Below are 133,975 nucleotides of genomic sequence, written 5' to 3'. Positions count from 1 at the left end.
GACAAATTGGGGTGGTCCTACAGAAGGCCCTTTTTTTTTTTTAAAGAGAGAGTGAGAGAGAATTTTTAGTATTTATTTTTTAGTTCTCGGCGGACACAACATCTTTGTTGGTATGTGGTGCTGAGGATAGAACCCAGGCTGCACGCATGCGAGGCGAGCGCGCTACTGCTTGAGCCACATCCTCAGCCCCCCTACAGAAGGCCTTTAATGCCAGGTTAAACAACTTGTACTAAATTCACTGGCTAACAGGGATGAGCAAAAGCTTTCACTGGAGTAAGGACATTGTCAGAGCTAGGCTTTGAAGCAGTGTTTTCAAATTGTGGGATATGACCCATTATTGGGTTGCAAAGTTCATTTGGTAGATCGTAAATTTAAAAATACCAAACACAACATTGCTCTGTGAGTTTTATGTGTGTGTATACTGGTTTGTAAAGTAAAATACAGTATGTTTCTTATTGTGAGTCATGGTCTGAAAAGTTTGAAATTTCCAGTTTTACAAAGATCAATCTGGATGAGATTGAGTGAGGGTGCAGAGGAGATGTCTGGAGGCTGGGAGGCCAGTCATAGCCCAGTGGGCAGTAAGAAGGGTCTGAGTAAGAAGGAGAAGCTCTAGGAAGGGAAAGGAGGGGCATGGGGGGATTCCATGGATGTAAGAGTCTCAGGATGGCGGAAGTTGTTGGACATGGGGCTCAGGGAGAGGGAAGAAGCAAGCAGAGATGAGTAAAAGTCAAAGGAGGAGTTGAAAGAAGGGGCTGGTATAAGGAGCAGCACAGGAGAATGATGGAAAGACACAACCACCAGGTTCAGGAATGGTCAGGGCCTGGCCAAAAACATCAGCCACTCAGATGTTTCCAGCAAAGGAAGGGAATGAATCAGCCTGGGTTGGTGAGGCCCTTGGAGAGTATCCACAGTAGGAAGCCCTCCCTCTCAAATTCCTCTGGGCCACAAGCCCCCAGGATGCTCTTCCCCACCTTCTCCTCTACTCTGCCAACCTTAGAACAAGTACATGGCTGCTGTTTGGTTTGTCACTATTGTCATTTCTATGCTATAATTATTTCCACCCTCACCATCACCCAAGGGCTTTACACACATTACCCTGTTTAATCATTTTTACTTCAGGACTTGAACCTATTATCACCAACTTTACAGATTAAGAATTAGAAATGAAGCGACATTTAGAAAACTTGGCCATGTTTACAGTTAGTAAGCCACAAAGTTGAAGTATGAAGCCAGGCAGTTGGACTTCGTGATCACTTTTACTCAAATGCACTGCTAGTTACAGAGAAATAGCAGACAGCAAAGGCAGTGAATGATGGAGCAGTTATCCACATAGCAAAAGCTGGAATATGTCAATGATGTCGCACTCTGATACAGAGTGGGACCTCTCATGATCCACTTCCTCAATTCCTTCTTAGAAATTCTAGTGGGATTTGTTGGTCTAGGAGTTATCTGGAAAATCATCCTCCCCCTCTGTCACCACCAACAGGGTGGATGTGAAAGGCATCATCTCTAATTTTAGCAGAGGGTGGGTTGGGTTGTTGTCCACCATGAACTGTGCAGCCTCCATCAGAATGTCCTCCCCAGTTTTCACTGTGGTTAGGGCCTGTGAGGCCCTTCTCTGAAGTTGCTTTAAGTGAATGAATCCACATTTGGAGCCAGGGATCATTTGGAGGCCTCAGGCCCCTGTACTATCTATAGATAGTACTCCACCATCTCTCCTTTCCCACTTCCCACCTCCAAACTCTTGCCTCTTTCCACGGTCCATTTCACATCCCCGTTCAACATGCCTCAGATGTGTGTTGCCCAACCAATGTTAGGATTGGTTCCATCCTAACCCAACTGCAGACAGTGCAGCAACTCAATGAAGCCCATTTTCCCAGCTGCTGAATGGCTCCAGCAATATCCCAGGACCTAACTGGCTCTCACCTGTGCCTATAATAACTCATGCTGACTGTCCTACACATCGGCCCTCTCTGGAGCTCCATTGAGCCCTTCCCACATCCTGGGTAGCTCATAGATCTGAGCCCTGTAGAGGATTAAGCAAGGCTTCCCTACATCACAGCCAAAGCCTCGTGCTCTTTGCAAGCTGCTTGGTGATGACTCATTGTCCTCAAGCCCAAGGCTTTCCTCCCCACTTAATTTCAGGAAATGACTTTCAAAAATAATCTGTATTTATATTTTTTTAACAATAGAATACTTTTGACCTACAGGGATAAAAATGACAATTCCTAATACTGTTAACAACACACACACACACACACACACACACACACACACACACACACTCTCTCTCTCTCTCCGAAAGGGACTTTTAAAATCAAGCTTACCAGGAAGGGGCATATAGGATTCTCCAGGTGAAGTGGTGAAATGTTAACTACATTGCTCCATTGTTCCCACAAGAAACACTTAAGAAAGTGCTTCAATCAGAATAGGAAAAGAACAAGGACAGATAGGAAAACCCTAACCTGAATAAATCATGTGACTCAAGTCTTTATAACCAAATTATGTCCTAGGGTATCGGTTGCAAACATTTGGGCGGCATTAAATCCACAACCTCATACATGCTAATCATGTACTCTGAGCTATGCCTCCATCCCCTACAAAACATTTTTAGTAGTATAACTTTTTCAGATAAATCTTACGGTTCTAATTTTAAATATTAAAGAAATAATTCATGAGTCTGTCTCAAAATTAAAATAAAAACTTCGAGCTGGGGCTATAGCTTAGTGATATAGTACCTGCCTTGCATGTGTGAGGCACTGGGCTCAATCCTCAGCACCACATAAAAATAAATTAATAAACAAAGATATTTTAAAAAAAACTTCTTTAAGGGTCAGGAATGTAACAGTGGTAAAGGATCCCTGGGTTCAATCCCCAGCACTGGAAAAAAGAAAAAAAAAAAAGACAGAAAGAAAGACAATTCATGAATATATATGTTAAGTTAAAAATTATTTAGCATTAACTTCTCACAAAGTCAAGCTATGAGAAAAATTATTGTTTTGATGACACCAAAACTTGAAATAATATAGATCTGACCATTGCAATCTTATATCAAGCTCTGCATTTAATTTATACAAATACACATACACACACACATTTGTGAAGGGTAAATGAATATTTTAAAAACTGTTTAGTTTGTTATTTGTTCTTCAAACAGGCCCAGATTTAAAAAGGGAAAACCAAAGCATTTTTAAAAATTGCAAATTAAATCATTAAAACAATTGAGTCTTTTGTTCTAAATGCAAAACTCAAGACACACAATATCCAAAATGTGTTACAAATAGTGGAGTCTTGTGGCAGATTACATTTTTACTTGAGAAAGCACAATGAAGGCATGACTAATAGGAAACAAAGAGATGTCCCTGAGCCTTGTGTAGCAGTTGCCTGAGCTCTGTGTTCTGGGAACATTGTGCCAGGAACAGACAAAAAAGGTCAGTGCAGATCTATCACCTTCCTAGTCAATGGCACAGGACTAAGTTTTGGTGATAAAAGAGAGAACAGTGTGTTGCATACAATGGGGCATATCTATCATTCCAGTAACTCTGGAGGCTGAGGCAGAAGAGACCAAAGTTTGAGGCCAACCTCACCAATTTTGTGAGAACCTATCTCAAAATAAAAAATAGAAGGATTGGTGATATAGCCCAGTGGTAAAGCACTTCTGGGTTCAATCCCCAGTTTAAAAAAAAAAAAAAGTCAGAATAGTAATGGGAGGGGCTTACTAGTGACTTAAAAGGGCACAAAGAAATTTATGGAGTGCTGAATAACCTGATTAAGGAAGTAGTTATATAGAGTGTTTTCGTGTGAAAATTCATGAATCATACCCTCAAGAATTGTGCATTTTATTTAGATTAATTATGCTTAAAGTCTGATTAGTCAAAAGAGATAATGAAAGACAGCCAGCACAATAGAGAGCCAGAGAGGGAAAGCCTAAGAAGTTCTCTCTCATGAGCAAATTATATGTGCCAGCAGGGGTTTCCATTGTTATAATTTGGTAGTTAACACAACTATATATTTGCATTTTTAATTATAGTTTATAGTTCATAATTTTGTGCGTGAATGGTACTGGAGAATGAACCCAGGACTTTGTGCATGTGAGGCAAGCACTCTACCAACTGAGCTATCTCCCCAGCCCTAGTTTATAATTATATATATATAAAACAAAATCCAAATACATTTAAAATGTAAAATTCAAATCAGGGGCTGGGGTTGTGGCTCAATGGTTAGAGCTCTTGCCTCGCATGCATGAGGCACTGGGATGGAACCTTAGCACCACATAAAAAATAAATAAATAAATAAAGGTATTGTGTTCACCTACAACTAAAAAAATATTTTTAAAAAATTCAAATCAAATATTTATATAAATGAAAGCTGAATCACCAGGGGACCTCACAATCACTCCTGGCAACCTTCAAAAAAGTCATGGAAAATTTAAGCAGTCCTAGGTGGCTAGAGATAACCAAATGACCCAAAATTCCACAGCTGTGGAAAAGGCAAGCATGGTCTACACCGTTCAGGGGAAAGCACACAGGCTCTAGTACACATAATCCATAAGTACACCTGGCCCTCTTTGCTGTCAAGTGCACTTTCGAAAGATTATATGAGGCCCTAGACAGAAATATTCAATATAAATGGAAGTGTTGGGAACCCTTTTTTTGTAGAGAAAATAACCAACAAGTGAGTGGACAGGCTAGCCACTCCATGCTCTGCTTCCAAACTGTAAGAGCAGGATGTTCACTTGTCAAAACACAGAGGAATTTCTCTCCCCTCCCTGGACTCCCTCTTCTGTTGTCTTTACTGTCTCTACCAGTACAGGTCAGGAAGCAAGAGAAAAATAACCCAAGGCAAGAAGGCAGATAGTGTCTATTTCCCCATACTTTGATCACAGGACTGAAAATAAGTGTCTCATTACTAATTAAACTCTAGGCCCACGAATGTCCAATCTCCAAGGTGGTGTCCACTTTGGAGACAGATGTGGCCATCCCACCAGGGTGTTAGTCTCAGCAATTTTTGTGGGCTCCCCCATTTGATCTTTGGGAAACATTTACTCATAAGGACTGACATTTAGTTAGGGCTCAGGGCCAGCTGTTCCTCTTTAAATCACTGCACCAAAGAAATGATTGTGAGCTGTGAGGAAAAGTGAGCCCCACTGTGGTCACCAGGGGCCTGCCAACCTACATCTCTGGTGCCATCATCTCCAATAAACTGGATTTTTTAAATTACAGTTTTAGAAGTAGAAATCAATAATGCCCTAAAACAAATCAGTTCCAGAGCACCACTCTGCCTGGGGTAATAAATGGCTGCCTTCTGCTTTACTAAATTCTGTCCAGACAGGAGTTTGAGACCATCAGTAGTTAAAACCAAAAAGACCAGAGGCTTGCAACAGACTAGCTGAGAGATGTCCCTTCCCAATCACTTTTCCCTGATCTTTAACCTTTCTCATAAATCTGGTTTCCTGCCCTCTCCCTACAGAGCCTTTGGACCCTGGAAGGGTGAGCCTTGGGCTAAGCCGACCCCATAGAGCTGACTCACAGTGCTCTGGAGCAGTGGGTGTGCTCACCTGTTCTTTTATAGTCTGAGAGCTAGCCTTTATGAACTGGCCTTGCAAATGTGTTACAAAATACAGTCTAGATTCTCTGTCTGCACTGTTGTGTTGCAACAATGTTAACCAACAACCACCACGCCCAGATGACTCAGCCCTAGCTTTAATGCGAGATATTTTGCAGGCTGTCCACTGTCCCTGCTGTAACTGGCCAGGTACTCCCAGCTGGCACTGTCCTGCAAGAGCCCAGAGGAAGCTAGAAACGCCCCCCACAGACCAGCAGAGGAAAAAGCAAGGGCAATCTTTGACCCACTCCCCAGGAACTCAGTCACAGTCTGGTCCTTTCCCTAGGTGTGAGTGGGAGGCCCAGAAGAATTTACCAGGTGGATTGGCTTTTGGAGGGATTCCAAATTGGCTTTTTCTTGCTTTGAGAAAATGATCATTGATGACCTCCTGGAGGTTGTAGGAGAAGCCTATCTTTCAGCTAATTGGCCTTTGATAAGTGGTGCATTCAAATTGCTCAATAACAAAACAAACCAATAGCTAAACAAAACACTTAAAAAGCTTCTGGGGGCAAAAATGGAGAAAAATCATATAATTAGCAATTCAGAAACCTGGCCAAAAAGAGAGAGTGAAGAAAAAGATCACTACATTCAAGCCATAGTAAAAGGCCTAGCCTGGGGTAAAAGGCCACAGAAACCATATTAAACATATGCTTCTCTTTGGGAAGGAATTGCTTAGGAAAGTGTATGTCTTAAATACTTTTTTTTTCCCCTTTCTTGGGGTGGTAGAGATCAAAACCAGAGTTAAGTGCTATACCCACTGATCTGTACCCCCAGCCTAAATACAATACTTGCTAAACGGGAAAACCTTAACTGATTCCTGTTCTTTGGTAAAGAATACCAGATTTAAAAAATTCAAGCCTCCTAGCAAAAATACAAACATGTTCTATTTATTAATGGGCTATAACAAAAGTTGACTTAAACATTAATTGCCGCAGTCTTGTCTGGGCACAAGATCACGAGCCACCACACACCTTGTAGATTCAAACAGCAATTCTTTATTCCCGAACTCACACCAGCCTCTACACACGTTCTGGGGAAATCCCAGTTCTGCTGCCACCCAATTCACCTACTCCACGAGGCTTTTTTCCCAAAATACTTTCTGAATCTCCTGAGAACTCAACGGGAGCTCAGGCAGTAGGAATGCCCTATTTCCAGCAGCAATAATCTTCAACATCCAACTTCCCTAAAACCCATATTGTCTTAAACTGGGAACACCTTAAACTTGTCTTAAACCGGGAACGCCCTAAACCCAAGGAGCGGGATACTTCCTCAAACCTGCAGGATACACCCTAATCCTGGATCCACCCTGGTCCTTGAGCAGGGTCACCTTTCTCAAACACACATGCAATGTCACAGCGAATTTCCAAGGCAAGTCCATTTAACATGGGGTACGCTGGCAAGGAAATTTTGATGCATCATTCCTACTTGGCAATGGCCCTCAGCAATTAATGACTTTTGTTGAAAAGAGATTAAACCTGAGCACAATTTCACACATTTACCAATGATTTTTCTGTTTACTGCCTGGTGTCAATGAATCATCTGACACAAAACAGCTGTAAGGCTTCTCTGAGGACATGATGGGCTCTGCCAGGGATTGTGCCCCACTTGGTGGAGGAGTGGCTTCCGACAAAATTTGCATAATGCATGTTCCAGCAAACTAAGCCAACCAGGAGGGTAGTCACCTATCTCCTGTTGCAGGCACTAGAATGCCATACTTTGGGCTGGCTCTGGACCCAGCAGGAAGTACAGACCTCCCGGTTGCTAGTACCAGTGTTTTCTGGTTTCTGACCACAACCACAGGCTTATTATTTGGTTTATTTGCTTTGGGGAGGACCTTTTAATTTGCTATAATTTCTTACAAAAAAAAATACAATAACAGTAGAAAGAACTTCTTCAGTCCTTAATACAGAGGCATCAATTATCTTAATCCATTTTCTGTTGCCACACCAGAATACCGGAGAGTGGGTAATTTATAAAGAAAATGGTTTTATTTTGGTTCATAGTTGTAGTGGCTGGGAAGTCCAAGATTAGGTGGTCACGTCCAATGAGGGCCTCGTGCTGCTTCAACTCATGGAGGAAAACCTGAGAGCAAGCAGGCCCATGTGAAAGAGAGAGGGAACAGAGGACCAGACACTTTATAATAATTTCGTGGTAATAAATTTATGCTCACAGGAAATACACTAATTCATTCATGAGGGCAGTTCTTCCAGGACCTAGACATATCTTGAAAGCCTCACCACTTCTCCCCTAAACCATTCAAGAGTGAGTTGAGATATAGTACCTCAGTGTGCATTTTCCAAAGACCAGGAAAGACATTCTTTATATAGTCACAGTACAGCTAACTCAACCAGGAATTCAGCATTAATATAACACAATCTATTTTCTCATTTACTCCAACAAAGTCCTTACATTTTCCCACCCAAGTCTAGGAGCAAATCCAAGATCACACATAGCATTTAGGTGCCAGGTCTATTTATTTTCCTCTAGTCTGGAATAGTTCCTCAGCCTTTCTTTTTTATTTATTGGCCCTAATATTTTTTTAAAGATTGCAAGCTAGTTATGTCTTTCAATTTGAGTTTGTCCTATGTTTCCTCATAATCAGATTCAGGGGCTGGGGATGTGGCTCAAGCGGTAGCGCGCTCGCCTGGCATGCGTGCGGCCTGGGTTCGATTCTCAGCACCACGTACCAACAAAGATGTTGTGTCTGCCGAGAACTAAAAAATAAATATTAAAAATTCTCTCTCTCTCTCTCCCCTCTCTCACTCTCTCTTAAAAAAAATAATCAGATTCAGGTTATACATTTTTGGCAGGATTATCACACAACCGTTGGTGTGTCCCTCTCTGGACATCTTAATCACAGGCACATGATACTAGATATTAATTTATACCGATATAGAGATGCTAGGTTTGATGATTTGATTAAGGTGATGTCTGCCACTGTGAAGTTCCTGCATTTTCCTTTTTAATTAATATGTAATTTGTTCCTTGGCATCTGTGGAGGTCTTAGGACCCCCATGGATGGAAAAATATGTAGATGCTCAAGTCCCTGATATAAAATGGTGTAGCATTTGCATATAGCCTACATGCTCCCTTTCCTATGCTTCAAATCATCTCTAGATGACTTAAAATACTAATACAATATAAATGCCATTGAAAGTATTGTTTAGGGAATAATGATAAGGTAAAAGTCTGAACATGTTCAATACAGATACAATTTTCTTTTTGTTTTGTCTTTTTAAAATTTTTAAAATTTGTTCTAATTAGTTATACATGATAGTAGAATATGTTTTGACATATTATACATATTTTTGTTTTGTCTTTTTGACAGTACTTTGCAACTCTATGACTATCCTGTTTCTTATCAAATATCCATGAATTTCTACGTAGCTTTGCCATGCCTTCTATATTTATTAGTTGGTATATTTTTGTAATGAAGAGGTTTCTCTTCACCTCCATTTACTTATTTATTTATGTCAGTATAGATTCTTATGTAATTCAATGAGGTATAAATTATTACAAGTATTATTTATTTTGCTCAAATTGTCCCAGATTTGGTCAGTGGGAGCCCCGTCAAGATAGTTTCTGAGTCTTATCAACATATACCGTTGTTCTTTGAGCATGTCCTCGTTTTTTGGTACAACAAGGTGTTCCAGGCTCAGCCTCTACCTTCCCTACCCCAGACTTGGAATAAGCTATATCTCAAAGATCCTTGGTTCCTTTATTTATTTATTTTTATTTATTGTGCTGGAGATTGAACAAACCAAGGGGCACTTAATCACTGAGCCACATCCTTAGCCCTCTTTATTTTTAAATTTTGAGACAGGGTCTCACTATGTTTCTAAGGGAGTCTTGCTAAATTGCAGAGGCCAGACTTTAAACTCTCAATCCTCCTGTCTCAGCCACCTAGTCACAAGCATGCACCACTGTGCCCAGCGGCTGGATCCTTCAGTAGGGGAATGGTTGTTAGAAATCAAGACCTGAAGTCAGGCATGGTGGCACACGCTGGTAATCCCAGCTATGCTGGAGGCTGAGGCTGAGACAGAGGGTCCCGAGTTGAAGGCCAGCCTCAGCAACTTAGTGAGACCTGTCTCAAAATAAAAACAACAAAAAGGACTGGGGATTAGCTCAGTAGTAGAATACTTGCCTAGCATTTGGAAGGCCCTGGGTTCAATCTTCAGTACCACAAAAAAGAAATTTTTTAAGAAAAAAATCAAGATATAGGTGCTAAATATGCTCATTCCTATTGGTGTGTTTTTGCTTTTGGTGTGTGTTGCTTTCATCAGACAGGTAATACTGCACACACGTGTGCACATGCATATAGAAATAGATAGAGGCATAAATATATATATATTAGGAAACATGCCACACTCTTTCCATAGGTGTAACTTCTTTCCCCATCAGTGATAAATCTGGCTCCCATTAATGTTGAGCTCAAGGACATGTTGAATGTAGTTTCAGAATCACTAGTCTATACACTACAACTACAAATAACCCTAACTAGAGTTAAATTTGTTTACTATTCTCTTAGGTAAAATTTATATATATTGAAATGAAAAATTCTAAATATAAAATCCAATGACATTTTTTCCTTTGGCAGGGGTGATAGAACCCAAGGCCTTGCCCATGCTAGCTCTGCCACTGAGCTACCTCCCCAGCCCTTTTTATTTTGAGACAGGGTCTCACTAAATTGTCGAGGCTGACCTTGAACTTGAGATCCTTCTGCCTCAGAAAGTACAGGCATATGCCACCACACCCTGCACAATCCAATGACTTGACAGATATGCTTTTGGGGCCCAGGCTTCTCCCACCATCTAGGACATTCTTTCTCTACTCAGAAAGTTCCTTGGTGTTTCTTCCCGGCCAGTCCCTCAACACCACTGTTCTAGTCTTTTGCCTTCTCTGTAGACATCAGTTAGCTCTCTCAGTCTTGAACCCCCATCTCCATCTTGTGCCTTCTCTGCCCTCTCCCTCAGTCCGCCTCAGTACCTTGACCTTAGGTTTGGTTTGTGTACCAGATCTGATTTCCGGTTTGGCCTGCACAATCTCTTCTGATCTCTGGTGTCAGATCCTGCACTGGCCTCTGTTTCTTATTCCTTGTGGGCTTTGGATCTAGCCCTCAAATATCCCTGACCTGGAATACGTTTCCAGGATAACACAATTTACCAGTGACAGTCTCTCCAAGAAGCATACCTTCTCATGATTTGGCGATATCACCCTATCGCTAACCCTTTCCTAGTTAGCGACCTAATGCTGGGTTCACAAAATCTGACTATTCCAATAACTTAAGAAAATGGCAAAGAAGACACATAAACACAGAGAAGTACCTTCTGAAATCCGGGGACAGCTCTGTGATCTTAGGGGTCCGTGGAAAGAGAGAGAGCCACTGGAATTCTTTATTCTTACATAGGGGACACACAAGGGGAGGTTCCATGGAACATTCCATCCCCAAAAGGGAAAAGGGGTAGAATTACAAAGTAAAGATGAGTGTAACTCAACCCCACCGGGTGACATCTACTCCTGGAGCCACGCCTCATTATCTAAGTGGAGGTAAAGCCCAAGTCCTTGCAGGGCACAATAATTGTTCCGTAAAGCCCAAGTCCTTGCAGGGCACAATAATTGTTCCGTATCTCTTGCTCAGGACTTAAGGGCATGTATTTCGAGAGCAGCTCCCAACATCACTCTGTCTGGCCCTACTTGCTACCCGGATTCTGGGCCCTGTCTGCTTCTTCATTCCTAATTCTTGCTTCTTTACTTCAATTTGATGATGGTCACAGTGGCAGCCACAGCCAGGAGCTGGCAAAGTTTTCTTACAAGGGTAACTTGTGAGTAGACTGTGATATACAGAAACCATGTGTCTCAGGGGCATTTAGTAAGTGTGAAACCACTCAGCCCACCAAGACATGGCAAGTGGCCAGAGTTGGGAGAAGGAGCAGAAAAAGTAGGTGGACCCTAAACACCCTGTAAATGCTTATGAATAACTCCCTTTCAATAGTGCTGAGCCTAGAAAGAACTCTATGATGGGAGGCAGAAACTAAGGTGAGGCTGTAGAACCAGGAAGTCCCACCCATCTCAAAATTTAGAAAACAGTGAGGTTGTAACAGCTTGTTTTCCAGATGCCTAATGAAAAGGGTCAGTGTGGTTCAACCATGAGAGTATCTGAAAAGGCTCTTTGACACAGAAGTCCCCAGTTCTGCTCTTCAAGCAGCCCTTGACTTTATTAGCAACTAAATAAGCAGCTGCTTGTTCTGTGTCTTGACTCCCTCCAACCAGGCTAAAAGGTCCTGGAGGGAGGTGACAGTGTGGTACATTTTTCTGTTTCTCTCCTATCTCTGCAGCAGCTCCCTGTCAGGTGACCAATGGTGTCCAGAAGATTGAAATGAATCTTCTTAGTCACCTCGATGAGCTCTTGTTTCCATTCTATCCAACTTTCTGGCATAATACAAGCAGCACAGAGTCAGTACTCAGACTGGCCAAATCAATCATTATAAACTAATCCCACTGAGTTGTTGAATGGAAGTGTTATCCCTTGGGGGATCTGTTTTTTTAGAAGGCAACAGTAAACAGGCATAGCTTAATCAACCAAGTGGAATTAGCTAGTAGTGGGATAGCCAGTGACAGGGAGCCTGGGTGAGCAGAACAATTATGAGCAAGGGGCTCTTTGGTGACTACCTTTCCTACTACATCACCTCTGCCCTCTCCCTTGAGGTTCCTGAATGTTGGAAGGGAGATTGCTGTATTCCCCCTTATGGATCCCTTTTTCTCCCTGCCTTTCTTAACTTTTCTCCACCTATTCAGTTTTCATTTGTTTACTTTGGACAGACAGCAAATTGGCTGGCCTGCCTTTCTTCTAAGGTGCCCCATAGATCTCTCACCAGGACCTGCTAACAGCAAACCCTTGCAGCATGATGCTTTCATCCTCCTAGCAAGACTGGAGGCACCAACAGCCAGGTAACTGGGGCTCTGCAGGACTGGATCCTCTCCACAATAAGCCAGATACATCCCAGGATTTGGTTTCTACTCCTTAGATCCTTGGCACAAGTGCGGAGGTGTATAGGCTCTGTCTCTGCCTGTCTCCCACTGCTATCCCGACCTAGTTTCCAGCCCTTACTCAGTCCTACCAAGATTATTTTAACCATCTCTCTCCTAATGAGTCCACCTGCTGCTGGCTGTGGTAACATGTAAAGCTATTTGGCCACTATCCCAAATTTATGATCACACTCCTGCTGGAGCCACCACCTGATCCAATAGTCTCTGAGAGAGATATGCAGAGGGCAAGATGAAGGAAACAGACAACTTAGACCCCCTGTAGAACTCAATCCAAAGGAGCTGGACTGAGCCACAGTGGATCTGGGAAGTCTCATTTGAATCCAAGGCTAATGGTTCTTTCTCAACCTTGGCCTCAGTTACCGCATCTGGGAAACTTAAAAAAAAAAAAAAAAAAAAAGCCAGTCCCCCACCCCCTGAGTTTCTGACTTAACCAGACTGGGATAAGGCCTAAGCATGTTTATTCTTTCTTCTGAAATGAGTTTTATGTAAGTATAAAAGTACTTAAGTCCAAGAAAGTTATAAATTCAGCATCAGCACATTTTTACATATTATTACAAAATTCCATTACAATTTTAATTGTTGCAAAATGTTCCACGGAGTGAGCACACACACTTAACCATTCACTGGCCATTTGAATGTTTGGATTTTTAGCTATTCTAAAAGGAGCCACAGAGAGCAGTTGTCACATAAGTTTTCCTTATTTAAGGTTTTTATATTTTATTCAGAGAAGTTCCCAGAAGTTTTATTGCTGAATAAAAAGATATTAAAATATTGTAGACTTTTGATATTATCAAATTGCTTTTCAAAAGGTTCTTAATCCATTTACACTTGTTCTAGAATAAATGAAAATTTGTATTTGTCCAGCAATGGATATTTGCTAACACAACATCTATACTTAACTTGGATTTATCTATTTGAGGTTTTGAAAAGCTCTCTAGGCTATTCTAAGGGGAAGCTGGATGAAGACTAGTAGTAGGCTTCCCCCAAAGTCAATCAATCTTGGTGACCTCCCTTCTCCATCCCCTGAGGGATTTTTGCTCTTATAGAAGAAAAAAGCCCCGGAAAAGAATCTCAAGGAAAGCACCAAGGAGAAGAAGAAGTTTCTTCCCAAGGTCTAGAGCCAAGCTGACCCCAGCCATCCTCCTGAGACTTTGCTAGGTAGGGACTCTTTTTCTGTAGTTTCCTGAGATTGGAAGTCACCCAACGGGGACTGAGAGCACAGGATTCCAAAGAGGGAAAAGGAGGGAAAAAAAAGGACCAGTTGTGCATAATCAGGAGCTTACAGCCGCTCTGCCAATTCTCAGAGTCTCCTTCCAGCCTGTGGTCCTGACTCACTGGAGCCTCTGGCTATGCTGATATTTCTCCAGGAATGAGCCTCCCCCACCCACAACCCCAAAGCCCTTGTGGGGAAGAAATACTGGTGCCTTGTAAATAATATAGACACAACTATGGCACAATTGGGAAGTTCCCCCTTAGCAGCACCCCCACTTCCACTGCCTTGCCCAAAGATAACTTGACAAAAGTTTAGTTTGTATCCTTCTAGACCTTCTCCTATCGTAATGCCAGATTTGTGGGACCCCAATAGACCTCCAGGAGCCGAATCCAATGCAAGCACACAAGAGTCTTTTTTTTTTTAATATTTATTTTTTAGTTTTTGTTGGACACATCTTTATGTTGGTATGTGGTGCTGAGGATCGAACCCGGGCCGCACGCATGCCAAGCGAGCGCGCTACCGCTTGAGCCACATCCCCAGCCCACACAAGAGTCTTTATTGCAAGCTTCAACTAGGACTCACAATCATTTCCGACGCAGCGGTCCCAGGGAGTGAATCCTTTGTTCAGTGAGATTATAGGTTTGGGGGGGATACTCTACGCGTCATAACATCACACAGCAAATCATTTCATACCGCGGGAAAGTCAAACAACTCTTAACATTAATTAGCACATTCACTGGCGGGAACAAGTTGGGTAGGGATGATTGGTTAGTACAAGAGGAGGATTTCTTTGAACTGATTGGTTTAAGCCATGAGGGGTGTGCGTGCTAAACTACATGGTTTCCTAACATGTTATCAAACACCCAGACTACTGGGGGGTCATCTGGCATCCCAGGTATTTTCTCTGTCTCATGCTGATTGGTGGTTGCTAGGGGGTTGCTATGGGTCCTCACCTAGCCTAACTGAGTCAGGGCCACCTGGTGGCTCAGATCTCTCCAGTTATTTACACACAAACAACTCAGCCGGGTGGCTATCTGCCTAGGAGTGCTCTGTGGGTTTTTCCAAGGACAAGGGTCATGCCCCCTCCCTCTGGACAGGCCTTGAGGTAGAAGCTATTTTCAAAAATGAAGTCAGTTTCTCACTATCAGTTTATGAACTCTAGCAGTTGGGACTGTGTGTGTGTGTGTGTGTGTGTGTGTGTGTGTGTATACAGATGTTTTAATCCATAGGTTGAATTAGGCCATATATAATTTCCTCCAAACTTGCCTTTATCACTTAATAATACAACACGGACCTCTCTTCATGTTAGTTAATACAGAGCTGCCTCATTCTTTTTCCTAGCTGTGCAGTAATCCATAACTTAACTCTTCCTGTTGCTGGAAGCTTCAGTTGTTTCCTGTTTTTCTCTTAACTACAATGCCATAATGACCATCTTTGTATGTATATCTGTACCATCTACCTGGCTTTGAGATTTCCACTGCTGGAAAACTCTTGAGGTTGGCTCCAACTATTCAATCAGATCCTGAAGTACCTCTGTTGCTGCCAGGATTCCTTTAGATGCTGGAGGAACAACCTCGTGACTCAGTCCAGGCCATTGTTTCCACTCTGTGTGGCTGTAGCTGGCCAGAGTTCTGCCAACCCCATCACATCATGGAAAGGGGCAAAATGTGCAGTCATGTACTCCCATGTCCTTCTGACCATTGGGAGGAATAAGAGGGCTGACTCCTCCAACTACGATCTAGCTGGAGAAAGCATGAAAGTAGATATCTATGCAAAGTGTTTTTCAGAGTTCTCACTTCTTTTGCCTGAAGGTTGGAATTTGGGACTGAAGCCCCAGAGAATCACTGATACAAAAGATATAGGGGCTCAAGCTGTATAGTATGATGGAAGAAGCTCTCAAAAGCAGCAGAGGGAATCAAGAAGTGTGTCTGTTGTTAAATAAAAGTTGCAGGAGGACATGGTTTTGAACTGGACACCTGCACTGAGCCCAGGAGACCAAACCAACCTAGAGTTTAATCACAGCAGCCGAGCTTTGTGTGGTTGCAGGAGGCCCTGTACCCATGTGAGCTGTAAATAACTAACTTGGTAAGCTGTAACCAGTTGGCTGAATGACTAGGCTGGAGCCAGTTTAGTTGTTTTCTATGCCTCCCCCTATTTTTCTATAAATGCTGTCTGATCATGTTGTTGGTTGGAGTTCTTAGAACCTGCTCTGAATCTTGGAGCTGCCTGATTTGAAATCACTTTTTTTTCCTCTACTCAAATAAACTCTACTAAGTTTAATTCGTTTAAGAAACTTTTCTTTTAAGAGAGAGAAAGAGAAAGCAGGGCAGGGGGTGGTGGAGGTGGTGGAGGTGGTGGAAGTGGTGGGGGTGGTGGGGGTGGTGGGGGTGGTGGGGGCCACACCTGTAATTCCAATGATTCTGGAGGAAGAGGTAGGAGGGGTGCACTTTTGAGGCCAGCCTCAGCAATTTAGTAAGGCCCTAAGCAACTTAGACCCTATCTCAAACTTTGAAAATATAAAAATAAAAGGGCTGGGAATGTAGCTCAGTGATAAAGCACCCCTGGGTTTTTTTTTTGTTTTTGTTTTTTGTTTTTATTGGTTGTTCAAAACATTACAAAGCTCTTGACATCACCCCTGGTTTTAATCCCCAGCACACACACACACACACACACACACACACACACACACAGAGAGAGAGAGAGAGAGAGAGAGAGAGAAAGAAGAGAAGAGAAGTGAAGTTCTAGACCAAATGTTTTTGGCCTATGGGGATAGCCAACACTTGATCTCACATGTACTGTTGTCCTTTAAGATTTTTCCAACACCCTGGTCCTGCAATAAGTAATAAGAACTAATGAGGAACAGGTGTACTCTGGGAAATTGGGAATCTGTTTCCATTAATGACTTTGTGAGGACCACGCCATGCAAATTTGAGCAGCATCAGTTTGTTGCTCCATGCCCCACCTCTCTCTTGTCTGGAGGTGCCATCTGTATGCTTGGAGTGAAATAGTTGGGTTTCTTATTTTCTTGCAAGACAGTACTAGTTTCATCAAGTCTGTTAAAAATGGGGCAGGCAGGGGAGTTTTGCCATTTGGTTGCAATGTTTGCTGCTTTTGGCCTAGCCCACTTGGGTGTTGCCTTCTTCCTTACTTTCTGGATACACAAAAAGAGCATATGTTTGTATTACTGCTGATAGGAGAGGAACTTCCTGTGTGGCAGCTTTCCTGAAATGTATTCTTGCACTCACAGATGCGAAGGCAGATGGTGACCTGCTATCTCAACCCTTTAGAAACTCTGGGGAATGGCGGTGTGGGCTCTGTCAGAACAGAACAATAAACAAATCTCCTTTAATCAGGGATGAGCTAAGTTTGGGCAGTAGTATAGTTTACTCATGTAAGAAATTACACAAATCAGGATTAAATAAACTTTTTTTTAAATATAACATGTGTGCAGAAATCTGCATACACCACAAGGGTTACAGCTTGATAAATTTTACATAAAGTGAGCACATCTGTGTTGCCCAGGTAACCACTCCCTAGGTTGAGAAGTAGAACATTAGTGGCACCCCAGAAGACCCTGTCATCCCCTCCCAGCTACTAATGCTGTGGGGGTATAACCACTAACCTGACTTCCAACAACTGATATTCATTTTGCCTGTTTTTGAATTTGGTATTTGTAAAGTTTATTTACATCATGTGTTGATCTTGTTCATTTATTCTCATTACTATATGGTATGCCTCTATACAGATGTACCACAATTACCCATTCTATATTGATGGAATTCTGGCTTGTTTTTTGGCTTTGGCTTTCACTCATTATGCTGCTGTGAGCCATCTTGTTGTGCATGTCTTTGGTGGCTTGTATGCCTGCATTACTTTGGGGTACATGACTACAAGTGGAATTTCTGGGTCACAATGTATGTCTACATTCAGCTTTAATGGACTCTGGAAATAGCAGTATATGAGAGGAATTTATTTTTGATAAGTGTAAGAACACAGAGCTAAAATCAGGTCCCAGGCTTCTAGTCAGGCCCCTCCCTCCAGACTTGGCTTAGAGGGAAGCCAAAGCTAACCACTTACTCTCCATGTTTCCTCAACTGTAAATTGGAAATAATTAGTACCTTCTCTATTACTGTGGGATGGGAAAGCCCTCTGAAAAGACTCACACTGCACAAATGTAAGCTGTCATTAAAATGGAAGGAGAGGGAGGGAGCTTTTAATTATTAATGAATAATAAAGAATAATTATACTTAGGTGAGTTTCCATTTCTAATTATGAATCCAGATTAGATTTTACTGCTCTGCTAGGCAGAGTTGTACTGCTAGAGGGGAGGGGCCTGCAGTATTCAAACCCAGGTACTATGAACAACTTCCCACATTTATCTTCTGTATTTTGCTAGAAGATTCCTCAGCTGCCTGGAGGTCCAGGGTTCCTCCCAGTTTCTTCTCACTTGCCAAATATCCCAGCCTCCTTCTCCCCACACCCTACCCTTCAGAATCAGCTTGAGTTTGCCTCTTCTGGAAAAATTGGTTGGGCTCTGCCTGGTTGGACTAGCTGTGACTCACTAGAAAAGGCAAAGGACAAAATCAATCATTCATTCATTTCTTTCTTTCTTCTTTCTTTCTTTCTTTCTTTCTTTCTTTCTTTCTTTCTTTCTTTCTTTCTTTCTTTCTTTCTTCTTTCTTTCTTTTGGTACTAGGAATTTACACAGGGGTGGTTAAGTACTGAGACACATCCCTACCCATTCCTTTTTAATATTTTATTTAGAGATAGGGTCCCACTGAATTGCAAGTGCCTCACTGAGTTGCTGAGGCTGGCCTCACAATCCTCCTACCTCAGCCTCCCTAATCGCTGGGATTACAGGCATGTGCCACCATGCCTGGCTTCTTCTTGCATTCTTGAACCTGAAGCCTGAGTATTGTCAATGAGGTACTCTGGTCCCGTCAAGAAATGAAAAGTTCACAAACATGCTACTAAAGGTTGCGCTAAGCTAAATCAGGGACTTTAAAAAATAATTGAAAGTAGTGTCAAAAATCTCATCCATCATGTTGGTTCCCATGCAGATAGCTGCACAGGTGGGAGGCAGTGCCCTCTCCTGGCCAATGCCACACTTGCACGTGGCCAAGGGGACTGCCAACTCATGGCACTTTTTGTGTTCACTTGGGGCAAGCCCATTTGGGGGTTACTATCATCTCTAATGAATCGGTTTTAGGGTTCTGTCTGCCCTTCCCTCTTCAAACAAGAAAAAGCAAGCCTATGGAGGTTAATTTTATGTGTTAATGTGGCTAGTCTATTTATGTGTTAAGATGCCCAGCTATTCCATCAAGCAGCAGCCAGTCTAAGTGTCTAATCATAAATTTTTTTCTACTCCCTTTCAGATTATTAATCTACTATCAAATAGTTTATTTCCTTTTGATAAAGAAGAACTGCCATTATAAATGCATACTTAAAAGTTGAAATAAAAAGTAACATTTATTAAAAGAAAACAAAGGTTCTCTTTGATATGTGATTAATATTTAAATCTATAGACTTCAAGTAAAGTAGATTATCCTCCATAATGTGGATTGACTTTGTTCAATAAGTTGAAGGCCTTAAAGAACAAAGAGCAAGGCTTCCTGAAGAGCATCAATTCACTCTTAGGATTGCACTATAGAAACTCTACCTGTTTCCAGGCTTAGCTTTGAGGCTCACAGTAGCAGTGTGAACTCTTCTCTGAATTTCCAGCATGCTGGCCTGTCCTACAGATTCCAAATTTACCAGCCCCCACAACTGAGGAAGTGAACTAATTAAAAAATGTGTGTGTCTTGCCTCTTTCCATAGGAACCAATCAACATTAAAAGTTAGGTTCCAAATTAAGGACCAAATTGCAAATGAAGCCATGATAATGTCACAAAAGCAAAATTCAGTAAGTCATTTAAAGTAGTAAATATTTCCCTGAAGTCTTAAAATAGGACTTCCATAAGCAGTGTGGAATTCCTCAGAAAACTTGGAATGGAACCATCATTTGACCCAGTTATCTCATTCCTCAGCATATACCCAAAGGACTTAAAATCAGCATACTACAGTGATGTGGCCATATCTATGTTAATAGCTGCTCAATTTGTAATAGCTAAGCTAGGGAGCCAACCTTGGTGCCCTTTAACAGATAAATGGATAAAGAAAATGTGATATATATACACAATGGGATATTACTCAGCCATAAAAAAGAATGAAATTATGGCATTTGCTAGTAAATGGATGGAACTGGAGATTATCATGCTATGTGAAATAAACCAATGCCCCCCAAAATGAAGGCCAAATGTTCTTTCTGATATGTGGATGCTAACACACAATAAGGCAGTGGAAGGGGATAGGGAAGAATAGAAATCAATTGAATTAGACAAAGCAGAATGAAGAGAGGGAGGATGGGAAGAGGAAAGACAGTAGAATGAATGGGATTTAACTTTCCTGTGTTCATGTATGAATATGCCACCAGTGAAATGCCATGTCTTATACAACCACAAGAATAGGAAGTTATACTCCAAGTAGGTATAATATGTCAAAATACATTCTACTGTCATATATATCTAAAAGGAACAAGTAAAAAATGTTTAAAAAATGTAGAATCCATGAGAAAATTAAAATAAAAGAGGACTTCTATAAAATTCAATTTTATTCCGTAATACAACTTTTTACAAACTTAATTACCATTTTAATTAAGAAGGATTTTTCAAGACAATTAGGTTGAGCAAATCATGTTTTTAAAGCTAGCCTAATGGTTATCTCTAGATGGAGAGATTTTGTTTCATATATATATATATATATATATATATATATATATATATATATTTATTTCATTCAGTGATTTTCTAGAAATACCTACAAGTCTTAATCGCAGGTTATATACTCACTTCTAAGACTTATGATAGTAATGTATGTGTAGCCAAAACAGCAGGAAAAAGTTAACATATCCATTGGGGCAGGGAGGTTTAATATAGGCTTCCAATGCCCTACCTTGTGTGAAGCCACACAGGAGAACTCTCTAGCAATTGACTCCAGGGACAGTTGTGGAATGTCCTTTCCCATGGAGCCTGTTCAAGTCTCAGAGTCTAAGGCTTTTATGGGGCACTGTTTCGTAGTTATAGTCTGCTATACAACCCAAATTCAGAACTAACATATGAAACCAGGTGCACATCATCAAACTTGATGTTTGTGGAAAGCAACCTGACAAACCAGCACGACATGGTCCATTGCTCCGGGTGTCTATAATAAAGTCATCAATCACTGAGATAAAGAACACTCTAAAACAGTTCCCAGTGGGTAGCCAAGGGTTACTCATGGAGCCCTTAGAGTCATGGAATGTGTAAGCAACCCAACCTGCTGTGTTAACTCTTTCCTCAGAGTCTGCATTTCCTAAACTGTCTATAATTAATCTGCATTAACTTTATAATAAAAAATAACTCTTAACATAAAGGCATTCAGTTAACAATTTTCTTTTTTAGTTATTTAATGATGCTGCTTTGTAACATCTGCACATTTCCTTGTCGTCAGCAGAGCTGCTGAGAGAAGTTAAGCCACCCTTCTAAATGTTTCCCATTGCTCACCAAAGTTGTAAAGTACCCTTTGGGAAAACCATCAACATCAGCAAGACAGAGCATGTGCAACCTGGGAGGAAGTACAGCAATGCCTTCTTCACATTCCCCATCGAAGAGATGAGGAAATAGAACACCAAGCAGCAAAATGACTCACTTTAGTTTCTAAACTTTAGACTCTTCTATTAAAAACTCCCTTGGAAGTATGAAATGTCTTCTAGGTTGCTTCTGAATGTCTATACCTTGGACAGAAAAAGAGGAGCCCTAAATGATGGAGTTACCTGAAATAGGTGTGCTTATTATGATACTTTTTTCCCCCTAGATGTGAGGTGCACTGTTGGGAGCCACGGCTGGTCAGAATGACGCCTGGCATTTGCCAGAGGGAATGTTTGAAAGGTGATGCCAGCGAACCATTGAGATGATGATTTGAGTTAAGCTATATATAATTGCTGTGATGCTGGATTGATTGTATTGTATATTTGACCTTTACTGTCGGGCAATGGGGCGGCTCTTGCTGCCTTGGGCACCTGCTACTTTGGAGTTCTCGCGGGGACTCCCGGAGAGTTCCCATTGGTTGGGGAAGTGCCGGAGGAGGGATTTCCGGAGGAGGGATTTTCCAGTTGGTGTGTGGTGTGTCCCGGGAGAAGGCCGCGTGGGTGGCATTGGCGGAAAAGCACGCGTGCAGTGCCGGTAAGAGTTGAAATAAAGTAGTTGCTGTTTGAACCTACAAGGCTTTGTGGTGGCTCGGTTATTCGTGCCCAGCCAGACTGCGGCAGTGCACTTTTGGGGTTATTTATTTATTTATTTTTAAATCATTTTTATTTATATATGAATATAAATAAATAAATTGCATTACAATTCTTATTAGACATATAGAGTTATTATGATACTTTTTAGGTAGAACTTCCCTTCTTTCTCCTTGTCTAGTTTCCTGATGGCAGCACCAGGACTTTGTCTGAAACATTATCCTTGCTTTGGGTCAATGTCCCAGCTTGAGAGCAAGTGAGAGATTAGGTTCATCTTCACTACATTTCCCCCTCTCACTTCCATTTATTCTCTTGTTTGTCTCTGCTGGACTGTAACTTCCTTGAAAACCTAATGAAACTAGGTTATATCATGGTTTTGATTATGGGTAGTGAAATCAAACCATCCTAGGCTTGATTTTTGGCTTTGTATCTCATTGGCCTGTGTGGTTTGAGTGCGTTCTTGGGTGAGTAATTTAATGGAAACACTCTCTTCATAAGGTTAGTGGGAAGATGAAAGGAAGCAATAACTCTCAACAAGCATAGGTCTTGGCATATGGTAAAACTTAGGTGCTCTATTTATTTGGGGAAACTTCTGAGTTTCAAAAAAGAAATTTAAAGTAATTGGCATACACTATAAACTGAACTTTTTTTGGGGGGACACCAGAGATTGAACCCAAGGGTGCTTAACCAATGAGCTACATCCCCACCCCTTTTTATGCTTTATTTTGAGACAGGGTTTTGGTAAGTTGCTGAGGCTGGCTTTGAACTTGTGATCCTCCTTGCGTTAGCCTCCCTAGCTGCTGGGATTACAGGCATGCACCACCACACCTGGCCTGAACATGTTTAAAGTATATAATATAATACATTTTGACATGTATATACACATGAAACATCACTATAATCACATTTGTGATCATACCACAACCCCCAAAGATTTCTCATACTCTTTTAATCCCTTTCCTTGTTCTCAGGTAATTACTACCTACTTCTTATAGAAAAGCTTGTATTTTCTAGAATTCTATATATCTGGAGTCCTATCATAAGCATTCTGTGGCTTCTTTCATTTAGCATTATTATGAGAGTCATCATGATGTTGAGTGTATCGATTGCTAAGCAGCATTCCACTGTATGGACATACCACAATTTGTTTATCCATTTCCCTATTGGTGAGCATTTGGCCTGTTTCCAGTTTGGGGAAGTTAGAAATAAAACTTACATGAACATTTGTATATGAGTATTTGTATGGACCTGTATTTCTCCTGGGAGAATGGATAGGATGTAAGGTATGTTTTCAAATTTTTTAAGAAACTGCTGAATTATTTTCCCAGTGGTTGTACATTTTACATTTCCACTAGTGTTCCTTGACAGTTCCAATCAGTGTGGATATGGTCAGAGTTTTTGATTTTAGGCATTCTATTAAGTGTGTAATAGTGTCTCTTTATGATTTTAATTTTAATTTCCCTCATGACTAACGATGAGCATTTGTAATGTGCTTCTTTGCCATCCATATATATTTTTGAAGAAATGTCTGTTTAAATCACTTGTCCCTTTTTAAAACTGGAGCATTTTTTTTTCTTGTTGAGTTTTAAGACTTCTTTATTCTGAACAAGTCCCATATTAGATATGTGATTTACAAATACTTTTTCCCACTTTGTAAATTGTCTTATTCTGTTGACAATATCTTTCACAGAATAGAACTTTCTTAATTACAATGAAGTTCAGTTCATCATCAACTTTCTTTTATGGAGTGTGCTTTTGGTGTTCTAAGATCACAAAGAGTTTCCTAAGTTTTCTTCCAGAAGTTTTAGGTTTTACTTTTAGGTCTATAATCTACTTTTAGTTTTTGCATATGGCATAAATCAAAGGTGTTTTTCTTATTTATAGATAGCCAGTGTTTTAGCATTATTTAAAAAACTGGGCTGGGATTGTGGCTCAGTGGTAGAGCGCTCGCCTAGCACATGTGAGGCACTGGGTTTGATCCTCAGCACCACATAAAGATAAATAAAATAAAGGTATAAAAAATCCTGTCGGGCTGGGGATGTGGTTCAAGTGGTAGCACGTTTGCCCAGCATGTGTGAGGCACTGGGTTCGATTCTCAGCACCACATGAAAATAAAATAAAGATATTGTGTCCTCCTAAAAAAAAACTAAAAATAAATATTAAAAACAATCCTATCTTTTCTCTACAAAATTACTTTTACACTTTTGTAGAAAATCAATCTATCATATTTATGGGTCTATTTCCATACTCTTTTTCTAGATTTATTTGTCTATCTTTATGCCAATACCACATTGTCTTGATAACTTATATTTCCTGAATTCAAAACATTTTTTAAAGTATTTAAAACCATTTCTTTTCTAGATATTGGCTAGTATATAGAACTACATTTTTTTTTGTAGTAATGGGGATTGAACTCAGGACCTCCGCACATATGCTAGGCAAGTGCTCTACCACCAAGCCATAGCTATAGCCCTTAGAAATACAATTAACTGCTAGGTGTAGTAATGCACACCTCTAATCCCAGAGATTTGGGAGGCTGAGGCAAGGGGATCTGAGTGCAAAACCAGGCTCAGCAATTTGGCAAGACCCTAAGCAGCTTAGTAAGACCTTGTCTCAAAACAAAGGGCTGGGATATAGTTCAGTTGGTAGAGTGCTTGCCTTGAATGCACAAGGTCCTGAATGCAATACCCAGCACCACAAAAAGGAAAAAAAAGGCGGGGGGGGACTGGTATGTGGCTTTTCGGTTAAGTGCCCCTGGGTTTAATCCCCAGTACCCCCCAAAAATACAATTAACTTTTGTATATCAATTTATATCTAACAAATTTGCTGAACTCATGTATTAGTTCTTTTCTGGGGGTGGGTACTGGGGGTTGAACTTAGGGGCACTGAGCCACATCTCCAGCCCTATTTTGTATTTTATTTAGAGGCGGGGTCTCACTGAGTTGATTAGTGCCTTGTTGCTGAGGCTGGTTTTGAACTTGCAATCCTGCCTCAGCCTCCCAGGCCTCTGGGATTACAGGTGTGCACCACCATGCCAGGTACTCATGTATTAATTCTAGTTAACTATTTTTGTAGTTGTCATGGGGTTTCTCTGCATAGATAATCACGTCAACTATGAACATGACTACTTCCATTACTACTTCCTTTCTAATATGGTTGTCTTTTTTCTTTTTCTTTCTTTCTTGTACTGACTCAAGCCAGTACAGCACTCGCTAATAGAAGGGAGAAAACAGACAAATTTGCCTTATTCCTGATTTTAGGATGAAAGCGTTCAGTCTGTAATTTAGTATGATGCTAGCTACAAATGCTCTTTCACAGTCTAAAAAAGTGTCCTTCTATTCCCTAGTTTGCTAAGAGGTTGTTTTGTTTTTAAATCAAGAATTGTCATTGAATTTTTTTCAAATGTTTTCCACATGTACTGACATTATTGTTTTCTTTTTTAGTCTATAATATGAATTGCTAGATTAAAACAACTTTATTAAGTAGAATTCATGTAGCATAAAATTCACCTCTTAAGTGTACATATCAGTGATTTTTACAACATTCAGAGTTATGCACCTGTCACCCCTGTCAAATCTCATTAACAGTTTCACTAACCTGAAAAGAAACCCTGTTACTCATTAGGAGTCATTCCCCATTTCCCCTTCTTTCTAGGCCCAGCAACTACCAATCTACCTCTATGGGTTTACCTATTCTGAGCATTTTATATATAAATAGTATTGTACATTTTTCAGTATTTTGTGACTATCTTCTTTCACTTAGCATAATATTTTCAAGGACGCATGTATCCGAATTTCATTCCTTTGTTTAAAAGATATTTTATTAGATGTTGATGGACCTTTATTTATTTATATGTGGTGCTAAGAATTCAACCCAGTGCCTCACACATGCTAATCAAGCAGTCTACCACTGAGCCACAAACCTAGCCCCAGAATTTCATTCCCTTTTGTGGTTGAATAATATTCCATTATATGGGCATATGACATTCTGTTTATCCTTTCATCAGTTGATGGACAGCTGTATTTCCACTTTTTGGCTGTTATGAGTAAAGCTGCTACAAACATTCATGCACAAGTGTTTGAGTGGATATACTTTCATTTCTTTTGGCTATTCACCTAGGAGTACAATTGCTGGCTATCTAATTTTTGTTTAACCTTTTAAGGGACTGCCAGGCCAAGGGTGAGGTTCAAGCAAGGGAGTCCTGGGTCAATGATACACACTTGCTCTACCAGACAGATGCAGTTTGTCATAGTTGTAGTTGAATACCCATGGGTTTTTGTTCCTTAGGCAGAGTGTGGAGCCAATGGGTGGCCTGATTAAAGACTCGTGGTTTTTGATATTTAATGCACCATCGAATAGTCAGTGCCCAGGTGCCCCTTATGCATGTTTATTGTCACACATACTATTGGTTCTTCCAGCTTTTTTTGCCTATGTTTAACCCACCTATGTATTCTCTACATACTAGCCACTGATCTGTGCTTGATGACTCTAATCAGTTCATCCATCTCATTTCTTTTATAGCAGAATTGAATATTGTGAAACTATATATCCAATGCATGTTAAACTCTCCTTCATCTGGGAGACACACTTTGCACATAATACTGAATAAATGTTAAATAAAAAATAAGTAAAGCCCTTAGATAATCTTGACATACAAATACAGTTACTCAAACAAGGGATCCTGTTTGGTTTCTTTACTTTAGAGCTTGCAAAAACCTTTATACACTACTGTGGTAGCATCTCTTCCTGGGTAGATAGCACACAGGTCCTCAAAAGTGGGCTGACCCATGGAACGCTGCACTCAAAAGTGCATACCCAGGAACAGTGTTCTACAGAACACATTGTAGGAAGTGCTGCCATGGGAACGGCTCTGTGCAAAGACTGAAAGGGAGCTGGGAAGTGTAGATGTTTATTATGGCAGCTAGACTGAGCAGCTGAACTGAAATTCCCTTGTGTATCTTTAATAAGATATAAACATTCCACTCTCCTGGTTTAGGATAAAGGGAAAAAAAACTAAAACAAGAAGCAAGATAGACAGCTGGGGCTGAGTCAGTGGTAGTGCATTTGCCTAGCATGTCTGAGGTCCTGGGTATAATCCACCCCCACCCCCAAAAAAAGACAAATAGGGAAATTCAAGTTACTAGGGTATAGGAGCCGATCGGATTATTCAATTAAACAGCACAGTGCTGACACTGATTCATCCACAAATGGTTTAGAGACTGTTGTTAATTTATCTTAGGGCTGTTCTCTTTTGTCTTAAATCAGAATCTTCTCAACTCCCTTTGTCCATGGATGAGATCGTCCTCTGCTCATGCCAATAAATGCCTCCTATCTATACCTGCATTAGAGTAATAGCTGACATCACTGAACAGTCTCAAGAAATCTGGAGCAAATGTGCCTGGGGAAAGTAGTGTTCTTTTAAAAATGAGGTATTCAGAGCCTGAGACTAATGAATAGCTCATGTGTACTCCCAAGACCAGCAAGAAGGAATGGTACAGCTGCAGGCAGCCAAGAAGCAAGTTCTGTTTGTTGGGATATGGCAGACGTCATTGGGGATAACTTGGGGATAATGTATGGAAAGCTGTTCCAGGGTGGAGAAATTCTCTGGAATGTTGGGAACACTCCTACTCAAAGGTCGAATTACTTCTCTGGACTTGGTTCCTCCCTGAACAAAGAACTTGCCTGTCCCTCATCTCTTCCATAAATGCACATACCTGAAAGCCTACAAATGAGCTATTTTCAAACAGGGTATGGATTTGGTTCAGAAAATATGGCCAGGGACTATGTAGCTTGAGATGAGGACAGACTTCCTCTTGGAATCCCTTCCTCTAAGACAAGTTTTTCTGAATTGCCTTGAAGCACTAACAGGGTCCTGTATCATAGAGGGAAAAGACTTTTGCACTCTAAAGACCTTGAATTTTTTTTAGTACCGAGGATTGAAATCAAGAGCACCCAACCACTGAGCCACATTCCCAGCTCTATTTTGTATTTTATTTAGAGATAGGGACTCACTGGGTTGCTTAGTGCCTTGCTTTTGCTGAGGCTGGCTTTGAATTCCCAGTCCTCTTGCCTTGGCCTCTGGAGCCACTGGACAGACCTTGAATTTTACCCCCGTTTGATGCTATTGTGATGAACAGGTGAGAATGTGATTAATGCCCTTGGGATTCTGTTGATACATCATTAGTGTTCCATAAATGTAGCTGTTTATCTGTTAGGTGCACCTTGGGCATCACAGAGTAATCTGTGTCTCCTGCATCAGTAATTTCACAATGGATGAAAGAGCTCTGCTTGCTTTTGTTTTCTCTGCTAGACTCTTAACACTCTTACAAAACCAAATACCTAGAAAACATCTTCCAGATCCCATGATAAGCTCACATATGATGCCAGGCACTCAGTGCATTGCATGGATTACTTCATTAATTCTCCTAACCTTATGGAGTTAGGTATTAACTGCAATTCTTGTTTTATAGTTAAATAAATGAACGCACTGAGAGGTTAAGTAACTCATCCAATGTGCTATGTCTAGGAAAGCAGTGGGATTTAAACATAGCTAACCAGGTTTCAGAACCTGTGCTCATTAATTTTTTCTCCACTTACCCTAATACCACAATGAGAAATACCACCCCTATTGTCTCTTGTGATTGTGGGATTCTGTTTATTCTGCAATTCTCTTTAGACAGGATCAACACAATGGCTTACAGAACGGAATCTTAACAATCGCCTCTTCATTTGTCTAGTGCTGGATTTATGACCTGATTATGCTCTTTCACAAAATATCGCTTGGTGCCATTGTCTGACTGGACATGAGGCCAAGTGGACTGCTGGAAAGACCCTGTATGTTTTTTGTTTTGTATTGGGAATGGAACACAAGGGTACTTTACCATTGAGTTAAAATTCTCAGACATTTTTAAAATTTTTTATTTTGAGACAGGATCTCCCCAAGTTGCTTAGGGCCTAAATTGCTGAGGCTGGCCTGGAACTTGCAATCGTACCTCAGCTTCCCAAATTGCTGGGATTACAGGTGTGCGCCACAGTGCCCAGCTGTTCTGGTGTTCTTACAGGCTCATAAAGTAATTGAGATTTTAAGTAATTTTTCTAAACGGAAAACAAAAACCACATGAGGCATGGCCTTGTGTCCCTATTCCATGCCTCAGGATCAGTCACCACTGAAGTTATGCCTCTTTTCTTAAAGAATCTGAGTGAAACTGGGATTTCCTTTCAATATTTGGTGCTCAGTTCCCATATGCTTTAAAAAAAAAAAACACATCAGTTGTACCTACAAATGAGTATTACGTATAAGTTAAATAAATAGAAGGAGTGCTTATGTATTGCCACTGCCCTCCCTCCCCATTACAGCACCTTACGGAGATGGACTCCCATGTATCCTTCCCCAAATGCATCCTCCTCCATGAGTGGTTGCTGCATGTGGAGAAGAGCCAAATGCAAATAGCAGGAGTAAAGAGGGGACTGTCATATTAGGTTGGAAGCAAAGACCAGACTATTGCTTGCAACGTGCAAGAACTTTGCCATTATTTGAGAGAATCTGGTCAGGGCAGTAGATATTCCACCCCAAACTGCCTGATGATTAAAAAACTAGTTTGATAATCCCTGAGGCATTTAATACTTATAGGAGGGTCACAAATTATTATTATTATTATTTGGTACTGGGAATTGAACCCAGGGGTGCTAGACTACTGAGCTACATCACCATCCTTTTAAAATATTTTACTTAGACAGTTTCACTAAGTTGCTTAGGGCCTCACTAAGTTGCTGAGACTGGTTTTGAACTCTCGATCCTCCTGCCTCAGCTTCCCAAGCTGCTGGGATTACAAGTGTGTGCCACTGTGCCTGGCTCAAGAGGGTCACGTACTCTAGTACACAAAAATGTGCCTCCAACAGTGATGCCTGTAGTCCCAGCTGAGGTAGGAGGACTGCTTGAGCCCAAGAGTTTGAGACCAGCCCGGGCAATACAGCAACACCTGGTCTCAAAACAAGAACACAACAACAAAACAAGAACCTTGGGGCTGGGGATGTGGCTCAAGCGGTAGCTCGCTCGCCTGGCATGTGTGCAGCCCGGGTTTGATCCTCAACACCACATACAAACAAAGATGTTGTCTCTGCCAAGAACTAAAAAATAAATATTAAAATTCTCTCTCTTTCCCTCTCTCTCTCTCACTCTCTTTAAAAAAAAAGAAAAAGAAAAAAAAAAAAAAGAACCTCTCCAACACCAAAAAGTTGACAATGATGAGTCCAGCCAATTAATATTTAAGTGGTTTAACAAGTTTTTGCCATTTATTCCCTGCTGTTGAAGCACCCTACAAAATAATAACTTTGCTGCTCTCCTTTTTTCTTCCTTACCGTGAATTAGAAACTCACACAGGGATGGAGGAAATGAACTGCACTTCTACCATGGGTTTGGTAATGTTCATGTATGCAGCAGCCACTGAGACCAGGAAATTGGACATAATTTAGGAGTTACTCAGTTTGTGTGGGGATTAAGTTGAGAAAAAACTTGGAGCTGTTAGGGGTAATTTGACTTTGGAGGAAAAGACAATTGAGGCTATAAGGCACAATCTTGGAGGGATGCCCAGAAAATTTGGAAACCTTGTTCCCATCTTTCTCTAGCTTCTCTGTCCTAGAAATACCTGGCTTCCGGATCTAGGACCCTAAGGGGTTCTCAACTTGCCACTGAGATTTACTGAAGATAATGTGGTTGTAATTAAATGACTTGGATATTTTTCTTTACTTTCATAAGAGTCAGGCAAGCACTCTCTACCATTGAGCTATATATAACCCCAGCCCCAATTTTTGCAATATTTAAGATGACATAACTTATTCTTGAAAACCAGGGCATTTTTAAAAGGTAAGGGAATATTATAAATAATTATGCCTGAAAAACAAACCAGAATTGTTCTAGACAAACTGGGAAGCCTGACTATTTATAGTCCAATCTTGGTGTTCAAAAATATCTTCATCTCACTATGTCACTTTCTTTCTTTTTTTTTTTTTGGTATTGGGAATTGAACCCAGGGGCACCTAACCACTAAGCCACAAACCCCAGACATTTTTTAAAATTTTGAGACAGGGTCTTGCTAATTTGCTGAGGATGTTCTCAAACTTGCAATCCTCCTGCCTCAGCCTCCCAAATTGCTGGGATTATAGGTGTGTACCACCGTGCCCTGCTTCACCATGTCACTTTTTAAAAATATATTTTATTTAGTTTTAGGTGGACACAATATCTTTATTTTATGTCTATGTGGCACTGAGGATCGAACCCATTGCCTCATGCATGGTAGGCAAGCACTCTATCACTGAGCCACAATCCCAGCCCCTCGCCATGTCACTTTTAACCCTCAAGTTTAAAGATCTGATTTTAAAATGGTAAGTTAATATTATGCACCATATTAGATGTGCATTCTTTCAGCTATACTGATAGACCACATAGACCTCTTCGGTTAGAGCAAACAATGTTCCACTTCTTCCTCTAATGGTTCTGTGAGCACTAGTATTTGTTTTACAAACAAGGCAAACGAGCACAGGAAGCTAGCCAACTATCCCAACTCACAGTCCAGAACTCAACTCAAAGCTCAACATAAAAACTACTCTGTGCATTCCCAACACTTTTTTTCACTGAACCATAATGGTCTGCCTTGTAGAATTTCATTTTTTTTAAAATTATAGATCCACCATACATGAAGACCTATCACCACTTTTCTGATAAGAAATCTGTGAGAACAATAGTAACAAAAACAGCATGGTACTGGTACCAAAACAGGCGGGTGGACCAATGGTACAGAATAGAGGACACAGAAACCAATCCACAAAACTACAACTATCTTATATTTGATAAAGGGGCTAAAAGCATGCAATGGAGGAAGGATAGCATCTTCAACAAATGGTGCTGGGAAAACTGGAAATCCATATTGCCGCAGTCTTGGCTGGGCACAGAATCACGAGCCACTCAAGCAGGAACAAAACTTTATTTTGAAAAAGCCGCCAACACTCTCAGCGCCAGCAAGCAAAAAACCGGTCCTCCCACGCGGGCGTCTAACCGGAACCGCCGGCTCCCGGACCGGGGTCCCCCGGACCTCCCCCGGAATTTCCTCCTACTATCCTTCCCCAACCAATGGGAACTCTCCATGAGTCCCCGTAACATGAGTCCAGTAGTAGGCCAAGGTGAACAGCAGGAGCCCAATTTGCATATGAATGTAAATCTTAGCATAATAATACCTCAGTGGCTAGCTGGCTTTACAACCAAAGGTGCCATACATCATATATTTTGCTTGTGGCTCCTAGCACCATATGCATCAAAATGAAACTGAATCCCTTTCTCTCACCATGCACAAAAGTTAACTCAAAATGGATCAAGGAGCTTGATATCAAATAGAGACACAGCATATGATAGAAGAAAAAGTTGGCTACGATCTACATTCTGTGGGGTCGGGCCCCAAATTCCTCAATAGGACACCCATAGTACAAGAGTTAATAACTAGAATCAATAAATGGGACTTACTCAAACTAAAAAGTTTTTTCTCAGCAAAAGAAACAATAAGAGAGGTAAATAGTGAGCCTACATCCTGGGAACAAATTTTTACTCCTCACACTTCAGATAGAGCCCTAATATCCAGACTATACAAAGAACTCAAAAAATTAGACAATAAGATAACAAATAACCCAATCAACAGATGGGCCAAGGACCTGAACAGACAATTCTCAGAGGAGGACATACTATCAATCAATAAGCACATGAAAAAATGCTCAGCATCGCTAGCAGTCAGAGAAATGCAAATCAAAACCACTCTAAGATACCATCTCACTCCAGTAAGATTGACAGCCATTAGGAAGTCAAACAACAACAAGTACTGGCGAGGATGTGGGGAAAAGGGTACACTTGCTCATTGTTGGTGGGACTGCAAATTGGTGCAGCCAATTTGGAAAGCAGTATGGAGATTTCCTGGAAAGCTGGGAATGGAACCACCATTTGACCCAGCTATTCCCCTTCTCGGTCTATTCCCTAGAGACCTAAAAAGAGCATGCTACAGGGACACTGCTACATCGATGTTCATAGCAGCACAATTCACAATAGCAAGACTGTGGAACCAACCTAGATGCCCTTCAATAGATGAATGGATAAAAAAATGTGGCATCTATACACAATGGAGTATTACTCTGCATTAAAAAATGACAAAATCATAGAATTTGGAGGGAAATGGATGGCATTAGAGCAGATTATGCTAAGTGAAGCCAGCCAATCCCTAAAAAACAAATGCCAAATGTCTTCTTTGATATAAGGAGAGTAACTAAGAACAGAGTAGGGATGAAGAGCATGAGAAGAAGATTAACATTTTAACAGGGATAAGAGGTGGGAGGGAAAGCGAGAGGGAAGGGAAATTGCATGGAAATGGAAGGAGACCCTCATGATTATACAAAATTACATACAAGAGGAAGTGAGGGGAAAGGGAAAAATAATACAAGGGGGAGAAATGAATTACAGTAGAGGGGGTAGAGAGAGAAGAGGGGAGGGGAGGGGAAGGGAGGGGAGGGGGGATAGTAGAGGATAGGAAAGGCAGCAGAATACAACAGACTAGTATGGCAATATGTAAATCAATGGAAGTGTAACTGATGTGATTCTGCAATCTGTATACGGGGTAAAAATGGGAGTTCATAACCCACTTGAATCAAAATGTGAAATATGATGTCAAGAACTATGTAATGTTTTGAACAACCAACAATAAAAAAAAATTAAAAAAAGAAAATGATGAAAAAAAAAAGAAAGAAATCTGTGAAGTTTAAGTGGCTTTCCTTCTTCATCTTACATCTATTAAGGGGTGGGGGGAACCAGCTCAAGTCAATCCTAATCATTTTTAAGTTAAATAGTTCAGTGGTTTTTCTCTTTTGGTACAGATTTCTTTGGACCTTCAAGAAAGGATCCAGGTATTCATTTAATACTTGGGATTTTGTATGTTGCAGTAACCAAGCAACAGTGAAGATGGTTTAAGTCAGCCTGTCCTGCATTGGCAAGTTTAAAAAAAGGACTGTCAAGCCACAGTTGGCAGAACCTCCCTCTGACTCTCCCACCCTTTGTCCAGTTCATGTGCATCTTGGCTGCACAGCTGCTGCTAACAGAACCCTCTTCTGTTCACCACTCTGCCACCCATGGTCTAGTCTTTACCACAGCTGGATGCTCATGTCTCCAGTGACTGCCTACTTATGGGAGCTAGTGGTTTGACCATTTGCTACCTTTTAAAATTCTCACATCTGTATCTTAAATCTCCTAACTGCTACACCTTGGAACATTATTTTCTTTTATAAAAATACATTTTTTAAAGTACTAAATTGGTGCTTTTAAGAATTGTGATTATTCACTGTGCATTTCAAACACCAGCTTTTTTTTTTTTCAGTGAATAGCCAATAAAACTTGAGACAAAATACATGGAAGGTGTGCTATATATAACCTTCAATGTTATGGATCTGACTTTCTGGGTACAGTTTTGGAAGCATCACACTAAGGCACATTATATGGGAAACTGTTCTCAGGAATAGTTTCCTCCTGTTAGGGAAAAAGCTTTGATAAAAGTCACATCCAGGACTTTAATCCCAATTCCACACAGGAACTATGTGATCTCTACAACCTCTTGGATACATCACCTATAAAATGAGGATAAGAATTGTACTTGCTCTTTTGTTGTGAGGCTTAAACGGGATAGTGTGTGTAAACTGGTAGGTATTTGTCCTAGGGCGTTGAGCAACATGAACAGTAGTACAAATAGCCTACAGAGGAGTTATCCATAGCTTCCAGGATATGAAGCCAGTTGAGAAGTAGGACAATTTATGAAGCTCAATTGATTTTAGCTTCCTCATCTAGAAAGTTAACCAGCATTACCTTGGAGAAGTTTTCCCACAGCTTTGATACCTGCTCAGTGGTACCTTATAAGAGGACAAGAAACAAGTCAGGATGTCTTGTGGAAGAGAAAAGGGAAGGGTCTAGACTGACCCAGGAACTGCACAAATAGGTACTGCATGCCTGAGCATAATATTAATGTAGTGGACATGTTCTCAATGACAAGGAGGCTGCTCTATTATTCCTAATGTCATATTACATGATATGACATTGGGAATTTACTTTGCCTCTTTTAAAGTTGGTTTCTTATCTCTAAAGAGGCTATTTTAAAATTACTATAAAAATAACCATTAAATAAAATGAGGTCTGACATAAAACCACCATAGAAAGAGCTTAAATTAAAAAATTTTTTTCTTGTGTGTCACTAACACTTAAGTATGGCTTAGAATCCAAGATGGCCTCAGATTCTACTATACTTGGGAACCTGTGACTATAAATTATTTAAGCAAACCTCAACTAGGAGCCATGGTCATCTTCAATAGCAGTTTTTGATTTTACTTCCACTCCAAACAATTTATCAGTGAGTAAAATACATAAAAGTGGAATTGTTCTAGCAAATGCAGGGGGAGAGACTAAGCTTTACTCATTTGGTATTCTCCTCGGTTCTGGAACCCCAGAGCTCTCCAAGTGTGAAAAGAGATTACTGAATTTGTCCAAATGAGGGAAAAGGTTTAAATGCCACAGGAATAAACTCCATGGGACAGCCCTAATTCTATTCTGGCACTAGAATTCTATTGCATGTCTTTTTTGAAATAGGTAGCTAATGGGATTCAATTCTAATTTAGACATGTTGCAAGAGGCCTGATACTAGGAGTATTATATGGTAGTAAAAATGGACCTGCCTGGGTCAGGTCATACAGGATAGCCTTTTTGTTCAGTTACAAGGTAAAAAGAAAAGAAATCTCTGCTAATAGTAGAATGGACTACAAATTATTTGTTAATCCTCACACTGGAGTTCCAAGAAACTCTTGTGGGAAATGGCCAATTATTCCAGGCTTAATATGACCTTTACTAAACGTGCAGAAGTTGTAGCCATAGTAGCTCTTGTTTTTAACAGCAAGCAGGGTAGTGGCAACTGGGGCAGAGTGGGAGGGTCACGACTTTGCACAGATAATCTGGTTACAAAGAACAGCCAAGCCTCAAAGGGAGGAAAGGTACTGTTATATGGACACTGTTTCTAAAAGGGGTTTTTGGAGGAAGGGCTCTTTCCAAAACAGACAATCTAAATTCCTAAGTGAACGCAGGTCACACACACAGGCATTTAAAAGCCTTGTTTTCTTTGACAATAAATATGCAGTTAGACTCAAGACTTTTCAGGGAAGCCCAGAATTGGGCCTGGAGAATAAATACATGGGAAAACTGCAAAACCATGAAAATACATTTTTTAAAAAAAGCTTTCAGGTATAATACACAAAAGCAAACAAGTTTATCTTAAAAAATATCAAGTATTACATCCATAGCCTATTCCTAATTATAATTACTTCTTAAAGCAACATTTCTTTGTTTACAGATACAGCAGCAGGTGATAAAACCTAACATCTCAGATTGCTTACAGTTCATAATACAAACAAATGTATATGTCTTAAATCACATTTTAGGCAGTTTAACTTAAAATGCATAGACAATTACATACATTGTTTGTCATTAAGTCAATGAAGAAAAATCACAATTTTAAGAAATTACAAAAAACCTTTGTAGAGCACACATAAATCGAGTTTGCTTAATGGCAACAAATCTGTACCTGCTTATCAATGATGGGCAAAGTACCTTTAACCAGGAGTAGTGTGAGAGGGAAAAACATCCTATTACTTTGTACACTTGAATAGCTGCAATGATCAACACTAACTTCTTGAAACATATTTTCTTACTTTAAAAAAAAAAGAAAGAAAAAAAGGGCATCACACACCGCCCTTTAAAATGCTCCAAAACTGGTTTGTAATTTCTACTAGCAGCTCTTCTAAAATACTCTTATAATGGGTAACTAATAATAGGAGTACTAATGAATTATGTAAAGTCATCCCTAGACTAGGAGCCCCTCAAGGATAGGGATTTGCTTTCTCCGACCTCTGGCATAGCACCTGATCACAATATGTGATTATTGAATGAACACAGACCTCACATGTTTTCTATAGCCAGAAGTCTGCATGGCATTTTAATACTGATTATTTTATTGGCAGTGTTTCCCTTGACAGAATTCTGAAAATAGAAAGAACAGTGTCTTTTGATAATATTGCTTTACTAAGATTATAGTCTTCCCTTGAAAAATGCCCATCATTTTCTAAGCATTTTATTAATGATTCTTCTGAGTTTAGCCTTATGCTTTTCAAATTAATGGTAATACTTGAAAGTCTGTGCTTAACTTCTGGAATTTATAACCTGGCATTTCATGAAGCTGGTTCTACCTCACTCGGGGTGAGGAAGACAGTGGTACTAACTGTTTAGAAGTGCAGGCAAGGACTAATATGCAAACCAGTCTTTTAATGGAAACTTTAAGTAGAGCTATTTTCACCTATACCAAGTTTAAAAACTGTATATTTGAGGTCAAAAGGCAGGCCTAATTAATTATTTTTGAGGTAATATATATCATGGGCAAATGATTTCTAGAAAATATTTCATTGTAGTTGTGACTCAGGCCCTTTTCTTTTCTGAACTATTATTCTCTACTGAAAACAAACAATAGCAAAATGGAGAAATAAGAAAGATGGTCCTTGGTTAATTAAAAAACGTTTATTCCTGAATAACCAATATATTACTTTACACAATAAATCAGAGCTGTAAATAGCATCTTCAAAAGCATGAAAAGGAGGCAGGTAAGACCTGGACAAGTCCAAGTATTTGTAAGTCGTCCTTTATTTATTATTTAGGTACTGGGGACTGAATCCAGGGGCACTTAACCACTGAGCCATATCCCCTGCCCCTTTTATGTTTTGAGACAGGATCTAACTAAATTGCTTAGGTTGGCTTTGAACTTGTGATTCTCCTACTACAGGAATGTGACATCATGCCTGGATGAAGTCCTCCTTTAAGGAGCACTGAATTTTTAACAACTCTGTGAATGAGGATCTACAGTCTAGGTTTCCATATTTCATTATTTGTGGGTTTGGCATTTTAAAACTTGAAAAAGATTCCAACTCCAGAACACCATTGTTTCTGAACATATTGTAATTATTTTTATCAAATTTATTTAGAAATTCTTGTTTGAAGCCTAAATGTAAGCATATTTGATAGTGTGTATCCCTTAAGACCAAATATGCTTGGCAATGTCCTTCCATAAACCAACCTCAGCCTAGCCTGACTTGTTTTATTTATTTTTGGTACTGAGGATTGAACCCAGGGTCCTTGACCATTGAGCTACATCCCCAGCCCTTTTTGAGATAGGGTTTAAGTTGCTGAGGCTGGCTTCAAACTTGTGATGCTCCTGCCCCAGCCTCCTGAGTCACTGGGGTTATAGTTACGTGCCTTCACACTTGGCATAACTTGTTTGAAAAGCATTATTCCCCTACAAAGAGTAAAACCCTTCCCATATGCTTTTCCTCATCTGTTTACTGAAACTTTTGCTTTTCTTATTTCCACCCTAAACCTAATATCTTTTGGCCCAGAGTACCCGCAAGAATTGAGACATCCCCACTGCAAACCCTAGACAATTAGAGAAATGAGCTCTACAAAGATACAAGTACCAGTCGTAAGGTTCTTGGGGAAAAAAAAGTTAAAATGGCAGTCTGGGTCACTGGCAAATACTTTTAGGAGTAATAATTTCAAATCTTGGCCTTATAGCCCTTCAAATTGTTTAGTAAAATATTTTTTCCCATAATAAATGGACTCCACAATTATAGATCTCCACACTTGCTACCTCTTTTAGTGGTGTTACGTTAAACATTTCATCTAAAGCTAGAGTTATCTCAATTTAGAACAGTCACAATAACTATAAATAGAGGTATCTTTGCTTTCTCATTTTCCTATCTTATCCTTCCAGTTAAATGACAGCTTAATACTGACTGATAAATTTAAACTATGATACATAAAGTTACCTGTTTTGCAGACTGGAGACTACTTTGACTAGAGTCCTTAGAGTACGGTAGATATAGTTACTATCTGTTCTTAAAAAGAACTGAAAGAATAACAACAAAAGAATACTTTTGCCACTATGTAAGAGCTAAGAGCCTCTCCCAGTCTGAAGATACTTAAATAAATTAGTTTCTACCTTTGCCAATTCTGAAAGCTTGAATCTATCACCTGCTTAAAATAAGGGACGTTTAAATGCTGATGTTCCTCTCAAAGGTGACCATATTCTTTTCTTAAAAGGAGGTAGCTATCAAATCATTAAACTGGCAGCACTAGGCATTCTTGACATTTTAATTACTGGAGAAATAAACTACTGAATATTTTATTTCAAAGAAAAAACAGCTCCAGCATAAATGTTTTCTATAATTATCTGAGAAATCCACAACACATTTTAGTAACCCAATGGATACATTCAAATTTTCAAATCATTAGTGATAAATAAGATCAGATCTACCCCAAATCTAAGACTGATTTAAAGGCAAGGTGCCAAAAAGCAACCAAAGCTGTTTTGGTAGTTATAAACAATACTCAATATTTAACAACATAGTCACACTGCTTTAAACTCAGTTGCAAAGAGCTACAATTTATTATTTTCACTGTAGAAGATAATGTTTTCAAAGATGGTACTCAATTCCACTTATCTGCCTGTCAACAAATACAGAACTTAACAGCCATAAATACTTTACAGATTCAGGAAACTATGCAGGAGACAATGACATAGCTTAACCAGACTCTGAAAGACAGAAACATTTTTGATTCACACTTGTACAAAGAGAACAGTCATGTCTGTATGACTTATAAAGTTCTCTAAACATAACTGCTATATATTCTGTATGTTCTGATAACAAACCCCACATTGTGTACTAGTCTTCTATATAAGGGAGTCATCAAAAGATGTGTTCCCTCTAAAGAACTGGGGGGTGGAGGGTGACTTCAGGGAATGGTCTGGGCAGAAAATAAACCTCTGGTTTCGTGGAAATGAAGCAATTTCTAGGGTTTATCTAGTTTGAGGTTTAAAACAAAACATTTTTTTCCTTGAGCTCTTCCCAAAGCAATATGCATATCTTATAATCCATTCTAAAGTAATACAAACAGATATCCGTTCTCCAAGAATGATTTATACATCTCTGAATGGATTAAAAAGAAAAAAGTTAGGGCTATGGGTGTAGCTTAGTGGCAATCTAGCATGTGTGAGGCCCTAGGTTCTTTTCCTGGCACTGCAAAATAAGACTAATTTTTCATAAATGGCAGATTTTAGAGCTGAGCTATATAATTCATATGGCAAAAATAAAACAAATCTAAGTTTTTTACTAAAAATCCGAGAATAAGAATGAACACTGGCTGGATAATGAACATCTGATAGTAATTAGTTTAAAAAAAGGTGTATCCAAAATAAAACCATAAGAGGACCAGGTTTATTTATCACATAGGAGAGCAGCTCAAAATGTTCAGAGGCATCATTTGTTTAAATTATAATGTGATTGTTTTTGAAGTTTATTTGGGGGAGGGGAGTGATTATAGAAAAATACTTAAAATCTGCAACTTCATTGGCAAAATATTTTAACAATAATCCATATCATCTCAGATTTTTAAATGTGTAGTTTCATAATTCAAACAAATTGTATCAAAGAGCTATTCAATTTAATCATTTTCCCCCCATGAAAACCAAATAAAATCACACCTGAATGATTTACTTTTATGTTTTTATCTTCTATGTTTTGTACTACACATCCAAGAGGCAGATATCTTCTGAGAGGTGCAAGAGTTGTTCTTTCATGAATGCCCTCTAAGAATAGTGAAACCAGCAATTTTTATATATGCGTTCATTTGCATATATATGTACTTCAAAAAGCAAAGCGCCATCTCTTCATCCACTGTTAACTTAATGGTAAGACTGCAATAGAAAAAAGAAAAAGTCAACTTCTAGATTTTATAAATGGAGTTTTTAACTCCTTGCTGTGGCTTAAAATAAATGTATTGTTTAATAAACCCAAACAGCAAGTCAACTCATTTACTCTGGCATACAGCTAGCAAAAAAAAAAAAAAAAAAAAAAAGATTTTTAGAGAATATATATATAGCAGATACAGCCGAGATGGGCATTTATTAGCTGGAGTTCTGGTTAGTTTATCTTGTGGATTAACAAATCTTTTTTCTTTTCCCTTCCTGTAAGGAGAATCTTGACTCTGGATACTCACTTGGCTTATCTTGTGGGAGATATTTCGTACTTTTTTTTTTTTTTTCAGTCATATACCTAATAGACTCCTCAACTAAAATATCAGCCCTATTCTAGTCTGACTTGACAGTAAAGCAAGAAAAATTACATTTAACTCACAATCAGGAATAGCAGTATAATCTCAAGCTCAACGCTACTAGAATTGAACAAAACTTTGGCTGAAAAGCACTAGGGGGAGTTGCCTGAAAGATGAGCAACATACTCATTGTCTTAAGTTCTCAAAAACTCTCCATATCAAGTCAGATAGGAAGAAACTGCTTTTATTAAACTATGCTTTAGTGTGATGCTATAAAAATAATACTGAGAGACATAAAAAAACCCACAACAAAACAGTCCAATTAAATGCATCTCAAGAGTCTACCAAAGGATGCTGTTGAGAACATTATTCACTGTTATAAAACCTTTAGAGATCTTTGGGAAATTTTTTCTATTATTAGTACCCGGAATACTTTTGCTCTTATCTTTTTAAATGCTGTATCTAAATTTTCAAATTTACTCATTTTATGTATTTGAAAACCTTAAAAAAGATTTCAAAGACTCTATAATCTTCCATCCAGAACTGGGAAGAAGCAATCTTTCAGTTGTGCTTATGTAACTATTAGTGCATGTGAAGTAACAAATTGAACACTCACATGGGGGCCACCAGGCATTGGCGGAGCACCAGATGGTCCTGAAGGCACTTGAAAAGGATTATTGGGAGTAGGATAGAGTCCTGGTGTGGGATATGATCCTGCAGGGGCAGGATATGGTGCTGGTGGTCCCCAGGCTCCTGGTGGCACAGTGCCCCATGGAACAGGTGGTGCTGCCCCTGGTGCCTGGGGAGGAGGAGGAGTGGGATATGGCCCTGGAGATGGATATGGCATATTAGGAGTAGGATACTGCCCTCCCATTCCTGGTGCCCAAGGTCCAGAAGACATGGATCCCCATGGACCTAAAGGACCAGCTGCAGATGGATCTGTGGGTGCACCATATGGTCTAGGTAGCTCTGGAAAGGGCATATTTGGTGTAGGATAGGGCCCTGTGGGGCCAGGGCCTGGCACAGATGGGGCTGGATAAGGACCACCAGGTGGGGGACATGATGGTCCAGAAGGAGGAAAGGGTGCTGGGGGTCCTGGAGGTGGTCCGGTGGGAGGCACAGAGGGATACATTCCTGTTGGTGCTGGTCCAAAAGGCACAGTGGAGGGTGTTGCACTTGGTGGGAGTCCAGATGGCACAGAAGGTGGAGCACTTGGGTTATTCCAAGGGTTGGAACCTGGCCAGCCTTGAGGAGGTTGACCAGGTTTGGTATTGCTCACAGCAGGGGTTTTGGCAGGGGAGTGTTCAGGTAGTGCATCTGCCAACTGGAATACAAAACAGACATGTCTTATTTGTCTTATCCAGGAAAAGTCAACATGATTATAAACTCAAATAGATTAGTAAACCATCAGAGTGAGGGATTACAAACCTCAATAGCATCTTCAAAAGCTAATATGTATTTAATATAAAACTTGAGGTGTTACCTTGATTATCAGTGCAATTTTTTTCAGAAGCTCAACTTCTCTAAATACAACTGATGAGATTTCTCATTTTTTTTTACTTTTTTAAATTATTAGTTGTTCAAAACATTACAAAGCTCTTGACATATCATATTTCATACATTTGATTCAAGTGGGTTATGAACTCCCATAAATTTCTCATTTTCAAAAACAGTTAACTTGAGGTACAGTTAACTTAAGATACTATATGTAATAGAATAAACATAGCGCCTGCTATAAAATAAGTTTCAGTAAATGTTGGGATTATCACTACTATAAAGTGTGAAAGAGAGCAAGAGAAGCAACACAAAAACTTCATTTAGAGATTCACAAACACTTCTGGATACATTTTGAAACATGCAGTTATCTATGTAAATAAAGGTAAATGACCTATTAAAATCACATGCCAAAAAATCCAAGCATCACAAAAAACATCTTTTTAGACAGGACCATGTTTTCCTTAAGAACCAAAAATAACTCATCAAGGATAAACATCAACTTACCGAAAATTCATCAGACATTTTCCTAAAGAAAGAAAGAAAATTTCAAAATCAGTATTTATTATTTCTTTTATAAACAATGGAAATTTTATAAATGTATTATTTTTACTTAAAGGGAATTATCATTTTATTTTGTGTTTTTCTTTATAGGAAAATTTTTCGACAGAAGTTCATATAGCTCTATCAACTTTATCCCTTTTAATGGCTACACACCATGTAATAATGACTATATAGCAAAGTAGTTTCCCTGCGTTGCCCAGGCTGTTCTCCTCCAACTCTCAGACCCAAGCAGCCCTCCAGGTCTGCCTCCCAAGTAGCTGGGACAACAAGCACATACCACAAAGCCCAGCCTGATCCACACTTTAAAGTTCTGATTTCTGTGGCAGTTTAGGTTGTAACAATGGTGTAGTGAACATCTCTGAATACTTAACTCTGCTCATGTGTGAAAAAGTACCATGAGTGGAATTCATAGAATCTACTGCTAACTATTTGAGAAACACACATCAATTTACATTGTCACCCTTTTTTCCCTGGATATTATTAAACTTTTATGTCATTTTATTTCATTTTGTGTGGTACTGGGGATTAAACTCAGGGTTATTCCACTAGAACTTTCCCAGTCCTTTTTATTTTTTGACAGGGTCTCACTACTTTGCTGAGGCTGGCACTGAACTTGTGATCCTCCTGCCTCAGCCTCCTGAATCCCTTGGATTAACACCACACCTGGCTAGAAATCATTTAAAACCATAACAGATTAAAAATTGGCATCACATTTTAATTTACATAAGTGGAAGGTAGAATAACTTTTTTTGGTACTAGAGCTTGAACCCAGGGGCACTTAACCATCAAGCCACATCCCCAGCCCTTTTTATTGTGTTTGAGACAGGGTCTTGCTAAGTTGCTGAGGCTAGCTCTGAACTTGCAATCATCCTGCCTCAGCCTGCGGGGCAGCTAGGATTATAGGTGAGTGCCACAATGCCCTGTAAGAATAACTTTTTAATACCTAATTTACATTTCTTTTTCTGTGAATTTACTGCCATCTTGGACCACATTTAGCAGTTTTTAAATTTTTAAAACCTTTTTGCAGTGCTAGGGATTGAATCCGGGGCTTCTAGGCAAGAATTCCACCACTGAGCTATAGCCCCACCATTTTAGAACTGAAATATAATTAACACTCAATAAAATACAATGATCTTCAGTATTCAGGTTAACAAGACCTAACCATTGTATATTCCCTGTAACCAATCCAAATAAGATATAGAATGTTTTCTATCACTTCAGGAAATTTATTCGTGTTCTTTTCCCAATCACCTGTTCCCTATCATCACTTTTGAGTTACTTTTGCTTGTTCTTTAACATTGTATGAATAGAATAAGATAGCAGGTTCTCTTTGTGCCTTTGAGAATTTCTCTACTTAGTAGTACCATCATTCTCCTCTCCCCTCTGCTTTGTAAGATACTAAGAAATCAGCTGTCATTTATGAGACTTTTTTTTCCTACTTAGATCTTTTCAACTATAGATCCCTTAAATGATATTTTTTGGTATAAAAATTTTAATTTTTTCCCTATGTATGACTTCTGGATTTTGTGATATATGTATGAAGGCCTTCTCCACTCCAAGATTAAAAAGAAAATTATATGTTTATGGTTTAAATTGTTTAAAAATTTAAATTCTTCCAAGAAATTATTACCAAATAACCTAGGTTTATCAAGCAATTAAACTACCTTCAAGACTTCATTGCTGCTACAACTATTATTTGTGGAATGATTATCATTGAATGCTCAAGGTCTCTACTTCTCTAATGCAAATTCAATTGTCATCCCCAGTTTACAGCTGGAGAAAAGGAAACTTAGCAAGTTACTTTCTTTAAAGTCTTAGAGCTAATGACAAGTAGAGCAAGGGTTCAACCCCACATACAATCTGACCTCAGAGCCTCAAGCAGGCTACAGATCCTCAATCACTTCCCTGCAGATCTGGTGGACTCTATTATTTTCTACTGATTTGTACTTAGCATTTTTTTAAACCTTTAATTAATTAATTTGTAATGCAGCGCAAAAGGATTGAACCCAGGGCCTCACATGTGCAAGGCGAGCACTCCACCACTGAGCCACAACCCCAGCCCCGTACTTAGCATTTTTAAAACAAATTTTAGTGTCAGCTACCCTACTGTTTTTCCCAGGTGTTCCTGAATATTCTCATGTTTATTTTTTCCATGTTATTTTGTAAAAAATTAAAGAAATTCTCATTGGAAATGCATTAAATTTACAGATTAATCAAAGGGACATATGAGATATTTAAAATGTCAAACCTTATTTGAGAACAAAATGTGGCTTTCTTTCAAAATATACCATTTTTTCTTTTCTCTTTGAGACAGGGTCTTCCTATGTTGTCCAGGCTGGTCCTGAACTAGTGTGCTCACCTGTCTCAGCCTCCATTAGCTGGGACTACATGCATGTGCCAGCTAACCTGGTGTAGTTCGTTTTCTTGATCATATCTCTTACATATTTCTTACAAAAGAGATTTCTGCAAGCCCTTTTTTTGTGGTTGTAAATAGGCTCTCCTCCATTATATTTTCTAATTGGTTAATTATATAAATGGGAAAGGCTTTTAAAATTTTAGTATATTATTTTCATAAGCAGTGACATCACTGAATTATCTTATTCCTAAATATTTTTCAGTTGATTCTTTGGGGTTTCCAGATTATAATTTTATATTCTCTTTCCAATATTTACGGCTCTTTTCTCTTTTGCCTCAGGATTTAAACAATGAAATGTCAAATGATGACAGGAACACAGTGATCTTGTTCCCAACTCTCCTGGAAATGATTAAGTATGAGTTTCATTTTTAGTTTGAGATTTTAAAAAATTACAGTGAGATTTTATTTATGCCTGTTACTATACTTATTTATTCCTATTTTAAGCACATGAATACTTATTAGTATTGAGCCATCTTGCATTCTTAAGGGTTTTATTTTTAATTATAATTTATCATGAGGAATAATCTCCTTGCTTTTTATTCAAAATATCAAAACCACACCTTGAATGTATTGCAAACATAATTATCCATTCATTTAAACATGAAGGTCTGTGTTCCACTAAAATCACATTACACAATAATACTCATAAGGATCAATGTTAGATGAAACTGTCAATGTACGATATGTTTGAAGTCTATAAGACTGGCATACTGTTCAAATACAGAAAATAGTTCTACATCAAGATTCACATTGCTGGATGTGGTGGCTCATGCCTTTAATCCCTATGGCTCAGGAGGCTGAAGCAGGAGGATGGAGAGTTCAAAGCCACCTTCAGCAAAAGCAAGATGCTAAGCAAAATTCAATGAGACCCTGTCTCTAAATAAAATTCAAAAAAGGGATCAGTGATTAAGTGCCTCTGAGTTCAATCACCAGTATACCTTCCTCCCAAAAGACTCACATTAATTCTGGAGCAAAGAATCTTACGAAAGTGACCCATTCAATTTCATATGGTCTTGTTGGTCAGGTTTTCAGAATTTTTCCTTCACTCTTAGTTTTTGAAAAACATGATATTCAATTGACTAGTTAAAGAATTTCATAAATATAAAATTATATAACAAACTCAAACTAATACACAACTCTGGCTTTAAAGTTTTTAAATCAAGTGTTGAAATAATGAAGCCCTGACCAAAGGAATTAGGAATAGGTCACTTCCTGTTCTTCCTCACTGCCTTAGTAAATAGACCTGCTCTCCATGTTTAAAATAAACATTGTTCATGTTAACTGGAAGCATTCCAATTTGCTTTTTAGGCTATATTTTCATGTAAAAATAGACTGAAAAAAAGAGTTGGGACATCAGTAAATTTACAGAATGTAAAAACATCTCAATTTTCTAAACAGCTATTCTAAAAGAGTTGAACTACAATAATTATTAAAATGAGGCAAGTGTAAACTTGAATTTGTAAAAAAAAAAAAAAGCGCTTATAATCAATAAATGTTTTCATTCTTCCTTTTTGGTCTAATTTAAAGCTATTACTTTTAACAATTTCCATTACAACTTTATGACACAATCTACCCATTACCTGAAAAACACTTAATTTCTGAGCAGCAAGAATAGTAATTTCAAACAGAGTACAAAATGTCTTTAACATACACTAGAAAAATAAAAACATTTCACTGACACCTAAGGCCTTTAGAGGGAATGACAATTTAATTATCAGAAGTTAAGAAAGCTGAATTCCTAGCAACATCGGACGAGTAATAATTCAAAAAATCAAATTGTGATGGAGTGATAAATATACTAGGAGACCTGGATATCAATCCTTTTAACAAACGCAAATTTTCAAACAAGAGATCATTTTCTTATCTATAAAACACAGAATTCCTAAATGACTTAACCTAGCTACCTCACAGATAATTAAAAAATAATTATTTATATAAAGTGCCATACAATATTTATTCAGAGAAGCTAAACCAAGTGTGTTGGCACATGACTATAATCCCAGACACTCCAGAGGCTAACGCAAAAAGATCACAAGTTCAAGGCCAGCACTGCAACTAAGCAACACCTGTCTCTCAAAATCAAAAAAGGGCTGGGGATATAGCTCAATGGCAGGACACTCCAGGGTTCAATTCCCAGTACTTAAAAAAAAGGAGCTAAGGTAAATCAGAATTTTTGTGTTCATTTGTTTAGCATGGGCAAGACTGTGAGTATTGTATTGAAAACAAAATTTGAATTAGAATATGTGCTAATTTTTTATTAGCAAATTTATGAAATTATATTCCATTTTTTACACTGGATAATTCAAGAAATTGTGATGAAAAAGTTTTGAGCACTTAAAATTCCCAGTAATACCATTTACATTTATTTAGTTACTTTCTGGAAAATATGTGATAGGCACTGTTGGACTGTGGGAAAATTAGTACTATGGTATGAATATTCCTGAGAAGTGGTGTTTCTGCAGTTTAACTAGACTATAGAAAGCAAAAAAAGGAGAAAATTCTTAGACAAGTGTTTGAATCATTTCACTTAAAAGTCAGTTTACCTGAATGGACTTGTTTCTTCATCAATATAAAATGAACCAATAAAATTATATGGAGACTAAATGGGACTCTTGGATCAAGTTCTAAAATCATGCTTGGAAAATAGTGGGTAGAAAACAAATATCAAATTCTCTTGTCTTCCTTTGTATATGAACAATATAGCATAAAATTAGAAGAGTACATTGCCTGCTCTTCCCGAGTTGGCTGGACTCTGGCCAAGTACAACTTTCCCAATTTCAAAGGTAAAGGGAGACAGGAATAGCATTCATCTCACAGATTTTTCTATGTGATTTATATAAAATAAATTAACAAATCTCTACCTGGTATAGAACAAAATCTCAACTAACACTAGCTTTTACAACTTCTGTCTTCCATAAACCTTTATCTGCTGTTCTCAATCCAGAAACATTTGAAAATAATTTTCCCAAGTTTGGCACAAAACTTATTTGATGGCAAAATCTGACTTGAAGCTATTCATAGGTTTTACTAATTCCCACTTAGATTGAATATTCACACCCACTGCTGTACAATCTATTTTCAGAGCCCAGGATAGAATCTAGGACTCTGCACATGCCAGGCAAACACTCTGCCACTGAGGTGCGGTCCCAGACCCTGCATAAATATTAATGTTAGATTATGGGGTGCTACCCCGATTCTGCTGGGGGTGTTACCTCATTTATATAGACCAGTCTTTCTAAAATATAAAATTATAAGAATTTTTGGATCCCAAAATATACTGGCAGACTGGAGATAGGCATTTACCATTCCTTCTGGAAAGAAAACTAATATTCCAACATATACAACTCATAAGTTTCTAAAGCAAGTTAAGTTTTGCATAGGAGGCTCAAAGACACCAATAACTAGAAATATTTCTATTATTCCTGCCCAAAGAGTACTATTGAACAAAGAACTTATGAAAAACTTCTGAGGACTATGCCCATAATAAGGATTCGGTTTCAACACAGGCCTTTACAACCTTCAGGTGTACAAGCATTTCTCCAGTAGTAAGGCTGTAATATTTTTTTGGTTCAATTTGATTTGATGCTTCGACATTACAAGTATCATCTATTAAAAGCACGTCGTTTTCAAGGTAAAAAGAAAAAACGGTTCAGGCATTTACAGGCGACCATGCATAATACGTGCTTCTAAATCCTAAAACGAATGTTAACAGAACTTTGCACTTGTAGTTTGTCAGGGGAAGGATCTAATGCATCTGTGAGCAACTCTAGTTGAGCGGTTGATCATAAGCTCAGAGACTCTTGTAAGAATCGATTCTGGCCTTTCTCTCCCTTTTCATCAGAAATTAATGAATGGGGTGGTGGGGGTCATGGCAAAGGGGCACAGGGCCAGAAGCCCTGAAGGGCCAAGCGAACAAAGGGAGTCCGGGATCAACCGGAGCGAACCGGCCACGGAGCGGGTCGCGCCGCCCGGGAAGGGGGGAGGGGGTCGGGTCGTCCAGCTCCCGCTCCGCCCCGCCCCCAGCCAGGCCTGACGTCAAGCGCCGAGAAGCCCACAGAGCGCGACGTCAGCGTTCCCCGACGCCTTCTCCCTGGGGGCGGCGGGGGGAGGGGACCGTGGCGCGAGGGGAGGGGAACAGAACGCTTGGCTCCATCTCCCCAGGATGCTCACGGCCCAAGCAGTGGAGATGACTCAAGGCACCTCGGTTACCGCGCCCGTCTCCCGGTTGCCGCGCCCGCCAGCCGCGCAATCGCAGCTCCCAGCCCCCTCCGCAACCCTCACGAGCGCCGAAGCAGCCTCACCTGGCAAGATCCGAGCCCGCAGCAGGATGTAGCAGTGGCGATGGTTTAGAGGGAAATGGACGATGAAGAACCAGGCGGAGCCTGACTGACGGCAGCGGAGGCAGCACCAGCAGCAACAGCAGAGGCAGCAGCGGCAGCAACGCGCGGCTCCTCCTGGCGCCGGAACAGGAAGCGCCGAGCGCACCGCCCCCGCCCCTTGACTGGGCCGCGTTCGCCCCCTGCTGGGCGCCGGCGGGACTGCGCCTAGGCGCCGGCCGCGGGCTGCCGCTTTCTCTTAGTGGGCCGCGGGAAAGCTTCCGAATTTTCCAACCTCCCAAGGACTCAGAGCATCGCCTGTAGTCGGCGATATTCAAGGTAGCCTCATGGAAATTGCCACTTGTTGACTTTGACTTGAGGGCAGATTCTGGATCCCCACTCTCGACTCCAAGCATTTTGGGTGTGGGACGCGGTCTGGCTGGACCGAAGGCCCGGACCCTCCGGACAGAATCGAAGAGAGCTGACTAAAAGGTCATTGTAGGAAACAAATGTGTGTAAATGGTTTGACCAGTATTTGCTAAAGGTTGTCTGCAGACTTCTCCCAATTCACGCCTCTCCTCACATGTTCATTTTTGAATAAACATTAGGTACCATATAGTGGGGCCCAGGAGGTGGACACATGGATCCAGCCAAGGAATCTGCTGGGTAGTAATGATGTTATAAGAGTGATGTGGGTATAAAAACAAATACCGGAACATACATTATTTTTATATAAAAATGTATGTAGTTACGTGTGTGTAAGCCATTAGTGGGTTAGTGGGTGACTAAAAACCTCTTTAAAGACACCAAGTGGACCTACTCTCCAGTACAGTTTTTAACGGAAAAGGAGTAACAGGAAATTTGGATGCGTAAGACTTGGGGTAATCCTAGTTGGGATGAAGGCACAGTTTCGGAAAATTACACTACCAGTATGGAGGACCTATCCTGTCCTCAAAAGAGACAGCGAATCAGCAGTGACTTATGGAGTCATTAAAGCCTGGCGTAACAGAAAATAATATGGTCTGGTCTTAAATGCAAATTTTGATCTTGCTCTCATTTTTTGAATCAAATCTAAAATATTTGCATCATAATGTTACCTTCTTTTGATTAAAAAAAGTTATACCCAATTGGTGTGCCTCCCTCACCTCACCTTAGTCCTGACCAGTAACGGAGCACGCTGGAGGTTCTATAGGAATTACATGTCTACAGGAAACATTTGCTTAGTTACAAACTCCCCATCTAACACTTTTTCAACTGATCTGTCCAGTTCTTTCAATTCTTTACAGTTGTCAGATCTGCAATGTGATAGGAAGACTTTCCTACCTTATGTTCCCTTTTCCCTTTTAACCTTAGTTTCACCACAAGGTATAATTGCATCCTGGCCTCTGTTTCTGGAAGCCCCCAAACTGATAAAAACTAAAAGTGTATACAAACGGATGGTGTGTAAGGATGCAGACTTTTCAAAAGTGTTCCTTTTCAAATTCCGAGTTGAATGTGTGAGGTAAGGACATTTTAAAAACAAAACACAAAGTCTTTGGGTTTCACATGTGAAGATTTAATTAAGTGAAAAATTATTCGGATCAAATTGTTTAAACTCACATCCAAGAACAAACAATCAACATCAAAATTAGAAATAAAAGTGGAAATAGACTACTTTGGGGGATATGGTGTGGATCATACAAGCCTGATTGACGAGTATTTTTTGTGAAATTACTATTTAAAACTCTGTATATTCAAGTATATATTGTTTGTACTTGGCTATAACAGATTTTATTCAATTCTAGCAAAATCAGCATAATTTGAGTAATTTCCTTAAGTTTTACACCATGGCTCTCAAGGCTGAAAGCTTAGATTTGATCATAACCATGGCAAAGTGATTATCATTTTTATTGCAAATGTAATCAACTTAAAAAGACAAACATCAATTTGACCTTATGAAGGGCAAGAGGAAATTGCAATTGTTCATTTAATTGCAGTCTAAACCATAAATTCAAATTGTACTGTTTTCTATTGTCGCATCAAGCCAAGAAAGCCTATTACAGACTACAAAAAGTGAATGTGACTCTGCAGGGTCTACTAAAGAAATATTTTGAAAATCTACCATCACATTATTACTTTATGGGTGTACAGCAATTATTTTCAAGTATGCTCCATGGGTCACTTCTTACCAAAGGATTAACCTTCAGGAAGTGAAGTGAAAAGTATTATTACCTACACTTTATAGGAAATGAAGGCAAAGGAAGATGTTAAGATTGAGTAAGCTATTCAAAATTACAAAGCAAAAGAATAACTTTGAGATAGGATTTATGAGCTAACCCTCTTTCCATTGTATTATAAGCAGTCTATATGTTGCTTACAAGCCAATATATTTTTAAAAGTTACCTCAATTTTTTTGTGTTCAATGTCTTAGTAAAGATTTATAGTGCTGCTTGTTTCTAGTAGGTCATCAATAAAGAAAAATTTTGTGCTTTGTTCTTTCTTTAGAAATACAAGTGAATGTAAAACTGATTATGTTAAAACAAAAATGGTTAAAATATTTTTTTTCCCAAAGTAGAAACAAGATTCCTTGACTAAAAAATCTTTTACTTATGTGGGCATTACTTAACATTTCTAAAATAAACTAAATTACTTAACATTATATAGTAGGCTATTTTACATTATTTTGTTGTCTGCAGGAATGTATTATAACTAAGTCTACTTTCCTGTAAAATTTGCTCTACAAAAGTCAAAATATAAAATATGACATGTCTATTGGATTCTGAATATAACTAAATGTGATGAGAAATATTTTTAATGAAAACAAAGAGTTAGATCTCAAGGTTTTTGTTTCATAGGAAATAAGTGCTCAAAGACATGGATCTATAAAATGATCCAAACTTCAGACACAGGAAGTTGATAACTTGATTTATCTTAATGGCTTTGGCTCATGAATAAATGATAAAATTTTGTTTTTTCTTATCAAAAGAAGTGTAATTTATATGAGTCCTATTGCCACATTTGTTCTTCTTTTTAAAGGATTTTTAATTACTAAAGCATTCTTTATATTATTTATAAGAAGCCAAAACTTTAACTGAAAGCTGTTTTTTTTTTTGACCACAGTGGCCATTAGCTGAAATTCAGGAAAGAACACAGGTTTGATCACCAAATCAATAAATCTAGCCTCAGGCTGACTAAAAGCTTCCTTTAATCTTCCTATTAGTTTTTCCTTTAAATTAAACCATTCTCTCTATGAATTATTTAGGTGAATGCATGGTTATAGAAAGATTACATATGACTTTTCATACAAAATGCTAAAGGAACCTAAAAAAAAGAAAACCCCATTCAGCATATTCCAAGAATTACAGCATGAATTAAGATGCTATAGATTAAAAAGGTAGTGGGGGGAAACGTGTTCGAGGAGAGGATATATATCCTGAAAAGCTTGACAGAAAAATAGAAAAGTGAAGTTTATTTCCTGATTAGCACAAGATAATTCCCAAAGCACAGCTAAGTGCCTGGTCCAGACAAGCTATTAGCTATTAAGTAGTTCCCTTTCACCGTCAAGTCTTTTCCCTGAGGTAATGCCTAAATTCTTAATATCTTATTTTCTTTTAGCTCCATTCTCTTTCACCAGTAAGCTCTACATATTTCCACCATGCTGAATTCTTTCTCAACTCTGGATTTCTACTTTTCAAATGTTCATAATGTTTAGTCTAGTGCTATAAATGATTCTAAATAGAAATTTTGTATCTTTTCACATTTTTATTCTCAAAATTTACTCATTGTATTATTTTTTTTTGTTTCTGCAGTACTAGGGCCTTGCTCACATGAGGCAAGAACTCTACTTCTGAGCTATATCTCCAGTCCTTATTTTATTTTGAGACCATCTTGCTAAGTTGCCAGGTTGGTCTTGACCTTGCAAACCTCCTGTCTCAGCCACCCAAATAGCTAAACTTACAGCAGCCACCATGCCTAGTTCAAAATTTACTCATTTTAGTTACAGTCCAATAAATACATTTTTGATGACTTATATAATACTGATGTTCTTCCATGTGTACTCTCACAAAAACATAGAGAAAGGGGATAATCTTTTCATATTCTAATCCCTTAATTTTTTATAAATTAAGTTTTTACTCTTTTCCATTCATGATAAATAATTCCCTCCTCAAGTCTTTATGTATGTCCACTTTCCAAATTTCTTTTCATTGTAGCAAATACCAAAGGGAAAATACAAATCATTTCAGAGTAAATGAATTGCCTGGCTGTTCTCATGTAGTAGATACTTCAAGGATGCACATATGGCAGTATTTTGAAAATGTTAAGAGCTGTTAATACCTTGAATTGAAAAAAATTTTTAAAAGCCCAGAGAAAATATACCACAAGTAATCAGTTTGAATTATATGAAAAGTTATTTAGATCTTGACTTTCATAGAAACACTAATTTTACCACTATAAAAGATAACATAATTATATTTCAATTTTCTTTATAAAACTACCCTTTAACAGAATATTCATAGGCTAGTCATTCCTTAGGTTTTCAGTACTGATAAAAAGTTATTTTTAAAAGAAAAATATTTAAAATAATTGTTTCACAGAAACAGAAAGTCTTATCAAATTCTGATAAAAAACTATAATCATGGGTAGAGTCTTACCACGCTATTTTCTTTCACCAAAGATGGTTATTTAGGAAGTGTTATATTAATAAGATAAGCTTCTCAGTGATCTATAAAAGTGCCACAATAAAGATGAGGTAGTATGAGACTTTTCTACCTTTGTAAAAGGTAAATATCATCTTTAGAAGTGATATTTATCCTGACACTGATGTTATGATAATCCTGAGTCTCATCACTTCTAGAAGAGGTGCCACTTGAGTAGCTACCTTTTGTGGAGATCAAGACAATCTTGAGACCACTGAGAAGAAAATGCTAGAAGATAATGGTAACAGATTTTCCTGGTTTAATTTTGTAATTGCTAAAAGTTTACTTTAAAGCTATTATTGAAAAATGCTATTTTTATGTTAATAGCAGAACTGCAAGATAGGAAATGGTATTTCAACATAAAAGCAACAATAAATAAAACATTTGCTCTACCTTGGAAATTTTGTAGGTCAAAATAAAATTCAATCCAAACATAAGTTTCCTAATACAGCTAAACTAGCATCAAGGTATCAATGGCTATATTAAAAAATGCCAATTTGTACAAAGGGGCAGACAGTTCACCAAAAGGAAAACTGTGGAGTCTTTCTAGACTTATTAGTCACTCTTTTAAAAAAGAATAGTATATCATTTCATTTTATTAGTTACACTGGGCTAATGTTTCTAAAAATGCTGCCCTCTTCTTGGGATAGTAAATTTGAAACATGATCATTTTTTTTGTTCTGTTCAGTATAATGTATGCCAGATACCTTTCCTTTTTTGAAGTCACATTAAAACACCAAAGTTAATTCTGAAGATAACAATAATTATTTGGAACTTGAAGATCAAAAAGTAACACAAAGCTTCCTGAATATTGATCTCCATGAATACTTCTTGAATCTTTATTCAAGTCAACTGAAAATAATGAAAAACTACTTAGGTCCTCTTTGGTTAACCAGTAGAAATCTGTGGTTGTTTATAATCTATGGAAATTCCTGAAAGTAACAGGCTCAGAGCTTCTAAAAAATAGCTAAGTAGAATCAACAATTCATAAATGAATACAGAAAAACCCTAGTTGCTTTAATTACTAAGTATTAATATTGTTATTATTTTTAAAGTTTTCATTGAGAAATAAAGTTTATGTTTTAAAGATGGTTTAACTCAGGTGGGGGTTTTAGTTCAGTGGTATAGCACATATCTATCACGGGTAAGGGCCAAGGTTTGCATATGTGTGCACACATGTACACAGGATGATTTAACTCTTCCAGGTGGAGAAGACCACCTATTTAGGAATAGCAAATGACCATGCCATATTGTAGAATAAATGCACCTCCAGAATGTCATGTTTTCATTTGATGCTCATTGATTTGGATTAATCCTGTTTTACAGTTAATATTTAAATTAAAAACACAGAAAGTTTGACTTTAAGCCATTTTGTTACCTGTAACATTCCTATAGCAAATTATAAAAGTCAATTACACTAGTATGGATGAATTGTAGCACTCATCTTTACTGAAGAATTTTAAAGTTCAACAAAAAGGGGATGAGGAAACTATATTTTATGTATAGGAACACTGATAGCATAGGTTAAAAATATTATACATGTAGAAAAGAAAATAAATTTATTATTAAAGAAAAATACAGAATATCCAAATGTATTTGTAATGCCTACCAAATTTCAAATATGCCTGGACCATCTATAAGTTAAGGAAAGAAAATTTTAAGTATACAATTTTCACAATAAAAACCCAAACTGAACATACATGGTTAAAAATATATGTTAACATCCAACAATTAGTGTAGCATAAGAAAAATAAACAGATCCAGCAGAGGCTTATTTTTGATTCCAACTGCCTTTGTAGAAAAATTCAAAGAGGAATAACAAAAAAAATAAAATGTTAAATGAAAATACATATGCAATTATTCCCATGTTACTACCCTTTTCCTAGCATTGTTGTTCTGGCGCATCAATCCTGAGTACTCTAACTTTTGATTTATAATGATACTCCTTCAAATATAATTTCATAGAAGGAGGAATTGGAAGGGCATCAATACCATCATAAGTTGTACAATTACAAATAACTGTTCTGCAAATATGCTGCAGGGAAAAGGGGAAAGTCCGAATTAAAGGAGTGGATAAAAGTGGTTCAAAGAACATACAGGCGCTTGGGTCCTTATAATGTTCCAGGAGCCCAGTAATATCAGGAGAATGGAAGACACAAGGATCATGTGCATCAAAGCTAAAGTTGTGATTCCATTGTTCAATTCTAGCATGGAGAGAACGACTATAGCGTCTAAAACTAACAGAGAATAAATAGTCTTCCTGTGCTGAGTCTCGAAGTAAAAAGGTACCTTCTGGTTTTCCTTCTAGTAGAGCTTCAGCTGCATATTTATCCATAACTCCCCAGTAACATGGATTGTTATTGATCTGAAGGAGGTCTGGTACAAGACAGTGAACATAATCAATCTGGGTGTGGTACTTAGGAGGTGTTTCCAACTGTAGGATATCATCATCCATTTCCCATTTGGGTTTGTTTCTTTTTCTGGAACTTGTGCAAAGTGTTAAAATTTCATCATCTGAATCCATATCACTATCTTCTATACTGTTATTTGGACCTAGATTCATCATAGAGCCAGTCATGGGACCACCTCTACATGAAGCATTGTTGGTAGTTACGACACAAGGTTGAACATTGGTATGAGAGAAACAGTTTACATCTTCCATGTTTCTTCGTTTTAGCTGACCATCCCTCAATTCACTCTGAGACAAGTCTGTGCTTACCCATTCATCTGATTTGGGACTTATAGGAGCAGTGTGTCGTTTAATAAAATGCCACCTGAAGGCTAAATCTGATCGAGGTGGAAAAGGACACTTATCCAACATTAGTTCACTGATATGAATTTTTCTTTTAGATGGAAGCCCGGAAGAGTGCCGACTACAATTCTTTATTGGAAAACACTGCCCCACAGCATCTTGCAATTTTTGTTTAAGAGATCGGCCTAAAAATCTATGACCACAGGAATGATCTAAGTCCAACTCAATGGATGAACAGCTGTGATTTCTTTCTTGGCTCCTTAAAGGAACTTCAGTTTTCTCTATAGTATCCACTGTTTCAGCATCTGAACAACTCTCATTCTTTTTGGACCAAGACAACTTCTTTCCACTCCACACATAACCATCCTTTCTGTCAGCACTTCTACTTCGACTAGTTTTGGGTCTTACATCTATATTTTTACTATTATTTTCACTACTTTCTGCCATTTTAACAAATTTATCCACAGATTCCAGTGTTATAAATACTGCTTTTTCAGTTTTTCTGACAGGATGTTTCTTCTGAGCACTTTCCGGATGTATCTAAAGGAGGGGAAAAAAACGTCATTAGCGATGTAGCGATGTGTTATCCACCTTTTATTTATACTATAAAGCCCCAATTAGACACAGATGAAAACATAATTAGTACATGAAAAAGATGAGTACTGGCTATGTTGAAAGCAGTCCCAAGTGTTTTGTTCCCACTAAATGTAATCTTGGAGTTCCACAGTCAAGAGTCTAAGGTTCTGTTCCATAGCTCATTTCCAATGTGTATCAGAAAAAGCCATGTCTGCTCTCTCAGCTATAACATAGGCTTAAATCTGAATAATTTCTAGTCTTGAAGTGTATTTCCTGCCTCTTTCTTTTCATTTTATTTTAAAATTTCACAACAGATCAGTGAATTTTTTTGTTTGTTTGTTTGTTTTTGTGGTGCTGGGGATCGAACCCAGGGTCTCATGCATGCTAGGCAGACACTCTACCACTGAGCCACATCCCCAGCCCTACACCAGTGAATTGTAAGAATTACAAGTCTTATATGCTGTCTACCCTATACTGTTCCTTTACTTCCTTCTTCTTGTTTCTGTTCCTACTGATTAAAATATGAACAATTTTAAGCTGCAAAGTTAAGAAAGTATTAAATAAATAATTACCACCAAGCAGTAGGAATATAGTTTTGTCAACACATGTTAACTTTACTACTAATTTATGCAGCTTTCTAGAAATATGGAATTAGACTTTTATTCTTGAACATTTCTTTTTAAGAGAGAGGTGAGAGAGAGGGGGAGAGAGAGAGAGAATTTTATTTTTAATATTTATTTCTTAGTTTTTGGCGGACACAACATCTTTGTTTGTATGTGGTGCTGAGGATGGAACCTGGGCCGCATGCATGCCAGGCGAGCCCGCTACCGCTTGAGCCACATCCCCAGCCCTCTTGAACATTTCTTGAAAACAAGTAGATTTCTATAGGATATTACCTCTCCTATAAAGTTGGGTAGACAGGATTGAATTTACATTGTAAAATACTGAGTTTCACAAAGACTCATGGCAATGATTGGTCATAAGTAGAATTAAAGTATTTTTCAGTGAAATAAGATTTTAAGTCAGAAACTAAGGGAAGAAGTTCTATAATCCCAAATATATTGCAGATGAATTTTGAGACTGGGAAAAACAGTTATGCAACATTCTGATTATGATTAAGTTTCTGACAATGCAAGAACATTAAAAATTCCAAGTCAAGTAACTCTCAGGCACTTGAATGCTTTTTTTTTTTTTTTTTTTTTTAATGGCACTAGGATTAAACCCAGGGCCCTGTGCATGGGAGGCAAGCATTCTACCAACTGAGCTACATCCCCAGCCCTTGAATCCACTTTTAAAGTAGGTTTTGAAACAATCATATTATATGATTGAACATAGTGGCAAACAAAATAATTTGTAAGTGCTTAAAAGTGTGAATAAATGATACAGACTTTCCAAATAGAGTATTCCTCTTTTGGTGATTAGACTTATTATTTTTATATAATGAGCTCACTGATATATATTTCCAATCTAATTTTCAAAGATATACCATCACTTAGCAGAACCAAAATTATATTCAACAATAACTTTGCTTATTTATTGACTAAATTCCACTGAACAAACAATAAGCAGAAGCAACAAAGCTAAGGTTTGTATCAGAATAGCAGTTTATTAGCTGTATGACCAACTTTACTGGACTGGGTGAATTTCTTAATCTTGCCTCCTTGCTGCCTCTTAATTATGACAATTCTTTTTTTATATCTTCTATTCTTGATAATATTCCCACCTTTACCAGGGTCCTGCTTCAGTATTTCTTTCTTAATTCTTCATTGTCTTCAAAATTCACCAAAGTCTCCTTATAAAATCTTGATTTTAATGCTTCCTTAAAAATTTCCTCATGAGTAAGAAATTGGATTTTCCCCTCAAAATGAAAATAGTTTTTTGTTTTTTCCCCCAATTATACAAAAAATAATTGTAAAGTTTGAAAATGGCTGAGTGAATTATTCTTTCCTCAGAAGTCAGCCCAAAACAATAAGAGAAAATAAAAAGTAAAATCACAAACCTAGGGCTAGAGATGTAGCTCGGTGGTAGAACGCTCACTTAGCAAGTGCGAGGCTCTGGTTGCCAAGGGAAAAAAGTCCACAAACCTCATCTCCAACAAACTATCAGATAATCTATAACCTGAGAAAACAGAGGAGTAATAACTGACTCAGTGGCAAAGAGCTGGGTGTAGAGGTGACATGGATAAAAAGGAAGCCAACAGAGCAGGCAAAGTTCAGGACCTTTAGGCACAAAGTGCTACAGAAAGTGTGGGCAAAGAAAAGGAAGGAAAATGGAAAGGTATGTTGAAAATTTGTCTAAGAACTGTTAGGTTTCTTAGGTTTTTACTCCCATACTTAGAGACATTTATTATTTGACAAACTAAACCAGAGGTTCAGGACTTTGGATACCAGACATAGGAAAGTGCAGAGGGGAAGCTGGGGACTAAAAATAGAAGGACTAAATAAAAAGTTTTTTTTAGTCCCTTCTTCCACATAGCTCCCAGAACTCTGGTGAGCAAGCTTACACTTCCCTACTAGAACAAGAGAACATACTTTTTTCTTTTCTTTTCTATTTTTTAAGAATCTAGCCTTTAGGGCTGGGGATGTGGCTCAAGCGGTAGCGCGCTCGCCTGGCATGCGTGCGGCCCGGGTTCGATCCTCAGCACCACATACCAACAAAGATGTTGTGTCCGCCGAGAACTAAAAAAAATAAATAAATATTAAAAAAAAAAAGAATCTAGCCTTTAGTTATTTGTTTTATGTGGTGCTAAGGATTGAACCCAGGGCAAGCACTCTACTACTGAGCTACAATCCCAGCCCAGGAGAACATACTTTGCTAGGAAACAAAGTGGTCAAAGAGAAAAGACATAGATGCTGAGAGCTGGGAAACCACTAATAAAAAGCCAGAAGGCCACACAAGCATGCCCTGAAGCTCACCTCTACACAGCCCCGCCTACACACACACACACACACACACACATACACACACACACACACACAATCCAGGAAGCATAGTTGTGCTCTACTCACAGATGATCAGGTTTTAGGAAAACTTCTAACATAAATGACAGACCAAAACATAAAGTTTGAAAAAACACTAAACTGTGGAAGGATTAGACAATAAAAATAGATTTCTGAGCCTCAGTGGTAAAGTGGCACTTTGCAGGAAGGAGGCCCGTGTTCCATCCACAGCACCACAAAAATAAATAAACAAACAAACAAACAGATAAATAAATACTGGTTTCTTCCAAGTTAAGAGAAGTTATTACAACTATGAATAAGACATAAGAAGGAGGTGAGGACAATTGGAAATTAAAAATGATTGCTGAGAAAAATTTGGAGGATAAGTTGAAGAAATAGAAAAAATAATGATTAAATAGGCAGGGAAAAAATTAGAGGATCAATATAGGTATTTCAGAGAAAACAATAATAAAATGGAGAGGTGAAATTACCAAAGAAACAATACTGGAAATTTTCCTAGTGAACATACTGAACCACTATGGTTGCTGCTCAATTCTAGATTGTATTAAGCCAATTAAGATCTGGAAGATAGCCGCCCCCCCCAAAAAAAACCTCATACCTAAAGGACATGAGCTTCCATAATGAAAGAGCCTACTGAGCATCTACGTACACAGACTGAGTAGCCCTAATATGAAAATCTGAAATGCTCCAAAATCGGAAACTTTTTGAGCATAAATATGATGCCACAAGTAGAAAATTCCACACCTGACTTCATGTGATTACATCACAGTCAAAATACAGGCCCATAAAAATACTGTGTAAAATTACCTTATATGTATAAAGTTTATATGTTTAGACTTAAACCCCATCCCAAAGATATTTCATTATGTACATGCAAATATTCCAAAATCTAAAATGGGAAATAATTCTCATCCTAGGGAACACTGAACCTGTGCTGAAGACTTCCTGAGAAGGAAAGAGTTATAATTAAAGGACTACAAATAAAATGGTATTTGGTTTCTCAACAACACTGGAAGCTAGAAATTAGTTTCCTACCTTGAAGAGATAACCAGTCTAACTATCAGTAAAATATGAGGTTAAAATAAATTGTCAGACATGCAAATTTTAACCCATATTAGATAATATATTCTTCCTGTAAACTCTAACCCAAGGAAGATGTGTGATAGGGAAGAAGAAATGTGAGTTCTGGGGAGCAAGAAGGGAATCTCTTGAGGGGGTGTGTGTGTAGGGGAGGGTTTAGAGCTGCTAGAGGGTAATCAGACCAAATAACCACACAAGGACAAAGGCTCCAAGGTGAAGGATCTTGAGGAGAAAATAGATTGACTTTTAGAAAATTTAGAGTGTGAAAGCAAATGGAAAAAGGACTACGTAACAAATCATTACAGAAAAATAAGAAAGTTATCCAAGAAAATAGGAGCTGCAGGTATAGCTGTGTGGTAGAAGGCTTGGCAAGCAAGTGTAAAGCTCTGGATTAGATATCCAGCATCACCAATAAGGGGGGGAAAAAAAAGAAGAAACATAAAAACCACCTGCTCAGCAGTGCATGTTATTTAAATATTCATCAAAATTATGATATAACTAATGTGAGGATGCAAAGAGAGAGAGAGGATAGAAGTAAATTCCTATTCACCAAAAGAGGAATTCAACACAACGTGTAAAAATTGCTGAATCACAAAAAGCATAAATATACTATTTAGAAAGATGAAGGTAAAAAAATCAAAGAGTTAAAATATTTGAAAGTAGAACCAAGTGACAACTATCATAATCTCATCAACTGGCAGTATCTGTTTTAACATTTTCAGTATCTTTATATACATATATGGCAAGAATGTGGTTTTATAGCAGAGATGGCAGGTATTAGAAACACGGTTTGAGTCAAATCCTGTTTTGTACTATGTGTATGATCTAGACACCTCAATGCATCCAACTGCAAAATGGATGCTATTTCACCGGGGTATGGGGATGAAATAATTTACATAAAGTAATCAGTTTAACCATGGAAATGCATTAAGTTAAATAAATGTTAAAATATACTTTTTTGGGGCTAGGGTTGTGGCTCAGCAGTAGAGGACTCGCCTAGCATGTGCGGGCTCTTGGTTCGATCTTAAGCACCGCATAAAAATAAATAAAGGTATTGTGTCCAAATACAATTAAAAAATAAATACTTTAAAATACTTTCATGTATTTATAAAACAGATATTGTTTTGTTAAAGTAACTAAGTCAGTTTTACAGAAAGTTCATAATGAAAAAATCACAGAATATCTCTATTCCAATACTTAATTATAAAAAAATTTTTCTAAGTATAATTTTGAGGAGAAAACCCAGTGTTTTAAAGTGAAAGACCAACATGCCAGATAACAGCTGAAATTCAATAGACCACAAAGCTATGGGAAAATTTGTCATTTACCCCCAGAGAACTAATCTCCAGACTTTCTCGATACAAGTTTACTTTGTTAAGGCTTACCAAATTTTAAGTAATAGGTACCAACTGATGGACTATCTATGGGTTTTAGGTGAACTTCTTACCTGTGCTAATGCTGCAGATGTCCATAAAAGAAAGTGAAAAATACCATTGTTTTAGGCCGAGTATTCCAAACATTTTCACACACTTCAGAGTGAAAATTTTCTTCTGTTTTGTATCCATCTCAGAATTATAGCCTTGAAAGTGAGGCCCCTAATAAACGACCAGTATAATTCCACATCTTGTACAACCACAAGAATGAGATCTTAATTAAAATAAGTTATACTCCATGTATGTATAACATGTCAAAATACACTCTTCTATCATGTATATATAAAAGAACAAATTTTTAAAATCTCTAATTTAATCCCAGTAGCAGCATCTGTCTCAGGTTACATATTCTGCTTAGCTTTTCATGTACAGATACTTGGTTGAAAATGAAAATGTAACTTGAAAATAGAGAAAAACAGATTAAATTTTGCTATGCCACAAGTATTTAAAATATTCCTTTCAAAAGAAACTTCACTTAAAGTGTATAAAAATCTGTTCAGATCTCAAAGGATAAACCTTTAATAAGTTTCACAGGACTTGAGTTAGGCATTGTTGGTTATTATGTTTAAAGTGACTTTGATGATTCAAAACTTATAACAATAACTCATCTATCTTGGTAGTAGAAATATAATTAATGATGGCAACTATGTTGCATGATCTTGTGTATGTTATAAATCTATAAATATTTTTATTTATAAATTAACAATATATTTTTAAATCGGATTGTCAAGTGCTCTGAACTAGGACCATTAATAATGGGCTGGCCCTACTTTGAAAATTGTCAAGATTGACAGCCTTCAGTATTAAGACATATTCCTTTGGTTAGTTATCACTTCGTAAAGCAATGCAGATAAAATAAATGCAACAAACATGGAGACAAGGGAAAAAAAAACTGAGGAAAAAAAAAAGTGAGGCCTCTGAGTTTGATCCTGAGTACTAAAAAAAATTATTAGAGTTTCACATAAAATTTTCCTAGCTATTATTTTGCTAGAAAACTATGAGTTCATGCTCAAAATCACTTTTGTAAAATGTTGTTCTCCCTTATCTTATATATGGTCCAGTGTGGGGAGCTACACTGAGTTACCATGCCTTCCAGTCCTGATGCACCACAGGGAACTGTAAGATCACTGTAGTCTGGCGTGATAGTGCCATGATTCCTGACTCAAGTTTTTTCCCCCACTCAGATAGCAAGGCCAGTCTTCTGAAAAGGTATACCCCTGTGGTTGAGCTATACTCATCTATTCTTTTGTAATTCTACCCCTTTGCCCTATTTGGGATATAATGTTCCATGGAAAATCCCTTTGTGTGTCCCCTTCTCTTGCTCTGCCTTTGGGTGTGGCCTCCCCAGATGTCAGTCAATCTGCAGACAGCAGACATCATGAAGTTAGATTCAACCCCCCCCAAACCTGACCTCTTGCCTCATTTGAATGGCTTCTCCCCAATAAAAGGGTTCAGCACGTGTTCTCTCTCTTTCCATAAACCCCTAAGATCAGAGAAGCCATCAGAGGACCCAAAGAAAAAGGTATCTTTGTTTCTTGTGTGATTATTTCGTGCAGCCCAGTTCACCTGGAGTGACCTTGACTGTTTAGTTGTGAGACACGAGAGTCCAGAATGTCACTGAATTATTATAGTTTTCAAAGTAGGAAGAAAATTTAATTTCTAATTATATTTGTCTAAAAAGTAAAAAAAAAAATTAAGATTAAATTGAATATATGGCTGACAATGTTACCATCCCTCATTGTCATATGTTCACTTTTCTGATGGTGTGCAGCTCTAGAGGGAAGAGTGGGAGTCCCAAGAGCTGACAAGTTAAGGCAGTCCTCCTTACTTTACTCACTATCAGAGTACTGCAACTGCTGCACATGATCTAGATTAGATTTGTGGACTATATTATTATTTAAATTTTTTTTAGTTGTTGATAGACCTTTATGTTATTTATTTATATGTGGTGCTGTGAATTGAACCCAGTGCCTCACACATGCCAGGCAAGTGTGCTACCACTGAGCCTCAGCCCCAGCCTAGGACTGTATTATTTTAAAAGAAACTTTACAATACTTTGTAATAAGATATAACCATAGAAATCTTACTACACACAAAACTTGCTAGTTAATTCAAGGCAAAGTACTTACATAACTTGTTGAGCTTTTAAGAGGAGTTAAGCATTTTTCTTCCACAAAATGACAAGTGCTCCAAATTTAAGACCTTTACTAAGATTCTCAGAAGGTATTTAGCAAATAGGTGTATTTTGAAAACATCCATGCATTTCATCAATAATGTCATAATATAAGTAAACTCTTCATAGTTTTTCTGTGACTGATTACTTCAGGGTATGTTTTCAATTTATATTCCAAAAATTTTCAATATTAAAAATGAACTCTGCATTAGCAAGCAATAATTTCTAGAATCCATCCATGCAATATTCCTCTTTCTGTGTATGAGTCTTTACCAGAGAACATATCCTTGCTCCTTCTGGAATCTTTGTCACTTTCACAGAGCTCAACCTCATCTGCTTCATTTTAGAGACCAAGACCTGCACTTATCACATGTGAACCAAACATACAGGTGGCAGATGTGGGGCCCCAGAGTTCACCTCCCTCCCTATTCTCCTTTCTCATCTTCCTCTGGACTCACCACGGATACAGAATATCAGCAGCACCAGGAGCTGAGCAAAGCACTTCATTTTTATTCCCCCCCCCACACACTTTTTAGTGGTACATTATAGTTGTACATATTGATGGGATTTGTTGTTACATATTCATACTAGTACTCAATGTAACAATATAACTTAGTCAATATCACTCCTCAGCATTTCCCCTCTCCCTCCCTCTCAACCCTTGGTCCTTTTTTTTCTATTGATTTACCTTTGATTTTTAGGAGATCAAGCCCCACCATTGTTTTTCTTTTTCCTCTCCAGCTTCTGCATAGGAGAGAAAATATAACCCTCTGAGTTTGTCCTATTTTGCTTAACATCATGGTGTTTGGTTCCATCCATCTTTCTGCAAATGCCATAATTTCATTTTTCTTTATGGCTGAATAAAACTCCATTGTGTATATATATCGTATTTTCTTTATCAGTTCATTTGTTGATGGACACCTAAGCTGGTTCCATAGTTTGGTTATTGTGAATTGTGCTATTTATAGGTAACCTCTTAACAATTACTGAGGCAGTAAATTTTCTGCATTTATGTGCCAGATGCAGTGGTCACATCTGTAATCCTAGCAACTTGGGAGGCTGAGGCAGGAGGATCATAAGTTCAAGAATAGCCTCAGTAACTTAGCAAGGCCCTGTCTCAAAATAAAAAATAAAAAGGGCTGAGGATGTAACTCAGTGGTAAAGGCACCCCTGGATTCAATCCTCAGTACCAAAACCAAACCAAAACAAACAAAAAAAACCCAACATTTGCTATGAAGATACCTTATTAGGAAAAAAGATACTCAGAATTTCCTTCTTTGTTATTTGATTTTGTTACAAAAAGTCATAACAATAATGAAACTCTTATTTCTTTACACTTGCCTATGGGGAAAGAAAATTTTCTAACCTCTTGCAGAAGTTTCACTAATTCAAAATTCTTAAAAATACAAAATTCAATCATACTGCTCTCAATAAAGATAAAATTATTTTTATTTATTACAAAGACCAAAAAATTTTTAAGAGAGGTGCTTTGGTGTTTGCCTATATATGTAAACTCCAAATGTAAAAAGAAAGTATAGAATTCTGAATCGAAATGAGATTAATTCTTGAGATTTTATTTTAATTACATTTTTTAATGGTGCTGGGGATTGAACCTGGGCCTCTTGTATGTCAGGCAAGTGCTCTGCTACTAAACTACATCCTGAGCCCAATTTTAGAATTTTAATAATCTCTGCATAAACGAAGTAGGAGATCAAAATGATATATTTCGAAATGATGGCTTTACTACCAATTTGTGATAGACATCAAAGATAATAGCTTGAAAGAGTCTGACAAATTGTCTATGTACTTTTTGCAGTGCTGAGAACTAAACCCAGGTAAGTAGGCATACTGAAATCAAAGATCTTTGTTAGTGGTTGCAAAGACCTTTTTTTTTTTCTTTTTTCTTTTTTTGGTACCAGGGATTGAACTCAGGGCATTTGTTGTTACATATTCATACCTGAACCACTGAGCCATATCCCCAATCCTATTTTGTATTTTATTTAGAGACAGGATCTCACCAAGTTGCTTTGTGCCTTGCTTTTGCTGAGGCTGGCTTTGAACTTGAGATTCTCTGGTCTCAGTATCCTGAGTCGCTGAGATTACACGTTTGTAATCCCAGCGTTTTTTTTGTTTGTTTGTTTGTTTGTTTGTTTTTTTAATGAAGGCAAAAGAATCCCTCATTCAATAATTAATTTCTTATGAGGGAGATATGTTACACTGCCCTGGGGAGTAAACTGTGACATTTTAAAAAATTATTATTTCTTAGTAGGCAAGAGGCACATGTTTAAAGAGAGAGTTTATATAATAAATGCTCTGTCAAGAAAGCAAGTTCCGGGGAGGGGGTTGTGGCTCAGTGGCAGAGCGCTTGCCTAGCAAATGTGAGGTACTGGGTTCAATCCTGAGCACCACATAAAAATAAATGAATAAAATAAAGCTATTGTGTCCATCTACAACTAAAAAAGTAAAAAATAAATTCTTAAAAAAAAAAAAAAAAAAAAAGCAAGTTCCCAGATTCACTCTCCATTCGGTCCCAGGTTCTACCACCAACTGCAATGACAGGGATAACAAAATCAATGCCCACTGTGGCACTTTCATTAATAAATTAAATAATATTTAGTTCTACTCAATAAGACTAGGAAATAGATTTTAGTTAAAGATTTCTATAGAAAACTATTAAAATATAATAATTAAGAAGTTAAACTTTCTCTGGAAAATTATTCTGTATTCTTTAGAATACTGGATAACAACATTATGTATTAATTTTTTTCACTTAACTACCTATATCTAAAATGCTGATCTACATCTAAGATCAGAATTCCCATAAATACTAAATTGAAATAAATTGATCCTATAAAGAATAATTCAGTATACTACATAAAGAATTCATAAATTCAGGTTAGTATTTCAGCCTGGGACTTTGCCTACTAAATTCATGATTCCAAGTTTACCTGCTATCATGTGCCCAAAAACTCCTTGAAAGCATTCTGATCATAGTCTGTAATATTTGCATTAGATACTGGAGAAATATTTAGGCTCTGCAAATAGAATTTGCGGAATTTATTGGATAGCAGACAACAGATGAATTCCTTGAAATATTTTTTACAGAAAAAAATATGAAAATGAGTTTGTTCACATGAGAAAAATATTTGAACTAAAAAAAATTTTCTCATTACAAAAGCAATACAGGTTAATTTTCCCATAAATATTTTGAAGTATCTCCCTTTAAACAGATACCTAGGTCTCAAGAGACTTTACTGGATGGTAATTAAAAAAAAAAAAAAAGTAATCATTGGTTTGGTACCTTTGTACCCTCCCTTACCTCTTTCCCCCCCCTTTTCTTTAGTGCCAGGGATTGAACCCAGGGGAGCTTAAACACTGAGCCACATCCCCAGCCCATGTTTTTGTTTTTTCCTTTAAGACAGGGACAGGGTCTTGATAAGTTGCTGAGGCTGACTTTGAACTTAGGATCCTTCTGTCTCAACCTCCTGAGTTGTTGGGATCACAGGCACGCACCACTGTGCCTGGCCTTCTACCTCTTCAACTTTCTTTCCCAATTACAGTTTGATTATGCCAGTGTTTCTAAATCTAGTAAACACTATTTCTGAAAGATGCTAATACATATTCTGCAGAGAAGTAGGTTTTAGTGCTTTTTCACATTGCATGGTAACCAGTTAATAAAAATGTATATTTCAAAATTGCTAAAATTTTTAATGTTGTCACCACAAAAACTACATCAGTGAGGTAAAAGATATGCTAATCAGCTTAACTGAAGCATTTTATTTAAAAATACTTTGATTAAAACATCACATTGAGGGCTGGGGATGTGGCTCAAGTGGTAGTGCGCTCGCCTGGCATGCGTGCGGCCCGGGTTCGATCCTCAGCACCACATACCAACAAAGATGTTGTGTCCGCCAAGAACTAAAAAATAAATATTAAAAAAAAAAAAAAAAAAAAAAACATCACATTGAGCCAGGAGCAGTGGTGTACATGAATTCTAGCTACTAGAGAGGCTGAGCTCAGCAGGAGGATCACAAAGTTTGAAGCCAGTCTGGACAACTTAGGCACTGTCTCAAAATAAAAAATAAAAAAAGCTGGGGATGTAGTTGAGTGGTAGAGAGCCACTGTGTTCAGTCCCCAGCACCACCAAAAACATAAAATTAGAAAATAAAAATTAAAAAGTCACACTGTATCACATAATTACATATAATTATTTGTCCATTAAAAACAAATAATTAAGGGCCAGGGTTGTGTCTCAGTGGCAGACTGCTTGCCTAGCATATGTGAGGCACTGGGTTTGATCCCCAGCACTATATAAAAATAAACAAATAAAATAAAGATATTGTGTCCATCTACAACTAAAAAAATATTTTTAAAAACCAAACAAATAATTAATGATTGACACTAAAAAAAATTCATATTCTGGGGAAAAAGAGGTTCCCTTTCAAATACATTTGGAAAATGCTTCTCCTCTGCAAGATTATAATACATACTTAACAAAAAGTTCTAGGAGGTACTTCAGTAAAGAAACCTGTTTATGCCAAGGTTTCCTATATTTGACTCTCCACAAACATTTTTTGTGGAACAAATTTTGGGGAAATTATTAAAACGAATGTATGTTTCCCGAGCTTACTAAGAATAAGTTGAAATGTCTAGTAACCTATTGTTAAAGAAGGTTAATGTGGAATGAAGAAAGTAGAAAACTAAGAGCTGGCAGTACATGGACTTCTAAAAGTAGAAGGACAATAGTATCTTAGAAAGCCGAATATAAAAGTTGTACTATTAAAACATTTTATGGAATAAATTGGAAAGATGTATTTTTCCCTTAAAAATTTATAATTTTAATTATAAAAATGACATATACTCATTAAGTAGTAAATCAATGTTCAGGGTTGGCGTTGTAGCTCAGTGGTAGAGCACTTGCTTAATGTGAGGCACTGGGTTTAATCCTCAGCACCACATAAAAATAAATAAATAAATAAAACAAAGGGTATTGTTTCCATCTACAACCCCCCCCCAAAAAACCCAGAAATGTTCAGAAAAAAATTGAGAAGGTGCAAAAAAGGTTATAATTCAAGAACCTGGAAGTAAGCAATTCTGACATTTTGGCCTATTTCCCTGAATTCTTTCTTTCTATAAGACCAATTTAGTCTAAAAAGGAAATTTTAAAAAATTAAAAACCCATAAAAATTCAGAACCTACAGTTATTCACTATCCCATATTTAAAATCACCACAGTGCAGATGAAACAGCATGAGTTGCTAAATTGTAAAATGGTAGGTAAACTCAGACCTTGCCATTCATAGATATGTTACCTCCTTTAAAAAAAAATCTCTGGGAATATATTTAGTGGTAAGCGCTGGGAATATATTTAGTGGTAAGATATTTGCCTGGCATGTGTGAAGCCCTGGGTTTAATCTCTAGCAGGGAGGGGAAACAAACAAACAAACAAACAAAAACCCTCTGCCTCATTTGGCTTCACTTTTCTCACTGTAAAATCTGGATATGTTTTAACTGCCAGGATTAAAACATATGAAAAAAACATACTGAGATTAATGAAAATGTTATTACTCAGAAGTTTTCTAAAAATGACATGATAAAAGTGCCAAAATCAAGGAAAAAGGAAAGAGAGGAAATAAAGGCTATATATAAGGCAGAAAATCTGAACAAAAACATACTTAAAAATCTGAATTTAGGAGATTCCAGAATTTCTGAAACGTCATAAAACCTTTTCTATTACTCCTAATATTATAGTCCATTAAAAAAGTTTTACACTTTTAAATTACTTAAAAATAACATTGGTGAAAATCACAAGCTTTTAATGACCCAAAATTTGTAGTTTCATGTAAGCTAACTAATAGTACTAATAGTAGTGGTACTGAAATAACAAGCAAGTTGTTTTTTTTTTTTTTTTTAACTGATTATAGATTATTCTTTTCACTACTTTACAATTACATATGCTTACTTACATGTAAGGTTGAGTAACAAGTTTCACCTACAAACTAGTAAAAGGGAATTCTAGATTTAAATAAAATTTGTTTTTATGTCCTGATGTTTTTAAATTCTAAGTTTTATGGCAATAACTATTATTTGGAGAGACTGTGGTAGAATATCTTGGATTAGATAAAAGACCTATGCTCTGACAGGGCATTGAACCCAGGGGCTGAGCCACATCCCCAACCCTTTTTATGTTTTATTTTTGAGAAAGGGTCTCCTTAAGTTGCTAGGGCCTTTTTTAAGTTGCTGAGGCTGGCTTTGAACTTGCAATCTTCCTGCCTCAACTTCCTGGAATTACAGGCATGTACTACCACCCCTATTAGGTGTGTGATTTTAGATAAACCATGATCTTTCCAACTCTTAAGTTTTTCATTTATGAAATATTTATTATATCTGTCTTGCAGGGGTAAAAATCAATCTAGTAATGTCAACATGAGATTTAAATACTGTTTGTTTGTGTTTTTTTTTTTTTTTTTTTTTTTTTGCCAGAATTGGGTATTTGGAATAAGGTGACTTTTACTGTATCGTACCATTTTACACCTTACTAAGTTTATACATGTGCAATAATATCTACCACCAAAATAAGTAGCTTAGTAATTTTCAGGATACATTCGGAGATAGAAATTTTCAGACTTCTAATCTGCCTTCAATGTTATTTTTTCAATACTTTGTTCTCCTGAGCTCTGGTTATCCTCTCTTCTAGTCTTATCTTTCAAAGGATTACTAATTTTTACATGGAGTACATATTTTATTGAAAAGGCATTTTTAAAACTCCTTCCATAAGGCAATACCAATATATCTTCTTGGATAAATTGTTAAGATTTAGATAATATTACCATTGGTAGAATGGTGATACATCGGTTTTCTCACCCTACTGCCCTTGAGACCAACAATATCTGTAAGCCTAAGGGTACTAAAGTCCTGACAACATAGCAGACTAACCTTCACAGCAAATGAATTTTCGACCTTGGCTTAATTTTCAGCTAGTTCATTCAGTTACCTACTCCTATGAGATATGCATGTTAATAAGGATGAACACATTCCTTTGGAAAATTTTGACACCTATATCAGTGACACAGCTAAATTGGTTTCTTTTTAAACAGCTATATTATCTCAAATTACCAGACAATTTTACTAATACAGTATTTAATTTACATAGATTTCATAAGTGCACTATCATCTTGTATATGTTGTTTCAGTTATCTATTTCCCTCAACAGAATCATGAACTCACTAAAGGCACTGACTTAAGCAAATGGAATTATGAAAACATACTATCAAAAGCAGGAACAAATCTTTTAATATTTAAAACATTTTACTGGATAATGATTTAAATCCACTTTAAACAAAACTACTACACACTCACCCAAAGTATCCCATTAATAACACAAGACATTAATAATAATAAATTTTATATATCCATTAGTATCTCCTATGTACTCTAATTGGGTGCTACTAAGTACCATCTCCATTTCAGAGACTAGGAATTTGACTTCGGGAGAGAACCATACTCAAGGTCACACAATGTGTCAAGAGTAAAATTAAAACCTTGGATTGTTCAATCCTAAAGCTGAATCTCATTCATACATGTGAAATCTACAAAGGAGAATTTTCTTTAATCTGTGAATCAAATGGCTTGATTGCTAAGGCACAAAAAAATGGACAGATTTATAGATACTCCATTTAAAACATTTTATAGCTATAACTCTTGTTTCAATTTGCAGATTCTTCTTATGCTGAGCTCTGAACAGTACTACTCTGAAATCTCATGATTTATTCAACATAGAGATGAATATTATGAGTTCATCTTGAACCACCCACTCTATCTAATGATATTAAATTACTTGGACAAAAAATTATGAATCAGTCTACCTAAAAAATGAATGATCTCTAAATAAAATTAATTCACTTAGAGAGCAGCATCTCAGGTACGTTTGCTCTTGTGGGAAATGAACAGTAGGTATTTCCCCACAATTCCAAGTTGTATTTGAGCCAATCACTCATCCTTTTCATTCATACACAAACCTTGGTGTCTAGTAAGCCTATTTGGAGCCCTAGTACTAAAAACAACCCCTCTTATGATGCCACCAAGGCAAGAACACCAATTTGTCTAACTGCGCTCTCAACTTTTCACAAAAGATAGATTGGAAAATAGGGAAATCTCTGCAACGGAAAGACGTCTCGCTGAGGTTAAAAAAAAAAAAAATGGTCTGACTGAAATTGAAAGGTGGGTACCATAAAAAAAAAATCTCAAAGATAAATACTAACGAGAGATTGTCATTGTGAAGATATTCATCACAGACCAGTCTATCAATACGGAAAACGTGAAGACAAGAAAAGCATAAACTTGATGGTCAAGATCAAATGAAGCCTACAACAATAGGTCGTTTAATTTTAACTCTTCTTTTAGATCTAAACATACACTTCAGTGAACTTTAGTGGGATATGAATCGGGAAACAGAAGATACTTTTTAAAAGGGATCCCTGGATAGAGTCTCAAGAAATAAGTATTAATTCTTCATCTCTACAGAAGTGACACACTGAGGGTACGAAATATGCCAAGATTAAAGGACCTCGCTTTATTCTTTTCTAGAGAAGAAATTAAAAGATCTGTCTCTAACTGTGTTCCAAGGAGCGGCTGGATCCGTCGCATGGGAGGACAGCCAGGAAGGAAAGAGCACGACCCCGGCTGCAAAGCCTGGCAGCGGCCACCCTTCCCCCACTCACCTCCCAAAGGGCAGCTTAACTGGGGCTGACCGAGTAATTGCCGCCATCACCATAGTCGTGGCTCTCAGCGCACGTTCAAGTGGAGAAAGAAGGCCCAGCCACTCCTCGCACCTCCGGTGGATCCTACCAGGCGGTTGCCTTCCTGCCAATCCCGTGCCCCTCCCCTCGACGACCGGTTCCCGTCTCAGACTTCGCGGTCACCGCCTCCGCCGGCCACCACTTCCGCGTTCAGCTCCCTCTTTTCCACGCTCACTGTCCCAGCAGCCGGTTCTTTGCCTCCCGGCCGGCGCGCAACTGACGCCACCATCAGCGACCTCAGTCGAGACCTGCGCTGGGCGTGGGCGGGCCGCGCAGGCGCAGCGTGCGGAGCGCGCTGGAGCGCGGGAAGCCGGTCTGCGCGGGCGCTGGGTTTTCTCGGTTCAGGCGCGGAGCCTTCATCGCCACAGTGAGTCCTCGCCCACCTTGCTAGCGCCAGCGGAGAAGCGTGTCCCCTTCCCAGCTTGTTGTGTGACAGACCTTCTGCTGCATCCACTTGCGTCGCTTGGAGGAATCGGGGCTGTGGAGAGCGTGCTCGGGAGGAGACCAACCTTTCTTTTCCCCTCCCACTCCCCGCTTTCCTCGCCTTGAAAATATACCATCTTTATAAGACATTTTCGGGTAGGGAAAAGAAAACATGCCTGCAACACAGAAGCCGATGAGATATGGACATACAGAAGGACACACAGACGTCTGTTTTGATGATACTGGAAGGTAAGCTTCTTGGAGAAAAAGAATGTTTTTAGGTGTAAATATTAGGACTTTACTATTTAGTCCATGAGAAAAATTAAAATATTATTTCCAAAGGAGTTGGAAAGATGCTAGCCCGTATTCTTGCCCATATTTTTATTTTCTCAGCATCTCACATTATGAATTTTGTCAGATTACTTGATATTGCTAGCTTGCCAAATTCAGTAGTCCGCACTTCTTTTTGGTTTAACATCCTCCTTTTTTTTTTTTTTTTTTTTTTTGGTACTGGGGATTGAACCCAGGGGCGCTTAACTACTAGTCACATTCTGAGCCCTTTTTATTTTTTTAGAGGGAGTCTCACTAAGTTGCTTGGGGCCTCACCAAGTTGCTGAGGCTGGCTTTGAACTCATGATCCTCCTGCCTCAACCTCTTGAGTGCCAGATTTACAGGCGTGTGCCACCATGCCCAACCTACTTGTCCTTTTTTTTTTTTTTTCCAGTGAATTGGGCTTTATTATTTAAAATTATGAAAAAAAAATAGCCATTGATAAAGCAATATTTCTTGCAGGACTGAACATTGAATGTACATTTGCAAGAATGTAAAATAGATTCCCAGAGCTATTCAATACAGGAATATTGTTAAGAAATGAAGTTCAGAAATAGCCTGAATGTCCATCATTTGATTAGTTCCAACTTTGGGCTATCTACACCATTGAAAGTTAAGATTTTTGCATATGTGGAGTGTTTTCCAGGTTGTTTCATTGAGTAAAAAATAAGGGGCAGACAGGATATACAGGAGCACTCCCTTTTGGGTAACCTACTTGTCCTTTTGACTTCCCAATATAATTGCAACTTCTCTGTCTCTCTCTCTGGGAAAAAGAACAGAAAATTTATTACTTGCCTAAATCACGTGACATTAGACTCCTCAATACCATTTTTCTTCTGTAGGAATTAATCTTCTGAAATTTGCAGTTCTTTATATGGCTTCTTTTTTGCCATATATTAATTTTATAATTAAAATTATATATACTTTAATTTTGTTTACTTTTTGTATGTCCAGGTAGGACATACATTGGAAAAATAAAAGCACTGGGAAGATTAGAGGTTTAAAATGACTTATGAGGCAGGGGTGTACTTCAGCTGTGTAGTGCTTGCCTAGCATGTGTAAAACCCCAAATTCCATTTCCAGCACTGCAAAGACAAACAAAAAACAAGATACAGGTAGCCATTGGGATAATCACCTTTGGATAACAACTCATATATTAATCCATTTATTCATTCAGTAAACATTTATTTATTAAAGTTTCTTTGTGTCAGAGACTGCTTGGTGCTGGAGATACAATAATGAGCAAGATAAATGGTCCCTGTTGTTGCAGAGATTGTACACTCAACTTTTTTTTTTTTTTTTTTTTTTTTAACGTTATGGCAAAAGGAATACTTTTATGCCAAGGAAGAACTGTGGAGAATATTAAACTCACCTTCCTTTTATAGAATGGGAAGTTATCAATGTTTGTTATTGAGGTTTGTTTGTATAAAATGGGGGGAAAATATTGGCTAATACCTTAATTTTTTTTTTAAATTACATAGAAAGGTACCATTAAAAAAAATCAATATGCCTGAAACTGGGTGACTTTTTACTATGTGTTTCCTTTACAGTTGTATTGTGACTTGTGGAAGTGATGGTGATGTGAGAATTTGGGAAGACTTGGATGATGATGATCCTAAGTCCATTAATGTTGGAGAAAAGGCATATTCATGTGCTTTGAAGGTAGTAAACAGTCACATCAACTGATGTGAATGATACTGGCATGTGATAGTTCTACTTGAGTGAAAATCTTTTTTATAGAAGTTTTAAATGTAGATGAACCTTTTTGTTTTTTTCTCTGATGAACCTTTTTGTTTTTTTCTCTTATGAAGTTATGTTTAAAGATGCATAATAATGCCACAGATTGCCCCAAAATTTTAAGGGTAAAATGGGAATGGTTTTTTGAAGGTGATTAATGAGTATTAATGATGAACAAATTAAGATATTTACAAGAGAATTGCGCTTTTAAGAAAAGTTAAAGTGTTCCCTTTTATTATTTGAGAGGAACATCAATGGGATGTTTGGCTTACTGCTATGATTTGATTGTCCCTCAGAAAGCTTATGTTGCAAACTTACTCCCCAACACCACATTAGTTGGTTGTGGGGCCTAATGAAAGATGATTAGGCCACAAGGACTCTGCCCTCATGAATAGTTCAGTGCTATTACTGTGGGAGTGAATTTGTCATTGCAGAACTTAGTTAATTTTAAAAGGGTGAGTAGGGTCCTCTTACTTGCTCTCTCTTTGCTCTTCTGTCATGGGATGACACATCAAGAAGGCATTCACTGAATGCGAATCTCTCTTTTTTTCTTCCACATTTTTTATTAGTGCACTATGGTTGTACATAATGATGGGATTTGTTATATGTTCATACATGCACACAGTTTAATAATATAATTTGACTAAATGCAAATCTCTTGATTTTGGACTTCTCAGCTTCCAAAATTATAAGCCAGTAAATTTCTGTTCATTATAAATTACCAGTCTGTGATATGGTTATAGCAGCACAAAATGGATTCAGACACTCACTAACTCAGATAATTTAAGAAGTTATTAAAGAAAATAGTAATGTTTCACTAACTTTCAATATATGCACATTTCACGTTTCCAATGTCTTGTGTGAGATAAATAAGAGAATGTGATATAGATTACTAAGAGAGTGAAGACATGTTTTCAGAAAATTAAGAATCTAAAAACCACTAAAAATTTTATTGTGATGAATTTTAATTTGGGTGTATTGTGTTTGGGTAAAAGAAAAATATCTTTTCAAACTCAGGCTCATTAAAGTAGAGGAGATGGTCTTAAAACATTTTATATATTCTTTTTTTTTTTTTTTTTTTTTTTAGAGAGAGAGAGAGAGAATTTTTTTAATATTTATTTTTTAGTTCTCCGCGGACACAACATCTTTGCTGGTATGTGGTGCTGAGGATCGAACCCAGGTCGCACGCACGCCAGGCGAGTGCGCTACCACTTGAGCCACATCCCCAGCCCCTATATATTCTTTTTAATAGGTCATATATAGTAGAAGATACATTCCATAAGGATAAATATAAATGACCAATGTACATTAAATATGAGCTGTCACTAATAAGCAAAGAAGTGCAAATTAAACAGTCAGGTTTCCCCCCCCTATAAGATCAGCAAGGAAGCTGGGCATGGTGGTGCATGCCTGTAATCCCAGCAATTTGGGAGGCTGAGGCAGCAGTATCACAAGCTCAAAGCCAGCCTCAGAAACTTAGTGAGGCCCTAAGCAGCTTAGTGAGACCATATCTCCAAATAAAAAATTAAAATAAAAAGTGTTAGGGATGAGGCTTAATGTTTAAGTCCCTGTCCCGCTGGATTCAATATCTGGTGCCAAAAAAAAAAAAAAAGATTGGCAAGGATAAAATATATTGCTAATCCCCAGTAACAGTGAAGGCTTAAAGAAGTATGAATATATTTAGTTTCTGGAAATATAAATAAAAAACTTTAATTGTTCAATTTTAAAAATTTTTGCAGTACTTTTAAAGGTGATAGAATCTGGGAGTGCTTTACCCCTGAGCTACAATCCCTGGTACCTCCCATGCCCTCTTTGTATCCCTATACAAACAGGTTTTCATTAAGTTGCTGAAAGGCTGATGTTGAACTTAGGTTGATGCTGTCTCAGTCAGCCATGTGCCATCAGGACTAGCTTTTTTTTTTTTTTTTTTTTTTTTTTTGGTACTGGAGATTGAACCCTTGGGTACTCAACCCCCCAACCAGTTAGTTGGTTTGTTTGGTATTGGGAATTGAACTCAGGGGCACTTAACCATTGGGCCCTTTTTCATGTTTTATTTAGCGACAGGGTTTCACTAAATTGTCCAGGGCCTCACTGAGTTGCTAAGGCTGGCTTTGAACTTGCAATCCTCTTTCCTCAGCCTCCCAAGCTGCTGGGATTATAGGTTTATTTTTTATTTTGAGACAGGACCTCACTGAGTTGCTCAGGTTGCCAAACCTGGCTTTGAATTTGCAATCCTCCTGCCTAAATCTCCCTAGCTACTGGGATTACAGTCATGAGCCAGGGAGCTGGCAATAAGACACTTTTTAAAAAGAGAAATTGATACACTGTATCAAAATTAGAATACTTAAGTTGATACTATATAGTAAAATTAAAATATTCACAGTCATTTCTGATTAGTTTTCTAGGAAAATATATACTTTCTAGTTTATGTGGACAAGGATTAGTAAAAAACACGTTATTTTTGAAATATCAACTTTCAAAATAGCAACAGATAAAAAAATTGATGTTTCCATTAATCAAGAAGTTGGTTAATACATTTGATAAAGCTATACAATGGAATATAGTGCAACCACTAAAAAAAGAAAAGATATAGTTTTATATGCCCTCATCTGAAAAAGATTTTGCTAGAAGTTGAAAATGAGAAAGTTGCAGAACATTCTATAGTATAGTGTTGTTTGCTAAAATTATATGTCTATGCACACATATATACACACATATTATTATTACTGTATTTTTATGGGTATAGAAAAATACTAAAAACACCAGGATGTTAGTGGCAATTAAGAGTAAGGAAACTCGTTCTTTCCTCATGTCATGTTCATATTTTTTTCTCCTATAGTAAGCATGTGTTGCTTTTGTGTATGAAAAAGACTGTAAGGAAGAAAAAAGTAAGAACTTTTGTATTAATTTGTAGTGCGTTGTAACAAATTGCCACAAACTTACTGTCTTAAAACATTAGGACATTATTGCCCAACAGTTCAGGAAGCAAGATGACTGAAATCAAGGTGTCATGTCAGTAGGCTTGGTTCTTCCCAGGCTCCAAGGGAGTATCCATTCCATGCTTGTCTTCTTTTCCAAAGATTGTGATAGTCCTTGGTGTTCTCTGACCTGTAGACACATCATTCTAATCTCTCCCATGGATTCAGCGTTTAGATTTTTATCCCACTCCAGAAAGATACAATGAATTTATTATGGAAACATAGGGGGCTGGGAATGTGGCTCAGGCGGTAGCGCGCTCATCTGGCATGCATGCGGCCCGGGTTCGATCCTCAGCACCACATACCAACAAAAATGTTGTGTCTGCCGAGAACTAAAAAATAAATATTAAAAATTCTCTCTCTCTCTCTCTCTCTCTCTCTCTCTCTCTCTCTCCCTCTCCTCTCCTCTCCTCTCCTCTCCTCTCCTCTCCTCTCCTCTCTCACTCTCTCTTAAAAAAAAAAAAAAAGAAAAGAAACATAGGGCACCTCTATAGTGGCCATTGGGCTGTGCCTTGTGATGTGCTCTTTCCTCACTGAAATTGTGTATTTTCCAAAAAGTTGTGGAGTCTCCTTCATTTTTATGACATTTGGGGTCCATAAAAATACTACTGAAATGTTTCTTACAGAATACAAAATTTACTAATATACATTTCAGGGAAGTTGAACATTGAGTGGCAATTTTCCTCTTGATATAAACTATAATTATTAAGTTTTTGCCTTTCACAGGATTTTTATCTATGAAGACATTCCCAACTGATTTGAATTTGTTATGTCAGTGTTTCTTACCTTTATTTTTCTTTCAGAATGGAAAATTGGTCACTGCAGTTTCTAATAATACTGTTCAAGTTCACACATTTCCTGAAGGAGTTCCAGATGGTATATTGACTCGCTTCACTACAAATGCAAATCATGTGGTCTTTAATGAGGATGGCACTAAAATTGCTGCTGGATCAAGGTAAGACTCTTTGACATCAGAGAAAGGAAATAATGTTAGAAGAAAAGCCTCATTTGTTTTAGGCTAATATTTCCAGGACCCTGTTAGATTATTGTTTTTTATTGTTATTTTACTTTTATATGCAAGTCTTCTATTTAGTGGAGGTTTTTGAAGACAAACTTGTAGTATTTTGTGAATTGACATATATTGCTTTGCAGATAGCCTATTGAGTAAATGGTGCAAAAGACTGGAGAAAGGAGATAGCTTGAAACAAATTTTACAAAATTATTTTAGGTATTCTGTAGATCTCTTGAAGTTTATTTGTCATAGGGAAAACATGTAATTGTTACACTTGTGAGATTTAGTAAAGGTATCATACCTTCTAAAATGCATGTGGCTGTTATTAGCAAATAATGAAAACTTAGGATGTAACAAAGGAGAAGGAGCCATTTAGGAAGTGTTTGTATTTTAACATAATGGGAAATCTTGATATCTTTTTTTTTTTTTTTTTTTTTGAGAGAGAGAGAATTTTTTAATATTTATTTTTTAGTTTTCGGTGGACAAAAATCTTTATTTTTAATTTTTATGTTGTGCTGAGGATCAAACCCAGCGCCCCGCGCATGCCAGGCGAGCACGCTACTGCTTGAGCCACATCCCCAGCCCCAAATCTTGATATCTTTATAGCGCAAAACTAAAAGGTAAATTATATTTGGCTGTCAAATTTTGCAAGTTGCAGTACAGAAAATACAGCATTCATTCTTGTGATTTTGAAATATTTGAGTATAGCTTTTAGGAGAGGGTTTGTATTGGCATTTACTCATGTGCATTATTCTATTGTGTATAGTGATTTTCTCATCAAAATTGTGGATGTGATGGATAGCAGCCAACAGAAGACATTTCGAGGACATGATGCCCCTGTCTTAAGTCTTTCTTTTGACCCTAAGGGTGTCTTCCTGGTAATTAATTTTCCTTCCTCTCTTTTTGTGGCTTTCTTGAATGTGTTTAAAATTAGTGGAAAATTTCACCCAGTTGGCAAAAAAGTCATTTGAGTGAATGAGTTGAATCAGTTTCATGTAATATTCTAGCTACAACAAGAAATCTTGTTTATCCTTGCAGGCATCAGCTAGTTGTGATGGATCTGTCAGAGTTTGGGGAATTTCAGATCAGGTAAACTCATCAATTTGAATTTAAAACTTTTGGACCATTTCTATAATGTGGGTATTACATATTGTATTGTTGGGCCAAATTAGTAGTTATTTTTCTTTATTGTTTGTCTCCTGCCCCAAACCTTTTTATTTTTTGTTTTGAGGCAGGGTCATGCTAAGTTGTTGAGACCTCAAATTTACAGCCTCTTAAGTTGCTGGATTAGAGGCATGTACCACCACAGCCAACTGTAGTTCTTTCTTTTTTAAAAAATTTTCTTTTGGTTGCCTATGGACCTTTTATTTAATTTATTTACTTAATATGTGGTGCTGAGATTCAAACTCAGTGCCTCACACATGCTAGGCAAGTGCCCTGCCACTGAGCCACAACCCCGGCTCGACTGAAGTTGTTTCTTTCTTTTTTAATGGACACAGTACCTTTATTTATTTGTTTGTTTGTTTATTTTTATGTGGTGCTGAGGATTGAACCCAGTGCCTCTCATGGGCTAGGCAAGTGTTCTACCACAACCCCAGCTCCTGTAGTTGTTTCTTTAAGTAGCATTAAGTATTGTTTTTGTGATCAAGTTTCAGAATATTCTAATGTAAAATGAATATATATGTTAAAGACTTATTGTTTTTGTTGTTAATCACAAGGGGAATTATAGTTTATATTTCACTTTAAAGCTTTGTAAATAAAAAAGATTTAATCATCATATTTTTATAGATAATACCATGTGTTGCGCCTAGTATTAGAAGTTGGGGAGACAAAAATAAATAATGCATGAGCTATGCTTGATTTGAAGAGTCACATGTACAACTTATTCCAACTTAGCCTGATAAAGGCTTTAAAGGCCTTATGAAAAATGCTTTCCAAATTGGCAGAAGGAACAGTTAAGTTTTCCTTAAACAATCAAAGTGGACTTGACATTCCTAGAAATAACATATGGCTAATGGGAAAAATATTCCCAATAGGTATGCCTTAGTTTCTTCCCATTGGTCTGACTTTAACACCTTGATATTTTAGGGTAGACATTTCAAATTTTATTTATTCTTTGAGACACATTAAGATTTTAGCATACTGAGGATTTGTGTATGTGTGTTTATTCATTCAGTATGTTATTTACTCATTAGACATAGAAAATACTAATTTAAAAATTTGTACTCTTTTTTTTTTAAAGAGAGAGAGAGAGAGAATTTTTAATATTTATTTTTTAGTTCTCGGCGGACACAACATCTTTGTTGGTATGTGGTGCTGAGGATCGAACCCGGGCCGCACGCATGCCAGTTGAGCGCGCTACCGCTTGAGCCACATCCCCAGCCCAAAATTTGTACTCTTCATACCTCTGAAGAACTTAAAACAGTATAGGTTAATGAGGCATTATAATTGAATTAAAGTTCATTAAGTTGCTTTGTTTTTTGAAATATATATCAATTTGAAGAAGCCACCTATTAATTATACTCAGTTCTGCATATATTTTGGGGAAATTTGCATAAGAGGAAATAAATTTTCTTTTTTCTAAACTCAGACATGTGCTATTAGTTGGCCACTCCTACAAAAATGCAACGATATGATAAATGCAAAATCCATCTGCAGACTTGCTTGGCAGCCAAAAAATGGGAAGGTAAATTACTCTTATTTTTCAGTTTTTGAATCATTTCTTTTGATCCTTGTCAAATTTCAATGTAAGAATAGTTATTTAAATTTCAACTGTTTCATTTAGATTGTAGATTTTTGAGCCATATATCAAAAAATATTGAAATACTTTAAGAAACATTTAAATTTTTTGGAGCTTGTTTTTGAAGTGTATGTTTTGCCTGAATTAATTGCATATTTTTCTTTGCATTCTGTTTAATGGAAGAACTATAGAAACAGTCTTGTTATGTCCACTCTTATTGGTAGTATTTAATGTTTTGGAGATACTGACACAGACAACAAAATGTTAAGGGAAGTTTGAAAGAAAGGAAGACAATGTTTGTTTTTTGTTTTTTTGTTTTTTTTATACATGAAACATTTTTTTTTTATTGGTTGTTCAAAACATTACAAAGCTCATGACATATCATCTTCCATACATTTGATTCAAGTGGGTTATGAACTCCCATTTTTTTACCCCAAATACAAGTTGCAGAATCACATCGATTACACATCCACATTTTTACATAATACCATATTAATGACTGTTGTATTCTGCTACCTTTCCTATCCCCTACTATCCCCCCTCCCCTTCCCTCTCATCTTCCCTCTCTATCCCATCTGCTGTTGTTTAATTCTCTCCCTTGTTTTTTTTTTTTTTTTTCCCATTTCCCCTCACAAACTCTTATATGTAATTTTGTGTAACAATGAGGGTCTCCTTCCATTTCCATATAGTTTCCCTTCGCTCTCCCTTTCTCCCACCCCACTGGTCTCTGTTTAATGTTAATCTTTTCCTCATGCTCTTCTTCCCTGTTCTGATCTTAGTTGCTCTCTTTATATCAAAGAAGACATTTGGTATTTGTTTTTTAAGGATTGGCTAGCTTCACTTAGCATAATCTGCTCTAATGCCATCCATTTCCCTGCAAAATCCATGATTTTGTCATTTTTTAGTGCTGCGTAATACTCCATTGTGTATAAATGCCAGTTTTTTAATCCATTCATCTATTGAAGGGCATCTAGGTTGATTCCAAAGTCTAGCTATTGTGAATTGTGCTGCTATGATCATTGATGTGGCAGTATCCCTATAGTATGCTCTTTTAAGGTCCTCAGGGAATAGACCGAGAAAGGCGATAGCTGGGTCAAATGGTGGTTCCATTCCCAGCTTTCCTAGGAATCTCCATACTGCTTTCCATATTGGCCGCACCAATTTGCAGTCCCACCAGCAATGTACAAGTGTACCCTTTTCCCCACATCCTCTCCAGCACTTATTGTTGCTTGACTTCATAATGGCTGCCAATCTTACTGGAGTGAGATGGTATCTTAGGGTGGTTTTGATTTGCATTTCTCTGACTGATAGAGATGGTGAGCATTTTTTCATGTACTTGTTGATTGATTGTATGTCCTCCTCTGAGAAGTGTCTGTTCAGGTCCTTGGCCCATTTGTTGATTGGGTTATTTGTTATCTTATTGTTTAATTTTTTGAGTTCTTTGTATATTCTGGATATTAGGGCTCTATCTGAAGTGTGAGGAGTAAAAATTTGTTCCCAGGATGTAGGTTCCCTATTTACCTCTCTTATTGTTTCTCTTGCTGAGAAAAAACTTTTTAGTTTAAGTAAGTCCCATTTGTTTATTCTTGTATTTAACTCTTGGGCTATGGGCGTCCTATTAAGGAATTTGGAGCCCGACCCCACAATATGTAGATCGGAGCCAACTTTTTCTTCTATCAGGTGCAGAGTCTCTGATTTGATATCTAGCTCCTTGATCCATATTGAATTAACTTTTGTGCATGGCAAGAGAAAGGGGTTCAGCTTCATTTTGTTGCATATGGATTTCCAGTTTTCCCAGCACCATTTGTTGAAGATGCTATCCTTTCTCCATTGCATGCTTTTAGCCCCTTTATCAAATATAAGAAAGTTGTAATTTTGTGGATTGGTCTCTGTGTCCTCTATTCTGTACCATTGGTCCACCTGCCTGTTTTGGTACCAGTACCATGCTGTTTTTGTTACTATTGCTCTGTAGTACAGTTTGAAATCTGGTATCGCTATACTGCCTGATTCACACTTTCTGCTTAGAATTGCTTTTGCTATTCTGGGTCTTTTGTTTTTCCATATGAATTTCATGATAGCTTTATCTATTTCTACAAGAAATGCCGTTGGGATTTTGATTGGCATTGCGTTGAACCTGTAGAGAACTTTGGGTAATATTGCCATTTTGATGATGTTAGTTCTGCCTATCCATGAACAGGGTACATTTTTCCATCTTTTAAGATCTTCTTCTATCTCTCTCTTTAGGGTTCTGTAGTTTTCTTTTTTTTTTTTTTTTTTTTTTTTTTTTTTTTTTTTTGGTTCTGTAGTTTTCATTGTATAAATCTTTCACCTCTTTTGTTAGGTTGATTCCCAAGTATTTTATTTTTTTGAGGATATTGTGAATGGGGTGGTTTTCCTCATTTCCATTTCAGAAGTTTTGTTGCTGATATACAGGAATGCCTTTGATTTATGCGTGTTGATTTTATATCCTGCCACTTTGCTGAATTCATTTATTATTTCTAGTAGTTTCTTTGTAGACCCTTTTGGGTCTTCTAGGTATAGGATCATATCGTCCGCACAATGTTTGTTTTTTAAAATGAGACACTTGTGTATGGGGAAATCCCAAGAAAAATCAACTGAGAGTGAAAACTTTCTAATAATAAGATTCAGGGGCCAGGGACAATTCAGTGGTAGAGCACTTCCCTGGTGTGTACAAGGAGCCCTGGGTTCAGTCGTCAGCACTGGTGGGAAAAAAAGAAAGAGGAAGGAGAAAGAAAATTCAGTAAGGTAACTGGAAGCATAATTAATATAAAAACCAATAACTGTCTTTTATACAAACAGTAGCCACTTAGAAAACATAATCAAAGTAAATAGTTCCTTTACTGTTAAACCAAAAATGATAAAGTAGCCAGGTTAAAATACCATGAAATGTAAAAGATGTATGTAAAGAAAACTTCAACATGCTTTTAAGAGCAGAGAAAACAAATCCTATTCTTAGAAGGGAATTTTTTATATACATAAAGATGTCAGTTCCTCCCTAAATTAATTCATAATTTTGACAGCATTCAAATATAAAATATCAGTCAGGTGTTTGGCAGGATAAGACAGTTTATTTTCAAGTCCATGTGGAAAGTAAATCATTGAAAAGAAAAGTGATGAAAGCTTCTAAACCAATCAGATATTAAAACATCCTATGAGAATTAGAAGTTCATTATTGACTCATGAGTAGTCACATACCTATTAAACAGAAATAGATAAAAGTATATGTGAGAATTTAGTGTTTAGTAAAGAATGGGTACTAGGGATTGAACCCAGGACCTCAGGTTGGCTAGGCAAGCACTGTACCACTGAGCTACACTCTCAACCCCATACAGATAGTTTTTGGGGTTTTTTGTTTTGTTTTTTAATATTTTTTTAGTTGTTGATGGACCTTTATTTTATTTATTTATTTACATGTGGTGCTGAGAATCGATCCCAGTGCCTCACACATGTGAGGCAAATGCTCTACCTTTGAGCCACAACCCCAGCCCACAGATAGGTTTTAAAGTTAAAAATATATGCAGCCTTTAATACTAGCAGAAGTACTAATTAAAATAATGGGTTACATTATTTTTATTTATCAGAGATGGTCAAAAATGAAAAATTTAATTGGATACAGTGTGAAAGAAGATTCAGTAGTTTTTATCAGAATAGATGACTTAACAATTCTAAGTGCATATATTATGAGCATGTTCATAGCATGCACTAAAAGTATGTACTAAAAAAAATGTTGTACCACTGTTGTTAGTAATAGAAGATTGGAAACATTCTGAATGTTTATTTACAAGAATTGGTAAAATCAATTATGGTAGTTCTGAAAGTGAGTTTCTCTAATTGTTAGAATGAGGTATATCTTTATGTCCTTCAATGGAATAATCTCTAAGATATATTAAGTAAAACACATCAAGCTGTAGAATAGTAGGTATATGTATGATGCTACTGTTTACTACCTAAAAAGAGTGGGAGTGTGTGTATATATTGAAATGTTTACTAACTAAAAAGAGTGGGAGTGTGTATATATTTAAATATTTATATATATACTTAAATATATGTACACATTCTTGTGTAATCTATGCTTAATTGCCATTGAGGTGTAGAAATAGAATTTAGGGACAGGAGGGAGACTTTCAGCATACCCTTTGGTGTCCCATGAACTTTACCCCTGGTACTGAGGATTGAATAAATTTGCTTATACACCTTATAAATTTATCTGGATGAATTATATGCCTTTTTGCCCCCCTTCACATTGAATTTAATACAAACTTTTGTTTAAATTATCTTTCCTAATAGTTATTGGCAGTTCCTGTGGAAAAATCTGTAAAATTATATAGAAGAGACACTTGGAATAATCAATTTGATCTTTCAGACAGTTTCATCTCTCAGGTAGGTTTTGTAATTGACACTCTAAGTAGGCTACAGAGAGTTTTTATTGAAAACTTCACAAAATACAGTAGCAGTTAAATATTGGAAGTGAAGAACAGCTATAGTCTGCTGTGTCTGTGTCTACCTTCTATCCCCTGAACTTTTTTTCATTCTATCAATAACTGGATATATATAGGTCTTATCTTACCTTTATCCTTTGTGAGATTTGATAAGAAAATCTTTTAATTTATAAGAAGTTAAATTTAATGCTAGCAGAGAATTATAACAAGTTATTCTTGAATTATCATTGATTGGCTTTTATTGTTAAGTGAGTTTCATTGAGACTTGTGATCATAGTCTCTGAAATTTTAGAGCAAAGAAGGTTATTGATTTATATTCTCTCTCACTCTCTCTTACGAACACACAAGCATGCATACAAATATTTTGCAATGAAGGAAGCATAGGCCCCAATAGGTCAGCAATGGCTTATAAAATTCACTTCAGTTACTAGTTTCCTTATCTTGATGGTGAATGCTAAGAAGATACTTGGTTTTTTTTTTTTTTTTTAATGTAATAATTTTTTAGATTTTACTTTTAAAATTGTTGCAGTATAGTTTGCTCATGATAAACAAAGTAATACCTGCTAGCAATAGTTGAATATTATTGAAAAAGAAAGTTTGAAAATAAACAAACTTGAAGCTGGGCTCTGTGGAGCACATCTGTAATCCCAGTGGCTCTGGAGGATGAGATAGGAGAATCTCGAGTTCACAGCTAGCCTCGGCAATGGTGAGGTGCTAAGCAACTCACTGAGACCCTGTCTCTAAATAGGGCTGGGGATATGGCTCAGTGGCTAAGTGCCCCTGAGTGTAATCCACGGTGTCCCCCCACCAAAAAAAGCAAACTTGGTATTGTCATTCCTATGTCAAATTAGAAATAATATTGAATAGGAATATAAAAATTTAAATTTGGTAATAAGGTAATAATTTAGTTTCAAGTTATATACAATTGTTATTTATTTATTAACTCTTTTTTTTTATAGACCCTCAATATAGTAACCTGGTCTCCCTGTGGGCAATACTTAGCTGCAGGTAGTATTAATGGTTTAATTATAGTTTGGAATGTGGAAACCAAAGACTGCATGGAAAGGTATGATTCAGTACATATTGCTTTTATTCATTTCTATATTTTGTTTTATTTTGAAACATTTTAAAGTTTTAATTATTAACGAGAATGAAGATAGTGGCTTTTAGATTGTAAAAAGTCATTTCACCCTTTCTAATTAAAATTATGTAAATAACTGTATAGTTTATGTTTTTCTTCACAGTTTTTAAGAGCCCACTTTATTTGTTTTTAGGGTGAAACATGAGAAAGGTTATGCAATCTGTGGCCTGGCCTGGCATCCTACCTGTGGTCAAATATCTTATACTGATGCAGAGGGAAACCTTGGACTCCTGGAAAATGTATGTGACTCCAGTGGAAAGATGTCAAGCAGGAAGGTAATAAGTAATATGGTCAAACAGTTTCTTCAAAGTGTTTTTGGAGCTTTGGAAGACATCACAAATTATCGTACTTTATTATAAAAGTACCATTCATGTTACTAACTTACATGCTCAGTAATAACATTATTATTAGTGTTTAATAATAATTAAGCTTATGTAACCATTTCAACTTGTGTAACCTAATGTTTTCCAAATGTATTAGAAATTGTTTCCCTCTGTATGTCTTCCCAAGGAATTTTCTTTGTTAAATACTATTTTAGTATCCTGTATTCTGAGGATTGTTAGGTAAATGTTTTATAGCCAAAACTTAAGAGTTAATAGTTGTAACAGGTCTCATTTTGGTTTGTAAACTTTTTCTGCTCTGAATTAGCCTAAGCTGTTACAGTTCCCTCTACAACTCTTCTGCTTAGTCATATAGCTTTGCTACAGTGCTTTAAATAAGCCACCTTGTTTTATATTTCCTTGCCTTTATTCATTATTCACCCCATGTGACAAATATACCTTTTCATATTTCAAGTCTTAATTTAGACCTCCAGTTAGTTGTAGACTAAATGCATCCATTTATCTCTGCTTCTCCTGAAGCCCTCATTAAAACTACAATAAAGAAAAATTTTTTCAGCTTTCATATTTTATTATCTAGTATTTTGCTAAAAATTCTAATGTGTGATTCCCTAATTTCTTGACGCACACACATAAATGGATCAAAAAGTATTTTCATTTAGAAAAGTTGACTCCAATCAGAAATGCAAAACATTAAAAAATAAGCAAACTTGTCTTGTCATTTCTATGTCAAATATAATTAGAAATAATGTAGAATGGGAATATAAAATTTTGAATTTGGTAATAAAATAGTAATTTAGTTTCAAATTATATAAAATTATTAGCTTAAATTTCCTGGTATACTACTCTTAACCCTAAGGTAGAAGGAGTGCATTTTGCACATATATGACCACAATCTGATTCTAAAAGGATAGAAAAGACACTTTGAACAGTCCCAAGTAAATATAGGAAGCCTTAGCAAATTTCTCTGAAACAGTCTTGAGGAGGAAATTTCTAATCCTACATGGATAGTGCTTTAGTATGAGTCCAAACTTCACAAAGCACCTTTTAAGATTGGGCCACCCAATAACACATGTATAGCAGTAAGTCCAATAGGCTAGATACAGAGACCATGTAAATAATGGTACAAGAAAATCAAGAACCAGATGCTGAAACTTCCCCTTATGTCCCACAGTTGGAATAAGTAGTTGGACCCTAGGTAGTTTTCCACTTCTTGGTAGATGGTTGCTGAAATACATCTTGTACCCCTGACTGCTATTTGTTTAAAGAATGTTGTGTTCTGGTCATTCTTTTGGTCCATACTGAGTTGAAGGAGGTGATGTCTTGATCTACAAGGTAGGTGAGTGTATTAATTTGGGAAGCTATAAGATAGAAGGATGATTAGAAACTACCTTTATGTCTACTGCCATACCACCGTGAATGCGTCTGATCTCGGAAGAAACTACCTTTAGGTTCTCAAAAAGTTCGATTCTAAGACCTCAATGGGTAGAAACTGAGGTAAAACTTTTGGAGTGCCTGACTAAATTCCCTGACATATCTTGGTAGCAATAGGGACTTCTAAAAGTGGGACTGACAACAGGGTTAATTTAATAAGCAAAAAGATCCTTTCAGCCTCAATATCATTGTGCACAGCTGGGTAATTGCCCTCCCCACATATATTCTGGCAGAATGTTAGAGATGTGTTTGTTCTTTGGAAAAAGTAACAGAGAAGTTCCTTGGTTCAGGAATACTGAGTACAGTTGAGCAGCATTGGATGAAGGGAGGAATAGGGAATACTGTACTGAAAACGCAGACTTAAATAAAGTGTAGGTACTTGAATGCCAAAATTCCCTGATCACTTCTAATTGACTCTCAAAATATTGACAGCCAGTCTTATGCTTTTCAGGCAGGAGATTGGAAGAATCATCTTTGGAAATCTGTACCAAAAAATCTGTACACAAAAAATGAGAAAAAAATACTGAAAGAGACAAAGGATTTGGGGGGAGCAGGTAATGGGGAATTGAACTCAGGGGCACTCAGCCACTGAGCCATATCCCCAGCCCTATTTTGTATTTTATTTAGACACAGGGTCTCACAAGATGCTTAGCATCTTGATTTTGCTGAGACTGGCTTTGAACTCGAAATCCTCCTGCCACAATCTCCCAAGTTTCTGGGATTACAGGTGTGTACCACTGAGCCTGGCAAGAGATTCTTAATTACAGGGAAGACAACAAGTTGTAAAAGAAAGGAAAAGCAATCCTAATATATTACATCTCTAAAAGGAAGATAGGAATACCTTTTAGCGTTATTATGAGGATGAAATGAATATGTAGATTAGAAGAGTATCTAGAATACTTTGTAAGAATTGGCTATTATTATTCAGCCATGAATAGCATTTATATAATTTTTAAAAATTTATTTAGTTTTTATTCGTCCATTGTGGTTATACATAATAGTGGAGTTCATTTTGACATAGTCATAAATGAATATAGTTTTCTTTATTTTAATCCCCATCATGTCCTCTTTCTTTCCTGTTCTCCCTCTCTCTGATTCCCTTCCCATACTCTATTAGTCTTCCTTCTATTCACTTGCATGATTTTAATAATGTAAATACTGTGCATCGATTACATGAAGATGAGAACCTATCTGTATTGGGAGGATTAGGATAGGAAAATAATGTACATGAATGAACTTGGTGGTTTTAAAAGGCCACCAAATCTTCATTTTCTGTAGAAAGAAATTAATAGGATCTATTATATATGATTAAAAATAATACTAGGATATTATTTATTAAATTATAAAACTGACTAGTACATAAGCATGTATAACATTAATTAAAAACAAAATGTTAATTAAGAAAAAAATTTTTAATTCCAAGGTTACCTCTTATAAAATGTTTAAATCCTGCTTCTACCACGCGGCCTGCGCAGTGGTTTCATTAATGAGGTTCTAGGCATTAAGTTAGTTAGAAGAGATCAAAATAAAACACACAAACCAGTACCTTATTTTACATTGCTAGGTCCGAGACGCTCGCCTCCCTGGTTCCCGCCTCCAGCCGCCCAGCAGGGCAGCGAGGATTACTCTGGGCTAGCAGGAGAGAGAGAGAGCGAACACGCTGGGGAGTAGCCTTTTATTTGGGGGACAAGAGATTCAGGGGAGAATTCCATCCAATGAAGGTTGAGGGGGGGCTGCACTCCAAGGTCAGGGCCAATGATTGGGTCTCCGGGGTCAGTGGTCACGCACACCCCCACACGGATGGGCTCTCTCATCAGGAAAGGGTCGGGAAAGCTCCGACACAGCCAGAGCGCCTCAGGCCCTTAACGGGAGTCACCCAGTCACGTGTCAGAATGGCTCCCCACACCTACTATCTAGAATTGACCACTCTCTCCTTTTTGCTTTCACTCTTCACATATTTCTGTCACAACACCTATTAATATTTTATAGCCTTCATCATAAATATAAGGCACAACCCTCAATTTCCAATAAGAAAATTTTTTTTAAAAGTTTTTTTTTTTAAGAGTGAGAGAGGGAGAGAGAGAAAGAGAATTTTAATATTTATTTTTTAGTTATTGGCGGACACAACATCTTTGTTTGTATGTGGTGCTGAGAATCGAACCCAGGCCGCACGCATGCCAGGCGAGCGCGCTACCGCTTGAGCCACATCCCCAGCCCCTTAAAAAGTTTTTAGCCAACTTTAGTACATACACTTTTAAGACCGTAGCTGGAATGGTTAAATATAACATTTAGTTATTAATTACTTATCAAATTATATGCTTAAATATATTTAGAAGTACTTGTGCAGTTTCTTTTATCCTGTAGGAGTAACTTGTAAACTCTTGCCACGAATCTGCTTGTTATTTTACTTTGTGTAAAGTGATGTAAAAACTTGTTTACAGTGGCATCCAACTCCTGCAATGGTATGTTCATAATTCTAGGAAATATGATTAAATATGTTGGATATCTTTGCCTCCTTTGTTTTTCTTTAATTTTACCACTTTAGTTGAGGTTGTTTAAAACAAATATATCTTATCTAAGGAGTATAATATGCTTATATTTCAGGCATTTGCTTAGTTACCATGGTTTATAAGTACATATTGGAAGATTGCCTTTGGGGTCTGGGGATATAGTTCAGTGGTAGAGCACTTGCCTAGTGTGAATGAGGCTCTGGGTTCAATCCCTAGCACTAAAAAAAAAAAATGCCTTTTGAGTAATTTTCTCCAAATAATTCACTAATGCATTCTAATTTATATTAATTTATTCAAGGTATCTAGCAGAGTGGAAGAGGATTACAACGATCTTTTTGATGGTGATAATACAAGTAATGCTGGTGATTTTCTAAATGATAATGCAGTTGAGATGCCCTCTTTTTCAAGAGGGGCTATAAATGATGACGACGATGATGACCTCATGCTGGCTTCCAATCATGCTAGACAACGAAGTCATGTTCTAGAAGATGATGAAAATTCAGTTGGTATGAGTTTGACTTGTGCATGTGATAATCCACCTTGTTTAATTTTTCAGTTTTTTATTAAAGCCGATAAAGTAAATTTGTGGAATGTAGGGCAACAAATCCTTATGTTAAAAAAAGTGTTTCAAATCAGTGATCTAAGCCTCTGCTCTAGTGAACTAGAAAAAGAAGAAATTAAACCCCAAAGAGGAAGGGAGGAAATAATGAGCAGAATCCAGTGAAACTGAGAACAGAAAAACCATAAAATTACTGAAACTAAAACCTACTTCTTTGAAACAGTCAATAATATAGAAAACTGTATATCATGACTGATCAAGAAAGAGAAGACACAAATTATTAATATAAGAAATGAACAAGGAATAGTTAACATAGATAGTACCTATAGTCTTATACTATCCACTATGGTAGATGCTAGCCATGTGTGGCTGTTGAGCACTTAAAATATGGCTAGCGTGTGTGTGTGTGTGTGTGTGTGTGTGTGTGTGTGTGTGGCGCTGAGGATTGATCTGAGAGCTTCATGCATGCTGGATAATTGCTCTACTACTGAGCTATATCCCCAGTCTCAAAATATGGCTTGTTCAAATTGAGGTTCATTAAAAGTATAAAATACAACCAAATAAGATTTTGAAGATAGTATGAAACTTTGTGCTCATAAATTCCACAACTTAGATAAATAAGTTTTTTGAAAGATGCAAACTACTAAGCTAATTCAAGTAGCTAAACTGAATACTATTATGTCTGTTAAATAAATTGAGATTATAATTTAACACCTTCAAATAAAGTGCCTGTTGCAACAACTTATATACTAAAATAATATATTTGAATATAACTAGTAAAATGCCAATGTACAGTGGCGAATTTTCCTGCATTTAAGTCATATAATATTTATAGAATAGCAGTCTTTATAAGTTTTGGACTCAGGAGCACTTTACATTCTAAAAAAATCTTAACGATCTCTAAAGAACATTTGTTTATGGGGGTTATGTCTATTTTTATTTACCATATTGGACGTAAAAACAAATTTTAAAATAGCATTAATAAATTTATTAAGTCGGGCTGGGGATGTGGCTCAAGCGGTAGCGCGCTCGCCTGGCATGTGTGCGGCCCGGGTTCGATCCTCAGCACCACATACCAACAAAGATGTTGTGTCCGCCGAGAACTAAAAAATAAATATTAAAAATTCTCTCTCTCTCTCCTCTCTCTCTCTCTCTTTAAAAAAAATTAAATAAATAAATAAATAAATAAATTTATTAAGTGTAAACATGTGGGGCGGGTACCAGGGATTGAACCCAGGTGCACTTTCCTACTGAGCCATATCCCCATCCTTTTTTTATATTTTATTTAGACATAGGATCTCATGAAGTTGCTGAGGCTGGCTTTGAACTCATGATCCTCCTGCCTCAGCTTCCTGAGTCGTTGGGATTATAGGCATGTGCCACTGTGCCCTGTGGGGGGGGAGGGTGGAATGGTGGGGAGACAAAGCTAGGGATTGAACTCAGGGCTTTGTGCATGTAAGGCAAGTGTTGTACCAAGCATGGTACTACATCCCCAGCCCCCCTGTGAATAAATTTTTGTTAATTAAAAAAATAGAGAAAGAATGGTGGTATCACAATCTTTGTGGTATCTAACGTAGAAGAGAGATTCTCTCATCTGCTCCTGAACTAAATTTATTGCCATGTATTGCTTGTACTTGAAGTATGTGGGATGAAGAAAATTTTATCTCACTCAAAAGATGTAATACGTGAAGGGAGAAGTATTTTAAAAGCCTGTTGATAGAGTTATAGATAATTTTTGATACTGTTTGTGTGTGTGTGTGTGTGTGTGTGTGTGTGTGAGATTTATTTATTTGTAGTGCTGTAGATCAGACCCAGAACCTCATGTGATATGCATGTGCTCTACCACTGAGCTCCATTTCCAGCCTACATGATAGTCTTAAAGATTATTTTCAGTGTGGAATCTGCAAGCTTCAGTGAACTGATTTTCAGCTCTGTTATTATTAAAATCCATTAGTTAGGGTTGGGGCTGTGGCTCAGAGGTAGAGTGCTCGCCTACCATGCATGAGGCACAGGGTTTGATCTCCAGCACCACATATGAATATGTGTCCACCTATAACTAAAAAATAAATATTTAAAAATAAATATTAAAAAATAAAATCATTAGTTTAACTTGAACTTTGAATGGTTTGTTTGTTTTCTAAACCATATTTAACTTTTAACACATGCTTTGTAATTTGGAAAATAATGGTTCACTGAGGTTTATAGACCTTCCTCATTGGCACATTAAAAATTATATAGCTGGGCATGTGGTGCACACCTGTAATCCCAGAGGCTAGAGAGGCTGAGGCAGGAGGATCCCAAGTTCAAAGCCAGTCTTAGCAAAAGTAAGGAAAAACAACTCAGTGAAACCTGTCTCTAAATTTAAAAAAAATCCAAATTAGGACTGGGGATGTGGCTCAGTGGCTGAGTGCCCCTGAGTTCAATTCCTGGCACCAAAAAATAAACAAATAAATAAATAAAATATATTTGTTACTATCATAACCAATCTCATCAGAAGTTTTTGTTTGTGTTTTGTAGTACTGGGGACTACTTAGGGCCTCATGCATGCTAGGCAAGCATTTTACCAGTGAGCTATATATATCCCTAATCCTCACTAGAAGTTTTTAAATATTAGGAAGTTGTCAAGCTTATAGTAGCAAATACAAGTTTTCCAATATTTTGATTTTCTCAGTTTTAATCACTGGCAACAAATTCTGTCAGTTATTTTTCTTAAATGACAGTCTCACTTCATTCTTTCCAAGAAAATGTTTGCCACATATCCATGTCTGCATAACCGTATGTTAGCTGATGTTTATCATTTATTTTTAAACATTAAATAGTTTCCAAAAAACTTTAAGGCAACCATCATACTTTTAAGTATGAATAGAAAGGTTATTAGATTCCATAATGCTTTTCTTTTCCAAGGTTATTGGTATTTATGATTCTTATCATTATATTCTTTGTATTGCAGATGTTACAATGCTAAAAACTGGTCTTCTCAAAGAGGAGGAGGAAGATCAGGCAGGTAGCATTCACAATCTACCACTTGTAACATCCCAAAGGCCATTTTATGATGGGCCCATTCCAACTCCCCAGCAAAAGCCATTCCAGTCAGGCTCTACACCCTTACATCTCACTCACAGATTCATGGTAAGCCTTGGATCTACATTTAACTTTTAAAATAATTTCTCAGCATTTTTTCTAATGATAGTTTATTGTGTTGGATTTAAAAAAAAGACAAACATTTTTTTCAAAACCTTGATTAAATGGATTGGAACACTTTGGTTGATTATAATTTTGTGGTTGACTTATTTTATGATTAACTCAGTTTTACTCTTATTTCAACATTATTGAAAATTATGTGAAAAAAAATCTGTTTTGCAAAATGACATAATGAATCTAAATAAATATGACTATATATCTTGAAATACTTCATGGCTGGATGTCCAAACCTTGTTTCTCGTGTATTTATTATGTAGAAGATTATTCTTATTCCAAACTACTAGTTAGAAGATACTTTTTAGATGGTGATTCCTAGTAATGTATTAGAGAGTGATAAGTACTAATGGAGATGGGGAATCTGCCCCTTTTCCTCATCCTACTTTCCTGGAATGTAAGCTCTGCAAGGATAGAGATTTTTCTGGTTTTTGTTTCTGTGTGTGTGTGTGTGTGTGTGTGTGTGTGTGTGTGTGTGTGTGGTGGTAGGGGATTGGACACAGATCCTCTAGCATGCTGGGTAAGTGCTCTCCACTGCACTATACCCTCAACCCTGTTTTTTTAAACTGATAGCATTTAAAGCAAGATATTGCACAGTAGGCATTAAATATATACTTTTTGAATTGATGAACTATTATTTTTTGCTTCAAGTTTGAGAGCTTAAGATGTTTAGTATCCTGTTTATTGGATATTTGAGGTTTTATTCTCTGAGGAATTTTACCTATTGTCTTTTTGAAAGATAAAGACCTGGCATAATTTTTTTTGTAAATAAAAATGGTGATGTTTAATATTCACAAAACTGCTGCCATCAGTAATCATCAAGTAACATCTTTTCTTACTAGTGTCAATACTTTATGTATAATTATTTAGTTAAGTATATATAGTTTTATTTATAGTTATAAATACATAGGTATATTCAAAATGACTATATAATTAAATTAAGTATTGGCGATAATTTTATTAGAAATACTAGGGCATAGTGTGAGCATGTAGTGACATTAGTGGAAGATTAGTTTTCCAAATGCTGTCAATTTATGTTGCCTTAAAATATATTATTTATCCTATAATGTAAACCAGTTAGTTGGAACAGAAAAAAAAATTTTTTTGTTTGTATACATAACATAAATAAATTAAAGTTTTGAAATGTTTCTTTTGAGGTTTTTAAAAAGTCATGTAATTTTTAAACATTAAATACTCAACTTGTTAATAAATATGCTTATAATTCAGGAAGAAAAGAATAATTAGTAATTATAGTTCTGATACTGCTACTGCTACCTGAAACTAGAGTTAGATGAGATGTGATAGCTTCTATAACTTAAACCTTGATACAGATTGAGTTACAGTATTGTTAATTCATACTCCTGTAGCCTACTGATTTTTTTATTTTCAGTTTTCCTCAGACTTGTATTTTATCTTACATATTTGTAGGTGTGGAACTCGATTGGAATTATTCGCTGCTATAATGATGAACATGACAATGCCATAGATGTGGAGTTCCACGATACCTCAATACACCATGCAACACACTTGTCAAATGCTTTGAATTATACAGTAGCAGATCTATCCCATGAAGCTATTTTGTTGGCATGTGAAAGCACTGATGAACTAGCAAGGTAAATTCAAGATTATTAGGAAGAATTTGGCACTGGTGAGCTGCTAGATACATTATTGAAATTAAAAACAAAAAGTTAATAAAATAAAGTTATATCTTTTATAGTATGAAATTTCAGATAAAAGCATTTGGTACAAGTACTGGCTTACACATAATACTTCAGAACATGTGTCTGATTTTGCTCTAATTATCTCCGAATTACATTCTCTTAACTACATATCAAACAAAATGACACGACAAAATTTGTAGCTTAAGAAAGATGGGATTAATTTTTACGCTGTTGGTGTTGTTATAAGGGTAACATATTCGTTAGGGGAAAAAAGTACAGATTTTTAGAAAATGAAAGTATCTATCAGTATGAACCCTCCTTTTAAAATTTACCTTGTTGAAGTGTAATTTACGTACAGTAAGTGTTCCTATTTTAGGTATATGATATGATGGTTTGACAAATGTGTAACTACTACTACAACTATTTACATGTTTTTGTTTTGTTTTGTTTTTCTTTCTTATTTTTTGGTACCATGGATTGAACTCAGGGACACTCTACCATTGAGCCACATTCCGAGCCCTATTTTGTATTTTATTTAGAGATAGGGTCTCACTGAGTTGCTGGGGCTGGCCTTGAACACAAGATCTTCCTGCCTCAGGCTCCGGAGTTGCTGGGATTACAGGCGGGCACTACCAAGCCCGGCTTCTTTTCTTTTGCGGTTGCTATGGATTAGATTTGAAATCTACTCCTTGGGGAAAAAAAGTATGAATAAGGAAAAACAAAAGTACTGTTCATTAATTTGCTGTTTTTAATATATTTTGGTCTTTACATGTTTTGATAGTAGTTAATACGTAGGTAGCTAGGAAAAAATCACAATAAGGACTTAGATGCAGCTGTTTTTGAGGTTTTTTATTTTTAAGGAAAAATGTTTTTTTCTTTCTCTTTTTTTTTAATATTATAGCCAGATTAGTCTTTCTTGATCTCTTTTATTGATACTCTTGATATACTTGATGGATGGATTTTACTTCTCCTAGGTGATTTGAAATTAAAATGCTTCTAATGATACATAATTGCTTATTGTGCTCAAAGTATAGCTCACAACCTAGCGTTGTGGGTCACCTGGAATTTGTTGAAAACCCAGAATCTCAGATCTCACCCAGACCCTCTGAATCAGAATCTGCATTTTAATGAGATCCTCATGGGACTGAATACATTAATTAAAATCCAGTGAATGCTATATTAGGTCATTTTAACATTTTGATTAGTGTGCTAATTTACACATTATAAAATCAATTCAATACTTCATTTATTACCAAGTTAAATCAGGTTATTCAAATAATCACAGGCCTGGGATATAGCTCAGTGGTAGAACACTTGGCTAGCATGCGCAAGGCCCTGGATTTGATCCCTAGCACCACAAAAACAACCTCAATAATACAAAAATACTGTTGAGTAAGTGACTCCAACACAGAATATCTTGCATAATTTTTTTTTAAGAGAGAGAGAGGGAGGAGAGAAAGAATTTTAATATTTATTTTTTTTTTTTAGTTTTCGGCGGACACAACATCTTTGTTTGTATGTGGTGCTGAGGATCCAACCCGGGCCACACGCATGCCAGGCGAGCGCGCTACCACTTGAGCCACATCCCCAGCCCCTATCTTGCATAATTAGAACATATATTTCCACGTGCAGTTTTGATTTTAGATATCCTTTTTGTTCTCCTTAAATATATTTCACAGCCCTATACAATATTACCTTTTTTATAAGATTAGATATTAAAATTACTGTTCAGAATGTCACTGCTGTTTGTGATTCCAAATACTTATGGTATCTGTATTCTGAAGCTTAAAGAATAACTTACTTTTGGGCTGGGGATGTGGCTCAAGCCGTAGCACGCTTGCCTGGCATGCATGCCGCCCGGGTTCGATCCTCAGCACCACATACAAACAAAGATGTTGTGTCCGCCAAGAACTAAAAAATATTTAAAAATTCTCTCTCTTTCTCTCTCTCTCTCTCTCTCTCTCTCTCTCTCTCTCTTTAAAAAAAAAAAGAACTTACATTTATATATGTATGCTCAAAGGAAAAAAAACTGAAACATGAAATTTTTGGCAGTGATTGGTAGTCTCTGATTCTACTATGTGTAATAAATATTCATTTTTCTCATTTGGTTACTTTTTTAGTAAGAGAACTGTTATTGGGTTTCATGATTAGTTGTATATGTAAAACATCTCAAAAAAGTTGGGTTGTCTCTCTCTCTTTTTTTTTTTTTTTTTTTTTTTTTTTTTAGCAAGCTTCACTGCCTGCACTTTAGTTCTTGGGATTCAAGCAAAGAGTGGATAGTAGACATGCCTCAGAATGAGGATATTGAAGCCATATGTCTGGGTCAGGGATGGGCTGCTGCTGCCACTAGTGCCTTGCTCCTTCGATTATTTACTATTGGAGGTGTTCAAAAAGAGGTCTTCAGCCTTCCTGGACCTGTGGTGTCAATGGCAGGACATGGAGAACAGCTTTTCATTATTTATCACAGAGGTAGATTTTTCAGTCTTTCATAAATTATATTATGACCTGCAGTAATATGGAAATTATTGAGCTTTTTGTTGGTACTTTTTGTCTTGCTTTTGCATTTATTTAGTATTTGCATCAGTGTAATCTTTGAATGTGGAGAATTTTGTTGTATGTACTAATAGCAAAGAAAATGAGAACTTTATAGAACTTAAGTGGTATTGTCAAGAGAATTCCAAGTCTGATTGATTACTTACATGTCTAAATCGCATCTTTGGGCAAGCATGTCAGTGAACTTTCATAAATTAAAAAAAAAAACTCAAAAATTAACTCACTCCTAGTGTAAAGGACAAAAACAACTTTAAATGTGACTTTTCAAAAGCTGCTGCCACCTTTTCCTCACTTCATGTTGTCTGCAGTCCCCACCACTTTGTGGTCTTAAAACTGGTCTTACCAAGATTACCATTGATATATTTGCACTTTTTTTTTTTTTTTAACAATTCCATCAGATATACTTTCTTGGCTTCTCTGAAGTTCCTGTGTGTTTGTGACTTCTAAATTGATATCACTAGTAGTACCTTATTGCATATCTAGATTTTCATATATTATTGAAATTAAAAACAAAAAAGTTAATAAAATAAAGTTATATCTTTTATAGTATGCTCACTTGAAAACTCTATGTAGGCATCTCAATTCTTCTCTTTCCCTCACTTCCCAAATCAGCTCCATTAGAAAAGCTATATTGTTGTGTCAGTTCTATGGAGTAACAGATTCCAAATCTGTCTCTTCATTTTCTCCACTCATACCCTGGACCAACCAGTATGTCATGTCAGACTGCCATAATAGCCTATCTATTCTTTCAGCTCTCATTCTTGGCCTTTCACAGTCTGTTTTTCACACAGCAGCATGAAAATCAGATCATCTCCCTCTTCTGCTCAAATATCTCTGAGGTTCTTTCACTTTTAGTCAGACTTCTTACTGTAGCTGGTAAGGTGATCTGATCCTACACGAGCTGACCTTTGCCCTCTGTAGCCTCATCTCTTGCCACTTTCTCTTTTTGCCATGTTCTGGCCATACCTGCTACTTTGTGTACTTTGAACACTGTGAGCTTGCCCCTGCCCGAGGACCTTCCATCAGTGATTCCCTCTTTCTCTTGTAGTATTCCTTTCCTTAACATTTGCATGGCTGGCTGCAACTTGCAATTCATATCTCAGATTAAATTTTACTTTCTCGGGCTGGGGATGTGGCTCAAGCGGTAGCGCGCTCGCCTTGCATGCGTGCGGCCCGGGTTCGATCCCTAGCACCACATACCAACAAAGATGTTGTGTCTGCCGAGAACTAAAAAATAAATATTAAGAATTCTCTCTCTCTCTCTCTCTCTCTCTCTCTCTCTCTCTCTCTCTCTCCAAAAAAATAAATAAATAAATAAATAAATAAATTTTACTTTCTCATAAAGGCCACCTCTAACTATAATCTAAACTAATCTCTCAGTTCATTCTAGCACATATTTGCTTCAAATCTTTGGTAGCGTTTTTTGCTCTTCTTGAATCTTTTAAATTTCTTTTTCAACCTGAGTATGAATTTCATGGGGGGAAAAAAACTGTTTACCATTGTAGCCCCATTGTCTAGACCAGTGCCTAGGGTTACATGATAAGTTCTTTATAAATAAATCTTAATTAAGTGAATATCATTTATAATCATTTTATATAAATAGTCCATGTAACATGTTATTCTACTTCTAATACCTGAATGGTGCCTCACATGGGTTGTCTATAAAAATAGTACTAGTTATTCTAAAATTGAAACATAAAATCAATCAAGAAAATAATTTAGATTGCATTATTGCTGAATAACCTTCAATGCTTGATTTATATTTACATTTTCTCACTAGGTACAGGATTTGATGGAGATCAGTGCCTTGGAGTTCAACTATTAGAGCTGGGGAAAAAGAAGAAACAAATTTTACATGGTGATCCTCTTCCTCTTACAAGGAAATCCTACCTTGTCTGGGTTGGTTTTTCAGCTGAAGGCAAGCTAATTTTTTCTTTATATTAAGCTCACTTTTCAAGAAGAAAATCATTAATAAATTTAATTAATTTCTTCAAAGATAAGTTGTCTATATTTTACATTAATTTCTGTATTTTAACATGTTGGCAGAATTGGAAACTGCACTTGTTAGGTAAAGTAATATGTGTAAAGAACAAGATTTCTTTTTATGAGAATTCACATTAGAAACTTACTAATGGAAATGGTTTCCTAATATTTATTTATTAGACAGCAAGGAGGAAATACAAATCAACAGTAAAGTAGGATCTTTCCTAGCAGATTGTACACAAAATTAAGAATTTTCTGGAACTGTCCTGTCCATTGCAATTAACTACTGGCCACATGTGGCTATTGAACACTTAAAATGTGGCTAATGTTCTGTAAGTATATTCTCCAAATTTAGTATTAAAGAAAAATATAAAAAACTCTAATCTTTTTTCTGTTGTTACATTTTTAAGTGGTGATATTTTGGATATATTGGATTAAATAAGACATTAAAATTAACTATCCCTCCTTTTTTAAAAGAGGCATTATGAATTAAAAATTCATATTTGTGTAGGGCTGAGGAAGTAGTTTAGTGGTAGAGCAACTGCCTAGCATGGGCAGTGATTGCCCTGGACTAATACTGCAAATAATAAATTTGCAATGTGTTTACACACATATATTAAGTAACATATGTATGTATTTGTTATATACATTACATTTGTGACTCACGTGTTTCTGTTGGATGGTGTATTTTAGACCCATTTATAGTGGCTTATGATATGATTTGAAAGACAGGAAAGAATACCATATTTTAAAGCATTTGTTATTCCTCTCTCAGAGGCTTAAATATTTTTGTTATTAGCAATGTATGGTCTTTGTTTACATCACTGAAAACCTCAATTTTGTTTGTTTGTTTGTTTGTTTTGCTGTATCAGATATTGAACCCAGAAGTGCTCTACTTATCTTCAAACCTAACCCTTTTCATTTTTTTATTTGAGACAGGGGTTTGCTAAGTTGCCCAGACTGGCCTCAAACCTGGCCTACCTTAGCCTCCCAAGTACCTGGGATTACAGGCATGCCCTACTGTGCCCGGTTTATATGTCTTTAAAGTGTTGACCATTTTTGGATTTGTTTTCTATTGGGCTATTATTAGTCATTTATGCTTTAATAATAATAGTTCCCATTTATATAGCTTTTTCTTTTCCCAAGTTCCAATCATATGTAATCCCTGAGGAAATTAATGTTTTCAGAGTGAGAGAGGTATGAAGCTACAGGTATGAAAAGGGTTAATTAGATAACTTGTCATGCACTTCCTGAGGTGGGAGCATAGTAAGTAGGAAACATTTCTGCTATGAAAGAAAAGAGTAACAAAGATATTTGTTTATATCATTACCTCCTATCAGTTTCTAATCATTTTATCAAATCTCTCTTTACCTGGAAGGAGCCTTCAGATGTTGGGTTTTTTTGTTGTCGTTAATGTTTTTCTTGTTTTTCCCTGTAATTGGCTTAAAGTAGTTACTGTTACATTCCAGCAGATGGCAGAGTTTTCATTGAAACTGTGTTTTTTTCTCTTTATTTGGGTAAATTTTAGTCATATCGCATGCAGTTTTTTTCTTCTGTTAGGTCATAGTCTGTGTGGTTCATGAAATTTCACAGAAGGCAGTCTTGGGTTATTTTCCTTTTTTTACTTTGCTTTTTGAAATAAAACTTAAATCCTGGTGGGGCTGGGATTGTGGCTCAGTGGTAGAGCGCTTGCCTAGCACATGGGAGGCCCTGGGTTCGATCCTCAGTACCTCAGTACCACATAAAAATAAATAAATAAAATAAAGATATATATATATATATATATATATATATATATATATATATATATATATATATATATATATATAAAGTTAAGTCCTTGGTATTTTTTTTTTTTGAAACAGGATTTATTTAACAAATATGTGCTATATCTCCAAGTAATTTCTTTTTTGTTGGAATACAGGTACCCCCTGCTACGTGGATTCTGAAGGCTGTGTTCGAATGCTTAACAGAGGGCTTGGTAATACATGGACTCCTGTGTGTAACACGAGAGAACACTGCAAAGGAAAGTCTGATCACTACTGGGTGATTGGTGTCCATGAAAATCCCCAGCAGCTAAGGTAGGCCATTATTTTAAAAGTGCTTTGAATTCTTTCTTAAAGGCTCTTTATCTTTCATCTTAGTGAATTTACTTGTTTTCCATAGTGTTTTGGTCAGCTTTTTGGCTGCTGCAACTAAAAGACCCCAGAACAATTATGGAGGAAGAAAAGTTAATTTGGTGGCTCACAGTTTCAGAGGTCTCAATCCATAGACAGCAGGCTCCATTCAGAGAGGCTCCACTGCTAGAGACAAAATATATACCTCAAAGCCATGCCCCCAATGACCTCTCTGCTCCAGCCATACCTTATCTGTTTTCAGTTACCATCCAGTTAATCCCATCATGATTAATTCACAGATTGGGTTAAGGCTCTCATAACCCAATTATTTCTCCTCTAAACCTTCTTGCACTCTCTCACACATGAGCTTTGCGGGGATTCCTCACATCCAAACCATAACACATAGTCATTAAATTGGGAATTTGTATAATTCTATTCTTTATTATAAATGTAGAATTCTCAGTTCATATAGACTCAGTATTGTATTGAAGATTGTCCTCTTTTTTTGACATTTGATGTCTTAGTCGTAAAGAATGTCAGTTGACATTTTTATAGGAGATTACATTCTTTGTAGAATGAAGTAAAAGTAGTCCATGCAGAGTAAGCAACATGGACAAAGGCTCTGAAGTTAGAAAAGGATTGAAAAGATTTAAATGTGGCTATGATACAAGAAACAAGGGATAATGGAGTCATAAATCCAAGGTGATATCAGAAAGTTAGAGGCTGTATTATAGGTCACACTTCAACAGTTTGTATTTTATGTCATTTTTCCAGAAAACAATCAATGACTTTGTCCAGGGAAATCGTATAATCTGATTTATGATACAAAAAGAAAACTATATTTGTAGTAAATGGATTGAAAGGGTTAAGACTGGAAGTGCAGATGGACATGGTGGCATACACCTGCAATTCCAGCTACTCAGGAGACTGAGGCAGGAGGATTGCAAGTTCAAGGTCAGCCCCAGCAACTTAGGGATACTCTGTCTCAAATTTTTAATAAAAGGGGGGCCGGGGACATAGCTCAATGTTAGAACATCTCTGGGCCCAATTCCCAGTACAAAAACAAAAAGACTGGAATTGGAGAGATGGTTTTCAATGAGGGGATTTAGCCCCTCCTTCGGGAATATTTGGAAATGTGGGGTATTATTTTTAACTCTTATAGTGGTGACCAGGAGCCACCCTAGCATTTGGAGCCATGGTGCCAGAGTTGTTAAACATGCTGTAGTATTCAGGACAGCTCCATACTAGAGTTTGTCCCTCCCCAAATGTTGTGTGGGCCTTCACCGAGAAACACTGAGGGTGATTTTTGCAATCATCTAACTCTTGACTATAATTTATTTTTTATATTTTAAAATTTTTAGACGTTGATGAGCCTTTATTTTGTTTATTTATTTATATGCAGTGTTGAGAATTGAACCAGTGCCTCACACATGCTAGGCAAGTGCTCTACCACTGAGTCAAAACCCCAACTCCTGGGCTGGGGATGTGGCTCAATTGGTAGCCCGCTCACCTGGCATGCGTGCGGCCCAGTTCGATCCTCAGTACCACATACAAAGAAAGATGTTGTGTCTGCCGAAAAAAACTAAAAAATAAATATTAAAAAATTCCCTCCCCCTCTCTCTCTCTCTCTCTCTCTCTCTCTCTCTCTCTTTAAAAAAAAAAAAAAAAACCCAACTCCTGTGACTATAATTTAGAATGTAGTGGAAATGAAGAAAAGCAGAGGGCTGGGGATGTGGCTCAAGCGGTAGCGCGCTCGTCTGGCATGCGTGCGGCCCGGGTTCGAGCCTCAGCACCACATACCAACAAAGATGTTGTGTCCGCCGAGAACTAAAAAATAAATATTAAAAAAAAAAATTCTCTCTCTCTCTCTCTCTCCCCCCCTCTCTCAAAAAAAAAAAAAAAAAAAGAGAAGCAGATTTGAGCTGGAAACATCAGACTTGATTAAGGGTTAGAAATAGGAAAGAAGAATTAATAATGATTTTGTTTTAACAGCTGGATGTCAAACCATTTTCCATTTAAGATGGAAAGGAATTCTTTCTTGATGTTAAAAGTTTGAAATGCCTGAGAAATATCCAAATTGAGATACCAAGAAGTAAGGAAAAAATTACTTATAAGGAGTCAAATCATAGAAGCTGTAGGGGAGACAAATTCAAGAAATAGACACAGTAGTCAGGAAGAAAAATACAAATGGCTTTCAAATATATGAAAAGATAATTCATATCATTGACTATAAATACAAAACTAAAGAATTTTTAAACATTTATCAGAGAGATCTGAAAGTTTGGTAATATTCTTTTTTTTTTAAGTTGTTAATGGATCTTTATTTATTTTTTATTTATTTATACGCAGTGCTGAGGCTCGAACCCAGGGCTTCACACATGCCAGGCAAGTGCTCTACCACTGAGCCACAACCCCAGCCCCTGGTAGTATTCTTCATTGGTAAATATTTGGGGGAAGTAATCATGTTCATACATTCCTGATGGTAATATAAGTTGGTATAATCCCCATGGAAGACAATTTGCCAGAATTAGAAATGCACACGCTCCTTGACCCATCAATTCTGCTTTTAGAATTTGTCCTACAGATGTAGTAGTACTTGCTAGTTAAAGTGTGATCCACAGACTAGCAGCATCAACTTAACCAGGGAGCTTGTTAGAAATGCTGCATATGAGGGATTGTGTCAGACCTACTGAATCAGAAGCTGTACTTTAACAAGATCCCAGGTGATTCATGTACACATGAAAGTTTGGGAAGCTACTACTATTAGTATACCTGAGGTGTGATACACAAAAATGGTATCCTACAAGTGGGGTTGTTATTAGCAGAAGACTGGAAACCTAAATTTCCAAATGCATTCTGTATATCTGACTCCTAAAATACTACCGCTTTTTAAAGAAGTAAAGCAAATCATATATGTAATGAGAAATTTGTACCCAGAATATGTGAAGAACTCTTATAACTCAGAAAAAGAGACCCAATTTAAAAATAGGCAAAGGATTTGAGGAGTTATTTCTCCAGAAAAAGCTATTCACTGGCAGATAAGAATGCAAATATATTCATGAAAATAAATCCATTGTTGTCAGTCATTAAGGAAATGAAAATAAAACTGCCAAGAAATATTACTACATATCCACTAGGATAACTGTAATCAGAAAAGGCACAATAATAAGTGTTGATGAGAGTGTGGGAGAATCAGAACCCATTGGCACTACTGGTAGGATACAAAATGGTAGTTTGGTAGTTCCTCAAAAGGTTAAACGTAGAGTTACCATATGACCCAGCTACTCACTCCTAGTTATGTAACTAAGAGAATGTGTATACACATTCATACAAAAACTTGCATGTAAATGTTCATAGTAGATTTATTCATAATAGCTGAAAAAAACAATGCAAATGTCCATCAACTGATAAATAGATAAGTAAAAAGTTAATCTATTATTGGACTATAAAAGATAAAGTAAAAATAAATAGTACAACAGATGTCCTTGAAAACTATGCTAAGTAAAAGAAACTAGATACAAAGGGCTATATACTGTTTGATTTCATTTAGATGAAGTATCCAGAATAGGCCATCCAGAAACAAATATATTAGTGGTTACCAAAGGGTATAGAGTTGGGAGGAAGAGTGGAGCACAAAATAGGGAGTAACTTAATGGGTATGAGATTTCTTTTGGGGATGATGAAAATATTTTACATTTAGTGATAATTGACGCACAACTCTGTGAATCTATTGGAAACTACTGACCTGTATGCTCTGTGGTGTGACACAACTAAGGTACATTTCATGTGAACTCTAATTTGTTAATTATGTCTCGGTAAAACTTATGAAAAGGATAAGGACACTGTGGTGATGTGGAAGGATCTAGAAGATGTGTTGCAGTGAAATTAATACCTTTTGTTTGAAAGGGAGGAGAGCATAAGAATACATAATTTTATTTGATTATATATGCTGAAGAATTTCTTGAAATTCTAGAAAGGAAAGTCATTAATTGGTAGAGAAAAGTTCAGTGGGATAATATAGAGAAGAGACTTCTGTATTTTTTCTTTCTTTTTTTTTTTTTTTTTGGTACTATGGGTTGAAACCAGGGGCACTTAATCACTTGAGCCATATCTTCAGCCCTTTTATTTTATTTAAAAAAATTTTGTTTTAATTTTTTCCAGTTTTAAAATAGGGTTTCACTAAATTGCTTAGGACCTTGCTAAATTGCTGAGGCTGGCTTTGAATCTGGCATCCTCTTGCCTCACCTCCCGAGCACCTGGGATTATAGGTGTGTGTCACTGTGCTGGACCTATATTCCTTTTATACTTTTCAACATATAAATGTATTCCTTATTCAAAAGTTAAATAAATTGAACTTTTAAAAAATGAAAGCAACAATTCAATAAGCTGAATTGCTTAAGGCTAGAAGTCAAGTTCAAGAAAACTTGTCATTTTGGCTACTTGGAGGTTATTGGTGACTCATAAAATTGGTCTTAGTGGCATAATAAAATGTTAAATTCCAGATTAGGAAAGGCATGAGATGTAAGGAAATGAAAATAGAATATGTAAACAACTCTTTTCAAGAAGTTTGGCTGTGAAGAAGAGCACATTTTGGTACCTAAAAGGGGATAAGAAGTCAAGCAGAGGGGATGGGGATGTGGCTCAAGCCATAGCACGCTCGCCTGGCATGCGTGCGACCCGGGTTCGATCCTCAGCACCACATACAAAGATGTTGTGTCTGCCGAAAACTAAAAAATAAATATTAAAAAAAAAAAAAAAGTCAAGCAGGGGATTCTTTAGCTTGGGTGATTCTATAGCTTTTTTTTTTTTTTTTTTTTTTTGAGGAATACTGAAGATTGAACCCAGGGACTTTTTACATCTCCAGTGAGCCACATCTCCAGTCCTTTTATTTTTTAGACGGGGTCTCACTAAGTTACTTAGGACCTTGTTAAGTTGCTGGGGCTACCCTCAAACTTTCAATCTTCCTTCCTCAGCCTTCTGAGTTGCTGGGATTACAGCTGTGTACCACTGTATCCAGCTTTACAGCATTTTTATGATCTTTTGCCACAGAATTTAATAAAGAGGGTGAGATTGACAATGTAAGAACATGAGAAAGCCAAAGGAATGAAATCTTTAATAAAGAAAAAGAAAGGTGATAGATTTTAGACTATCTATCTAAATGATAGACATCTTATCACTTCTAATGAGAGGGAAAAAGATAGGTACAAATGCAAAAACTTCATAGAGAACTATAGAGGAATTGTTCTTTATGAATGTTTTGTCTTTACAGAGTCTCCAGATATTACATTATTGACATATTTAGCATTATAAAGATCCTGGCACCTGTAATTCCAGTGACTCGGGAGAATCACAAGTTCAAGACCAGCCTGGGCAACTGAGCAAGACGTCTCAAAAAGCATAAATAAAAAGGTCTGGGACATAGCTCTGGAGTAGAGTACCCTTGGGTTCAATTCCCAGTACTGTACAAAAAATAAGGAAAGATTATATTAGTTAACAGTCTTAGGCTATAGCTTGTTCTTAGGAGTTTTTTGCATGTTCATTTCTAGGAATCATATTGCTTAGAAATTTGAATTAAAGAACTTATGTGCTATCTTATTAGAGAGTTAAGATTTGAACCTATGAGGATTTTTTACTATCCTTCCTCATCTTTAAGTTAATAATTCATTTTGTTAGTGAATTTCATTATCTTTTTTTAAAAAATATTTTTTTCATTGTAGATGGACACTATACCTTTATTTTATTTGTTTTTATTTTTATGTGGTGCCAGGGATCAAACCCAGGGCTTCACGCATGCTAGTTAAGCACTCCACCACTAAGCCATAATCCCGGCCCAAATGTTATTATCTTAAGGAGGTATGTGAAATTATTCAATTGCCATGAGTAATTTTGGTTTTTCATTTAATATTATAAATTATCAAGCTTTTTTTTTTTTTTTTTTTGAAGCTCAATTTTTAAACCCCTAGTATTTATACAACAAGTCTTTTCTTGCCTGCTTTTCTGTTAAGATTTTAAAGAGTTTAACTGTCATTAGAATCCATGGTAATTATAGCTGGTAACATTTAACTGTTAAATTTAACATGGGATAAAGAAATAATGGACTTTAAATTATAGCTTTTAGACTTGGGAAGATTTTAGAAATTGTCTGTGCCAATGATTCCTGACATTTTCAAATATAGGAACCATTTTTAAGTGTTGGACATTCTTGATCTCCAAATGGTAGTAGTTCTACAATCAGCTGGTAGATAATTCATAATAACAGAAGCTTCTATAGACGTATAGAAGTGCTATATTAATTAATTAATTAACTAATATTTGGTACTGGGGATTGAACCCAGGGGTGCTCAACCACCAAGCTACACCCCAGCCCTTTGTTTTTATTTTTTTAGGCAGAGTTTCGCTAAATTGCCAAGACTGGCCTGGAACTTTTGATCCTCCTGCCACAACTTCCCAAGTTGCTGGTATTACAGGCGTGTATCACCATATGCAGCTCAAAGTTGTATGTTAATATAAATTTGTATTTATAAATCATAGCATTTATATGCATATGAAAATTCTAATACGTAACGTGGAAAATGTTTTGTGTTGAGTCTATGAATAAATAATTCACGATTCCTGTGTGAATAACTCAATTGCCCTTCAGGGATTTATTTTTTTATTTTTTTGGTTGTCAATGGACCTTTATTTGTTTGTATATGGTGCTGAGACTCAAACTCAGCATGTCACACATGGTAGGCAAGTGCTCTACCACTGAGCCACAACCCTAGCCCCAACTACTGGTTTCTTTTGGTCCAGGTCCTGCACCCCCTGCCTTCATCTTTGCATTTACCCCCAGTTTTTATATATGACAAAACTGGGGTTCAAAAAAGATGAAGTAACTTATTTGGGATCACACAGTTAATGGCAAAACAAAACCATTGTTTTGTATCAAAATAAAGGAACAATGGCAGTTGAGTTGATATGTATGTTACTTCTTCCTTAAGAATCAGTCTATTATGGTTGAATTTCTTAGGAGAGTGTTATAAAGCAGACATTTGAAACACCGAGAAGATGTCCTAAAAAGTCTGCTTATGAAAATGTATTTAATTTTATCTACTGTAATAAATTGATTTATTTCATGGTGTTTTCATTTTTTCCACGTTTATTCTGGAAAAAAATAGGCTTGCATATTTTTCAAAGGTTGGAAATTATACTACTCAGTATGGTCTATTGCACTTTTCATACCAGCTGTTTTATATTTAGAGACACTCAGAGATGATTGATTTCCTTCCTGTGGAAAGATACATGAAAGTCTAGAGATTCTACACCCACCATCAGTAGTCTAGTCCTGTGTTTACCTGTTCTTGTTATCAAGAAATTTATTCTGTTTATTTAAATTTCTGATGCTTCTGTTTGTTAGTGTTGGTGTTTCTCTGGAAAGCAAGATGTCCTAGTGGTCCCAGGTTCAGACTCCGAGTCACAGTATAGTGTGACTACTCTGCTGTTCTGTTCTTTATTTGACATGACCATGCTGGTTACATTCTTTGAGCCTCTTTTCTTTTCCTCATTTTTAATATCAAAATGTGCTCCTCTCACAGAATTGCTGTGAAGATGAAGTTGTAGAACACTCACCTTTAATGAGTGTTCATTAAATGATAGCTATTAATTTAACAGTGGTTTTCTTCCTAAAAGGCTTTGTAGTTCATGTTAATGATACTTGTTTCTTTAGTTTTTTCATTTTACATGCATTTTCTAACCCAATTCATAATTTTTCTTTTTGTTCAGGATCTTTTAAAAGAGAGTATAATTAGTTAAAAGTAATTTTTTAAAAATTCATTTGCCAGTGCAAAACATTTCTCTATAATTATGAAATAAGAAATTATTGATCTATAGATCTGTCACCTCTACCCACTTTTACTTGAATTTCAGTTTAGGAAAACTGCATTTATTGTGTCATGATCGCAACTGGTTAATATATAACAGAGGTAACTGATTTTGCTGTGCTACAGTCTAACTTGGTCTATATAAACAGCCACCTTCCTTTCTTCTTTTTAGAAACTCTGAACATGAATATCAGATTTTTTAGTTGTGTTCATTTAACAAGCATTTGTTATAGTATAGTACTGACTATATGTATTATACTACACAAAAATTAATTTTGCAACCCTGAAGAGGTAGGTTTGTAAAATCATTATGCTAATCCTGAAGTGCTTTAAAAGAGATGTGAACAGCCAAGGGTGGTGGTGCATGCCTGTGAATCCCAGCTACTGGGGAGGCTGAGGCAGGAGGATCACAAGCCTCAGCAACTTCATGAGACTCTATGTCTCAATGAAAATTAAAGAGCTGGGGTTATAGCTCACTGGTGGAGCTTCCCTGGGTTCAATCCCCAGTACTGTCAGAAAAAAAAAAAAAAAAGTTGTGAACAAAGTCCTTTGTAACACAGAATAGAAAGCAAAACTTTCTGACTAGGGAAGATTGGTTTGGACATTGGCCCCAATTTTCTGTAATCTGCTGTGGTTTTTTTTGTTGTTTTTTTTTTTTTAACTCTCCCTTTATATAATAAGAAAACAGATTTGGTGATTATTTTGCAAAGAAATTGAAGTAATTTTGTCTCCTTAGTAACAGTGGTTTATTTTTTTCACATTTCCTCTTCCAAATGGTTTAGGCACATGGTTTCTAAGAAATTCATTCATAGTAGGCAAAACCCATCAAATTAACAATCAAAATGTGTTTTTTCCCTTTGTTTTCTCCATCAGAGGGATTTTTAATGAAGAAAAAGTCTTTAGTTCAAGTCTTTAAAGCTAAGAAAATTATAAAAAATATGAATTGGTGCTCTGCTTTAATGTAAATGTGGGTTAAAGTGTTAATAAAATCTCAGCATCTTTTGTGATCATTGTTTGCTGTGTATAAATTAATGGAGTATTTGAGCTATAAAATGTTTTAAAACAAAATTTATCATGTTATAAAAAAAAGTGTGTAGACAAAAATTAGCAACCTTTTTAATTTTGTTAATGTATATGTATGTATGTAATTATACTTACATTTGTGAATGCACATGTTCTTCTATATTTGGCCCAAGCATTAAGTCCGTGGTGGTTGTGTTGTTGTGGATAGTTGCATGGCAGTTGCTACAGAAATTTTTCAAAATCAAAGTGTTTGTGCTGCCACCTTATACTCTGTTCTGAAAATCACTGGTTTCTATAAAATCATAAGAGGGAGGAAAGTAGAAAGAAAATAAGATTATATGTCAAAAAAAAATTGGAACTTTGAAAACATTTGTATTTTTATTGTATAGTCACATTAAAAAAGGAAAGGTATTCAAGTCTCATGAGAAGAAGTTCCAGTGTAGTTTCAAAAACATTCCTGGGGGGTTGGGGATGTGGCTCAAGCTAGCGCGCTCGCCTGGCATACGTGCAGCCTTGGTTCAATCCTCAGCACCACATACAAAGATGTTGTGTCCGCCGAAAACTTTAAAAAAGTAAATATTAAAAAAAAAAAAAAACATTTCTGGGTACTGGAGCTTACTTTTTTGTTTTTGTTTTTTGGTATCGGATATTGAGCCCAGGGGTGCTTAACCACAGAGTCACATCCCTAACCCTTTATATTTCATTTTGAGATAAGGTCTCACTGAGTTACTTAAGGCCTCGGCCTCCCAAGCTGCTGGAATTATGGGCATGTGCCACCATGCCCGCCTGGAGCTTACTTTATTTTTCCTTTTCTTTTCTTTTCTTTTTTTAGATGAGATACCAGAGATTGAACTCAGTGGCATTCTACTACTGAGTTGTATCTCTGGCCTTTTTAATATTCATTCATTCATTCATTTATTTTGAGAGGTACTGGGGATTGAACTCAGGGGCATTCAACCACTGAGCCACACCCCCAGCCCTATTTTGTATTTTATTTAGAGACAGGGTCTAACTGAGTTGCTTAGTGCCTTGCTGTTGCTGAGGCTGGCTTTGAACTTGCAGTCCTCCTGTCTCAGCCTCCCTAGCCACTGGGATTATAAGTGTGCGCCACTGCGCCCAGCTTAATATATTTTTTGATACAGGGTCTCACTAAGCTGCTGAGGGTGGCCTTGAACTTGTGATCCTCCTGCCTCAGCCTCTAATTATTGGGTTTATAGGTGTGCCTCACCACACTCAGCTGCTGCTTAATTTTTTAATTACTTTACTGGGCATTTAATAATAGTAGGAGATGTTTATGAAAACAATCTTACACCCAGGGGCCTAATTTCTATTTTGCATTTAAATGCCTTCAGGAATTCCTTGACTTAAAGCTCTGACAAAAAAACTCTACTATAGGGGCTGGGGATGTGGCTCAAGCGGTAGCGCGCTGGCCTGGCATGCGTGCGACCCGGGTTCGATCCTCAGCACCACATACCAACAAAGATGTTGTGTCCGCCGAGAACTAAAAAAAAAATAATAAATATTAAAAATTCTCTCTCTCTCTCTCTCTCTCTCTCTCTCTCACTCTCTCTTTAAAAAAAAAAAAAACTCTACTATAATTTAAGTGGATGACTATTTGTAAGCATTGACCAAAGTACTATTTTTTAAAATGACTTTATGAAAATAGAAAACGTGTGTGTGGTAGAGTGTAGAATCATGGTATTCTTTATGAAATCATTTTGAGTGCATAAGTTAGATTGTCATACATATATACACATTATTCTGTGTATTGAATTCTTTTTAATTAAATAACCTTAGTAGTCTTACTAATGAGTGTCTTCAAATGTCTTATACGTAGCCTTGTCAGAAAAAAACTAGGCAAAGTGTGTTACCATCTAAAGGCAACCTTTGATTTAGCAGAGTTGGGTCTAGATTAAAACTTTATGATATTGCATTTCCTGTGCCACTCTCACCAATATCTAATAAACACCTGTATTTGGACATTTCATCATCTTGTTCCCTTATTTGACCTTTTCTGCCATGGGTAACAGATGAATGAGATCAAGTGAATATCCAAGATAAAGTGCTGATTACATGAGCCCTATGACATGTATTTATGGCACAGTTCATAGATTTTTAAAAATGGGTGGTTTGCTAAGGAAAATATAAAGAGGGCTGATTTCATTTTGAGTCATTGTTATTTAATAAAGCTAAAGTGAGTTGCTGACTTTTGAAAATTATGTATCTCTAGCAGCTTTTGTGTCATATTAGAAGTTTTTTTATGATAGAACTTTTCCTTTACTGACAGGTGCATCCCTTGTAAAGGTTCTCGGTTTCCTCCCACCCTTCCACGCCCTGCTATAGCTATATTATCCTTTAAGATTCCATACTGTCAGATGGCAACCGAGAAAGGACAAATGGAGGTATGTGAAAGCCTTACCTTGTCACTCTGAGTTTGACAGTGCACTATCTATGTGACACAGACAATTTAAAATTATTATGATGTCTAGTGTTCAGTATTTAGTACTCTTCAATTTGCTTTTAGGGACTTTATCTACAAGATAAATGGTTATAACCATTTGTAAGGCCCTCCTTCTCAGGATTAGGCAAGTCCTCCATACATTTTGTGCAATAAGCACCTGGTTTGCCCCACCTTGGTCCTAGCGCTGTGCCATTAAATGCCATTTAAAATTTTGCAATTAGGGCTGGGGTGTGGCTCATTGGGGAGCACTTGCCTGGCACGTGTAAGGCACTGGATTTGATCCTCAGCACCACATAAAAATAAATAAATAAAATAAAGTCATTGTGTCCGTCTACAATCAAAAATAAATAAATAAATAAAATAATTTAAAATCTTGAAATTAGTTATTTTAAGTGAGAAGCAAATCATCTTCTAAAAAGATCATTAGCCATGATAGCTAGGAACTATTTAATTAAAACACTGTACTGTACCATATATATACATATATCCTCCACTTTTAAGAACCAAAGATAAAGTCAAGCTGTAATATTACATTGGAATTTGAATTATAAAATAAAGAAAGAATTTCAGAAAATATTTTATTCAAAAACTGGTATCTTGAGATAAGTATTTAACATTTGCCTGATGTTAAAGTAATGTTTGGTTTTAAGTAATTTTATCCATTTTTGTAGGAACAATTTTGGCGTTCAGTTTTATTTCACAACCACCTTGAGTACTTAGCTAAAAATGGTTATGAATATGAAGAGAGCACTAAAAATCAAGCAATAAAAGAGCAACAGGAACTTTTAATGAAAATGCTTGCGGTGAGTTCAATAAATATATTTAAAAAATGAAAGTTAATGCTTTTCTATATGTTGAATTTCTTAAGAGGAATTCTCAAATTTTATCTGGTGGTGTTTTTCTCCCTTACAAATTCTGTTTCCCACTTGATGTTTCAGTTAAAATATTTAAAAACATTACTTTGTGGCTGAGATCACAGGCTGACATAGACTTTGGATGTAGCTCATGCTACATCCCTTTTGCTTTTACTTACCAACCTGTGTTTTATAGCAGGCTTTCCAGGTAACTGTGAAGCTTAATAAAGTTTGAGAACCTGTGCTCTGGCTCCTGTACAAACCATACTTCAGTTTGGGTTTGAGCTGGTTTTAGATCTGCAGGGTTGGGTGGTATTTTGGCTGTGCCCATTACTATCTTTGAGTTACCTACATGTAGTAAAAGTTTGCTATAGCCAGTGGCCAGATTTGGTGCATTGTATACTTTAAGTATATTTGTTTTTGGTATAAGTATCTTAAAGTTCATATGATTATGTCCTCCACGTTGGTTTATGGGAAAGAATATATATTTTTCCTCTTCTGGACTTGGCTAGACTGTCAGCCTTTGAGGGCAATGACCATGTCTTCCTTTCTTTTCCAAATACTGTGAGGCAGAGTTCCATTCTGTTTAAGAATTACTGCATACATCTGGATGCAGTGGTGCATGCTTGTAACTTGGGAGGCTGAGGCAGGGGGATTACAAGTTCAAAACCAGCCTTAGCAATTTAGTGAGGTCCTAAGAAACTTAAATAGTTTCCCTGTCTCAAAATAAAAAATAAAAAGGGCTGGGAACTAGCTCAGTGGTAAAGCGCTCCTGGGTTCAATCCCCAGTACAAAAGAAACAAAAGGGAGAAGAAAAAGGAATTACTTTTTGCAGACAAATGATATCAGAAATTTTGAGGACATTCTAGAGCTTCTATGCTAATAGGTCAGATGTGGGATATCTAAGTAATAAACTTCTTCTAATTACAAGACCCTTGGGGGTCTTCAAAGTATCAAGAGTGTGCTTGACTTTGAACTAGAGTTGTCCCACTTCAAATTTTGAAAATTCAAAAAAATGGAGAAGAGTCAGTGTTTTCTAAAGACATTTTACATGAATATTCTTTTTAATATTGTAAGCATGAAAAATAGAACAAAATGAGATAATGTTAATTTAGAAGCTATATAATTGTTTCTGATCATTGAAGATCATAGAACTTCTCCCCACCAAATATGCTTACTATTATTTATTTGCTAGTTCTGAGCAAAGTAATGATGGATTCTTTTTACAGTTATTTTTTCTTTGAACTTATTACCCTATTTGGGTGGGTGGCTGATGGAAAATAAACTTAAGAGAGCCACATTCAAATTTTAAGCAATTTTTTTACTTTCCTTGCAGTTCACAACTTAAAATTATATTTCATCAAACCTAAGCTTTTAATTGTAAATTTTTTTTACATTATTTTCTTCATTTAAGCCACTGAGAAAGGAGGGAAAAATGCAGCCATTTATTGTAAAATGCTTTCCAATTTTAGAGATGTTAAAATATGTAAAAGTATGCATCTTACATCAGTGAGATAAGGTATCTAGAAAACTCTTTTCTCTGTTTTGCTAGTAGTATCAGTGTGTTTTAAAAGTTCTGCTTAATCTAATATGATTTTCCCCCTTTTGGGTTAGCTTTCTTGTAAACTGGAGCGAGAATTTCGTTGTGTGGAACTTGCTGATCTAATGACTCAAAATGCTGTGAATTTAGCCATTAAATATGCTTCTCGCTCTCGGAAATTACTATTGGCCCAAAAACTTAGCGAACTTGCTGTAGAGAAGGCAGCTGAATTGGCAGCAACCCAGGCAGAAGAGGAGGAAGAAGAAGATTTCAGGGAAAAGCTGAATGCTGGGTAAAATCTACTTAATCATTTGAATTTTCCTTTACCATTCTGAATATTAAGTTGGTCTCTGACTAGCTTGTTATTGAATAATATTGTTGCCTTTAGTTACAGTAATACTGCTACAGAGTGGAGCCAGCCAAGGCCCAGAAATCAAATTGAACAAGATGCTGAGGATAAGGAAGAAGCTGATGATACAAAAGAAAAACCAGAACTACATAAGCATGGTGAGCTATATTTTCTAGGCTAAAAATTGAATTCCCATACTTTTTCAAGGCATCCTTGCTGTGTGATTGTTGATCAAGTATGATTATCTTCCTCATTTATATTGTATTTTTTTATTTTAATTATAGTGCAGAACTCATTTGCCAAAAGTTCAAATTCCTCTGCTGTGTCAGCTATTAAGTCAGGTGAGAAATATTTGTAAATTTGTAATGTCAAGGAAATTTTACAGATAGTTTTTTAAAGGGATTTTTTTTTTAAATCACAAACACCTTCCCTTTCAGAACTTGCTTTGTTTTTGTTTTTATCAGAGAAGTTTGTGAAACTGATCGTTGAACACATTTATTAAAATGTCTGTTGTGTGCTAAATATTTTGCTAAATGATGGTACAGGACTCAAGCAGACATGCATGGTTGATCCCTGCCTTAATGCTTTTCCAGATCAGCTGGCACAACATGTTGAAGACAGATGTGCAAATCACTAAGGAGACATTGAGGATGCTGGAGAAACAGTTGAAAGTAGTTGCCTTTGAGAAGTGGGACTGGGAGATAGAGAAGGTTGGAATAGGGAACTGCTGTTTTTTTTTTTTTTTTTTAATCTAAAACTTATACTGATGCCTGTACTCCCAGTGGCTGGGGAGGCAAAGGCAGGAGGATCGCGAGTTCAAGGCCAGCCTCCGAAAAAGCGAGGCCCTAGCAACTCAGTGAGACCCAGTCTCTAAATAAAATATAAAATAGGATTGGGGATATGTCATATGTCTCTGTTGTCCAGCGCCCCTGAGTTCAATCCCTAGTACCCCCCCAAAAAAAAAAAAAAAACTTCTACTGCCATATGACTTTTAAAACTATTTACATTTCATGCTTTTAAAATTGTGTACATATATTAACTTATGTAAAAATATTAACTTTACAAACATGTATATATTATTAAAAGAACATATAGCAGTTGACCATAACTTCTTTTCTTTGGTAGAGATCCCAAAGAAGGTCTCAAGGAGTGTTTAAAGCAGAAACTAGAGGGATGAATGTCAGCCAGGCAAAGGTGAACAGGAGCAGGAGTAGAGGAAGTTACAAAGAGCGCAGGGAGCAAGGAGAAAGTGGTGTTGAAGGGGTTTGGGCAGGAGAGAAATTCTGCAGGCATAGTAGGCCATATTAAGGATTTTGATATTTATCGTAAGGACACTGGGAGGCTGTTAGAGGTTTTAAGCAGGGGCATAGCCTGGCATACAGCTGAGGAGGAGGAATGGGTTTATAAGAAAACTGCTGAAGCAGTCCAAGTGAATTTTTTTTTTTTTAAGAGAGAGTGAGAGAGAGGGGGACAGAGAGAGAGAGAATTTTAACATTTATTTATTTTTTCTTAGTTCTCGGCGGACACAACATCTTTGTTTGTATGTGGTGCTGAGGATCAAACCCGAGCAGCACGCACGCTAGGCGAGCGCGCTACCGCTTGAGCCACATCGCCAGCCCCCAAGTGAAATTGAATAGTGGCTTGGACTAGGGTGGTGATGGTGTTGGTTAAAAGAATGGGTAGGGTATAGAGGTGTTTCTGATGTGGAGAGTAAAGGAGTTCAGAGTGTAAGAATGACTCTTAGGTATTTTTATTTTTATTTTGTTTTTTCTGGTACTGGGGATTGAACCCAGGACCACTTTACCACTGAGCAACATCTCTAGTCCTTTAAGACAGGATCTCACTAAGTTACTGAGACTGACCTCAAACTCACAATCTTCCTACCTCAGCCTCCCAAATTGCTGGGATCACAGCCTGAGCCCCTGCAGCTGGTGACTTGTTTCTTGAATAGTTGAGTGAATGGTGATACCACTTACTGAGTCAGGAAACATGAGGGAAAATCAGATTTAGATAGTATGATGATGAATTATGAGATACATAAAATGTTACATAGACAGTTGGGTATTTGGATCAGAAATTTAGGAAAGTAGTCTGGCTTAGGTAATGTACATTAAAATAACTGGGAGTAGCAAAGCAATTTAAACCAGGACATGGGTGAGCACACTTTGGGAGAGTATATGAAGCAAGAAGAAAAATGAACTTAGGCCTAGGAAAACCCCAACATGTAAGCATCAAATAGAGGAATAGGGGGAACTGTTGAAAGAGAATGAGCACATTGGTCCAAGGAGAAAGGAGGTAACTCAGGGGTTGCCATATCTCAGAAGTCAAGGGAAGTATGAAGAAGAAAGGAATATTCCACGATTATGGAATACCACTGAGAGGTCAAATAAGATGATTGAAAAGTATCTACCATATTTGATCATACAGAGATTTTTGGGAGCCTTAGCAAGAAGAGATTCTGTATGGTTATAGGGTTGAAAGCTACATTATTATATGGTAGGTTATAAGAGCAGGGAGGAAATGGGAATAGCAGTGCTGACAACTTTTGAAAAATTTGGTTGGATAGGATGGAAAGAGAAAGTGGTGGCTGGAAGGAATGTGGGGTATCTTTTTTTGTTTGTTATTGAGAGACTTGAGGATACTATAACAGGAAAAAGCCAAAGATGAAAAATGGATTGATAGGTCAAGTTTCTTGACAAAGCAGGAGGGGGTGGAATCCAGAGTAAAGGGATTACTAACCTTAGTTAAAATAAGGTAATAGTAATGGGAGAAAAGGATAGGTCTGTACATATCAGGTATATTTCACAGTGGCAAGTTAGGTTAGTTCCTATCTGAGATTATTTTGCCTGGGGAAATAGGACAAAAGTCATCCATATTTGTTACAAAGTTTTAAAGTTGCAAAGTGCCTTTGCTTTCATATAATACAGATTTAAATATTTCTTCTAGTATTAAAAGTCATAAGTCATCTAGTTTTTGCCATGATTAAGTGAGAGTTTCTTTCTTGTGAAAGGTGCAGTTATCTCTAGCAACCAAGGACGAGTAAACCCCTTCAAGGTAAATTTTTTTCCAGCATTATTTTCTGTTAAATACATGACTATACAAAGAAATATTTCCAAATGATCAGATGACCCTCTTTAGAAGCATGGAAGACTTACCTTTATGAAAACAAAGAAGAAAGCAGCCCTGGTTCACATCTAAACCAATTATATTTTCTAATTATATACCAATGGTTTTAAAAGATACTCCATGTTTTTCTTTTGAGATGTTATCTGAGAATATATGCATCAATCTTAATTTGAATCATATTATATGTATTCATTTCCAAAGATGAGACCACAATGTAAACTTAACAGAAATTTAAAGGAAAAATAAACCTCTTAGAATTTTTGTTTTCTTCTTTAAACATAAAGTCTAACATTAGTTTGCTCTTAGGTATTAGCCAGTTCCAAAGAGCCAGCTGTGTCATTGAATTCAACACGTTCAACTAATATTTTGGACAGTATGAACAAATCATCCAAGAAATCTTCTGCACTTAATCGGGCAGCAAATAATGAAAGGTCTCCAGTTATAAAACCTCTGATTCCAAAGCCAAAGTCTAAGCAGGTAGTGTTTCATCTCCCCACATCTTCAATGAAGAGCATGTGAACTGTTTGTCTTCAACGTTGTTTGCTGTTTCAGGTATAGGATTGGAGGAACCAGTCTTTCATCATTCTAGTATGGAAATGGATTTAATTATGGTTTTGTTCCAGAATCGTGTGTGTGTGTGGGTGTGTGTGTGTGTTTCTCTCTCTCTCTCTCTCTCTCTCTCTCTCTCTCTCTCTCTCACACACACACACACACACACACACACACATCCCTATCCCCAGGGACTTAGCTATCTACCTATATTTTAAAAATACCTCCCAGGAGGTTCTGATGCATATCCCTGTTTACTAATGACTATTCTAGTATACGGACCTAATCTTTCTTCTTATTCTGACTCTATCCACTCTCATATGTGTTTCACCCCAAAATTCTCATCAGTTAAATACATTCATTATTTTTCTTTTCCATTTCATGTAATTTGAAAAACAGAACATGAAATAAAGTACTTTTTTTTTCTTGATTTTATGTGTGTAAATGTTAATTTCAACTGAGAACTCAAGATTTATTTGTTGGTATAATACTTCTAAATAATAAATAATTATAAGTGTTTCTTCACATATTTCAGAACTTTCTTGTAACATAAAATGCTACATGTGATACTTAAGATGTTTGTTTTTTTATAGGCATCTGCAGCATCCTATTTCCAGAAAAGAACTTCTCAAGCCAGTAAGACTGAGGAAGTGAAAGAAGAAAATCCTAAAAATGAATCATCTGAAACCCTAGCTATCTGTCCCCAAAACACTGAAAATCAAAGGTCAGTAATAGGGAGACTTGTATTCTAAGTTTCCCAGAAAAAAAGCATACAGTAGGCACCCATTATTCAAAGTACACATTTTTACAACTCTATTATTCTTATAATCACTGATAGTGGGTATTTAAATACTTGTGACATAAATAAATATTGACTAATGGCTGTTTACATTACTTATTATAATTTGCCTTAATAAACTTCTAAGTTCTAAATTGCACATTCATTTTATTGGGACACTATTTTATAATTCATGTTTTATTTGTTTTTTAATAATGTAGTTATACTGGAAGGTAGACAGCAAAAGATACAAAAAGATAAATTATGGAAAATAAATCTCTTTCCTAGTCACCCATTTCTCTTTCCAAAAACAATCATTGTAACACATTTCTTATGTAGCTTTCCAAAATTATTCTTTTTGTGCAGATACATTTGTTTATTTTTTAAAATTTTTACACAAATGATAACAGACCTTACTTTTTTTTACTTAATAGCTTTTACAGATCATAAAGAACTTCTTTAATTTTTAACATCCATTGAATAGATAAGTCCTAATTCATTTAGATCTTTTCATGTGGACAGAAAAGTGGTTGTTAGACTTTTGCTAGTATGAATAGTACTGCAACGAATACAGTTCAAATTAATATGCACTAATATTAATAATTTTATAGATAATGCAAAATTATTCTACAATGATGTCTTATTATATATCACTATTAATGTAAGAGTTTCTGTTTGCCCATATCTTCTTTACTCATCAACACAGTGTGTTACTAAATTTTTTTTTTTTTTTTTTTTGGAGAGGGGATCTCACCGTGTTGTTCAGTCTGGTCTCAAACTCTTGGACCCAAGTGATCCTCTTATCTCAGCCTCCCAAATAGTGGGGACTACAGGCATACACCATGACACATGGCTTACTAAATATTTTGATCTCTGCTTTCTCGATTTGTTTTAAATGCATTAATTAAATTATCTAATTTTTTCTAATGACTTTATATTAACCAGTTTAATAAAGGGAATAGCTTGTTTTTGTATTTTTCAGGGATAATTCCTTTTTTTCCCTTCTTTTATTAGTACATTATCATTATAAATAATAGTTGGGGGGCTGGGGATGTGGCTCAAGCGGTAGTGCGCTCACCTGGCATGCGTGTGGCCCGGGTTCGATCCTCAGCACCACATACAAACAAAGATGTTGTGCCTGCCAATAACTAAAAAATAAATATTAAAAAAATTCTCTCTCTCTCTCTCTCTCTCTCTCTCTCTCTCTCTCTCTCTCTCCACCTCTCTCTACCTCTCTCTACCTCTCTCTCTCTAAAAAAAAAATAATAATAGTTGGGTTCATTTGGACAAAACCATACATGCACGGAATTCCATTTCAATCCCTGGTGTTTCCCTATTTCCTCCCGTTTCTCACCCTTCTTTTCTCCTCCCTCCCTCTTGATCTCCTGTTCCACTGATCTTTTCTATATCTTTATGATATCTGATCACTTCCTCCCCTTTCCCTTTGTTTTGCTGTAGCTTCCACATATGAAAGAAACATTTGACCTTGAGTCTGGCTTATTTCACTTAGCATGATGTTCTCCTTTTCCATTCATTTACTAGCAAATGCCATAATTGCATTCTTCTTTAAGGCTGAGCATAATTCCATTGTGTATATATATATATATATATATATATATATATATATATATATATATATATTACATTTTCTTAATCCATTCATCTAATGACAGCCATCTGAGCTGGTCCCATAACTTGGCTGTTGTGAATTTTTCTGCTGTAAGCATTGATGTGGATATATCACTATAGTATGCTGATTTTAATTCTTTTGGATAAATACTCCTCAGTGTATTGGGATAATTGGGTCTTATAGTACCTATGGTTTTTAATTCATGATTATTTCCCGTTTTGTTCTGAATTTGATTTAGATCTTAAATAGTGAAAGTTTAATTATTTAAGGAAATTGAGACAGGGTTGAAGATGTAGCTCAATGGTGGAATGTGTACCTAGTATATGGGATGACTGGGTTCAATCCTCTGTACCACAAAAAAAAAAATTGATAATTCATCTTTTTTTTTTAATATTTCTTAGTTGTAGTTGACACAATACCTTTATTGTATTTATTTATTTATATGTGGTACTGAGAATTGAACCCAGGGCCTCACACATGATAGGCAAATGCTCTACCACTGAGCCACAACCCCAGCCCCAGTAATTCATCTTTTCATATTAACTGATTACACAGAAAACATATCTTTTGGAATATCATTAAGGCCATTACCATTTTTTAAAGAATTTTTTGTTGTTGTTGTTGTAGATGGATGCAGCATCTTTATTTTTATTTATTTATTTTTATATGGTGGTGAGGATCAAACTCAGGGCATCATGCATTAGAGGCAATCACTACCACTGAGCTACAACCCCAGCCCCAAGGCATTACCATTTTTAACCAAATATTCTGTCACAGATATTGAAAAAATAAATCAGAAGAGAAATATTTTTTTAAAAAAATTAAAACTTCTATTTAGAGGCAGATGATTGTATATTATTAGACTTGTGACATTTCTCCAAATTTAATTAAAACAAGTCTTTACTATTTTCTGCAAATTCAAGAATCTTTGTTCAGCGTTTATTTTAGCATTGATTTTTGTTTGTATTATTTTTCTGGAAAAAGAATTACATTAAAAGATTACTTGGGATCTATATTTTCAGAAATTGGACAAATGGTTATAGTCACCCAATTAATATTAATATTTTAAAATAACTTGGTATTTTAAACTTGGTATTATTGGGTATGGTGGTGCACATCTGTAATCCCAGTGACTCAGGAGACTGAGGTAGAAGGATTGCAAGTTCAAGGCTTGCTTCTGCAACTTAGACCCTGTCTCAAATTTTAAAAAAGCGCTTTGGATGTGTCTCTGTGGTGCACCCCTGGGTTCAATCCTTAGTATTGTGGGGTGGGGGGGACACAACATTTTTATGATTAACATTTTACACTGGTATCTTTGTTGTATATTTAAACTCGTCATTTAGGATCTATTCAGCTTCAGCATAGTGAAAGATAAAATAGCTGTTGGGTTAAATGGGGGGTTTCTGGTGTCAAACTGCCTGGCTTTTGAGTCTCAGGTCTAACTTTTACTATCTCTAATGTGGGGTAAGTTATTTCATCTCTCTAAACCTCAATTTCCTCATCTGTGGAATGGAAATAACTAATTGTTCCCAAGTATTCATAGGGTTGTTGCTATATCAATGAGATAATGTGCACATAAAGCATTTAGAACAATGACTGGCAGAAATAAGTGCACAGAAATTATCAAATGGCTATATTAAACTTTTATTTAAGACCTAAAGACAATCTGCGTCACAAGCAGAATCTAGTAAAATTTACAAGTGTGTTTTTTGTCCATGCTTTACATAAAGATAATACAGGGGAGGACCCAGGTCAGCTGTGAGCACAAGGGTGAGACAATGGGAAAGGGGCTTGAGAGAAATCAGAAAGATTTCAAATAGCTGTCATTGGAAATGGAGAAAGAGCCTTCTAAGGACAGTTGGAAGGGTTTTATCATACCAGAGGGGCTAAGTGAGCTTGGAGACCTTGAGCCTGTCAGCATTCATAAAAAGTTCCAAGTATGACATTAAGGTTGTTGCTGCACGTAGAAAGTACAAATGTGGGTAATCCTTTTGAACTGGCCTTGCAGTAGATTTTGTCATTTAATTAATCCAGCAGTCTCCAGTCAATTTGAAGTAATATGAATATTAACAGAGATAATTGTCTCCCTTTATATAGGTTTGCAAAAAATGAATTGTTAATTGCTAATTTAAAAAGCCATAAAGTACTTTAAGCTGTATATCAAGCATAAATTTATTTCATAATTACTATTTTAGGCCAAAGACTGGGTTCCAAATGTGGCTGGAAGAAAACAGAAGTAATATTTTGTCTGACAATCCTGACTTTTCAGATGAAGCAGACATAATAAAAGAAGGAATGATTCGGTTTAGAGTATTGTCAACTGAAGAAAGAAAGGTAAGGAAAATTGTGCTGAGATTGAGATTTTTTTTTTTAATATTTTTTTAGTTGTAGATGGACACAATATCTTTATTTTATTTAGTTTGTTATTTGATGCTTGGGAATCCAGTGCCTCACGAATGCTAGGCAAGTGCTCTACCACTGAGCCATAATCCCAGACCCCGGAGATTGAGATCTTACTGAATTTTCCAGGCTTAAAAAATTCTTATAGAAATGCCTTTTTCTATGTTTGGAAAATTGAATACAAAGTTAACTCATACTTTCAGACTACTACCTCAGGGTCCTTGCAAGTAGAATTTTGACAAATACTATCTACTTACACATGAGTATTCTCCTTTTGATGGGGGGAAAATACATTTCATTGTAAATTAAGTCTGGTGGCTTACACCTCCTGTGAACTGCTACACTGTGAAGAAATGAGGAAAGGAATGTGTCTGGTATACCAATAATCCTCAGGCTTCACTTCCCTAGGGAGGCATTGTGCCACATGGGCACCTACTGACAGATACTTGCTTTAATGAATTGAGTTTTATGAATGAAGTTATTGTATAATGAGGAAACTAGAAACTGGTCTAATCACTTCTAACCTCATTTAGAACTTCTTTAGTAGTTTTGTGTGTCTTATTTTTGGTAACTATTATAAAGGGATTAAAATTCTCAAGGATTAGATAAATTAGATGAATGTATAAGACCTTATATTGCAAAAGGGGAAGAGATGGGGCAAAAGTTGTGATCAGTTCTGTTTTTTTGTGGGGTGTTTTGTAGTGCCAGGGATCAGGGCCTTGTACATGCTAAACAGATACTCTGCCACTGAGCTGTATCCCCACCTGTGATTATGTTTTTGAATATTTAAAAATGAAGTCAACATTTTTTTTTTCTTGAACCATTTTGATCATGGTGTAGTCAATATTTTTAAGGTAAATGCTAAATGTTCTCTTTAATCCAGTTTATTAATGTAGCAAATTCTACAGGTCAAATGTCTCTTTTATATTCAAAGAAATAAATGGCCAGAAAAATACAGTAAGAGGAAAGGAACTATTATAGATTAAATGAGACTTCATAAATGTGGATGTTATTTGACTTTGTTTCAGAGTGAATAAAAATCAATCATAAAATAATACATACTATATAACTCATTTATTTAACATTTGTAAATTGGCAATGTGATAGGGATGAATAACAGAATAGTGGTTGCTTGGGGTTGGAACCTGGGTAGAAATTTGGTGGAGTGGGAAACAAGAGGGATCTTTGTGGCGATGTAACTCTTCTGTATTTTGACTTTGGAAAATGCACATTCCTACAATAAAATTAAATGGATATACACATACAAACAAATAAGTAGAAGTAAAACTGATGATTGTATCAATGTCAACACCCTGATTGTGCTAATTGTGCTGTAGTTTTGCAAGATGTTACCACTTGGGAAAATTAGGTAAAGGCTACTTGGGATCTTTCCTATAATCCCAAGTAAATCACAATTATCTCAAAAAGTTCCTGCAGTTTTATTATTTGCACTTAATATGGTTAAATACAAGAAGAATTTAGATTGAAAAAACAGAAATAGAATGCAAAATTTTTAATGTGTTCTCCAATTAAAATTTTTTTAAAAATATTTATTTTAACTAGGTATATAGGAGCAGAATGAATTTTGATTCATTTTATACAATTGAAGCACAACTTTTCATTTCTCTGGTTGTACACGATGTAGCGTTGCACCACATGCAGTCATACATCTACCTAGGGTAATGATGTCCATTGAGTTTTGTTTTTAAATTTTTAAATAAAATTGATTTTTAAGGGATGCATGAAAACAAAAATCTTATATATTAATGGGACGACATGATGATTCAATACATATAAGCCTTGTGTAGTGTTTAAACCAGGTTAAGCATTTATCTCTTTTATCAATTATGAAGAAAACTTTCAAAATCCTTTCTTTGAGCTTTTTGAAATGTACAGTATATTATTATTGTATCTAGTTACTCTCCTGTTCAAGAGTACTCCTTTGTTCTAGCCATCTATAGTTTAGTACCAATTGATAAACATTTTCCTATTCTTTCCCCAGCCCCTAATCTTCCTGGCCTCCAGTAATCACCATTCCATTTTCAACTTCTATGAGATCAGCTTTTTAAAATTTTAATGTATTTATATATTTGTTTTGTTTTTGTGGTGCAGGGCATCAAACCCAGGACCTTATGAATTTTAGGCAAGCATTCTACCACTGATCTACATTTCTAGCTTTTCTAAATTCCATATATGAATGATATTCTGCAGTACCTGTCTTTCTGTGCCCAGCTGGGCAGACACCTGTAATCCCAGCTGATCAGGAGTCTGAGGGAGGTAGAAACCAAGTTCAAAGCCAGCCTCAGCAACTTAGTGAGGCCCTAAACAACTTAAAGAGACCCTATCTCAAAATAAAACAAAAAGGGCTGGGACGTTAGATCAGTGGTTAAGCACTCCCTAGGTTGAATCCATGGTACCAAAGTGAAAAAAAGATCTTCAGTTCCAACCATGTCGCCACAAGTGACAGCTATTGTTCTTTCTTATGGTTCAGTAGTATTCCATTGTGTATGTATATGTACTATATTTTCTTTATCTATTTATCCACAGATAGACACTTCACTTGTTTTTATTTCTTAGCTATTATGAGTCATGCTTTAGTGAACATGAAGGTACAGGTATCTCTTCAATATACTGATTTCATTTCCTTTATATTCTGAGTAGCAGGATGACTGGATCATGTGGCAGTTCTATTTTTAAACCTCCATACTGTTTTCAGTAGTGACTGTGCTAATTTATATTCCCACCAACAGTGTAAAAGCTTTCCTTTATCTCCACTGCCTCTCCAGCATTTGTTATTCTTGGTCTTTTTGATAATAGCCATTCTTCTTAGGGTAAAGTGATATCTCATTGTAGTTTTAATTTAAATTTTCCTGATTAGTGATGTCGAACATTTTTTCATATGCCTGTTTGCCATTTATATGTCTTCTTTTGAGAAATGTCTATTTAGAATCTATTGCCCATTTTTTAATGGGTTTTTTGCTATTGAGTTTTCAAAGTTCTTTAAGTATTCTGAATATCACACCTTGTCAGGTGGACAGTTTGCAAATATTTTCTCCCAGAGAATAAAAGATTTGTTAACAATTAGAACCTTTAATGATTAACTTAACAATTCAAGTGACAACTTTTTTTATATATATATGTGTATATACATATACATATATGTAAGTGTTCCTAGAAAAGTAATAACTCCCATCCTATTTCCTTGTTATTGTTAAAAAGTCTTTTCTCGTCTCCCCCAATATTTTCCAAAGGCATGGACTAACAAGGCCAAGGGAGGAACTCCAAGTGATGAAACTGAAGGAAAGAAGCGAAAACATGCAGCTGATGAAAGTCTGGAAGCAGAAAACCAGAAGGAAGCAGCAAAGGAGAATCTGAATTTGCCTAAAAGGCAAAAACCCTTAGATCTTTCTACAAATCAAAAGCTGTCAGCATTTGCATTTAAGTAGGAGTAAAGGAAGAAAGTGGCCTTATGGATTTTTTTACTCTTCTTTAAATATGAACTTTTTTTTTAATATTGAGGAAATGGATTATTATATATTTTAAAGGTTTAAAGACAGTTTTTCTTAATAAGATAGTGGGGTGTTAGCTCAGTGGTAGAGCACTTTCCTAGCAAAAGGAAAGGCCTGGACTCCATTTCCAGCACAAAAAAAAGAAAAAAACAAAATGTAGTAATTATATTGATATAGGAAACAGCATGTGTGCAAATTATTCTGTCCCCACATGGAGCAGAAGCATTATGATTGTAATTACTAACTACAGGCCATATTGTATCCCAATAGAAGTCAGTTTGATTTTATTTCTTACCTTCAAAAATCATCAAAACCAAGATTATAAAACTTCTGCACAAGGAAGTTATCTTCTAGGGGTTTCCTCAGTTGGTTTATGTCATGTACTGGGAAATACCACAGTAGACCTCTTCCCAAGTATGTTAGCATAGACTCTTTTTTTTTTCTTTGTCTATATTAGACCTGGGGGGCCATGCTTTTTAAATATGGACCTCAGATATGTAAATAATCTTACAAATAAAACTTTGTTTTAGAAATTTCTTTATATATGGTTTTCAATTTTCTGTATAGTGTAGGCTTTTTTGGATAAATAAAACTTTCTCACTTTCCATATGTGGCTTGCTATGGTCTTAATATTGTATTTCCATGAAGTGGAAATGCTTCTAGAAAATATATTACACATTTACCACCATAATTTCTACACCCCAAACCCCCTGTACCACTAGCTCTGCATTGTCTATACAGTAGAGACTGGAAGGCATTGTTTGAGAGTACTGCAGCCCAGTGCACTGATTATCAGCCATCAGCAATACTTTGCTGAGCAAATCTTTGAAAGCTTAGTAAGAGTGGAGTTAGGGAAAGTGTTTAACTCCTCTTTTATTTTGAACAAACAAATTTGAATTATTTATTTCATTTTGACTATTCTAAGCAGAGATTAAATGCAGCAACATAATGGCAAAGTATAGGTTGGGGAAATGGCAAAATAAAATCAGGTGACTCAAAATAAAGAGTAGTTTATAGATTTAGGTGAACTGGAGTCAAAGGATACTTTTTATCCCACCATGAGTAAGGTTAGGAAGGCTACATATCTGATTTTTTAGATCAGTGGCTGGTGTAGAGAGAAATAAAGCACAGTGGTTGGGAGAGCACAGGTTTTAAGAATTAAGTGAGATAAAAGCACTTAGTTCCTGACACAGTAATATTTTGTACAAGTGTTGGCTATTCCTATGCTATTGCTTAGTTTATCTTGCTGTAATCAAGTTTGATTCTGAATACTTCTGAACTAATTTTTAATTTCAAGTTTCTGAAGTAAAGGTTTATTTTTTAATATTTGAAAAACATGTTTATAGATGGGCTTCATTTCCTCAACTTGCATATTGTGCCACTTGGGAGGCCAAGGCAGGAGGAATCCAAGCATGAGGCAAACCTGGACAATTTAGCAAGACCCTGCCTCAAATTACAAAAGTTTAAAAAGGCTTGGGATATTGCTCAGTGATATAGTATCCCTGGATTCACCCCACCTGACCCCACCGCCAACAAACTTGTTTACTGTTCAAAGTATAGGATATAATCCATGAGTGTTAAATTTTAGAACCTTAGGAACCAAGTAATACCAAGGATTTGCAAGTTTTTTAAATCTACTTTTCTTTGGTTGAAAGAGGTTTTTATATTGATTTGGTTTAACTTACAAATCAAAAGAAACCAAAAAACATTATCTTCATTTCTTTGCTATAAAAGAGTAAATCTCTTTTTCCCCCAGTTCTTTTTTTTTTTTTCAGAGAACTAAGAGATAGTAGAAAATGGAAATGGAAATAAATTAATATATTAGCCATTATCATATCAACAATATTACCTATTTTAAGCTTTTTGTATAGCACAGAAAGTTTTTGTATACTTAATTTCATTCTCCCAAAACAAAAGCTTCTCAAAGGAGGTTATTTTAGTTTCACATTCTTCAAAAGGGCATTGTGTTAGTTTGCAGAGCATTATTTGGCAATTGCTCAAATATAAGGGTAGAGATTTTCACTAAAATCGTAATTGAGTTTATAGTCAAGAGCACTAGAAGATCAGTTTAGAGCCTTTCAGTAACTTTATTTGAATT

General features: G+C 36.6%; 3 protein-coding genes across 4 annotated transcripts; 1 reads left to right on the top strand and 2 right to left on the bottom strand.

The window, feature by feature from the left end:
• Positions 1-36,445: 36,445 nt before the first annotated feature.
• Positions 36,446-50,745, bottom strand: MAPK1IP1L (mitogen-activated protein kinase 1 interacting protein 1 like). Its single transcript, XM_081291243.1, has 4 exons — positions 50,167-50,745; positions 43,393-43,414; positions 42,008-42,715; positions 36,446-41,035 (listed from the first exon to the last, which is right to left on the bottom strand). Exons 1-4 carry the CDS (start codon positions 50,595-50,597, stop codon positions 41,024-41,026), a joined length of 1,173 nt encoding a protein of 390 aa, XP_081147369.1. The 5' UTR covers positions 50,598-50,745; the 3' UTR covers positions 36,446-41,023.
• Positions 50,746-51,473: 728 nt separating this feature from the next.
• SOCS4 (suppressor of cytokine signaling 4) lies at positions 51,474-74,842 on the bottom strand. Of its 2 annotated transcripts, none has more exons than XM_081291242.1 (2): positions 74,581-74,842; positions 51,474-58,149 (listed from the first exon to the last, which is right to left on the bottom strand). In XM_081291242.1, the coding sequence occupies exon 2, from the start codon at positions 58,054-58,056 to the stop codon at positions 56,740-56,742; it is 1,317 nt and encodes a 438-aa protein (XP_081147368.1). In that variant the 5' UTR covers positions 58,057-58,149; positions 74,581-74,842; the 3' UTR covers positions 51,474-56,739. The 2 variants fall into 2 exon arrangements, with proteins under 2 accessions (XP_081147368.1, XP_081147367.1); XM_081291241.1 differs by having other exon boundaries at positions 74,551-74,841.
• Positions 74,843-74,888: 46 nt separating this feature from the next.
• WDHD1 (WD repeat and HMG-box DNA binding protein 1) lies at positions 74,889-132,429 on the top strand. The gene is made up of 25 exons (XM_081291240.1): positions 74,889-75,300; positions 76,932-77,043; positions 80,900-81,051; positions 81,875-81,986; positions 82,147-82,197; positions 83,699-83,794; positions 88,157-88,249; positions 89,268-89,374; positions 89,583-89,724; positions 94,030-94,237; positions 97,241-97,419; positions 98,914-99,098; positions 101,374-101,615; positions 103,480-103,617; positions 105,607-105,763; positions 116,969-117,083; positions 117,814-117,945; positions 119,611-119,828; positions 119,925-120,043; positions 120,170-120,226; positions 122,896-122,939; positions 123,318-123,488; positions 124,154-124,284; positions 128,164-128,302; positions 131,620-132,429. Exons 1-25 carry the CDS (start codon positions 75,224-75,226, stop codon positions 131,812-131,814), a joined length of 3,372 nt encoding a protein of 1,123 aa, XP_081147366.1. The 5' UTR covers positions 74,889-75,223; the 3' UTR covers positions 131,815-132,429.
• Positions 132,430-133,975: the final 1,546 nt, after the last annotated feature.

Source organism: Spermophilus citellus (genome assembly GCF_964194105.1).
Source record: "Spermophilus citellus genome assembly, chromosome: 4".
Classification (NCBI taxonomy): Eukaryota; Metazoa; Chordata; class Mammalia; order Rodentia; family Sciuridae; genus Spermophilus; species Spermophilus citellus.
Note: the sequence above shows the minus strand (reverse complement) of the source record. Positions and strands in the feature narration are given on the sequence as shown.

Bases quoted from the DNA above. Each gene is read 5' to 3' on its own strand.
- SOCS4 (XM_081291242.1), bottom strand. From the start codon at position 58,056: ATGGCAGAAAGTAGTGAAAATAATAGTAAAAATATAGATGTAAGACCC.
- MAPK1IP1L (XM_081291243.1), bottom strand. From the start codon at position 50,597: ATGCTTGGAGTCGAGAGTGGGGATCCAGAATCTGCCCTCAAGTCAAAG. The intron at 43,415-50,166 runs GTGAGGCTGCTT...TTCTTTCTTTAG, and splicing joins GCGGGCTCGGATCTTGCCAG to GAAAATGTCTGATGAATTTT. The intron at 42,716-43,392 runs GTAAGTTGATGT...TTTGTATTCCAG, and splicing joins AAATGTCTGATGAATTTTCG to TTGGCAGATGCACTACCTGA.
- WDHD1 (XM_081291240.1), top strand. From the start codon at position 75,224: ATGCCTGCAACACAGAAGCCGATGAGATATGGACATACAGAAGGACAC. The intron at 82,198-83,698 runs GTAAACTCATCA...TTCTAAACTCAG, and splicing joins TTTGGGGAATTTCAGATCAG to ACATGTGCTATTAGTTGGCC. The intron at 89,375-89,582 runs GTATGATTCAGT...ATTTGTTTTTAG, and splicing joins ACCAAAGACTGCATGGAAAG to GGTGAAACATGAGAAAGGTT.